This window comes from Schistocerca gregaria, chromosome 6 (genome assembly GCF_023897955.1).
Source record: "Schistocerca gregaria isolate iqSchGreg1 chromosome 6, iqSchGreg1.2, whole genome shotgun sequence".
NCBI lineage: Eukaryota > Metazoa > Arthropoda > Insecta > Orthoptera > Acrididae > Schistocerca > Schistocerca gregaria.
In genome coordinates, this window is record NC_064925.1 from 247,095,229 (window position 1) to 247,239,407 (window position 144,179).

At 44.0% G+C, this 144,179-nt stretch overlaps 2 protein-coding genes across 7 annotated transcripts; one reads left to right on the forward strand and one right to left on the reverse strand.

Annotated features, from left to right (window-relative positions):
* The first annotated feature begins 9,776 nt into the window (after positions 1–9,776).
* On the forward strand, positions 9,777–24,282 carry LOC126278565 (dynein light chain roadblock-type 2). The gene is made up of 4 exons (XM_049978766.1): positions 9,777–10,049; positions 10,130–10,208; positions 23,684–23,851; positions 23,967–24,282. Exons 1-4 carry the CDS (start codon positions 10,047–10,049, stop codon positions 24,008–24,010), a joined length of 294 nt encoding a protein of 97 aa, XP_049834723.1. The 5' UTR covers positions 9,777–10,046; the 3' UTR covers positions 24,011–24,282.
* A 1,878-nt stretch (positions 24,283–26,160) lies between these two features.
* Positions 26,161–74,713, reverse strand: LOC126278564 (transmembrane protein 234 homolog). 6 transcript variants are annotated; one of them, XM_049978761.1, is made up of 5 exons: positions 74,561–74,713; positions 60,262–60,413; positions 60,026–60,092; positions 28,457–28,549; positions 26,161–26,324 (listed from the first exon to the last, which is right to left on the reverse strand). In XM_049978761.1, the coding sequence occupies exons 2-5, from the start codon at positions 60,403–60,405 to the stop codon at positions 26,230–26,232; spliced, it is 399 nt and encodes a 132-aa protein (XP_049834718.1). In that variant the 5' UTR covers positions 60,406–60,413; positions 74,561–74,713; the 3' UTR covers positions 26,161–26,229. The 6 variants fall into 6 exon arrangements, with proteins under 6 accessions (XP_049834718.1, XP_049834717.1, XP_049834719.1 ...); XM_049978760.1 differs by lacking the exon at positions 74,561–74,713 and adding an exon at positions 74,356–74,551; XM_049978762.1 differs by lacking the exon at positions 74,561–74,713 and adding an exon at positions 74,326–74,551.
* Positions 74,714–144,179: the final 69,466 nt, after the last annotated feature.

Genomic DNA, 144,179 nt, shown 5'->3' on the forward strand with positions numbered 1-144,179 from the left:
ATTTAAATGTAGACAGATCATTAATTTAGACTTTGATATCTGATAGAAGAGAATTGAAAACTATTGCGGCAGAATGGTGAATGTGATATGAATAAGGCATTCGACTGTGTTGACCACCATGTTTTCCTCTCCAGATTAGAAGACTAGAGAATTTGTGGCGAAAGTAAATAACTGTTGAAATCATACCTTAGTTACAGAGAGCAGGTGGTGAGTTCAGGTCAGTTATCAAACACACTTGATGTTGAAAATGGAGTGCCACAAAATCAAAATTAGGACAACTTCTATTCCTGGTACAAATAAATGATTTACCAGGTAATACAGATGTAAAGATATAAACTCTGATCATCCAGAACATTACGACCACATATCTGATAGCCAGTACGCCCACCTTCGACCCGGATTACAAGGTCGACAAATCTTGACATGCAAGCAATTAAGCCTTGGCAGGTCGCTGGAAGGAGTCAGTACCACATCTATACACACAAGTTACCTAATTCTGTAAATTCTGGGGAGCTCTGATACCACATTCAATCACATCCCAGATGTGTTCAGTCAGATTCATATCTGGCAAGTTGGGGAGCCAGCACATCAATTGTAACTCACCACTGTGTTCCTCAAACCATTCCACCACAAACATGGCCTTGTGACATGGCTCATTATATTGTTGAAAAATACCATAGTTGCTAGGTATCATGATCGTCATGAAGGGGTGTATGTGATCTGCAACCAGTCAATGATACACCTTGGCCATCATAGTACCTTGCATGTGTTCCACTGGACCCATGAATACCCATGTGAATGTTACCCAGAGCGCAATGGAACTGCTACCAGCTTCTTTCTGTCCTGTAGTATAGGTGCCAAGTAGCTGTTCTGCAACCAGTTTATGATACACCTCGGCCATCATAGTGCCTTGCATGTGTTCCACTGGACCCATGAATACCCACGTGAATGTTACCCAGAGCGCAATGGAACTGCTGCCAGCTTCTTTCTGTCCTGTAGTATAGGTGCCAAGTACCTGTTCTCCCAGTAGACGACAGAGTCGCACCCTCTCATCAGCGTGATGAAGAAGGTACCAGGATTCATCAGACCACGAAATGCTCTGCGACTGCTCCAACATCCAATGCTGATGGTCACATGCCCATTTCAGTCATAGCTGCTGATGTCATGGTGTTAATATTAGCAAATGCATGGGTCATCGGCTGCAGAGACTACAAGTGTTCGGTGCACTGTGTGTACTCTGTCCAGCGTCAAAGTCTGACGTTAGTTTCGCCACAGTAGCTGTCTTACTAGTCTGCCCAGCCCATGACGTCTGACATCTGTAGTGGGGGAAGAGGGGTTGGCCACTCAACCCCACGATTTTGGATGTGGTTTCAACTTTGTTTCGCAAGTTGTTGAAGACACTCACCACAAAAGCACTTCTCAAACATCTGACAAGTCATACAATTTCCAAAATGCTTGTGCCCAGCCTCCAGGCCATCACAACCTGCCATCTGTCAAACTAAGAGACAATATATGCCTTCCCTATTCTATACATGGACGTCACGCTCATTGATACTACATGCACTTTACATGCGTCTGAGTAGCATTCATTCCTCAGCAGGAGGCGCTGCTATTACCTGCGTGGATTTATACCGGCAGTAGGTAAGTGGTCACAATTTTTCGGCTGTAAACAATTGTATTGTATTGTATGTTAACCGGGGGCCTAGAACCGATGGAGAGGCTCGGTCTCCACCACAGCTGCAGTCGTCCACAACCCCACGACGACTACCGCAGTCCACTTCACCCCTCTGCTGCCCCACACCAAACCACTCTTTCAGGGTTATTGTGTGGTTTAGCCCCCGGTGGACCCTCTCCCCCCCCCCCCCCCATGGAACGCCTCACATCAGGTGAGTGTAACCCCCATGTTTGTGTGGTAGAGTAATAGTGGTGTATGTGTAAGTGGAGAACTTGTTTGTGCAGCAATCGCCGAAGTAGTGTAGCTGAGGTTGAATAATAATAACCATCCACAGACTGGCCGACTCACCAGACATCAACATAAGTCCGCCGGCGGATTCGTGCTGGGGATCAGGCACTCCTTCCCAATGTGGGAAGCCATGCGTTAGACCGCACGGCTAACTGAGTGGGCTGTAAACAATATAGTTGGAGACCTTGTCAAAAGAATGAATTTGATGAGAGAAAGTGAAGTATCGTCGTTCAATGAAAGTGGTTTACTATTAAACGTAAATAAAACGCAGAATATATGGTTGATCCTATCAAAGACTGATAAAATAGAAAAACAAAATGTGAAATTTTTAGGCATTACACATGACAATAAAATAACATGGAACACCCATGTAGAACAAGTAATATCAGTTATGTTATCAAGATTAATACACTTGCTGAAGAGACTGAGTCATGTGTCATCTTTGAATGTGTAAGGACAGCGTACTTTATCTTCTTTCGATCTATTTTCATTCATCATATCATCTGTGTTCTGCCAAAAGGCTTGTTTGCACATGGCAGTTCTCCAGGCTGTCCAGTCTTCTGCCATCCTCTTCAGGTATGCATAATTTCCTCTTCCCTTTATGTCATCTGTCATCTCGTATCTTCCTCTTCCTCTCATTCGTCTCCCACAAACCAATCCTTCCAAAGCACCTGCTAGCAACCACTCCCTTCTCAATGAATGTTCCAACCAGTTCTTTTTCCTTTCTCTTACAACCTTCAGCACACATCTTCTCTCACCAAACCTTTCCAATACTCTTTCATTACCCACTCTTTCCATCCAGCTTATTCTCTCCATTCTCCTCCACATCCACATCTCAAATGCTTCTAACCTTTTTTCGTCTTCTCGTCTCAGTGACTGCCTCCTTCACTATGTCAATTCGAGATTTCACCTCCTGGTGACGTCTAAAGTTTTCAGTTATTGTACTTCCAAGATGTTTAAATGCACTTCCTTGGCTAATGGTAGACTGTCCTATTTTAATATTGGACAGTCTGCGTCTTGTACTGATGACCATACTCTTTGTTTTTGCTGTGTTCTTTTGCATCCCATATTACACACAAGCTTCATTCAGATCTGTCAGCATGTTATTCACTGTCCACTTGCTTTCTGCTACTAATACCATGTCATCAGCAAATCTTATAAATTCTTTCTCTTTCCGCCAATATATATTCCTCTTTTCCCATCTAAGCCTTTCGCAATAATCTCTTCAAGGTATGCGTTAAACAACAGTGAGGAAAGGCAACAACCTTGTCTAACACCTCGTCCATGTTGCTTCCTTCTGACATTTCACTTCCAATCCTTATCCTTACTTTTTGGTGTAAATATAGATTCTGTATTAGTTGGCTCTCTTTCCAATCTACTCCTTTCCTGTTCAAAATATCCATCAGCTTGTTCCACAGAACTCTGTCAAAAGCCTTTTCTAAATCTATAAAAACAACAAAGATTTCTCTACATTTTTCCATATCTTTCCCTTATAGTTCTTAAAAGGCCAGTAGCATCTCTTGTTCCTTTTCCTCTTCTAAATCCGAACTGCTCCTCTGCAATCCCTCTATCTAGCTTGCCATATAGCCTTCTATTGAACACTCTCAGCAAGACTTTGATGCATGAGAAATTAGACTGGTGGTCCTATGCTCTTCACATTTTTTTTAGTGTTTCTCTTTTCCTCTATTGGTATCATAATTGTTACAAGGAAGTCCACAGGCCATTCCACTTTGTCATCTATCTCGTTACAGAGGTGCACTATTTCTTTTCTTGCCTTGTTTCTCAGACTCTTCAACTGATCTGCTGGCATATCATCAATTCCACATGCCTTCCTATTCTTCAGCTCCTTCAGCAACTTTTCTACTTTTGTTTCCAAGATGGTGAATACCTTTCCATCTTCCAGCACGTAATGCTCCTCTTCAACCTTAATTTCGCTTTGTATTTCGTCTCCATTATACAGACATTCAATATATTCTTGCCATCTGTTCAAAACCTCCTGTGGTTCTTCTGTTAGAGTAGCATCCGCTCTTTCTATTTCCGTGTTATTCCTCTTTCTTTTACATTCAAAAACTATCTCACTAGCCAGTGTATACATCATTTCATGTATTCCCTCTTTCCAAACTTTCTCTGTTTCGTGGCATTTCTGTTTCTTCCATTTTGCCCTTGCTTCTTCAGTTTCTCTTCTTAATTCATTATTCAGTTTCCTGTACCTCTTTTTACATTCTTAAGTTTCTACATTTTTCCACTTTCTCCACTCTTCCATCTTCTTCAGCATGTTTTCTGTTATCCATTATTTCCTGCTACTTTGGGATACTCTAATTCCTAGTACTTGTTTGGCAGAATACATGAGTCCTTCCCTCCTTTTTATCCATTTGTCATTATCACGTTCATCAGCACTACCTCTTTCCATTTTTCCATGAATCTGTACTCCAAATCTGATACCTTTCCTACATCTTTTAGTCTTTCTATATTTAGCCTTCCCTTTGCTTTACCTCTCCAGAATTTTTTCAACCTCACTTGTATTTCTCCCTCTACTAAGTTGTGGTCTGAATTTATATCCACTCCTGGTTAACTTTCAGGATTCTTCAAACACCTCCTAAGCCTTTTTTGTGTCAGGATGTAGGCCAACTAATATCTTTCCCTATTCAAATTTGATGTTCATATCTAACATCTCCTTTTGTGGTGTTTAAATAATGTGTTTCCAACTGCTAATGAATTTTCTTTACAGAAACTAATTGCTCGTTCACCTCTCTCATTTATTATTCCTAATCGATACAAAACACTACACTGAAGCACCAAAGAAACTGGTACAGGTATGTGTGTTCAAGTACACAGATATGTAAAAAGTAGAAAACGGCACTGCAGTCGGCAACACCTACATAAGACAACAAGTGTCTGGCGCAGTTGTTAGGTCGGTTACTGCCACTACAGAGTGGCTCCAGGAACACTCTTCTGAGTTTAAACACTTCCGCTGACCACCAAACTCCGCAGACATGAACATTATTGAGCTCATCTTAGGTGCCTCACACCGTGATTTTCAGAAGAGATCTCCATCCCCTCATATTCTTACGGATTTATGGACAGCCGTGCAGGATTGCTGGTGTCAATTCTCTCCAGCACTACTTCAGACATTAGTTGAGTCCATGCCACGTCGTGCTGCACCAATTCTGTGTGCTCACGGGGGCCCTACACAATATTTGGAAGGTGTACCAGTTTCTTTGGCTCCCCAGTGTCATAAACAAATAAAAGATTGCAATCATGATTTTGTGTAGTTCTCGAGCTTTCGATCGTCCCATAATCTAATGATGTCTGATGGCAGTATCTCCAAGGTGGGTCATTTAGCTGTAATTTATTCTCATGATAAAAATTTACAGTCACTTTATTATCATACAGTTCGTTTATTTGGCATTTAATTCTTGATTAGTTTTCTTGACTGTTTCATCTAAATGGTGCTTTCTTGTTTTCAGACTGATTAATTGTGGTAATGTTTTTATCTCTTGTCCAACTATGTGAAAACCATTACTGCCTCTCATAATCAAATAAAATGTTGTATTGGTTTCATCAAGCAATATTTTTTGGAAGACAACATTTTCACCTTTGTTACCTTTACTTAAAAATCGACATAAATGTTTCTTATATCCATACATATATACATACATACTGTATTAGAACGCATATTGTAAATTTGTTCAAATGCAATAGGAGTTTGTCCAGTGGTAGGATTTAATGCTGTTTCTACCACTGTTTCAAGAAATTGTGTAACTGATGCAGAGCCGTAGCTTACCATTGTAGCTAGTTCATAGTTTCTTTCGTATACCTTGTACTCAGGCCACTCGGATCAAATGTAACATGATTGTTCAAATAAGTTCGATATTCTATCGAGCGCTGTGGTGAATTGGAAAATCTTGATCCTGTTCGAACGCTAGTATCATTTGCCCACGTCTATAATCCCCTATTATATGTAAAAAGAGAATAGTTATTCGAGACAAGACCAATAAGCAATAAAGATTTTTGAGTTAAAGGTCAATTACCCAAAAACATCATATCACACCCCATAACAAAGTGAAAGTACTGAAACTAAACAGTTTTGATAGCATTCATATCACCAACAGTGGTATAATTAACTTTTAGATAATTATTCAGATTATTTTGAAGTTAACAAATCACTTTTTGAAAAATTTGATTTCACCCTGGGCAGTTAGGTAACTCATTTTCCACTCTACATTTGGCCATAAACATTCGGACGAACACAAGTAGCAAAAACTAGTGTCACTCTCCTTGATCAGGTTCATGTAAACTTGGACAAGCAGGCATTAGAAAACTTTGATACTGGCTATAGTGACCACATCTTTGCAATTACTAACCATACCTGCAAATCATATTTCGACCATTGTACAAAACATTATCCATAAAAGAGTTTATAGTCAGAAAAATTTTGGAATTTCCAGTATCTAATCAGCAAAGAATCTTGGAGAGAAGTATATGATACCTCCATTATCAATGAAATGATGGAATTTTTTTTGAACATTTTCAAGCTTAATGTTGACAATGCTTTTCCACAAAGGAAAGTGTTTTCCAGAAGCACAGATAGATTCAAAAACTGGGTTACACTAGGCATTAGCGTATCTTGTTAAACGAAATGGGAAGTTTTTATTCAGTCAAAAACTGACAGCAGTACAGAATTTAATCAGTTATTTCAAAAATACAAGCTAGTTTTGAAACATGTCATAAAAGAGGCAAAAATTAAGGAAATGACGAATATATTAAGAAGTTATCCAATAATTACGTCCATGTGGAAAGCTGTGCAGGGTCTTACAGGGAAGAAGACAAGTCAAAAAAATATTGTGATATCGCATGTAGCAAGAATGTCACTGACCCTAGGGCAGTTGCAAACAGCTTCAATTCTTATTATGCAACTGTTGCTGGAAAATTAGTGAAGGAAAAATTTGGTAAACATTTTAATACAACATGGAAAGAACTTTCATTTATTGAAAAAATAATATATCCATGTTCCTCAGTCCAATAGGCCCAACAGAGCTATTAAATATCATTAATTCACTGAAGAGTAATTATTCAACTGGTGTTGACGATATGCTAGATTATTTTATAAAAATAACAGTAAGACAAATACTCTCTCCTTTATATATAAATACATGTACATAAACGACCTTGTGGATGACATTGGAAGTTCACTGAGGCTTTTTGGGGTCGATGCTGTGGTATATCAAGAGTTTGTAACAATGGAAAATTGTACTGAAATGCAGGAGGATCTGCAGCGAATTGACGCATGTTGCACGGAATGGCAATTGAATCTCAATGTAGACAAGTGTAACGTGCTGCGAATACATAGAAAGATAGATCCCGTATCATTTAGCTACAAAATAACAGGTCAGCAACTGGAAGCAGTTAATTCCATAAATTATCTGGGAGTACGCATTAGGAGTTATTTAAAATGGAATGATCATATAAAGTTGATCGTTGGTAAAGCAGATGCCAGACTGAGATTCATTGGAAGAAGCGTAAGAAAATGCAATCCGAAAACAAAGGAAGTAGATTATAGTACTCTTGTTCGCTCACTGCTTGAATACTGCTCAGCAGTGTGGGATCCGTGCCAGATAGGGTTGATAGAGGAGATAGAGAGGATCTAACGTAGAGCAGCACGCTGCGTTACAGGATCATTTAGTAATCGTGAAAGCGGTACAGAGATGATAGATAAACTCCAGTGGAAGACGATGCAGGAAATATGCTCAGTAGCTTGATATGGGCTTTTGTTGAAGTTTCGAGAACATACCCTGACCGAAGAGTCAAGCAGAATATTGCTCCCTCCCAGGTATATCTCGCGAAGAGACCATGAGGATAAAATCAGAGAGATTAGAGCCCACACAGAAGTATACCAACAATCCTTCTTTCCACGAACAATACGAGACTGGAATAGACGGGAGAACCGATAGAGGTACTCAAGGTACCCTCCGCCACACACCGTCAGGTGGCTTGCGGGGTATGGATGTAGATGTAGATGCAATTCATCCTTATCATGTGGTGTCTTCCCACAGCAACTGAAAATGGAAAAGTAATGCCCGTATATGAAAGAGATGATCAGCAATGTATGGATAACTATAGGCCTATGTCTCTACTGTCAGGGTTTTCGAAAATTATTGAGTAGGTGTTCCTTTCACAACTAACTACATTCTTTGACAAGAATAATGTTATTTCTGGATGTCAACATGGTTTCAGACCATAGCAATCAACTGAAACAGCCACTTTCAATCTAATAAAACATGTCTTAAATGCAGTGGACAACCATAGAGGTACCTCAGTTTTATTATTAGACCTAACAAAAGCTTTTGATGTAATTCATCATACTGTATTCCTGAGGAAGCTTGAACGATATGATGTAAGACTGGATTAAATCATATTTGGAATATCGCTCTCAGGTAACTGAAATTAAAGACATGGAAGGTAATGAACTTGAGGTATATCTTTCAGAACAATGTGGACTAAGTAATTGTGTTCCACAGGGGGTCTAATTTAGGTCCCTTTCTTTGTTTGGTATACGTTAATGATTTTCCATCACACATTAGGGATTGTGAACCAGTACTGTTTGCAGATGACACCAGTCTGTTGATTGAAGGGAATAACGAAGAAAATCTTACTTCATCTCCAAAAGATATTACAAAAGAAGTGTCGGAATGGTTTACCAGAAACAGGCTAATAGTTAATCCCCAAAAACGGTACTCATAAATTTCCACACAAATCAAAATAAAAATGCGTCACAACCTATATCAAGTATATAAAACCTAAACATTAGTGCTGTTAATAAAACCTAAATTTCTTGAGATTCATATCCAGGGAAATCTTAACTGGAACACACATATCACATCCCTACAATCAAAACTAGCAAAAATGAGCTATGTAATAAGAATTCTTTGCAACAATACTAATGCAGAAACAGTTAGGATTGTATACTTTGCTAGTGTACATTCAATACCGAAGCATGGTATTATTTTTAGTTCGTTGGTTGGTTTGTGGGATGAATGGGACCAGACTGCTACAGTCATCGGTCCCTTATTTTCTGGGGAAATGTGCACCAGGCCATAACAGTTTTCAGGAAACAAACGGCAATTATAAGATTAATGAAACAAGTGAACAGCACAAAAGCATGTAAACCTTACTTTAAAGATCTAAAGATCTTACCCTTCCCTGCATTTATATACTGTAAGTAGTCATGCCTGTCAAAAAAGGTAGACTGAGGATATCTCTTGTCTCAAATCAAAAGTGTCCATGACTCCAGCACCAGGTCAGACAGTGAAATGCATGTTAATCATTGTCACACCACATTATGCCAAAAAGATGTATATCATGCAGGAACAAATCTATACAACAGCATACCAAGACATATACAATGTCTTACAGAACTACAGAGTTTAAAAAAGTCTGTCACAGCCTACTATCTGAAAAACTGCTACTATTCAATCTCACAGTACGTTATGTAACAACAAATGTAATTTATATCTTTAACTGTAGAAATAAGTTATAATTATACAGTATTTAAAAAAAATGTAATTATTACCCGTATGGATCCAATCTGTTATAGAAATTTACGTAATGTATGTTTGATGTTTGAAAAATCAATACATAAAAAGGTTATGTGTCCAATATCCTTTGTACGATATATGTACTGTAAAAGAGATTTATGTGGACAAATAAATAACTTCTAAGGAGTCTTGTTTTCGCTCTGCCAAAGGTCTAACAAATAAGGGTCGAAGAGTATTCTGTTATATTCTTTACTGCAGTTCTCTTTGGTAGTATCATAATAAATATAGCATTCGACAGGAATATGAACTGCTACGGTCTCCTTCAACTCGTAGGAGGCTATGAGGCTAAAAATTATACATGAGCTGGTCTCAGTGAGGATTCTTCGATATATATCGCACAGGACGTTTATCGGAGTGAAGAGGATAGTCGATAACTTTAAAACTCCTTGCATTGTTGATTTGTTGTCAAGTACTGGAAGTGTGTGCTAATGGCAGTGTCAGTGCTGTAAAATAATCGTAGTGGTGTGAAGTCCTGTACATTTATTACAATGGTACCCTTATATTTCTTATATTCTTGGGTCATTTATTGGTGTCATTTATGTGTAACAATTATTGTGTATTATTCTTTCAGGCCAGTGAAGTGGAAGATACCCTTAAAAGAATACAGTCCCATAAAGGGGTAGTTGGGACGATTGTAGTGAACGCTGAAGGTAAGTGATTGTTAATATTGTAATACATTGTTTTGTTTCACGGTCAGAACTGTTCTTCATCAGCGTATGAATCATATACCGAAAAAGCACCGTTGGTTGCCGTTTGATACGAGGGTTAATAATCGTGTTATTTACTTTCATTTTCTCAGCGTCAGACTTTTCAATCTTAAAATGAAGCAGAGAATAAAAATGTTTTCATTATTTTGTGAATATATTTCCCAGTGATGTGTTGTCGTTTTCTTTCAGAGTGTTAGATTCTGCAAGTAATTTGTAAATAGGAATGTCTTTTCTTTTAAAGTATCATTCAACATACGTGCTAGGTATATGCATGCAACACGCAGAATGGGCGTTGTGGTTTACTGCTTTGAAGATTTTCATGAAGTAAAGTTACTTGATGTTGTTCAACATAAAACGGTTCGAAATGTTTATACTTGTTCGTGGTTCTCTTTTGTAAGGACTTTGATTGTGCTATCACTGTAATAGGAATGCGCATAAGCTGTGCGCCCCACATTTACCATTCAGGCAATTACAGACAATGTAATGTATGATTTGAGAAAGAAAAATTTAGATCTGATGTGCAGTCTGCTACAACTAGAGAGAGTCTTATGATGTAATAAGAATACTGTCACATCCACATAACTATTGTAGAGTCCATATTAGTTTTGATCAACCACACTGAGCATTTACAATACATCATCCTTGCCACGTGGGATACACCAGTTCTCACCCAGACACCAAAGTGAAGCAACATTGGGTTGTGTTATTACTTGGAGGTGTGACCAGTTAGGAACATCTGTTGTCATTGGCTCAGAAATATGCTTGTTGCTGAAGTGTAATCCAGAGAAAGACTGGCACCAGGCCGGTCAGCCATACGGCACTATTACTATTAGCATTTGCAGTGCTGTAAATGTCTTAATGGTTTCTGTCTGACATTTGTGCTGTCTGGATCAGAATAAGCCATTTGGTGGCACATAGTCAAGGGTGTTTCGTATTAGTTTTAACTTTCCTCCTTTACAACTGAATCAGAGATGCTGCTTTATAAGAATGACCACATGCAGTGTATGGACAGTATAACTTCCCACAGGTGGTGCTGAGAGTAATCCTTGCTCCCTTTGAAACCTACTCTTGTAGGACGGACAGCATTTAGAGCAAAAATGCATCACTGTTTTTATGAAAAAAGAGGTGACATGCAAAGGTGAAGATTAAGTAATTTTATATGATTAAAACTAATGTTTTGTGGTTACTAAATATAGACACATTTACTAAATAAGGTTGACACCCAACTGAAACCAAATTTGATGACAGATTTCTACTGATATCTAGCTCCCAGCATCCAGCATGAAGAGTGCAAAGCAGTGTTTTTAATGATTCCTCTGCTCTCAGTATCCCACATTAAAAGTGTGAACCTATGTTTCAGGTCTGCTATGCCCTGCACATGCCTTAATAGTTTTGATTTTATCATACTGACTTGGTGTGAACCATATTTAAAGGGCAGTTTGTGTTCTTACAATATTGCGAAAAGACGTACTCTGAGAATGTTGAACAGTCTTCCATATACTGCCCGATATCTTTGTTGGTGTGGCCCACTGATTTTTGCTGTAGACCTGTGGAAGCACAAGACATACACATAAATCATGCAGCCCCTTTTCCTTCCTACTGGTGTTTCTTCAGCCACAAAATCTGCTGAGCGGGGAAAAGTTAAATGAAAAAGGCCATAGAAAATGCATTGTCGGAAAGCTTAATGGCAGTGGCAGTTTTGTTCATGTGCCTGTCAGCTGCTCCGCACCTGAGTTGTATGGTAAGCGGTTACCTGTACTTCTTCACTGGAGAAGTAATTTTCAAGAATGGCTCATGTGAGGTTCCGATAAGTTACTTTCTCTGTATCTAAGCTACGCAATCCAGAACCCCCTACCACTGCATGACTGACTTGGTTGCCCCACTGTTCATGAATCCATACAGCTTTGCACTAGCATTGAAATATTGGCATTGGCTCTAGTGACTTACTGGTAATGATACAGGAGACTGTCACCACAACACACGCTCATTACATTCTTTAACATTAAGAGATGGCTGCTATCCACAAAACTAAGCAGAGAAGAAAACAGATCTGATAACTGGTTTTGCCATTCACAAATTATTTTTATATGTTGAGAATAGCAGTAATGCCGTTCATCCCTCCATTAGTTTCTAGTGATGACTCTTCATCGTACTAAGTATGACGCTACAAATAATTCAATACCTTCTCTTGCTGACAGTACTGGTAATGTAATGGATGACGATAAACAGAAGGCCGAAATTCTAAACATAGCTTTGAAAAACTCGTTTATGGTAGAGGATTGCAGCACCATTCCCCCTTTCAGTTACCGAACAAACGCAAGGATGGCTGACGTAGTGTTTAGTGTATCTGGGATTGTGAAACAGTTAAGATCCTGCCAGGAAGGCATCTGGCCCAGACAGTATCCCCATAAGATTTTATGTTGACTATCTACAAATATAGCACCATTCTTATCCATCATCTATCAGAGATCATTGGAGTAGTGGAAAGTCCCATGGGACTGGAAGAAGGCCCAGGTCATAGCAATCTATAAAAGGGTAGAACATCGGATGCACATAATTACTGGCCAATTTCACTGACATCAATTTGTTGTAGAATCATGGGACATATTTTCTGTTCAGACATAATGACCTTTCTAGACCCTGAGAAGCTCATCTGCAGAAACCAGCGTGGTTTTAGGAAACAGCGGTCATACGAGACACAACTGGCCCTCTGTGCATGATTTTACAACAGGTTCTAGATACTGGCTCCCAATTTGATGCCATATTCCTCGACTTTCAATAGGTGTTAGACTCAGTTCCACACTGTCTTTTGCTCCAAAAAGTGCATGCTTACGGTCTATCTGATGGCATATGAGGTTGAATAGAAACTTTTCTAACAGGCGGAGAGCAGTATGTCATCCTGAATGGAGAGGCTTCAACAGAAACAGCTGTACGATCAGGTGTGCCCCAGGGCAGCGTAATATGTCCACTGCTTTTTATGATTAACATAAATGATCTGGTTGATGGTATTGACAGCAGCATTAGACTGTTTGCCAATGATGCTGTAGTCTGCAGGAAAGTGGTATCATATGAAAGTTGTGAACGAATCAATGAGGATTTGCAGAAAATAAATGTGTGGTGTAATGAGTGGCAGCTATCTCTCAATATTAGTAGGTGTAACCTACTGCGTATAACAAAGTGAAAATCCCCTTTAATGTAAGAGTACAAAATAAATGCCCATTCTTTTAGAAGTGGTAACATCCGTCAAGTATCTGGTTGCGACTGTTTGAAATGATCTCAAATGGAATGATCTAATTACACAAATAATGGATAAGGCAACCTCTAGATTGCGGTTTATTGATAGGATCCTAAAGCGATGCAGTCCTTCAGCAAAGGAAATTGCTCACAATACTTTAGTTCGTCCAGTCTTAGAGTATTGCTTGTCTGTGTGGGACCCTTACCAGTTGGGTCTGATTCAAGAGATTGAGAAGGTTTAGAGAAGAGCAGCAAGCTTCTTGTCTATTACATTTAGCCATCACGAGAGTGTTAAAAGTCTCATAGAAAATAATAAAGGGAAACATTCCATGTGGGGAAAAATATATCTAAAAACAAAGTTGATGTGACTTGCCAAACAAAAGCGCTGGCAGGTTGATAGATACACAAACAAACATACACACGAAATACGAGCTTTTGCAACCAATGGTTGCTTCTTCAGGAAAGAGGGAAGGAGAGGGAAAGACGAAAGGATGTGGGTTTTAAGGGAGAGGGTAAGGAGTCATTCCAATCCCGGGAGCGGAAAGACTTACCTTAAGGGGAAAAAAGGACAGGTATACACCCGCGCGCACGCCCCCCCCCCCCCCCACACACACACACTGTGTGTGCGTGTGCGTGCGTGCGTATACCTGTCCTTTTTTCCCCCTAAGGTAAGTCTTTCTGCTCCCGGAATTGGAATGACTCCTTACCCTCTCCCTTAAAAACCACATCCTTTCGTCTTTCCCTCTCCTTCACTCTTTCCTGAAGAAGCAACCGTTGGTTGCGAAAGCTTGTATGTTTGTGTATCTATCGATCTGCCAGTGCTTTTGTTTGGTAAGTCACATCAACTTTGTTTCTAGATAAATCTCATAGAAAGTTTGACGTGGGACACACTTGCAAATAGATGACACACTAAATGAAAGGGGCTGCTCACTAAATTCCGAAATCTGATCTTCGTCAAGGATGTAGAGCATATTATTACCACCAACTTTCAAATTGCGCAATGGTCACCATTCAAATATAAGGGAAATAGAGCTCATACTGAGGTGTTCAGGCAGTTTTTTTCCTCTCGCGCGATCCACAAGCGGAGCACAGGGGGGGAATATGACTTGGGCGTGAATAGTGCCCTCCGCCACACACTGCTTGCTAGCAGAGTATATATGTAGATGTATGGTATGGATCCTCCTAGAGCACAGAGCATTCGACAGTAGTGTGAACAACTCTGAGAAACTGGTTGTTAGTGTAAAGGCAAATCGCTGGGCCGTCTCCAAGTGTCTGACACAGATGTTGAATGCATCCACCATAGTTTCACAAGGACTCCAGAGAAATCTGTTCACCGTGCAGTTGACATCCCAACATGCCCCTGATCCTCCTAGCTTGTGTTGCATCAATGTTAACACATGAAGCCATACAAAATTCAGCTACTGCAAGCGCTTCATGAAGGTGACAACATCTTGTGGAGCTCTGTAATTTTGTTCCTGCAAAAAGGATGATGACAGTTTTCTTCCACACTCAGTGTTGAGTGATTAGGCAACTTTCCATTTAAATGTAAAGGTGAATAATGCGAGAATATGGGGAACAGAACGACCCACATGAAGTTGTATAAAATGAGACAGATATCCAAAATTTAATGTGTTTTGTGCAGTTTGAAGCACATCTCTGAATATGCTTGAGAACTTTTTTCCCACAGTTGGAGACTGATTCAAATAACTCAGTCGCACTGGACCAAATGATTCAGCCTTACATTACTGACCTCTAAGGTCACCGTATCTGGCTATATGTGATTATTTCTTGTGGGGGGTTTATAAAAGACTCTGTTGCCAACAACAATGCATGAACTGAGACACTGCATAGCAGTGACTATGGAAGCTGTAACTCAAGACTTGCTCGGTCTAGTGTGAGTACAATTTGAGTACCGCATTGATGTGCTGTGCATCTTTGGGGCACCTACGAAGAAGAAGGGGGGAAAAAATCAATGCATATATTTATTAGTTTCAGAGATATTGACATGCCAGATTGGACGATTCTTTTGATATCCTCTGTATATTCCAGTAGGAAAAGTAGGGACACAGAATGAACAAACCACCTTTCTTATGAAAGTCACTATGCATTATTCTTGATACTGAATGTGCACAGGAGATGGTCACACTGCAGAGCTAAATGTACTGAGAAAGATTTTTATATGGGTGCACGATGGACTAGAATCAGCTGTCATCACACTTCTAGAACTGAAAATCTTCTCTGTAGGAATCAAGATGGGTTATGAAAAGAAAGATCATGTGGAAAATCTTCTCTGTAGGAATCAAGATGGGTTATGAAAAGAAAGATCATGTGAAACCCATGTAGCTGATGTTTCTGGACTTCCGGAAGACTTTCCATGCAGTTCCACACTGCCATCTAATGAACAGCTGAGAGACTGGATTTAAGAGTTTATAGCAAACGTAATACAGCATGTCACTTTCAGTGGAGAGAAGTCCTCAAACGTAACTTCAGACCTGTCCCAAGGGAGTGTTAAAGAACCAGTACTTTTCACAGTGTATATAAATGAACTAACGAATACTGTTGGATTTACCACAAAGGTTTTCGTGGATGATGCTGTTGTAGAGAGGTAAGTCACCAAGCCAGAAAATTGTATCTAGATGCAGGAAGATCAACAGAAGATACACTTGGTGCAGGGGATTTAAAAGAAAAATTCCCTTATGGTTTGCATCTGCAAACATCTTTATCAGTACCCTTTTAACTACAGGAAAGTTCTGCATACAGCCACACGGCCAGGTAGTGGAGGTAAAAGCAGATCTTTGTTGTCAGTGCTGTTTAATAGAGCATAATTTGGTGTGTTTAAATTTGTTTGTATTTAAAATACCAGCTGTGAATATAGGCTGTGATTCGTTCCCTCAGTGATAAAGGCGTGAAAGTTGCTGAAATTCACCAGATCAGTGAATTGTATTGAGAAAACATTGAGTGATGGGATGATATGGAAATGGATGGGAGCTTTGAAAGATGGCCATACAAATGTGCATGAGTAGGAACTAAGTGGGCGACCTTCATTGATTACTGTCAGTCTGGCACAGAAAGTTGGCGAAAAAGTGAAAGAGAACAAAAACTTTACGATTTTACAGAACTTTTAAATTATCGAAAGTTACGCTCATGCCAGATACCAAAAGTGCTGGCTGAGGTTCACAAAAGCAGACATCTAGCCAGTTCTTTGACTTGTCTGGAGTGGTACAGAGGGGAAGGTGATAAGTTTTTAAGCCAGATTTTTGCGGGTTACGAAACGTTGGTGGCTTACTTTGCACTTGAATCAGAGCAGTAATGCGCAGGATTGTGGCATTCAACATCGCCCAAAAAAGTGAAGTTCTAGCAAACAATTTAAGCCGGGAAATTGTATGCACTATTTTTTGAGACAGTAAGGGAATATCACGCGTGGATTTTTTGCCTCGTGGTAACGCCATAAAATCTAAGGCTTAATGTAGGAACTTAAAAAAACCACGCTGTTAAATCCAAAACGTAAGGTGTGACATGCTGAGTAAGGGGTTCACATTACTTCATGGCAATGTCTGAGGACATTTGGCCAATCAAACTCTAGAGCTGATTGAATCATTTTACTGGGAATAACCTATTCACCCTCTGTACAGCCCCTATCTAACGCCCAGTGACTACTGTTTGTTTCTACATTCAAACACCAACTCGGTGATAAGTGCCATGATGATGATGAAATTGTCAGAATGACCCTGTTGCTTTGGTTATCTAATTGGACATACCTCTACGAGGACGGTATTCAAAAACTGGTTGTATGATGCAATAAGTGCCTCAGTGTCAGTGGGAATTGTGTAGAATAACAAGTACAAGCTTTCATATAAAAATAAAATTGCTAAGTCTACTTGTTTTATTTTTATTGTAAAATGGTACTTAAAAATCATGCCTCGTATAATGCACCCTGGGGGCTCAGTTCAGTCTGTCGACGTGTCTAGAAGGATCATTTGAAATGTAGACACTGCAAACTTGTCATGTTGCAGCAAGAAGAGTAATCAGCATGGGAAGTTTGTCACTGAACTGGTACACAACACTGCAGTATCATTTGGACGCAAGGAGCATAGAATGAGTTCTCTTCAGCATTGTGTGCAAGATTTGTCAAACACCTGGCGATTTTTGTAGAAAGAATGTGGAAATGGCCTGGTGACAAAGTCTTAGTAATTCTGTCCCATAGGTAGTATATGGGGCCAGTAGCTTATATGGATGCTGGATGCCTCATTGTCAAGGGTAATATAGGAGCTTTTCAGTGTCAGGAATGGGTCCTCCAACCTATTGTCCGAACCTGCAGTCCACATTTTGGTGGTGGATTCTTCTTTAAAGGTGATAATGCAGATGGGTACTGTGCTCATCTCATGAACACCTTCCTCAAGGATACAGGGATCAACCGAATTGAATGGTCTGCAGTAATTGCTGAATGAGTCCTGTTGAACATAATTGGGACCACTTATAACCTGCAATGTATCATCACAAGAATCTTCTTCCCACATTTTATGACCTAAGGAGAGCCCTTGCAAAGCATTGTACAGGCTTGAACAGTGATATCTTGTCCCCTTTGTCAGTAGCATACTGGGAAGGATTCAAGCACATTATGATGCACAGGGTGGAACAGCACAGCACAGTGTTGAATGTTAAAGAGCTGCAGATTTTGATTTCACAGATGTGCAATTTTAAAAATATTGCTTTTATATTGGCTTGTTTAAGGTAGGGAAGGTTAAAACAGGAGGAAAGATAAGTCAGATCCAGGGTGAAAGAGAGGATCTATCGTTAAGATGAAGAGAGACATAGATGAAGGGGGAGGCTCTGACAGCTCCTCCTCCATCTTTGTCTCCCCCCATACTAACAAGTGCCTCCCTCTCTTCCTGAGGACCAGGAGAACTGCCTTTCCTTTTTAATCTTCCCAGATTTTGGAACTATCAGCCTTGTACGTCTGCATTTCTATAGGCATTACTGAAAATTTTTCGTGCAGAGGGGAAGTACTGGCCTGTAGTTCCCTCATAATTTTATAGTTTCCTCAAGTGACTCTTCATTTTGATGGCACTATTGTTTTGTTTTTATTCCACAGTACAGTTATTGATTTCAGATTCATAAGACTTATTTTTTTCCTTCTCCCCGTCAATCCAAGCCTACACATGTGTATGCAGGTGGTGCATTTTTTTGTAGTTCGTATGCTGCAGTAGTAAAAAATGTTACTGATAGTTGTGCTTTTACGCAGTTCAAATTTTAATATGTACATCCAAGAATGCGCCCTATTCATAGGCTTCTGTTCATGCTTTTCATTAATTGTCGCTGCTGACAATAACATGTGTTTTTGTGCTGTTAAGGGAGTTACTTCACAGGAATCACTTACTAATTCTACATCTACATGACTACTCTGCAATTCACATTTAAGTGCTTGGCAGAGGGTTCATCGAACCACTATCATACTATCTCTCTACTATTCCCCTCCCGAACAGCGAGCGGGAAAAACAAACACCTAAACCTTTCTGTTCGAGCTCTGATTTCTCTTATTTTATTTTGATGATCATTCCTACCTATGTAGGTTGGGCTCAACAAAATATTTTCAGATTCGGAAGAGAAAGTTGGTGACTGAGATTTCGTAAAAAGGTCTCGCAGCGACGAAAAACGTCTATGCTGTAATGACTTCCATCCCAACTCGTGTATCATATCTGCCACACTCTCTCCCCTATAACGTGATAATACAAAACGAGCTGCCCTTTTTTGCACCCTTTCGATGTCCTCCGTCAATCCCACCTGGTAAGGATCCCACACAGCGCAGCAATATTCTAACAGAGGACGAACGAGTGTAGTGTAAGCTCTCTCTTTAGTGGACTTGTTGCATCTTCTAAGTGTCCTGCCAATGAAACGCAACCTTTGGCTCGCCTTCCCGACAATATTATCTATGTGGTCCTTCCAACTGAAGTTGTTCGTAATTTTAACACCCAGGTACTTAGTTGAATTGACAGCCTTGAGAATTGTACTATTTATCGAGTAATCGAATTCCATCAGATTTCTTTTGGAACTCATGTGGATCATCTCACACTTTTCGTTATTTAGCGTCAACTGCCACCTGACACACTATACAGCAATCTTTTCTAAATCGCTTTGCAACTGATACTGGTCTTTGGATGACCTTACTAGATGGTAAATTACAGCATCATCTGCGAACAATCTAAGAGAACTGCTCAGATTGTCACCCAGGTCATTTATATAGATCAGGAACAGCAGAGGTCCCAGGACGCTTCCCTGGGGAACACCTGTTATCACTTCAGTTTTACTCGATGATTTGCCGTCTATTACTACGAACTGCGACCTTCCTGACAGGAAATCACGAATCCAGTTGCACAACTGAGACGATACCCCATAGGCCCGCAGCTTGATTAGAAGTTGCTTGTGAGGAACGGTGTCAAAAGCTTTCCGGAAATCTAGAAATACGGAATCAACTTGAGATTCCCTGTCGATAGCGGCCATTACTTCATGCGAATAAAGAGCTAATTCCTTGAAACATATTGACAATACTTCTATCATTGTCTGTTTAATTGTAACAATTGTCACCCAGAAAAGTTACCATGTCTTTTTGATGTACTGAAAGCAAAAAGTCATGCACATGTACAAAACAAATAGGAGTATACCCAAAATTGAGTGCTGTGGGCTCCCACTGGTGATTAGTCTCTCATGGCTAAAATCCCCCCCTCCAGTGTCATTTGGTTTATTCGGCACCACTTACTGCATTCTTTTTGTTAAATACTACTCAAACCAATTGATTCTAAACCCATTAATTTAAGCTTTTCAAAAATGTGCTTCTGGTTTCATCTGCAGGTCAATATGGTGCAAAGTTAACTATATTAGAAACTAAACCTGTGTAGTGTATTTGCATTGAAACCAATAGTCATGCATTGCTGTCTGTAGCTATGATCAGAATATAGTTTTAATACTTAACTAGTTGCAGCTTTTTTTTTTTTTTTTTTTTTTTTGTACATGTTGAGTTTGTTTGGCTTGAAATTAAAAAATGAAAAAGAATATAGTATTCCTTTGCACCCTGAAATAACCATTTACAGTGTGGATTTTTATTCCTGTTTGAAAGAAAAAGATGATAGCTATGATTTTTAAAGAACCTTTTAAATTCCAAATGACTGCTTTTAAATAAAAGTTCCACTAATCTGTTATCAAGTTGTATAGAATAAAATGTTCATTCTTTATTGTCTTATTCGCAGGCTGTACAGGTACCTTTAGTGTGAGTTGTACGTCTGCTTCTTCGACAGTAAAGATTTTACTAAATACATATTTTTCAAAAATAAATACAGAAAATTTTTGACTCTTCTGGAAAAACTTCTGGAGGGGGATACTTCTTGGCCAGTACAGTTTTCTGGATGTTTTGTTGCATACTCACACTTTCACACGGGAACACTGTGGGTTCTACTGGGTAGCACCTGAATGCAAACCATGCATTCTGTCAGTTTGTGTACCGAGACCACAACAGTTAGCTGAAAGGCGAGCAAAGACTGCATTAGACAAACATTAATGGTAGGTAATAACAAAGCCAAAATAGCAGCTCTACGGAGAACTGTGCAGTGCATGGTTATTGTCAGTAGGTGGCAGCCGCCAACTCTGCTACAAGCATTTTGCCACATGACAAACATGGATATACTCTGCCACACTGCGCCTAGCGACATCACTGGATGTATGCATAACTATAGCAATTGACCCATCAATATGTTTGTTGAATCTGTGAGCAGGGCCAGAACCATTATGGACAGTGTGGGGAGGATAGGGCGGGCATGACCTGTTGCGAAGGCTGGGGTGTGGCTTCGAATGCGAATGCAGAGTCGTGGGGGGGGGGGGGGGGGTGGAGACTGATGTGCCTGGGTCCAGATCCATTGGATGATGACTCGAGAACCAGGAATTCTAGGGACCTACTACCTGAATTTTGTCCTGGAACAGGACCTCGGATCGATGACTGAGTTTGCCTCAGATGGCGTAACTGTAGCTGGCATGATACCATTACCAGTGAAGGATGTCCCAACTCGTGGTCACCAGGACCAGGTGGCAGCTTCGGTGTTCAGTTTGATTTCTGCACCTGGACTGTGTGATACTTTTACAATTTTGCCATTAGACAGGTTAGGTCAGCTGAATTTCCTTTTAGATGACAATACTGATTTCTCACAGTCCGTGGAAATTGAAGCTTGAATTGCTTGGGAACTCTTCAAAGCCTTAGCAATACAGATAACAAACTTCAGATAGAGAGAGATCTAATTGCAGTCATGTTTGAGCAGAAACTTCACTGTCTGGTCCTAATCTAATCACTTTGTCATGGAGTAATAATTGTGAGTTTGACATTCCACAAAATTATGTAAACTTGCATTTTATTCGTTAGCTTGGTAGTTCTTTGATTCATGATGCGTAACTGTCTGTGTTGCCTTATGATATCAAAGGAACTCTCAAAAAGAAACCGACACATGCATTTTTGTAGCAAAATATTCATATAAAAATGACTGAATAGTGCTGAGGGGCAGCACTGGCCACTTTTTGCGTAAGATAATAGATCTTTGGGTTTGTAGATAATAGAAAGGCTCTCTGTTGCTCAGGGCACATTCCTGAAAACAAAGTGCTAAACACATTTGCTACCTTTCCCAGTCCTTGAGAATCATTGAATAACTGGAAAACCATGAGTGCAAGAAGCGATTGAATACTTGCCGGATCCATCAGCTCCTGCACAAGTTATTGTTTTCCAGAGCATGAATAACTGCTTGTCTATAGGGTTTGAAATACTCAGCAAAATAACCGGACAAGTCCTATTCCAGCATAGGACTGATTTCAATTCCAAAAAAATCTTCGCCACCATTTTTTGTAAGTTGTTTCTTCAACAACATGAATTTCATGAAGCAAAAATTATTTACAAATGAATCACAGAAGGTATACTTCAAAGGTGTGGAAATACACACAACAAAAACTTATATGGTATGATACCTCTTGCCCTCTGAAAGTTTCTTGAATAACTCGCATGTTAGTGTAGGGGAAGACTGTTGGTGGTTCATCTGGGAAGCACTTAAATATGAACCATGTTCGTTGCACACCCGTGTGCCGTTTGTTCATTCACTGAAAACACAACTGTGTATTGAATGGTGATCAAAGACTGTACCTATTGGCATAACATTGATAGTAGGCAACAACAAAGTCAAATTTGCGGTCTAGGAGACTGCCATCAGCAGTTAGATCATAGCACTTGCTGTAAACATTGGCTGATTGCAACAAGTGACGCGTGGGGGCCCAAGGCATGGTTAGCTAGGGGAAAAATAGATTCTACCTATAGGAAAATTACATGCACTTGCGGGGAAAAGAGAGAAGGTCTATATAAAGGAAGTGAACTAGTGTTTTGGAGAAAGATCCAAAAGGGAGGGTTTGTGAATGAGCCATTGAAATTGAGCCTGTTGTGATCAGCAGCGTGTGCTACTGGGTTGCCAACTCTACTTTTGGCTCAGTTTGGCAGTGGCCATTCATTCAGTTGAATTGCTGGTTACTTGTCATGTGTTAGTTGTATTGAGCAATTTTTATGGTTCCTTGAGCAAAGTTGTGACTGCTTTTCCTTTTGTCTTTGGACCCTAGGGTAAGAGTTAAATACCGTTTTGGTGAACATTTCTCCAATATTACTTCCACATGTGGCGACGCTGTGTAATACTGAGTTCAAAAAAGAAATGTTTCAGCTTTTCAAATAAATAATGTGTTTAATTAAAAAAAATTGCCTTTGTATTGGTACACCCTTTATTTCCAAAAATGAGTTTTTGGTGTGATGTAGCATTAGGAAGTGCCATTAGTGTATAGCCTAAATAAATGATATTAAAATAAAAGGAGCTGTCGGAATGCATCAGTGTTGGGCGTCATAAGTATGCAGAAATGGTGTGTATACCTATAGATACAAAAATAAAATATGCAGACCACATTTACCAGCAGCACCATGTGTATGATGGTTGTCATCCTTGCTCAACAAAATTTTTTTGGAATTCAGTGGCTGGGAAATGGTTTTTATGCCGCCCCCCACTTGGTTTCTTTCAATCTTTGTCATATTTCTGCTACCTGTGTATGTTGAAATGTCAGAATGTGTTACTAAACTGACAGAGGGATGAGCTGTCATTACAAAATTAGTTTGTTCTTATTTCCAGGAATTCCTATTAAGACGACAATGGACAACACAACTACTGTTCAGTATGCGGGACTGATAAGCCAGTTGACAGACAGAGCTCGCAGTGTTGTTAGAGATTTAGATCCTACCAATGATCTTACTTTTCTTCGGATACGGTCCAAAAAACACGAAATATTGGTAGCGCCAGGTGAGAAACCAAATTTAAACACGATTTGTTTTACACTGCAATGATATAAATTTTGAATAATTGTTGAGTAGTTACTGTTTTGAAATGTTACTCTTTAATTTTCTTTTTTTTCCAGACAAGGAATTCATTCTTATAGTAGTGCAGAATCCAACAGAATGAACTGCAGGCCAAAGTGGTGTAACCTGGCACAGCGTGTGTTCATCAGTGTTCTTGAACACAGTTTTAATCTGTTGCAGAACTTCACTCACAAATAATTTACTGGAATATATTCTTGTTGCATTTGCTGCAACATGATCCTTAATATTTTTGCAAGCTTTACTCATTATTTATTGCCATATGCTGATTTTGCAAAATAATTGAAAATGATTTATGTATATTTCTGTATTCTGTTAGCATTTTTACTGATAAAATAAATATCATGTTACCATATACATTCTTAGGAGTACCAGCTACTGAGCTGTGCATTTGTTGAATAGTCACTGTATTCTTAAGCTTTAAATATGTCACTCAAACTAATGCATGATCATAAACCATTGTTGATGAACGGATGTTGAAGCCCAGCATGCATATTGACTTCCAGATGATTCTCAACGAGTTAAGAGTGCAGTACCTTAGATTTTGTATTGTATAGTGGAAGTGTGGTAGCTGTAAAATTTTTAAAATGTGTAATGCAGACAAAGTTACATTCCTGCATATGACACTGCATCATAACCATGTAATTTATACAGTACAGTTAGTAAATGTTTACCTTCATCTGTGTACTACAGTTTGCAAAACATTTTATTACAATATTAATTTCTCTCACTTTGCCTACCAGTGCGTTTAAGAGAGAGATTAATTTCAAATCTGTTTGGAGAGATTGAAACCATAATATAACCGAAATAAGATCTTCCAGTTTTCTACACTAGTTTTCACAAGTGCACCATTTACATTTCTCAGTTAAAAGAGCTGCTTCTTTAGTATGACCGATGTTCTTGTTTTGTGCTCTTCCCTACTTCTCATATTAGGAATTAATCATTTTGATGAAAGTTAAATCACCTGATCTGCTTTATATTCTGAGCAATACAATCTGCAGTCATCCATAAGCAAAAGTGCTTGTAGAGTAATGTTACTGACAAGAAAAATATCTAACAAAAAAGCTAAATGTTTGCTAAAACAATAAACCTGAGTAGAGAAGTACTTTCAGAGGCATATTTCCTACAACAGAAGTTCCTGTGTTGTTGTATGCTCTATCATTATTTGTCAATGAAGCAGCAGAAATGTGATTTTTCATTATAATGATTTGAAAAACAGTGGAATGGAATGGTAAGCAAAGTCGATAACGGTAACTTGTAGACATGCTGCATCATTTCTGATGCATCTGCACTGCAGTTGTCCAATATCAAATGCAACAGGAGTATCATATTAGTAGCCTGGTTGTTGCCACATGTATGGCAACATAGCTCTTTACCTGGTGCAGAAAGTTGATTGTAAGTAGATGATGAAATATCAGTCGAGGGTTAACAAAAATTGTTTAAAGCAAATATTTAACTGTGTGCTATATAGTTTCTCATTTATTACTCTTCTGAATTTGCTTGTGTATTACATAGTATTGCTTCTTATGTGACGTGTCCTTCAGTAGATTTTAGATTCGTCAACCTTGAAACTACACTCTCTGGTAAGTGGTTGTTTTGAAATAGAACAGCAATATTCTCAATGAAAGAGCAGCCTTTACAAAGCATACACTTTTTTCTTGGTTGAGGTCAGTGGAGGCTGCAGGAAATGGGAGTAACAGGCTCAATGCCCTTCCCACACTGCAGCTCTGAACTTTTGCTTGTGTTGCATACAAAACATTTATACTCACTGCTGGAAATGATTTTCCTTTTCAGAGAAGTCATAAGTAATGCTGCCATAGTACCTGAAAATGATTTACCACCTTTCTAACACCAGCAGCTTAATCAAAGCATGGAAGAATGTAGCAGCATTCAGAAAAGCTACTACAGTGCTTCTTCACACAAAAGTGTTTGGTGTCTAGGATTGACAGTGAGGGGACATAGTCCATCGTCACCGAGGATAAGCCAGAATGTCCAGACAAAGCCAAGAAAAATGTGTAATTGTACAATATGTATTGTGCCCCCCACCCCCCGCCCTCTATGCACACGCACACACACACACACACACACACACACACACACACACACACACACACACACACACACACACATACGCACACACACACATACGCACACACACACACACACACACACACACACACACACAAAATCAGGAGTGAGTAAGGAGATGACAAACTTCAGAATATTAGGTTAATATGCAGTAAATAAATATTTTATTTTCTACCGTCCCATTTATGAAACAAATACAAAAATGATACCATAGCTTCATCCAGCACCACCTCCTTCATTTTGTATGAGGAATTTGTCCACACAGCAAAGCGATATTCCACACACTATCAGTGTAATGCCACACACGGTCTCTGTAGAAATAAGTTCAGTATTGACTAGCAGTAAATTAGGAAGCAATGTGAACAAGTATAATTTTAAAGCTATAAATATCACTTGTATCACTATCAAAATTCTTCTTCAAGTAACCCTGTGTGGAATCAGACATGCAGTTTCAACAGAATAATTATAGGATAATATACTAACAGTATAAAAACACACTTGAAAATGTGGATTTATTCCAATCTGTGAGAGCCCAGGTATCTCGTATTGACATAATTTATCTGTGTAGTTTTTTAATGTGACTGCAGAACTGCTGCTACTTCCACTCTAAAAACTAGATTGTGTACCATCTCTATTTGGATATTTTATTACTCTTTTCTGTGGAATTAACAGAACTTAACTTATTGACCTTAATAAGTTCATCTCTCTCACCCCCCCCCCCCCCTCCTGGTTGGTACCAATCAAAGTTGCCTTTGTGTAGGCATTTGATTAGGTGAGCTTTTGTTCAAAGCAACACAAGAAATATGTAAATATGGAAAGGAAAACTTCAGAAACAAACCACACGTGAAAGAGGTAGGTGTGTGTGTGTGTGTGTGTGTGTGTGTGTGTGTGTGTGTGTGTGTGTGTGTGTGTGTGTGTGTTTGTGTGTGTGTGTGTGAGAGAGAGAGAGAGAGAGAGAGAGAGAGAGAGAGAGAGATGAACTTCTAACTGATATTCTACACACTACAAGAGTGGGCGCGCGCACCCTCACAAACTGGTCCATCAGCGCTGTGGAGGTGCACATTGTACCAGTTGTCAAGGATTGACATTATGTTCAAGTATGGATTGCAGGAAGAATGGTATGCATTGTGGGAAGAATGATTGTGACATCTCATTGAATCGGGTGTACTGCCGGTGGCCTGCGTCTTTCTGCAACACAGTATTTTAACATCGTACCTCGGCGTCTTCATCAGGTGCTTCCTGTGACTGAACTTTCTGCACGTGATGAAGACGCCAAGGTATGATGTCGAAATATTGTATTAGAAAAACACAGACCACCAGCAGTACACCCAATTCAACGAGATTTCACAAAATCACCAGGAATGTCTAAGAAATTAAGAATGATTGTGTTTGGCTCTCTCTGTGTGTGCTGTAATTATTCAATCTTGTCCTCACAATCCCTGCTTGGGCAGTACATAGAGGATTATAGTCCATTTGTAGAGTCATCATTTACAGGCGGTTCTTGAAACTTCGGCAATACGCTATCTCGGGATGATTTACGTCTATCTTAGTGTGTCCGTCCCGCAGGTCAGGCAAACCTGTGACCATTCATGCTGCCCCTTTCTCTATATGTTCAATAACCCAAGTTAGTCCTATTTGGTACAGGATCTACACACTTCAGCAATATTCTAGAATGGGCCACATGAGCGATTTGTAAGCAATCTCCTTTGTAGATTGATTGCACTTCCGCAATATTCTCCCAATACCCCGAAGTTTGACTGAGTCTATGTGATCATTCCATTATATTTCCCTACAAAGCGTTGCACCAAGGTATTTGTATGAGTTGGCCAATGCCAACTGTGACTCATTGATATTATAGTCACAGATGCTACTATCTTTTCATTTTGTGAAGTGCACAATTTTACATTTCTGAACATCTACAGAAAGTTGCCGCCAATCTTTTCACCAGTTTGGAATCTTTTCCAGACCTGAGTGAATATTTATTCAGCTTCTGTATAGACAACTGCATCATCTGCAATATGTTTGAGGTTCCCATTATTATTGTTGCAAGGTCATTAATATACAAAATGAACAGCAATGGTCCTAACACATTTCCCTGGGGCATACCCAAAGTTACTTCTACATCTGATGATGGCTCTCCATGCAAGATAATGTACTGTGTCCTTCTTACCAAAAAGTCCTTATTTCAGTCACAAATTTTACTTGGTACCCATATGACTCTTTACAATAAGTGTAGATAACTTGCTCTGGTTTGACAGGAATTGTGGGAAGTTCAAATACATTGACCAGGCTTGAAATTTTTGTTATATTTGGATATAAAAATCTTCAGAAGTTATATATGTGTGCTTAATGTTGATATTCTACAGGTTTAGTGTGTCATTACTTTGAGGCATACTTTACTTTGTGGTATAATGAAGCTAAACACTTTTGAAGCTGTACTCACTGGCATTGGGTAAGCTTTCTCCCAAGATCCAACCTGTAACTGCAGTGAACACAAATGTGAGGGAATTTGCTACTGGAACTGCCAAAGACATTTCTGAAACAATGGATTAGACAAATGAAACATTCAATAAAAAGTACAACTGTTCATGCAAAATAAATATCCATCAATTTTACTGGAATGTATTATTGTAAATAATTTACCCCCCTCCCCTCTTCCTATGTTCACTGGAAAGAGCATTCCAGGAATAGAGGTCTTTCTCCTACAATGTAATACTGATCAAATATCTCATTAAATTCCTAGCGTAACATGTGTTGTCCAGGCATCGATGAAAGCTGTGGACTAACAGCAGTTAGGCAATGCATTCAAAATATCTGACATACATAGCTACTTCTGTAACTGAGTATTGCTACTTTAAGTTTGCTTTCAATAAGGTATTTTGCATCATAAAGACTTAACTACTTTTACCATATGACTTATTCTGCTGATAAAATATGGAATATTAAGTATTACGGAAGTTGTACTGGGAGCTGACCAAACAATATATAAAGTATCATATTGAAAAGAAAATACCCCCAAAAAATGTTTTGCAAAATTATATTTACTCGGTCACAAACCAGCTTTTGCCTTCTTAAGCAGTCTTCAGGTGTCGCCTGACATACTGAATAAATATAATTTTGCAGAACAGTGGGAAATGTTCCCTTTATAGTACTATAATCTTGTTCTGACAACTACCTATCAAAAAATTTAATTCATCTTTAATTAAAATATCATTTCTGTTCGAAGTGGGAGATGCAGGACAGCAAAGAGGTAGGGAAATAACTATGAAAGAGGTACAAGGAGATGGCTACACAAATGGAAATTGGGAAATCACCAGGGCCTGGCAATGTACCAGTAGAATTTCGTGTGGCCTAAGTATTCTGTATGAGTACCTAAGCATGTTATTTGATAAATATATGAGGTACGGGAAAGGATTTCCAGCAGAGTGGAACTTAACACATCTAACCCCCACACATAAAAAACAAATTGGCTTTAGAAGAGGCACGTCAGTGTAGATAACATTTTTACCCTAAGGCAAATCATGGCGAAGAGAGAGGAAAAGAATTGAAGCAGTCATTTGGTCTTCATGGATCTTGAGAAAGCATATGACACAGTGGCACTAAAGCTATGGTTTGAGATGCTGTGGTCAGAGGAATTGGCAAAAATTTTTGTAAGAAGTATCATAAACCTCTATAAGTCAGCAGAATGTGATATTAAAGTGGAGAAAAGAAATCTGTGGACAGGTCTTCAGAATAACTAAAGAATTGAAGCAAGGATGCTCTCACATTCTTTGAGATGCATGTGCAGAAGATAGTGGATCTATGGTGTAGAAAGTGCATGGGCATGTGAACTGAAGTAGGGAATCACTGTATGTATACGCTTTCCTGCACTGATGATCAGGTCATTGAAGCAAATGATGAAGGGGAGGAAGTTGTTGGAAGAGTGTAAAAAGTGAGATTTGAAAATTAATTTTGAGAAGATGGAGTATCTATGTTGTGGAGAAGAGGGAAGTAACTTGTACATAGTAAAGCGTTTAAGTAACTGGGTAGCATTCTATCGTATGTTGTATATTGCTGACAATATTAATAGTAATCTCAGACTTCTTGCAGATGACAGAGGTATCTACAATGAAGTACTGTCTGAAAGAAGCTGCATATAAGATCTTGATAAGTTTTCAAATTGGTGCAAAGATTAGCATTTCATTCAAAATGTTCAGAAATGTAAAATTGCACACTTCACAAAGCAAAATAAATGTAGTATCCTATAATACCAATCGGGCAACTCCTGCAATATACATTGGTGTAACACTTTGTAGGGATATGAAATTGAATGATCACAAAGGCTCAGCTGTGGGCAAAGCAGGTGATACACTTCAATTTTGGTAGAATACTGAGAAAATGCAATCAGTCTACACAGGAAATTGCTTACAAATCAGTCATGCGATCAATTCTAGAATACTGGTCAAGAGTTTGTACCTGTAGCAAATAGAACTAACAGGGGATATTGAACCTGTACATAGAAAGAAAGCATGGATGATCACTGTTTTGCTTGATCTGTAGGAGAGTGTTACAAAGATACTGAACAAACTGAACTGGCAGACTCTTGAAGATAGATGTAAACTATCCCGAGAAAGTCTACACACAAAGTTTCAGGAACTGGCTTTAAATGATGACTATGAATATAATATAATCCCCTATGTACTGTTCACATTGGAGTCATGAGGACATGTATAAATTAATTACAGCATGCAAAAAGGCATTTAAACAACCATTTTTCCCTTGCTCTATGTGAGAATGGAACGAGAAGAAACCATAATAAGGGGATGGTGAGACATACCCTCTGCCATATACTTCACAGTGGATTGCAGAGTGTAGATGTAGATGGAAGATGTGACAGAGACAGCCAACGACGGATCAGGCACAGAAAGGCAGCTATCCAAAATTTAAGTCCTATACCTTGGTCTCTCGGAAATGAGTGTAAAGGATTTATATAAATCCACCGTGGAACCAATAAGAAGATATGGGACTGAGTGCTTTGAACTCACAGAAAGTAAAGACTTAGAGCTTCAGAAATGAACCACTTGAGAAGAGCATGTAGAACTTCACTCCTTGACCAAGTAAGAAATGAGAAAATTAGAGAAAGGATGCAGACTGATTATAGTATTATGGATGGAATAGGAAAAAAAAGATGGTTTGGGAATGTCAAAAGAATGAATGAAAACAAGATGACCCAAGAGAGTACTTTCATGGCAACCTCTTGGAAGCAGAAGAGGATGAGAAAGAATAATGAGAGCACTGTGACCTCCGAATCTTGTGAAAGATTAGCTCAGCAATATTTGCTATCCAGATACCTCCAAAATCAGAGACATCAGTGCCTCAAAATCTTCCTATTTCAGTTACTTCCATTCACTGATGTGCTATGGACTCATCTTCTGGGGTAATTCACCACTATTGAAAGAAGTATTTGTCATTCAGAGAAAAATGTTGTCAGAGTTGTATCAAGAACTCATTTAATCTTTTTACCAAGTAGGGATGTTGATAACTATATCACAATATCTCTTTTCAATCATGACATTCATGCTTCACAAACTCTCAAAATGAATAACATCACCATCACAACACAAGAAGGAAATGTGCCATATAATGTGATCTGAAGAATATGTCTAGTGCAAAAAGCAGTAAAACATGCTAGCGCACAAATCTTCAACTCTGAAGTTCATTTTGAAAAATGAAGAAACCACAGGACAGTTGTTTAATCCACAATCTTTTGTTGTGTACACAAGGGTTTTGGAACACTTAAGTTCCATCATCAGCTGTAAAAAATAAAATCACTTTATCATGTGAGGTCATCCTCACCCCAGTGTTGTCATGGAACCAAAGGTTCTGGGTCAAAAGTGTGAAAGGAACAAAAATTCCGTAACCACTACTCCCCCCGTGCTGCGTGATGTGTTTTTGTTCCTGGTGACACAGCACAGGGGGAATAGTTGTTATGGGATTTTTGTCACTTTTACCCTTTTGACACGGAACCTCTGGTTCCACGACAACATTTTCATGAGAATGACTTCAGATGATTAAGATTTTAACACCTAATGGCACTTTAAGCGTTCCAAAACTTGATGGAACTTTGAGTGTTCCAAAACCAGTCATGAATACAATAAAAGATTGTGGATTAAGCAACTGTCCTGCAGTTTTTTATTTTTCAAAATGGACTTGTACACTTGCATCTGTCCCATAAGGAGAACACAATTCCAAGTAGCATTAAGCCCCTATGGGGTACTGACCGATTATTTAAATGTAAGTTAAAGGAATTTTTGCTTAAAACATTTCTATTCTCTATATGTATTCTGCAACAGGGTCAGATGAGACTATTTCTCATATGTTTATGTGTTTTCCCATTATAATGTCTCTTGTTGCTTTAATTACACCTTATAAAACACTTTGTGTTCTGTAAGTTATGAAAATGCACTTTCTTGGATCATATCTGAAATTTATATTTCAAACCTGAGGGTGTGATTGTTAATGTTTCTTGTTAACCTCTGTATGTGATTGTTAATGATGTGAACATAATAATGAATTACAAGTCTTCACTCATTCCGGTCCAGGTGCTATCATGTAATAATGGGTCTATGGAACATGCAACATAATACATAAACTGCTTTTTTTATAATTCAGTGGTATATCATGTAAGGGCATCATTCTTGCTTGGTGAGCTAAATCTCGGTCAGCCATCGGCCACTGTTGGTGAAGAGATAAGCAAGTCACTTATTTAGCTTTTCTGTTGGTTTTCATAGTTTAATTCTTAAGTTAGTAATAGTACAATGGATAGGGTGTATATGTGCTGTGTGCAGATGCAGGAGGAGCTGGCCACAGTTTGCAAACAGCTGAAGACACATATTGCCATGGTCAGCTGTCTGCAGGCTGTTGCCTCAGGGTGCGGCGGAAGTGGAGTAACTGATGTCAGTTGTTTCACCCATGGGCTCTGCTATCGAGGCACCTTCCAGCATACCTGATGTAGGGGATCCAAACTCACTGTAGAGTGAGTGGTGGGTTTTTACGTAACTGCATCACTTGAGGCAGAGTGTCAATGTGGAGGCTGGCTTTGCCCATTCACTCTGTAATTTGACAGGTAGCTGATACTTCAGCAGGGTCCGAGCAGGCACATGGGTGGGTGGGCGGGTGGGGGGGGGGGGGGGGGGGGGGTTAGTAGTTATTGGGAACTCCAATGTTAGGTGCATTATGAAGCCCCTTAGGGAAAGAGCAATGAGGGCTGGAAAGAAATCTAATGCGCACTTGGTGTGCCTGCCTTGGTGGCCTCATCGAAGACTTGGAAGAGGCCCTACCTGTGGCTACTGACAATGCAGGATGCAGTAGTCTGCAAGCTGTTACTACAATCAGCACCAATGGGACCTGTCGTTTGGGTCTGAGGTCATCCTCAGTTTTTACAGGTGGCTGGCGAAGTGATGAAGACTTCTGGTCTCACTCACGAGGTGCAATCAGAGTTCACAATTTGCATCATCATGCCCAGAGTTGGTTCGGAGCATAGTGAAATGTTTCAAGCAAAGGCTCTGTTGATTCCATGACATTCGTGGATGCAGATTTCTGGATCTGCATTATGGGCTGGAAAGGTGTACGACTCCCCTTGATCGGTCAGCAGTGCACCACACAAAAGAAGTAACTACTCAGATAGCAGAGTACTTGTGGAGTGCACACGAGAGATTTTTAGGCTAGGCAGTAGTTTGAGGTTCTCTGATGGATGCTTGCCAGTTGATAAGCAGGAAGAGAAATCAGATCGCATACAAAGTAAGGACACTTCGACTGTCAAAAGTTTAATGGAAAATTGTTGAAGTATATGTAACAAAGTTCCTGAACTTACTGCACTCCAGAGAACTTGTGGCATTGAGATTATTCTCTGAGCCAAGAGCTGCATGAACCGAAATAGTAGGCCCCACAATATTTTGTTAAGGCATGGGGCACACATGAAAAAGACAGATTACACACCATATGAGGGAGAGGGTTCATGGCTGTTAACAAAAATATTGTGACTATTGACTGCAAAATTAAGTCATCTAGATGCAAGTTGCAGATCTAGGTGAACTCAAGTTAATTATTGGATGTTTTTACCAGCCACCCTGTTCTATGCCAGCAGAGCACGAATACCCAGATCATGCAGTATTACTTGGAGGCAACTTTAATCTACCAAGTATAGACTGGGACATTTATGAATTTACTACAGGTGACATTGACAGACAGTCTTGTGAAACACCTTTGAAGTCTTTTTTCGAAAACTGTCTTGAACAAGTAGTTAGACAACTCACACACAATGGAAAGATTTTACACCTTGTAACTATGAACAGGCCTGACCTTAGTGCGAGTATAGAGACAGAGGTTAATGATGATGATGCCATTATAATGATAATGGTTAGTAAAGTTGATAACTCCATCATGAAGGTAAAGAGAGTATTTATGCAAGAAAATGATGATAAGCAGTTGATAGCATGCTACTTAGACAATGAATGGACATAATTTCATTCCAATATGATAGACATGAACCATGGACCTTGCCGTTGGTGGGGAGGATTGCGTGCCTCAGCGATACAGATGGCCGTACCGTAGATGCAACCACAACGGAGGGGTATCTGTTGAGAGGCCAGACAAATGTGTGGTTCCTGAAGAGGGGCAGTAGCCTTTTCAGTAGTTGCAGGGGCAACAGTCTGGATGATTGACTGATCTGGCCCTGTAACAATAACCAAAACGGCCTTGCTGTGCTGGTACTGTGAATGGCTGAAAGCAAGGGGAAACTACAGCTGAAATTTTTCCCTAGAGCATGCAGCTTTACTGTGTGGTTAAATGATGATGGCGTCCTCTTGGGTAAAATATTCCGGAGGTAAAATAGTCCCCCATTCGGACCTCCAGGTGGGAACTACTCAAGAGGACATCGTTATCAGGAGAAAGAAAACTGGCATTCTACGGATCAGTGCGTAGAATGTCAGATCCCTTAATTGGGCAGGTAGGTTAGAAAATTTAAAAAGGAAAATGGATAGGTTCAAGTTATATATAGTGGGAACTAGTGAAGTTCGGTGGCAGGAGGAACAAGACTTTTGGTCTTGTGAATACAGGGCTGTAAATACAAAATCAAATAGGGGTAATGGAGGAGTAGGTTTAATAACAAATAAAAAAATAGAAGTGCGGGAAAGCTACTACAAACAGCATAGTGAACGTATTATTGTGGCCAAGATAGACACGAAACCCACACCTACTACAGTAGTACAAGTTTATATGCCAACTAGCTCTGCAGATGATGAAGAAATTGATGAAACATAAGATGAGATAAAAGAAGTCATTCAGGCATGAAGAGGGACAAAAATTTAATAGTCATGGGTGACTGGAATTCGAGAGTAGGAAAAGGGAGAGAAGGAAACATAGTAGGTGAACATGGATTGGAGGTAAGAAATGAAAGAATTCTGGTAGAATTATGCATAGAGCATAACTTAATCATAGCTAACACTTGGTTCAAGAATAAAAAAAGAAGGTTGTATACATGGAAGAATCCTGGAGATACTAGAAGGTATCAGATAGATTATATAATGGTAAGACAGAGATTTAGGAAACAGGTTTTAAATTGTCAGACATTTCCAGGGGCAGATGTGGACTCTGACCACAATCTATTGGTTATGAACTGTAGATTAAAACTGAAGAAACTGCAAAAACGTGGGAATTTAAGGAGATGGGACCTGGATAAACTGAAAGAACCAGAGGTTGTACAGAGTTTCAGTGAGAGCATAAAGGAACAATTGACAGCAATGGGGGAACGAAATACAGTAGAAGAAGAATGGGTAGCTCTGAGGGATGAATTAGTGAAGGCAGCAGAGGATCAAGTAGGTAAAAAGACGAGGGCTAGTAGAAATCCTTGGGTAACAGAAGAAATATTGAATTTAATTGATGAAATGAGAAAATATAAAAATGCAGTAAATGAAGCAGGCAAAAAGGAATACAAACGTCTCAAAAATGAGATCGACAGGAAGTGCAAAATGGCTAAGCAGGCATGGCTAGAGGACAAATGTAAGGATGTAGAGGCTTATCTCACTAGGGGTAAGATAGATACAGCCTACAAGAAAATTAAATAGACCTTTGGAGAAAAGAGAGCCACTTGTATGAATATCAAGAGCTCAGATGGAAACCCAGTTCTAAGCACAGAGAGGAAAGCAGAAAGTTGGAAAGAGTATATAGAGGGTCTATACAAGGGCGATTTACTTGCAGACAATATTATGGAAATGGAAGAGGATGTAGACGAAGATGAAATGGGAGATATGATACTGCGTGAAGAGTTTGACAGAGCACTGAAAGACCTAAGTCGAAACAAAGCCCCGGGAGTAGACAACATTCCATTAGAACTACTCATGGCCTTGGGAGAGCCAGTCCTGACAAAACACTACCATCTGGTGAGCAACATGTATGAGACAGGCGAAATACCATCAGACTTCAAGAAGATTATAATTCCAATCTCAAAGAAAGCAGGTGTTGACATATGTGGAAATTACCGAACTATCAGTTTAATAAGTCACAGCTGCAAAATACTAACGCGAATTCTTTACAGGCCGAATGGAAAAACTTGTAGAAGCCGACATCAGGGAAGATCAGTTTGGATTCCATAGAAATGTTGGAACACATGAGGCAATACTGACCTTACGACTTATCTTACAAGAAAGATTAAGGAAAGGCAAACCTACGTTTCTAGCATTTGTAGACTTAGAGAAAGCTTTTGACAATGTTGACTGGAATACTCTCTTTCAAATTCTAAAGGTGGCAAGGGTAAAATACAGGGAGCTAAAAGATATTTACAATTTGTACAGAAACCAGATGGCAGTTATAAGAGTCGAGGGGCATGATAGGGAAGCAGTGGTTGGGAAGGGAGTGAGACATGGTTGTAGTCTCTCCCCGATGTTATTCAATCTGTATATTGAGCAAGCAGTAAAGGAAACAAAAGAAAAATTCGGAGTAGGTATTAAAATCCATGGAGAAGAAATAAAAACTTTGAGGTTTGCTGATGACATTGTAATTCTGTCAGAGACAGCAAAGGACTTGGAAGAGCAGTTGAACGGAATGGACAGTGTCTTGAAAGTAGGATGTAAGATGAACATCAACAAAAGCAAAACGAGGATAATGAAATGCAGTCGTATTAAGTCGGGTGATGCTGATGGAATTAGATTAGGAAATGAGACAAAGTAGTAATGGAGTTTTGCTATTTGGGGAGCAGAATAACTTATGATGGTCGAAGTAGAGAGGATATAAAAGGTAGACTGGCAATGGCAAGGAAAGTGTTTCTGAAGAAGAGAAATTTGTTAACATCGAGTATATATTTAAGTGTCAGGAAGTCATTTCTGTAAGTATTTGTTTGGAGTGTAGCCATGTATGGATGTGAAACATGGACAATAATTAGTTTGGCAGGAAGAGGATAGAAGCTTTCTACAGATGAATGCTGAAGATTAGATGGGTAGATCACATAACTAATGAGGTGGTACTGAATAGAATTGGGGATAAGAGGAGTTTGCGGCACAACTTGACGAGAAGAAGGGACCGGTTGGTAGGACATGTTCTGGGGCATCAAGGGATCACAAAATTAGCATTGGAGGGCAGCGTGGATGGTAAAAATTGTAGAGGGAGACCAAGAGATGAATACACTAAGCAGATTCAGAAGGATGTAGGTTGCAGTAGGTACTGGGAGATGAAGAAACTTGCACAGGATAGGGTAGCATGGAGAGCTGCTGCATCAAACCAGTTTCAAGACTGAAGACCACAACAACAACAACATGATAGACACAGAGGAATTACAGGCAAAGGTGAAACTGACTTAAATTGCTCTCTGGAGACATGTGGATGAAGGATGGAAAAGACCCTCCATGATTCAATAATAAAGTTTGGAACATGCTGAGGTGGTGTAGATTGTTGCATTATTGGTGATGAAGACTGCTGGTCCGTGTGTTTGTAAGAAGATCAATGCATGAAGCAAACAGCAACTTACACCGTCATACCTTAGCAAAAGTGCTTGCCAAGAACCTGAGAAAATTTTGGTCACATGTAAAATCATTTCTACTGCTGGCAACATATATTTTGCGTAAGGACCATGAATATCAGATGAGAGAAATTAGGGCTTGTATGGAGGCTTATAGACAGTAGTTCTCCCTTGCTCTATTTGTGATTGGAACAGGAAAGGAAATGACTAGTAGTGACACAAGGTACCCTCTGTCATGCACTGTACAGTGGCTTGGGGAGTATGTATGTAGACTTTCAGGGTGACACGGAAAAACAGGAATATTTCCACAATCCAATAACACTAGAAGCGATGAAGGAGAGAAAATGCTCTCATAATAAGTGAAACTTTACAACTTTAACATTTAAGAAACATTGATGGCATTTATCATTTTTTTTAAACTATGTCCTTTAGATGGCGTTCTCCTGTACAAATACACTCGTGAAATCGGCTGTTGAGAGTCCTCACTGACTGTCCTAAATCTCTGTTTTAACTCATCCAAGGTTCGTGATTGAGTCGTGTAGACTTTGCTCTTGAGGTAACCCCACAAGAAAAAATCACAAACAGATAAATCTGGCGATCTAGGGGGCCCCAGGGAATGTTACCAAATCCTGAGATCACATGGTTACCAAACAATTCTCGCACATATGCCACTGATTGCCGTGCAATGTGTGATGTTTCTCTGTCCTGCTGAAACTAGGCTTCTTGAATGCTTGGAAAGTTGTTCAATGCAGGTGTAACAAAAGTTCATAACATCTCCACGTAACGATTGGCATTGACAGTTATTGTGTTTCCCTGTTCATTTGCAAAAAAATACGGTCCGATAATTCCATGTGATGAAACATGACACAATACTGTTACTTTACTAGTGTGTAAAGGGCACTCATGAATATCATTGGGATTTGTGTTTGCCCAGTAACAGTAGTTTGGTTTATTCAAATAATCTGTGTAATGAAAAAGTGCCTCACCCGATATCCACTACTTGTTTAGAAATTAAGTGTCATTGTTTATTTTTGTTATCATTTATTGACACAGTCCTAATCGTAACCAGTAATCATTGTCCTTCAATTGTTGCACCATCTGTAGTTTGTATGGATGAAATTTTAAATCAACATGAAGAATGCTGCAAGTACTCTCCCGGGACATTCCGATCACTGCTGCTTGCTTATGAATTGAATGCCGTTGGCTCTGTAAGACAGACTTTCGTACAACACCAATGTTCACTGGAGAAAGCACACTTATTTGTCATCCTGTTGGTTCCTTCTTGAGGATAGATCCAGTCCCTTCAAAGTTATTAATCCAACATTTTATCATGTGTTTTGACGGAACAGCATCATGACGTCCTAAATTATAAAAACATCAAAACTCCCTCTGCACTGTTACCAAACTATCATTGTTTTTATAAAACATTGTTATGGCTAAAGCATGCTGTTGTCCATTCCACTGATCCATGATTACTGAAATGGCGGACTGTTTACTTGCTAACTGTCACAATTCGCAGGCTGCCACCTGCCCATGGCTGCCACTACTCATTTGAAACATTACCGTTATTTTGTCACCCTGTATAACCTTCGCAGTAAAGTAATGGCTTCTACAAGTTTCATTGATCACGTAAATTGTAGTTTCTGTTGTTTCCATTTATTGCTTCTAAATTTCTCTCAGCTTGTTCATTAGTTTGGAGTTAAATTTTGTGTCTGCAAACATAGTCACATTCCTTTTCAGAATAATAAAAAAATCATGTGTAAAAGCAGCAAAGTGCCAGTCAAGTTGGAAGTCATTTTCTTCCACCACACTGTAAATATCTTAGTAGACTAATGCTCCACAAAATGTGGGTTTGTGGTCTTTATTAGTCACCACCAGCCTGTGTTGCTGCCATAAGTGAATCTTTCATAGAACTTGCTATCAGCTGCTTCTACACCATCGTCTTTCAAAAACTGCTATAGCATTTATTTTAATGATCATGTACTCCCTGTTATCTTCATAAAGTGTCATCTCTTTCAGCAACAAATTCAAACTATTCTTGTTGAACAACTTTAACAGACATTTTCACGGTCTAATACAACAACAGCCATTGCAGTTTTATTATTGATTAATACCCATGATATACCACAATTTGCAACTGTTTGGTCAATTTCCTCTTGTGTAGCCTTCTTGACAGAAAGAGAGTTGCAAAACCAAATACTTACAAATACCTTAATTTTATATATTCTTGATAAGTGACCTATCTTGTCACAAGAAAAAGGCAATCCTCATCTACACCGAAGAGCCAAAGAAACTGGTACACCTGCCAATTACCATGTAGGGCCCCCACGAGCACACAGAAGTGCCACAACAAGATGAAGCATGGACTCGAGTAATGTCTGAAGCAATGCTGGACAGAACTGACACCATGAATCCTTCAGGGCTGTCCATCAAACTGTAAGAGTATGAGGGGATGGAGATCTCTTCTGAACAGCATGTTGCAAGGCATCCCAGATGTGCCAATAATGTATATGTTGGGGATGTTTGAGGCCAGCGGAAGTGTTTAAACTCAGAAGAGTGTTCCTGCAGCCACCCTGTAGAAATTCAGGATGTGTGGGGTGTCACATTGTCCTGCTGGTATTGCCCACGTCCATCAGAATGCACAAAACATGAATGGATATAGGTGATCAGACAGGATGCCTACGTACGTGTCACATATCAGAGTTGTATTTAGGTGAATCAGGTGTCTCATATCCCTCCAACTGCACACGCCCCACACTATTACAGAGCCTCCACTAGCTTGAACAGTCCCCTGCTGACAAGCAGGGTCCATGGATTCATGAGGTTGTCTCCATACCCTTACACGTCCATCCGCTCGATGCAATTTGAAACGAGACTCGTTTGACCAGTCAACATGTTTCCAGTCATCAACAGTCCAATGCTGGTGTTGATGGGCTCAAGTGGGGCATAAAGCTTTGTGTCATTCAGGGTACATGAGTGGGCCTCTGGCTCAAAAGCCCATATTGATGAAGTTTCGTCGAATGGTTCACACAATGACACTTGCTAATGGCCCAGCATTGAAATATGCAGTAATTTGCGGAAGGGCTGCACTTCTGTCACATTGAATGATTCTCTTCAATTGTTGTTGGTCCCATTCTTGCAGTATCTTTTTCTGTCTGCAGCGATGTTGTAGATTTGATGTTTTACCATATTCCTGATATTCACGGTACACTCATGAAATGGTCGTATAGGAAAAACCCCTCTTCATCGCTACCTCGGAGATACTCTGTCTCATTTTGGCTTGTGCGCTGACTATAATGCCACATTCAACCTTACTTAAATCTTGATAACCTACCATTGTAGCAGCAGCAACTGATCTAACAACTGCACCAGACACTTGTTGTCTTACACGGGCGTTGCCATCCACGGCGCCGTATTCGGACTGTTTACATAGCTGTGTATTTGAATACGCATGCCTATACCAGTTTCTTTGGTGGTTCAGTGTATAAGCAGACTGGTGTGTAGCACATAGACACACATAACAGAGGAAGCAGTTGCCTGGGCTGAGAGAAGTGGTGAGGGTCTAGGTAAGGATGCACAAGTCAGAGCAAGGAGGGGAATGTTAGGAGGATGGTGCAAGACAGGTCTTTGAACATATGTCTCAGCAACTGCACAAGAAGAAGAAAGGAGTTCAAAGGGTAGAGTAGGTATGAGGGGATACCCATAAAAATCCAAAATAACATTGTCATGGGTGGAGCTCGTGTAGTATGCATTTCTGCCTGTAGACGAGTATAGCACAACTCATTGCCACTTCAGTGCTGCCTGTTGTTGACTTGGCTTCTTCTGTTCATCTGCAGTGATTGTTTTCGCTATTGCTGTTTTGTTCGTGTTTTGTTTTTTATGATGGCAAATTTAAGTGAACAATGTGCAACTGTGAAATTTTGTTTTCTACTGCACAAAAATCCTGGTGAAACTGTTGTAATGTTGAAACAGCTTACCAAGACAACACTATGGGAAAAACTCATGTGTACGAGTGGTTTGCTCAATTTAAAAATGGCAACGTCTGAATTAATGATTAACCTTGTTCTGGATGTAAGTCCATCATCTGCCCAAATCAACAAAAATATTGGAAAAAATCGAGAGCTCAGGCTTACAGACTGTCAACAGACAACTGATCATTTGTCAGAGATCAGTGGTTTATCTTGGAGCTTGGTTCAGTCAAAAAAAGACTTGATTTATGGCAGATAGGAGACCGATTCTTTCACTACGACAATGCACCTGCATCAAAAGTCATCTCTGTTAGACAGTTTTTGGCTAAAAATGGCATGGTTCCACTACCCCTCACACTTTAATCGTCTGACCTGGCACTGTGTGACTCTTTTTTTTTTATTTCTACATGTGAAAAGAGGCATGAAAGGACACCAGTTTGTGGAAGCAGTCAAGTAAAAAGCAAGGAAGGAGCTGTCAGCTAAGATGACAATAAAAAAATGTTTTGAACAGTGGAAGCACATTGGGACAAATGTATTAGTTGTAGTGGAGAGTATTTAGAAGGGGATAAGGTTGTTTACTAAACAGTTTGAAAATATATATCTTTTAAAAATTAATTCCAGTTTTTTGGGGTACGTCCTCATAAAATACATACAAAGAGAGGCAGTACACAATCTGGACAGAGAAGGGGTGGTGTGAACAGAAAAGAGAAAGGAAAAGCTAAGGAAAGGCAGTGGGAAATAGGTTAGGAGAGGTTCAGGTCAGGGGAATTGTGAGGGCAGCATATGCTGGAGAGACAATTCCCACATGTATAGTACACAGAAACTTGTGCTGGAAGCAAATATGCAATGGCCCCTATGGTGCTGAAATCAATTGTGTTGTGCGCAACATGTTTAACAACTGGATGGTCAAGCTGAAAGTTTGGCAGTGGTCATTCATGTAAATAAACAGCTATCAAGCCCACATAGAATACTGTACAGTAACTGCAGCAAAACTGACACACACCACGGCTATTTCCACATGTGACTCTGCCTTTTGTGGGTAGGAAATGCTTGTGGCAGGACTGTAGTAGGAGATGGTGTGTGGGTTTGTGGGGCAGGTCTTCCATCTGGGCGAACAACAAGGGAATGAACCACAAGGTGCAGTATTGGGAGTGAGATTGGAATTGGGATGAACACAAATATTCTGTAGGTTGGCTGGGCTGTGTAACACTAGTTGGGGTGGTGTGGGTAGGATATCTCATCTCCCACAAGAACCTTCAACTTTTCCAATTCCACCTGTCCTTCACCATCATCAATCTGGTCCATCATAAACATACAATCCAAGCTCAAAGCATACTTGACAGCCTCTACGCCGTTCACACAATCCTTTTACTGTTTGACCACAACTTCTTGAGTGCCATTGCTGCAATAGAAACTCCTGCCCTTCAACAGTTGGAACAGCGTGCTACTCCTCTCCTAGGCCTGCATGGTATTACCTGCAACCAAGAAAGATCCTATCAATCTGATCTAGCCCCCACTCATAGCTCCCTCACTGTGACTTGCGGACTTACTTCCACATTCCCAAAAACTTCCTTACACCTTCCATGAAACACAATGCTCCTGAACACCTATCCCTTAACACTGTTATCAACTTTTCTGCCAAAATTATGATCCCTGCATAAGTTTGAGTACTTTCTATATACCACATTTTTAGCCCAAAACATAAGTTCAACCATACTGGACTTGTAAATGATCTTCTTTCCTTTTTCATTCTCTGCAGTGGATACATTTCTTCACCATGCACCCCACTAATAACAGTCAACTAAATCTCCATACAAAACTTTATTCAATCCCTTGCTGTACTTTGATGAGACTGACTCATGAAAACAAATGCAGGCCAACCATAAACATAACAAGTTACACATGTGAGAACAGAAGTTGGGCCAATTGTAAACACCTAGCCACACTCGCAAGAAAAAATGTTCTGTACAAGTGTAAACATCATGAGTGCATACCATGAGACAAAACCTTGTTAGTTATAATTGGTTATAATTGTAGTTTAGTTCTTACCATTATGAGAATTGGTCACAATTTATTAAATCTACATTAAGCGTGCTAGTGGTTTTGTACCCTCATTTTTGAAGAAAAATTTGATAGACATTTACGCAATGTCAAGAGTGGGCTGTTTACGCAGAAATAATGACGAAAAATCCAGAGATAGAGACATCTTTGTACAAAAGGGGAAGTGTGCAAAGCTTTCAATTGCAGATAATGATAGTAAGAGAAAATGCAATGCCTCAATCATGTGTATGATGGATCAGGCAGGAAGTGAAAAACACACCAATCATTTGGAAATATTGTGAAACCTGTGCCATAAAAGCCTCTGTTTCAAATCATTTAACTGAACACCCAGGATTACTAGAATTTCTATTATGCTTGATAACAAATTGTGGGAAATACTTGCCACAGAAACAAATCTCTTCACATGTCAGATAACAGACCATGAAGGGCACAAAGCAGAAAGGGGAGGACACTTGATACCCTGTTGTTTTGACAAAATGAAGGCCAACTATGCACTGTGCATCTTGATGGCTCAAGTCAGAAAACTAAACATCCAAACATATTAAGACCAGTAGCACATATGTGAATATTTTTTTTAAAAAAACTAATGTCTCTTAAGATATTTAAACAAATTTGGAGTTTCTTATATTTTTGAAAAATGAAGCTACTGAAAGTACTAACCAGTTTTGAAACATAAGATCTATTATTTGGTCTGAAAAAGAAATTCACATACCAGATGAAAATGACAGATAGACAGCTTTTTAATGAAAGATTACGTACATTTAGCATACAAACAATCTACTCTTTCAAAAAGAAAGAGATTTACATTAGAAATTCACAAACTACCAGAGGCAAGTACTGGTTATTGCTATGGTTACAAAATATTTCCTGGCCAGGACAAAACTGATAGCAACAGCAGTACATCAGAGAATGCTGTCATAAACTCGTCAATTTTCATAGTGAGTAAGGGATATACTATGTTTCTTGACAAATGGCACTCTTCTCCCAACCTCTTTTTAAAATTACACCACGAAAACATAAATGTTATCAGGATGGTATACAAATTATGCCAAAGAATATTCAAAAACTAACAAAGGAGAATGTTTATGAGAATATTGCAACAATTTGTTGGCTCCGAGATCAGAAGACAAGCTTGATGTGTAAATGATATTAATGAAATAAGACACATTTAGAGAGGGTTGAACACACAGACAAACAGTTTAGAAAAAGAATGAAGCACCAATGCATCCCTGAATACAATAAGGGAATGGGCATAATAAATCATCAAGATCAAATGTTGGCCTGTCTCCCAATCATGAGAAAATTCCTCAAAGGATACAAGAAACATTTTTGTATATATAACAGACATGGCTCTGTTCAATACGTAGATTATCCATAAAACAATACACAGTCAAAGAATGGAAAAATTTGTTGATTGTCAAATAAATATAGTAGAGGTAATTTTTAAAAATGTCCAATTACTGGACTATGTAAAATGAGGAAAACATCCACTAGGTGAAACACCTCTTCAATTCAGAGTACAATATTGTGCCCTCTTCCAAAGGGGAACATAAAAAAAATAAAAAAATAAAAAAAATAAAAAACAATAAGGAAGTGCAAAGTTTGCATTAAACACAAAGCATGAAGTGAAATGACTTGGGAATGATGGAGTGTAAAGCACCTTTACATCTACCATGATGTTTACAAAACTACCATACCATGCAAGACTACAAATTTTTGGAGTTGTAGGTATTTTATTATTAGAAATTCAATAAAAGGGAGAATTTTTTCTTGTAGTTAGATTTTTTGTTGACAATATATGTTTTTCGGAATTGTGTTATAACATACCTTCTTCAGAAATCACACCTGAAGGTGCCATAGAGGATTATAATTTCTATTAAATTATTGTTTATGTATAACAATATACATTCATATTTATATTCTGAAGTAATGTTTGAAAGATTTTATTAAAAATATACATATTAAAAAAGGTACATTAACTGAATTAGTTCTGATGTCCACAAGAACAGTACTGCATGGAGGGAAAAAAAAAAAAAAAAAAAAAAAAAAAAAAAAAAAAAAAAATATATATATATATATATATATATATATATATATATATATATATATATATATATAAAACAGAAAGAAACTTCCACATGGGAAAAATATATTAAAAACAAAGATTCCAAGACTTACCAAGCGGGAAAGCGCCGGCAGACAGGCACATGAACAAAACACACAAACACACACACAGAATTACGAGCTTTCGCAACTGGCAGTTGCTTCGTCAGGAAAGAGGGAAGGAGAGGGAAAAATGAAAGGATGTGGGTTTTAAGGGAGAGGGTAAGGAGTCATTCCAATCCCGGGAGCGGAAAGACTTCCCTTAGGGGAAAGAAAGGGCAGGTGTACACTCGCACACACACACACACACATATCCGGTATGTGCGGATGGATATATATATATGTGTGTGTGTGTGTGTGTGTGTGTGTGTGTGTGTGTGTGTGTGTGTGTGTGTGTGTGTGTGTGTGTGTGTGTGCGAGTGTACACCTGTCCTTTTTTTCCCCTAAGGGAAGTCTTTCCGCTCCCGGGATTGGAATGACTCCTTACCCTCTCCCTTAAAACCCACATCCTTTCATTTTTCCCTCTCCTTCCCTCTTTCCTGACGAAGCAACTGCCAGTTGCGAAAGCTCGTAATTCTGTGTGTGTGTTTGTGTGTTTTGTTCATGTGCCTGTCTGCCGGCGCTTTCCCGCTTGGTAAGTCTTGGAATCTTTATATGAAAAAAACAGCATTTATCTACATAGAAGGTATCCAGACGTCAGCTTGTATTGCAACTGTGTAGCACAGCATGTTGGCCTGTTTAGCACTTGTCATCTCCAACAGTTTGGGCATGGATTTCTTTGAACTAAATGGCACAAGGGGATGAAACAGTTCTGACTTCCCTCCAACCATGATCTTCCTTCTCTTTCATCCTGCGGTCATCCCTTTCTAACCTGACTTCACCTTCCTTTCCTACATCTCTTCCTTGCGAGTCCAACACCACTCAAATAGAACACACAGCTATCTGTTATCTGGAAACCAATCAAGATCTAATCATCCTTCCCACAGACCAAGACATTACCACAATGGTCATGAATCACAGTGACTATGTGACTGAGGACCTCCATCAACTTTCCAACACCTCTGCATACAAACCTTACAGATATGATTCCATTCCAGAAGTCCAACATGACCTCCAGCAGTTCCTGAAGCCCTTAGGTCTCTATCCCAAAACGTGACACCTGAATGCATTTCCTTCCTCACACCAGCAATCCCCACCCCCCTCTTTTACCCTCAGCACCCCTGCCTTTTACATACTCCCCAAACCCAAATCCTCAGTTCTCCCTACTGGTCATCCCATTGTGGCTGGGTACAATCCACCCACAGAGCAAACCTCTACCTATGTTGACCAATACCTCCAGACTATTGTCTGTAATCTCACACCATACATTCAAGAAACTGCTCGCTTCCTTCATGCCTTTTCACAGTTTCTGTCCCATTACTCCAAACTCCTTGTAGGTTACTGTGGATGCAACATCCTAATACACCAACAACCCTCATGCCCATGGCTTTGCAGCCATGGAACACTACCTTTTCCAGTGACCACCTGCCTGAGACCAAACCCATCCCTTCTTTCCTAATCCTCGTAGCCAACCACATCCTGACCCACAATTATTTCACTTTTGAATTCCAAACCTATAACCAAATCAGTGATACTGTCATGGGTACTCACATGGCACCATCTTGTGTCAACTTATTTATAGAATGAGATTTTCACTCTGAGTGGAGTGTGCGCTGATATGAAACTTCTTGGCAGATTAAAACTGTGTGCCGGACCGCGACTCGAACTCGGGACCTTTGCCTTTCGCGGGCAAGTGCTCTACCAACTGAGCTACCCAAGCACGACTCATGCCCCGTCCTCACAGCTTTACTTCTGCCAGTACCTCGTCTCCTACCTTCCAAACTTTACAGAAGCTCTCCTGCAAACCTTGCAGAACTAGCACTCCTGAAAGAAAGGATATTGCGGAGACATGGCTTAGCCACAGCCTGGGGTCCGCCACGCAGTTTTAATCTGCCAGGAAGTTTCATATCAGCGCACACTCCACTGCAGAGTGAAAATCTCATTCTGGAAACATCGCCCAGGCTGTGGCTAAGCCATGTCTCTGCAATATCCTTTCTTTCAGGAGTGCTAGTTCTGCAAGGTTTGCAGGAGAGCTTCTGTAAAATTTGGAAGGTAGGAGACAAGGTACTGGCAGAAGTAAAGCTGTGAGGATGGGGCATGAGTCGTGCTTGGGTAGCTCAGTTGGTAGAGCACTTGCCCGCGGAAGGCAAAGGTCCCGAGTTAGAGTCTCGGTCCGGCACACAGTTTTAATCTGCCAGGAAGTTTCAACTAATTTATAGACCATCTGGAGAAATCCTTCCTATCAAGTCAACACCTAAAACCCTTGACTGGTTCAGATGCATTGATGACATTTTCGTGATTTGGACTCATGATGAGGACAACATTTATCCAGATCCTCAGCACCAACTCCAAAACCTGCTCCACTGATCTCCTTCTCAGATGCATAAGCCATCTTTCTAAATGCCAATCTGCACTCTTAGACAACAGCTCCACGAGAACATCTTTTCACATCAAGTGCACCAACCACATAGAGTACCTCCACTTTGACTGCTATCACCCATTCCATGTTGAAAAGCCTCTTCTTTACAGCTTTGACAACTATCTGCCTTGGAAAGCCTGATCTGACAAAATATACTGACAACCTTACCAGAACCTTTATTGACAGACAATATCCTATCCAGCTCAGCTATATACAGATCTCTCTGTCATATCATCCTCTGAGACCAGTAAATCTGTTGTGATAGTGCCACGACATTTAACAGTGCCGCCACGACAGTACTCACAAATGGCGATAGAGGCGCTCCGCAAATCGGCTGAGTGCGGGAGCGCCACCTAGCTACGAACGGCGCCGGCCGCATGTCACGGCAAGGCAGTCGAATATGAGAGACTGAGTTCTAATCATGTGATCAGCTATTGTTTCTAAGAGAGAGTGTGAATATCCACGCAATTATTGTGATTAAAGGTTATAACACTTTTTGGCGACGAGGATGGGATGTTTTCACTGCGTTGTGGATTTGCGTGTTCGTGACGGGGCAGACATGGAACAGCTTATGCAAGCGCTCATTGAACAACAAACACAGCTGACGGCTACTATTCAGGCTCAACAAACACAGCTGACGGCAGCGATTCAGGCGTTGTCAACGTCACTTACTCATCGTCTGTGTTCCTCTTCTCTGCCTCCATTCCCTCCTTATGACGAGGCCGCTGAAGACTGGGAGGATTATGAGAAGCGTTTGCGGCAACACTTCTTGGCTTTCGGTGTTGTCGACGCTCCTATGTGTAAGTCGTTAATTCTATCTTGGATTTCCCCTCGAGTCTATCAGCTGCTATCTCAGTTAGACCCTCTGCGGGAACCTGCCTCCCTGTCCTTCCAAGAAATGTGTGACTTATTGTCTGACTATTATCGAAAAAATGCCCACGTCGTTGCCGCCCGTGTGGCGTTCTACCGGTGTCGTAAACAGCCCCATCAATCTCACCGGGCTTGGGCGGCGGAACTACACGGTCTGAGTAGGAAATGTCAGTTTGTCACGGACACACATCACGAGTCTTATGCTGACTCAATGGTTAGGGATGCTATTCTATGGCTTGCTCCTGATAAAGAAGTTCGGCAACGTGCCCTCCAACTGCCAAACCCGTCGTTGTCGGAAGTTCTAAGCATCGCTCAATCCTTTGAAGTGTCTCATGCTGCTGCTGCGCAATTCGACGCGTGGCGTGATGTAGGCGCTGTACAGTCAATTCTCGACATGGGCAATTTGCCTGTTTCACAGGAGAACGACGATGTGGCGGCGGTTCACTCACGTCAACAACGTCGCGTTGGGCCGCAACGCTCGCAGCGAAACCAGCAACCACAGAAGCTGGTTCGTTCCGCACTTCCTTCTTGCCCCCGTTGTTTCGTACAGCACGACAGGGCAGCGTGTCCAAAACGTTGGGCCACGTGTAATTCATGTAGGAAAAAAGGCCACATTGCTTCTGTGTGTCAGTCCCATAAAGTTCCTGTCGACGAGGACGAGGCGTCGGACATGGATGTTCACTGTGTGCTTTCTCAAACAAATAAGTTGTTTGTTACTGTTCGTGTTCTGAATAAAGACATCCGCATGCAAGTGGACACTGGCTCTGCAGTAACTCTCATTAATTCTCGCACGTATTTGGCGTTGGGCTCCCCTCCTTTGTCTCCAGTTACGCGAAATCTGCGGACTTATAATAAACAGAAAATTCCTATCATGGGCCAGTTTGATGCTTCCACTGCCTACAAGTCTGTTGTTCGGCCCCTCACGTTTTATGTGGTGGATCATGCAGGCACTGAAAACCTGTTCGGTTATGATGCTTTCCAGTTTTTCGGGTTCACCATTGCTGATGATGTGCACCTCATATCTGAGGATATTCCGTATCAACAGTTGGATGGATTGTGTTCTGAATTTTCGTCCGTGTTCTCTGCTGGTCTGGGTTGTGCCAAGGATTTTGAAGCCCACGGTGCTCTTAAACCTACGGCTCGCCCTAAGTTTTTCCGGGCATGCCCTATTCTGGTGGCGTTGTGTGCACCTGTCAAGGCTGAGCTAGACAGGTTAACAGCTTCAGGGATTCTCCTTCCGGTTACCTCCAGCGAATGGGCATCGCCGATCGTGGTGGTTTCTAAACCAAACGGGAGTCTGCGATTGTGTGGTGACTTTAAAGCCACCGTCAACTCTCAGAGCCTCATTGACACTTATCCTCTTCCCCGTCCTGAGGAGTTGTTTACCAAGCTCGCTGGGGGTCAGTTCTTTTCCAAACTTGACTTATCGGAGGCGTACCATCAGTTGCCGTTGGACGCTATTTCCAAGGAATTTCTCGTTATCAACACTCCTTGTGGGTTGTATCAATACCAGCGATTACCATTTGTCGTCGCCAGTGCACCAGCCATTTTTCAGCGGTTTTTGGAACAGCTCACGGCTTCCGTTCCCGGCTGCATAAACTATCTGGATGACATTGTTGTCGCGGGAGCCTCCACTGAGGAGCACCTTCGTAATTTACATTCACTGTTTCGGGTTTTGCATTCGGCTGGGTTGAGGTGCAATCTGGACAAGTCACAGTTCTTCCAACCCTCCATTGAGTATCTTGGTTTCCACTTGTCCCGTGAGGGTATACGTCCTCTCCGTCAGCACGTTGCGGTCATTAACGCTCTACCCCGGCCGTCTACGGTCAAAGAACTTCAGGCGTTTCTAGGCAAGATTGCTTATTATCACAAATTCATTCCATCCGCAGCGGCGGTAGCTTCTCCTCTGCATCAGCTGATACGCAAAAATGTCCCCTTCTGTTGGTCCGACGGGTGTGAGCAGGCTTTTGTCCGCCTGAAGCCTCATTTGCAGTTGGCGCCTTGTCTTGCCACATTCCGTCCGGGTCAGCACTTGGTTCTGGCGACTGACGCGTCACAGTATGGCCTAGGGGCTGTTCTCGCCCATCGGTATGAGGATGGGTCGGAACGACCCATCGCCTATGATTCCAAGACCATCAACGAGGCGCAACGGCGTTACTATCAAATCGAAAAGGAGGCGCTCGCTATCATTTATGCTCTAAAAAAGTTCAGCGTTTTTTGTATGGTTCTAAGTTTCACCTCATCACCGACCACAAACCGCTGGTCTCTCTGTTCAGCCCATCGGGGTCACTTCCGGATAAGGCAGCTCACCGCCTGCAACATTGGGCCTTATACTTGTCTCATTTTCATTATGAGATTCACTATCGCCCCATGGCCCAGCACGCCAATGCTGATGCATTGTCGCGATTGCCGATGGGCCCCGACCCTGTTTTCGATCGTGATGAACTCCTCTGTTTCCACATTGATGAGGAAGAACGTCGTGTGGTCGAAGGCTTTCCACTTACAGGTTCGCAGGTCGCGTCGGCTACTGCGCAGGACCCGGTCCTGCGTCGGGTGATCGGTTTTGTTCAACGAGGTTGGCCGGACAGGACCAAGGGCCGGGCATCGGATCCCCTTCGCAACTACCATACCTTGCACCTTCGTCTGTCTGTTCGTGATGGTGTTGTTCTTCTGGCCACAGATGGCGCATCTCCACGGGTCATGGTGCCAGCCTCTCTTCGCAAAGATGTTCTCAAACTGTTGCACGAAGGCCATTGGGGTATTTCTCGGACTAAGTCCCTGGCACGTTTATTGGCCTGGTATTGATTTGGACATCGCCCATATGGTTGCTGCATGTGGCCAGTGTGCTCAACAACTGGTGGCACCTCGTACAATGCCCTCTCCGTGGCCTGATCCAGCTCAGCCATGGGAACGGGTGCACGCTGACTTTGCTGGCCCCTTCCTTGGTTCTTATTGGCTACTGTTGATTGACGCCTTCTCGAAGTTTCCGTTTGTTGTTAGATGTTCGTCACCCACCACTGCGGCGACGACGCTGGCTTTGTCCAAAATCTTTGCGCTAGAAGGTCTTCCATCCACGATCGTCACGGACAATGGCCCTCAGTTCTCTTCGCCGGCCTTCCGTGATTTTTGTATTGGACAAGGGATTCATCATGTTACAGCACCTCCCTTCCATCCGCAATAGAATGGGGAGGTCGAGCGCCTTGTCTGCACTTTCAAATGCCAGATGAAAAAATTCCTTATTGATTTTTCCACAGATGACGTCCTGCTGCAATTTCTGAGTTCTTATCGCTTCACGCCTCTGGGTGATAGCAGCCCTGCTGAACTCTTGCATGGCCGCCAACCGCGCACTCTACTGAACCTGCTTCACCCTATCAGGCCTTGTACTGAGTCCCCTAGTGCGGGAAAATACTCGGTGGGCGCCGATGTGTGGGCACGAGGGTATGGATCTTGCCCTAAATGGATTCCAGGGGTGGTCAAGGCTCTTCGCGGCCGCCGGCTTTGTGAAATCCGTACGGGCGATGGCACGGTTGTTCGCCATTACGACCAGATGCACCCACGAGTGGTGGCCACGCTGGTGCCACCACCCCATCCTCCGCCTCCACCAGCCCGAGACGCCAGTCCTGTCGCTGCTGCCGATCTACCATCCGTGTTGATGCAGCCGACGTCGCTGCCGCTTCCGAGTATGCCGGAACCGGCCCCAGTCGCGACGCCGCCTTCTCCGGGACCAATCTTGCTGGAGCACACTTCCAGGTCCATGACACCTATGGATGCTGCTCCGGAGTTTTCACCCATCATCTCATCCAGGAGGCACGTTCCACGCACGAGCTTCCATCCTGGACATTTTCGACCATACTCTCGTGTCTCTGCGCGGGATCTCCTCGGGGCCTCACAAGAGGCCATGGATGTCTCCGCGCTGTCCATGTCTCCAACGAAGTGAGTGTTTTTTTTTTTCAAGGGGGGAAAAGTGTTGTGATAGTGCCACGACATTTAACAGTGCCGCCACGACAGTACGCACAAACGGCAATAGAGGTGCTGCGCATATCGGCTGAGCGCGGGAGCGCCACCTAGCTAGGAACGGCGCCGGCCGCATGTCACGGCACGGCAGTCGAATACGAGAGACTGAGTTGTAATCATGTGATCAGCTATTGTTTCTAAGAGAGAGTGTGAATATCCACACAATTATTGTGATTAAAGGTTATAACAAAATCTATTAACCACCCGTCGATGAGCACTCCTACAATCACCCAGTATCAACTTGACCTTGAAAAGCTTAACAACCTCCTCACAAGTGCTTCGATTATGGTACTTACCCAGAAATCTACTCACATCAACCAAAGAAGTGTCCCTTCACCGATCCACCTATAGACTATCTTTGTCCATCCATATTCCAACCCAACACTCCTTGTTGTCAACCCAGATGCAGGACCTATCCCACGCAGCCACCCGCCGCCTCCTGCAGCCCAGCCACAAGCATTTCCTACCCAGTAAAAGACAGGGCCACATGTGAAAACAGCCGTTATATGTCAGCTATGTCACAATTACTGCAAAGCATTTTCTGTAGATATGATAGGTAACCAACAGTCTACTCATATGTATGGCCACTGCCAATCTGTGGTGAGCCGCAAACTTGAACATCCAGTTGCCCAACATACCGCACACCCCTATATGAGTGACTTTCAAGATCTCCTTCATTACACAGGCTGTTGCATTCTTCCTTCTAGCACACATTTCTCTGAACTACACACTTGGGAATTATCTCTCCAGAATACCCTATGGTCTCACAATCCTCCTGGATGACACCTCTGTTAACCCGTTTCCAGCTACTCTCTTTTGTTCACGTCACTTCTTCTTTAAGATTGTGTACTGCCTTCTCCCAACATTCATCCCCCCCCCCTTTCCATGAAGGCAGCACTATCATCATCTTCCTATCTTATTTTCAATTCATGATTTAAACCGTTTTTATAATCATCTTGTGGTTGAACCTCTTTTCTTGTCTGCATTTGCTTCCTAATACAGTATAAGGAATTGTGGTCCTGCCTCGAGGAAACACAATTTTTCTTGTTTTAGTACCCAAACATGTTTAGGAGACGTTTCTCCACTCAGTGGGATCATTTACTCTCTTAAATAACACATAAAGAATTGATGCATTGTAAAACAAAACAGTATATGAGAACACAAGGAAAAAATTAGGAAAAAAAATCTTTTATGTTAATGCTTGGTGTCTGTTCTTTTGGAAGTGTCTGAAAGCACAGGCACAACATCTCAAATCTGCAGTTGTGATACATTATATGTAAACTGAAACTGGAGGGGGGAGAAAGGAATGGCAAGAAAAGGGAAGGGATTATTGATGTCAGCTGCATTGACAAGTGAAAATGTCTGCCGGATCGGCAGTTGTGTTAACCACTGTAACACCCAGACACAGTGTTAATAGCAACTGTGTGGACTATCTTAGCATGCCTCTCGGCTGACATAAACTCCCACCAAGAGCCACCTATCCACAGTTTCTGCCAATGCCATGTCCTCCATGCTCACTACTTTGAGATTCCTGCAGGAGGTCAGACATAATCATGCATCCACACTGAAGAAGGTCGCTTCATTGCCACCAAGGCATATCAATTATATGAATGCTTGGTGTCTCTTCTTTCGGACATGGTTAATGCAACTGCCTAATAATCAGGAGATCATGGGTTCAAATCCTGGCCTGGCACACATTTATATTCGTTGCCTGCTGAGTCTATGTAAAGTTCCAATGCAGCTGATATCAATAATCGCTTCAATTTCCTTTCCTTTCTCGCCCCCCCCCCCCCCCCCCCCCTCCAATTTAGTTGTGGATTCTGCACTGTGTCTGTTCTTTTGAACAAGTCTTCAGGACATGGACAGGGACTGTGGGTAGATGATGCTAAGTGGGTCGGCCAAGAAGCATGCAAAGATAGTCCACGAAGTTGTGATCAACACTGTGTCTGTGTGGTGCAGTGCTTAATGCAATTGCCTAGTACATGGGAGATCCCGGGTTCGAATACCAGTTTAACACATTTTCCTAGGTATTCATTTAAAGGTGCCGCCAATAAGGCATAGTTACAAATGAAATGCCTATATAAGTTTGTGACACCTAGAAACTGACGAACTCATGTATTGTTATTGGTTGTGGATGATTCAATACTGTCTTGACTTTCTCTTGTGGAGGCTGTGTTTCATGGGTGTTGATGGTGTGCACCACTGGTGCTCCGAAAACACACTTCAATGGATTTATAAGCAAACTGTGAGCACAAAGATGGTTGAAAAGCGTGCATAAATGCTCTAAATGCACTGCCTCTGACCTGGACATCACTAAAACATTTTCAATATAGATAAAACAGAAATCAAGATCATGTATCACTTTGTCCATAAACCCTTGAAAAGTTTGGGCATTGTTGCATAGACCAAATGGCATCCTAGTAAATTCAAAAAGTCTGAATGGGGTACACTCAGCCGCTTTGGGGATGTCCTCTGGCATGACTGGTTTTTGACAGTAAGCTCGCAATACATCTATAGCAGAGAAGATGCATTTACCATGTATGTTGTGTGTGAAGTCCTCAATGTGGGCATGCGGTATCAATCAGGAATAGTCTGTTTGTTGAGCTGATGATAATTGCAACAGGGGCACCATCCATTAGTTTTCTGTGGCAGGATTTGGAGAGGCAGATACCAGTTGCTACTAGATGGTTGACAGATTCCCTGCGCCAGCATGAAGGCAAAGTCCTCATTTGCTCCTTTAAACCTATACAGTTTCAAACGCAGTGGCCGTGCATAGATGGTGTTGTGTAGGAGTTGTTAACATGTAGTGCACCATACTGTGTTGACTGATGCAAGTGTGGGTGCCTACTGCGTAATCTCCAGATACTGCGGAAGAGTGCGACATATGGTGAATCACCCATTACTGTTCATATTCCGGCACTGTTCATATTCTGGCTCCATAGGTTGGTTGTCGTGCCCAGAAGACTGTTGTGTTTGAGGTCTGAAGAAGTCCAAAGTATGAAAAAAGTCTGCTCCTAATATCCGATACTCTATGTAAGCGACTATGAATTGCCATTTGAATCAACATTGAAGACCAAGATTGAGAGGTAATGTCACCCGTTCATATGTCTGACTGCTGGAACCAATGGCGGTAAACAGGTGACAATCGTCACGACTACCATGAGGTAGGCATTTGGCCGGGTTAACTGACACATCTGCTCCAGTGTCTGTCAAGAACTGCTATTTTGTGTATCGCTCAGTGATCTGTAGAGTCAACTGCCATCAGCAATGGGCCCTTGTCATTAAATGGCAGGTCACATTTCATGGTCTCTGTACCAAATCATCTGTAGTACCAACATATCCTCAAGGTTGATGGCGAGCAGCTATGACTCCAAGTTGAGCTATGGTGCCGACATTGGTTGGTCCTAGAATGCACATTCACAACCAGTGCTGTGAGCTCTGCCAGATGTGCCTGTAGCAATGTAAATGTTGCTGTGGTGGGACTCTCTGGTTGTGGTGTGGCAGTTGCCTCTCTTGCACACAGATACCTTTCCACTATATGGTTGGCTGTCAGCATGAGCGCGTCTAAAACTCTGACACACACCATAAGTATCTTTTGTGCACCCTTGGGCAGGCGTGATATCCAGATACACCACAGTATGTTACCACTGACTGCATTATTTGCCAAAGTGTACAGATGACATAATAACTGCGATGGTGTTGGATCATCGAGCTCTTCTGTGTGCAGCAATTTCTCCAGTCTCCTGGTGTCTGACTGTTACAGTCATTGATTAGTGTGATTTTAATTGCTGAGTACCATTCCACGGCATGGGGATCACCTGTTACTGTTCATATTCTGGCTCTATTCATATTCTGGCTCCTTAGGACATCCTTTGCTTTGCTGTCCATCTTTTCATTTAGTGCCGCAATGACGTAGTTGTACTTCTCATCGGCAGGGACATGTGCCAACACAAACTGGCTCTCCAATTGAGCAAGCCTAAGTATTGGGCTTTGTTGCCAAAAGGGAGATGGTTTCATGGATACATGGCTGACTGCTGAGATCAATGGCATCTCACTTGTGGCTGCTAGTTCTGACACAAGTATAGTCTAGGCTCCTCGGTAAGTTGCATGAGAACTTCACAGCATGGCTAGCACGGTTGTCTCATGTGTACATTGTGGGGAAGGTTTACATGTATGCTGTTGCTGACACAGTCATGTAACTCACTAAGCGGCGTGATAATGTGGTTGTCAACATTAAATGTTTGGTATCTGACAAGATTTGTGTCAACATTTACAAAGCACAACTACAGAGACAATGCATAAAATACATCTCTGGTTACAAATGATGACCAAAAGTAAATAAAAAGAGTAAACAACACTATGACTACATAACGTCTCATAAACTTCTTTGACAAGCAGCACTTTGCAGCAAGATAATTTGCCACTACCACTACGGATAGACTGCTACTCCTCATATAGAGGAGAAGTTGAGTAGCAGAAAGGCACGACCAAAGGACTGCTATATGTTTAAGCTTTTGGCCAAAAGGCCTTCTCCTAATGTAGAAAACACACATGATTGCTGTTTCTGACCACTGAGACCAGACCCATTGGTCAGAGGTAGTGGTCGTATATATGTGTTAGAGACAAAGAGAGAGAGAGAGAGAGAGAGAGAGAGAGAGAGAGAGAGAGAGAGAGAGAGAGAGAGGGAGAGTTGTGCACTTGTGTGAATGTGTGTGTGTGTGTTGTTTTTTACTTTAGAAGAATGCTGAATGTGCGCGTTTTCTACTTTAGAAGAACACCTTTTGGCAGCTCAACTGTATGCTTTCTGTTGTGGCTGTCTGTGGCTCAACATCTCCTCCATATGGTGAGTAGCAATCGACCCTTTTCATAATATTAATGTTTAGTCTCTCCAATTTTTTGGTAGCTTGTTGGATCACTCCAGTTAATATGTACAAATGTTCCAAAACTAGAAATCATCTTTTTTAAGTGCTCTGAAGTAATATGGTATAAAAGACTGCATGATTCCTAATGACATCTCTTTCATGCAATGTGCTTAATGTCTCGGAGTTTTGAGACAGCTGAGAAAGATAAGTTGCACCATTCAATTTTAATTCTTATTGACTCAATACATGGTTTCTATTTCCAAAAACTTTATTAAAAAGTGACTTGCTGAAAATGTTTCATCCTATATTGGCAATAGTACAGAATAAACATGTCACACATGTACTTATCAACTTTTCCCATACAATTTTTTTACTGTGATAATTCTATAAAGCATACTTCCCTGAAATGACCACTGTATCTTTTTGGGCATATATTTTAAAATGCTGTATTAGCAGTTACAATGTACACTGCCCATCAGTTGCTGAACGCAGATGAAATACACACAATTTGACCTCTTTGGTTTTCTGGCAGTGACTGATTAATAAGGTACTTTAGAATATTCAGCCAAGTTGTTGACTCAATTTTTCTGCAAGACATTTGACAGCTGAACAAGTTGTCTTCTTCACTTGCTGCAAGCTGTGTTATAGAGCTTACTAACTGCCTGGACTTTAGTCAGACTTTTTAAATCTTTCCTCACTACTCATAAGAGCTGTTATCCCAGTATGCTGGGAGTGCGGTAGATGGGTTCTCAGTCGAGAATATTTGGGAGGGGATTTCCAGTTCACGTATTCACCTCATAACCGACGAAAACCTCCCAAAAAACTGTGTGTGCATATCAAAGCTGCTATTTATAGTCCATTTTGACTCTTAGTATCCGCTTCCTCCCCTTGATGCTCATGTTTTTTAAGAGCTTACAGTGATATTCAGTGGAGCACACATTCTCTTAGTATTTTCTAGGTCTGATGGATGAGATACACAGTGAGATTTTGATAAACTAAATGCAGGATACAGAGTCCTGGTTGAATTTAAAATTCCATCCTGGTTTATTATGTTTTTCAACTTTTTTTCAATAGAATCTTTAGTTAAAATGTCTCAGAAGCTTGGAATTTGCGCCCTGACTCTACTCTCATTATATTTCACTTCATGATTATTGTTCACATAAAATATGATGCAACTGTAACAAGGTGCAAACACCAAGTTTCTCTGACAGCCTCCGTCTACCAAAATAAAGATGTTCAAAAACCTAATAAACCAAGATGGAGATTTCAGTTTGAGCAAGACCTTAGATCCAGCACTGAAGATATTGAGAATTCAGCAGTCATCTCATCCATCAAAGCAATAAAGGACATACCAGGGGCTGGGAGTTGAACTCATCTACAAACACCATTGCAACACCGACTATACTTCATGGATGGCTGGAGTTCAGGTGTGAGCAACACAGTGTCAGTGATCAGTATATCATGCTGGAAAATTAATGCAATCAGTGCCTTGGCTGAACAACAAAAAGCACGCCATCAGAATGTTATTTTCCTTTACAAAAATCATGGATTATAATACGTGTTTTAAGCAATATGAAGTTCACAGATTATTCACAGAATACGGTAAATAAGGTAAAAATATAGTCACCTGTATTTTGAAGAGCCAAAAAGTAAAAAAGTGAACCACTCTGGTTTAAAAGGAAAGGTGTCATGTACTGTAAAAGATGTAAATAGTATTTATAGACAACTATACATGATGATTACAGTTTAAAAAATCAGAAGCAAGAATAACGTGACTTACTTGTATTTAAAAAAAATACTTGTTACTGAATATGTAAAAGACTATGAATGTCAAAGAAAAACAATCCATAGTAGTATACAAACCTTCCAATTACTCAATAGGAATTTAATTTCTTTAAAAAACTTTTTGGTAGAAGATTTTTCACTAATGTCCTCTACCCCTGAACTTCCTTTTTTGATGAATGGATTAGTGCAGCCCCATAGAACAGCCGCAACCACAAGGCTCATTACAGATGCTGCAAACAGAAATAGTAATTTGATACAATGCGAAGGCTTTTTATTGCATAAGCGGTCATATCGAAACAAGTCTGTTTGAGGTACAGCATAATATTGTGTGCTATTACAATTGTTTGTTTATATCCAATGGTTCAGCAGTGAGCAATTGACTAAGGAAATAAATCAATGAATCAAAGTAGCATTGATACAGTTACTGTACACATAGTGTTAGTTATCAGTAATTAAGATTAGATTTTGTCACACATTTAACACAATCCCACTCTTCTATCACAGTGTTTCTTAATGACTAGGGACAAAAGTCAGATAGCTTCAGTGTCAACAACTCCAATAGTTTCAACACTTATACAGACCGTGGGAAAAATCATACAATTTCAGACTGACAAAGGACATAATTTGCAAGCTATGGCTAGGGAGGGAAAGCCTGGAGAATGGACAAAAATTTATACATGCTAAAAAGTAGTTATGGAAGGGGAATACAAAGCCTGGTGCAGTTACTAAGTAGCTTGTGTTTCTAAGCCAAAAAAGTGCTACCTATGATGTAGGGGAATATTTTGGAGAAGAAAATTATTTTCAACTCTCGGGGTGCAGGAAGCAGCTTGCACTGTAACTTCTATTAGGCTGTAGAGTTGGTTACCAGGCAGACTCCTTGCACTGGTGTGCAGATTATTATTCAAGTAGTACAGTAAATTGTACATGAACCTTTAAAGGGAAAATGTTTAAGTAGAGCTATGAGAATCACTAAAGAGAGGGAGACATTCACACATGGGTATGATTCATGGATCATCTCTCCCTCATGATTATCATATTTAGTGTGGTAATTTAGAAAATGCTCCTGGTATGCACAACTTATTGACTGAAGCAGTTGTCTCACTAAATCAACATTCAAAGAATCCCAATGATTTCCAGTGGTTTTGGTAGGAATCTTTCATGTAAATAACTTCAAAAGAGGGAGCTGTTGCTATTTTAGGGTCCAGTCACATTAATGTGACCACTGTCTGCATCTGACATCAACATGCAGTAACCACTGCAGCCAGGTGGCAGCACTAGCAGTGGAGGATGTATAAAGTGTGTATGTGTTTGTGTGTGTGTGTGTGTGGGGGGCGGGGGGGGGGGGGGGGGGTCATGAAAAACAGTGCAGTTGCTTTTGTAATGTGGAAACAGAGTGATTTATTTGATGTTTAAAAGGTTAAGATCATTGGCTTCCACAACAAGGTTGGAAGCATTTCTAACATGGCTACATTTGTAGCCTTTCACATTCCACTGTAGTTGATGTATACTGTGCATGTAAAAATAGCACTATCCAAAACACTTGCCAAGACAACTGTGGTGCGCCATGGGCCATAGATGACAGGGGTGAACTATGGAGATGTGATGTGTACTAGTGAATAGATGTGCAAATGTTGAGCAACTGACTGGCCAGATGAACCAAGGGGCCACCAACAGTGTCTCCTCAACATATGTTCAGTGAATGTTGCTGTGATTGGGCCTCCACAGCAGGCACCTGGTTCATGCACCCATGCTGACTCCTGTTCCTCAGCAATGAAGGATGGAATTTGCACACCAATACTGCAGCATTGAATGGTGTCAAGTGGCTTTCTCACATGAATCAAATTTTATGCTCCATTGGACAAATGGCCGTTTGCCTGTATGACCCTGCAACAGTAATCAGAAGGGTCCAGGCCAGAGGAGGAAACATTATGGACTGGGGTACGTTTGCATGGCATTCTCAGGGTGAGCTCATCATTCTGAAAAGGAAAATGGATGAGCACAAGGACTTGTCTATCCTTAGGGATCATGTCCAAACCTAAATGCAGCTCTCTCTCTCTCTCTCTCTCTCTCTCTCTCTCTTTTTTTTTTTTTTTTTTTTTCTCGGCATCGTGGTATGTACCAGCTGGCAACATGTCATATAGCTTGAAGTGTACATACATGATCTGAAGAGCACTAGGACAAGTTTACTGAACTCGCCTGGACACCACATGCCCATATCATGTATAATCATCGGAGAAACCTAGCGCAGCTGGCCATAGCACTGGAGTTGGCACAGCTCAACATTATTTTCAGTACCTTTCAGAATGTCGCTGACTCTCTTCCTGCATGTCTGTGCTGCAAAAGTTGGTTATTCAGACTTCTGACAAGTGGTTACATTAATGTGACTGAACCATGTATAAACTGAATGTGTAAACAGCAGACGCTCACATTTTTTGGCATGTATGTAGGCTCAAAATGTTTCACTCAAAAACTGGGTTTCCAATGACTATAAAAAGGATTGTACAGAGTTTCAGGAAAAGCATAAGGGAGCAATTGACAGGAATGGGGGAAAGAAATACAGTAGAAGAAGAAAGGGTAGCTTTGAGGGACGAAGTAGTGAAGGCAGCAGAGGATCAAGTAGGTAAAGAGACCAGGGCTAGTAGAACTCCTTGGGTGACAGAAGAAATATTGAACTTAATTGAGGAAAGGAGAAAATATAAAAATGCAGTAAATGAAGCAGGCAAAAAGGAATACAGACGTCTCAAAAATGAGATCAACAGGAAGCGCAAAATGGCAAAGCAGGGATGGCTAGAGGACAAATGTAAGGATGTAGAGGTTTATCTCACTAGGGGTAAGATAGATACTGCCTACAGGAAAATTAAAGAGACCTTTGGAGATAAGAGAACCACTTGTATGAACATCAAGAGCTCAGATGGAAACCCAGTTCTAAGCAAAGAAGAGAAAGCAGGAAGGTGGAAGGAGTATATAGAGGGTCTATACAAGGGCGATGAACTTGAGGACAATATTATGGAATTGGATGAGGGAGTAGATGAAGATGAAATGGGAGATAGGATACTGCGTGTAGAGTTTGACAGAGCACTGAAAGACCTGAGTCGAAACAAGGCCCACGGAGTAGACAACATTCCATTGGAACTACTGACAGCTTTGGCAGAGCCAGTCCTGACAAAACTCTACCATCTGGTAAGCAAGATGTATGAGACAGGCGAAATACCCTCAGACTTCAAGAAGAATATAATAATTCCAATCCCAAAGAAAGAAGGTGTTGACAGATGTGAAAATTACCGAACTATCAGTTTAATAAGTCACAGCTGCAAAATACTAACGCGAATTCTTTACAGACGAATGGAAAAACTAGTAGAAGCCGACCTCGGAGAAGATCAGTTTGGATTCCGTAGAAATGTTGGAACACTTGAGGCAATACTGACCCTACGACTTATCTTAGAAGCTAGATTAAGGAAGGGCAAACCTACGTTTCTAGCATTTGTAGACTTAGAGAAAGCTTTTGAAAATGTTGACTGGAATACTCTCTTTCAAATTCAGAAGGTGGCGGGGGTAAAATACAGGGAGCTAAAGGCTATTTACAATTTGTACAGAAACCAGATGGCAGTTATAAGAGTCGAGGGACATGAAAGGGAAGCAGTGATTGGGAAGGGAGTGAGACAGGGTTGTAGTCTCCCCCCCGATGTTATTCAATCTGTATATTGAGCAAGCAGTAAAGGAAACAAAAGAAAAATTTGGAGTAGGTATTAAAATCCATGGAGAAGAAATAAAAACTTTGAGGTTCGCCTATGACATCGTAATTCTGTCAGAGACAGCAAAGGAGTTGGAAGAGCAGCTGAACGGAATGGACAGTGCCTTGAAAGGAAGATATAAGATGATCATCAACAAAAGCAAAACGAGGATAATGGAATGTAGTCGAATTAAGTCGGGTGATGCTGAAGGAATTAGATTAGGAAATGAGACACTTAAAGTAGTAAAGGAGTTTTGTTATTTGGGGAGCAAAATAAGTGATGAGGGTCGAAGTAGAGGGGATATAAAATGTAGACTGGCAATGGCAAGGAAAGCGTTTCTGAAGAAGAGAAATTTGTTAACATCGAGTATAGATTTAAGTGTCAGGAAGTCATTTCTGAAAGTATTTGTATGGAGTGTAGCCATGTATGGAAGTGAAACATGGATGATAAATAGTTTGGACAAGAAGAGAATAGAAGCTTTCGAAATGTGGTGCTACAGAAGAATGCTGAAGATTAGATGGGTAGATCACATAACTAATGAGGAAGTATTGAATAGCATTGGGGAGAAGAGAATTTTGTAGCACAACTTGACCAGAAGAAGTTGGTAGGACATGTTCTGAGGCATCAAGGGATCACCAATTTAGTGTTGGAGGGCAGCGTAGAGGGTAAAAATCGTGGAGGGAGACCAAGAGATGACTACACTAAGCATATTCAGAAGGATGTGGGTTGTAGTGGGTACTGGGAGATGAAGAAGCTTGCACAGGATAGAGTAGAATGGAGAGCTGCATCAAACCAGTCTCAGGACTGAAGACCACAACAACAACAACAACAACAACAACATGAAAAGGAAAGTTTGCAATAATTCTTTATTAGATGTTTTAACTTTTGATAGTAAAATATGGACTTTTAATGTGAAAATCATTGAAAGTGTGAGTATTGTTCAGAGAGGAATAGGAAGATTCCTGTTGGGAATAATTAGTACAGACAAAAGAAAAAAATGGATGATGGAATAGACCAGGTTGGAAAATGTACTTACACTGCCATGACATTAAATGTAGTCACAGGAATGGCTGGTGGACAAATGAAAGAAATGCTTTGCTTAATTTTAAGTGATGGTTTATTTTGAAAATATTGCCCTTCAAAAAGTTTTATATTACTGTGAACCCTTTCCAAGAAAAGATAACAAATGGAGCAATGTAAAATTTTATGAACTTCATAATATAAGCATGAATGATGAGGACAAAGAGGCTGGCGACATAACAGAGTAACATGATTCAAAAGATGTACATGTACAAACAAATGTATGTTCAACATGCCAAAAGTCAATCAATCATGTACTCAGGGAATGTAATACCATAGGATATCATGCTCATTGTTGCTGTTGAGTTATGTCATATCTACACAAAAAATATATTTGAAGTTATAATTATTTCATTATTTTTGTGGACAGTTACATCACTTGGTGTCAAACATTTACTAATATTTCTCAGTCCTTTATTATGAAATATAAGCTTGTTATGTGTCATAACTAAAATGCTTTGCATGTGTGAAGAGTGTTGAATGAGTATATTTAATATGGCATTGTATCACCTACAACTCATCATACAGCTGCAATTTTTTATTGAACTTATGTGTACAACTCTTGAGTTGATTGTACCAGTTTTCATGAAGTGCAACACTTATGAGGCAAAACATTATGACTGCATGCTTAATGGCATATTGGTCCATCTGTGGAATACAGTACAGCATCAATTTTGTATGGCGCTGATTCAATAAGTCCTTCACAGATTTCCAGTAGTATGTCACACCAGATTAGGTTGCACAATTCCTGTAAATTATGAGCCAGTGTTTTGTGGGCATCGAACTGGCATCCAGTAGCACCCCTGATGTGTTCTATCATTTCAGATCTGGCAAATATGGTGTACAAGGCATCAATGTCAGTTCTCTATTAAGCTCCTCAAGCCACTGTAGCACAATTCTAGCCTTGTGATGTGGACGGTTACACCAGGAAATGCCATCACCATCACAAAAAACATCAAGCCCGAAGGGGAGCAGGTGGTCTACAATAACATTCACATAATCCACAGCTGTCAGTGGCATTCACTTACAACGACAGGTCCTATGGCCCATTGCATTGTAATTGACAACGTCACTGCATTAGCATAGACACATTTAGGGGTCATCTACTGCAGAGCCCTATGTTCAACAATGTGTGCTGCATGATGTGCTCTGAAACACTAGTGCCTGCACCAGCACTGTACGCTTGTCATCAGATCTGCCACAGATCACCACGTCTCTTGCTCTGCAGAGTGGGCGAGCTTCTGACTGCCACATTCTCTGATGAAGTAAGGACATCTGACTCCTTGTTCTTTGCTTGTGGATTCAGTGGCTTTCAACCTCTTGCTATAAATGCTCAGGACAGTAGCATGCGAACAGCTTCACCATTTCTGACAAGCTCGTTCCCTGGTGCTGGGCTCTAATAATCTGCTTTTGTTAAAAATCACTAATGTCAGTGTGTTTCCCATTTGAAGCCCTTATCATCAATAGAATTGTTCCCTGTTTGTCTCTGGTCCATTTATATACTTCCCTTACAGTGTCGAATGCCCTCAACAACACCAGGTGGCATTCAGTTTTGTGCTAGTCAGTGGTTATAATGATTTAATTGGTCACTGTAAGTCAATAATGATGGTGAAGAGCAACTGCACCGGATTATTTGCTCTAATAATAAGCAGGGACTTCCATAATTGCTAAAATTAGTTTTTGTAGTTTTCTGTATTTTTTCTCCTCCGAAGAAGGGGGCACATCAGTTGTTCTAAAGTGCCCTTAATGCCTAAACATAATACTTGTGTGAACTGGGTTGGTGTCATCCATGAACGTGGATTCCTGGTTAGTGAACAGCATCTCTGCAATAGAAGGAACTTATTCACCTGGAATATCCAGAAAATCCTTGACTATTGTTGGTCCTTAAAGAGTATTTGGAGAGTTGTTATAGCTATTAAGACACATGAACAGCAGGATTCAAGTCTTCATCCAGCAATAAAGATTTTTTATCTGCTATCTCTAAAACATTTCTAATGCAAGCTTGGATGTTTCCCTCACTAAGATTGTGACCAATATTCTCATAAATTCTTTTCCAACCTGAACACATATTCTGCTTCTAGTAACTGTGGACTCAACAAAATGTTAATTCTTCTAGTTCCCCCTCCTTCATTACATTAAGTTGCTACAGGACCACGATAATACTATAAAACTGTAATCTGTACCATAACAGAGCAATATCCACAATGAACAGTGAAAATGATATTTCATGTGGCTAGGGCCTCCTATTGTGCAGACTGGTCATCTGGTGCAAGTCTTTTGGACTAACACCACTTCAGCGACTTGCGTGTCGATGGGGATGATATGATGAGTAAGACAACACAACACTCAGTCCATGAGTGGACAAAATCTCCGAGCCAGCCAGGCATCGAACCCTGGCCTCTTTGCGTAGCATTCGGCTGTGCTGACCACTCAGCTATCAAGGCAGACACAATGAATAGTGCAAAGTACCACAGATGGAAGTGTTTGGGTGTCCCCTGTTCACGCATCCAACTTATTGCTGAAAACAATGCAAAGGATGAGTCATTAGACCATATTACTCTTTTCCAACCAGTAGAGTTCCATGTTGCAACTTCTTTCTGGCATCTGTGTTTTTACAGGATGGCCTTTATTGTGATCTTAGCCTTGGAGTCCGTATCCACCAGCAGTAATCCACTCTGTGTACTTCTCATTTACTATAATAAAAAAAAATATGTTTTGAGATGCTGACTCAGATCAAACACCATTATCTTAAAGTTCATTAGTATAAGTACTTTCAATTTTGGTGTTCTCGTCATACACCTCCTATGTTAAAATTACCTCAGATTTCATTGCTCTTGATACAAGTAAAATACTGGTAATCATTGATACAACTGCAGCAACTTAATGCACTCGAACAAAACATCTTTATGAAAATTCATGTCTCTGCCAGTTTACCTCATCTACACCTCACCAACTGCACAAATAAACAGAACTACTATATCATCATATGGCATGAAGGCCTGCACTCTAGAATATAGGAAACTGTCCTTTCTCATAACCATATGTTTAAACTTCCTTGTTTTGTTTGTTGTTGTCTTCAGTCCTGAGACTGGTTTGATGCAGCTCTCCATGCTACTCTATCCTGTGCAAGCTTCTTCATCTCCCAGTACTTACTGCAACCTACATCCTTCTGAATCTGCTTATTGTATTCATCTCTTGGTCTCCCTCTACAATTTTTACCCTCCACACTGCCCTCCATTGCTAAATTTGTGATCCCTTGATGCCTCAGTACATGTCCTACCAACTGATCCCTTCTTCTAGTCAAGATTTGTCACAAATTATTCTCCTCCCCAATTCTATTCAGTACCTCCTCATTAGTTACCTTAACTACCCAACTAATCTTCAGCATTCTTCTGTAGCACCACATTTCAAAAGCTTCTATTCCCTTCTTTCTAAACTATTTAATGTCCACGTTTCACATTCATACATGCCTAAACTCCATACAAATACTTTAAGAAAAGGCTTCCTGACACTTAAATCTATACTCGATGTTAACAAATTTCTCTTCGTCAGAAACACTTTTCTTGTCATTGCCACTCTATATTTTGTATCCTTCCTACTTCGACAATCCTCAGTTACTGTTCTCTCCAAATAGAAAAACATCATTTACTACTTTATGTGTCTTATTTACGAATCTATAATCTATTTCCCTATGCATCACCAGATTTAATTCGACTACATTCCATTCTACTCGTTTTGCTTCTGTTGATGTTCATCTTATATCCTCCTCTCAAGACACTGTCCATTCCGTTCAGCTGCTCTTCCAGGTCCTTTGCTGTATCTGGCAGAAATACAATGTCATCGGCAAACCTCAAAGTTTTTATTTCTTCTCCATGGATTTTAATTCCTAGTCCAAATTTTTCTTTTTTTTCCCCTCTACTGCATGCTCAAAGTACAGATTGAATAACATAAAGGATAGCCTACAACCCTGTCTACTCCCTTCCCAACCACTACTTCCCTTCAGTGCCCCTCGACTTGTATAACTGCCATCTGGTTTCTATACAACATGTAAATAGCCTTTTGCTCCCTGTATTTTACCCCTGCCACCTTTAGAATTTGAAAGAGAGTATTCCAGTCAATATTGTCAAAAGCTATCTCTAAGTCTACAAATGCTAGAAATGTAGGTTTGCCTTTCCTTAATCTATTTTCTAAGATAAGTCATAAGGTCAGTATTGCCTCACGTGTTCCAACATTTCTGCGGAATCTGAACTCATCTTCGCTGAGGTCAGCTTCTACCAGTTTTTCCATTCGTCTGTAAAGAATATGTGTTAATATTTTGCAGCTATGACTTATTAAACTGATAGTTCGGTAATTTCCACATCTGTCAACACCTGCTTTCTTTGGGATTGGAATTATTATATTCTTCTTGAAGTCTGAGGGTATTTCGCCTGTCTCATACATCTTACTCACCAGATGGTAGAGTTTTGTCAGGACTGGCTCTCCCAAGGCCGTCAGTAGTTTCAATGGAATGTTGTCTACTCCCGGGGCCTTGTTTCGACTCAGGTCTTTCAGTGCTCTGTCAAACTCTTCACACAGTATTGTATCTCCCATTTCATCTTCTTCTACATCCTCTTCCATTTCCATAATATTGTCCTCTAGTACATCGCCTTTGTATAGACCCTCTGTATACTTCTTCCACCTTTCTTTCCCTTCTTTGCTTAGAACTGGGTATCCATCTGATCTCTTGATATTCATACAAGTGATATTCATACAAGTGGTTCTCTTATCTCCAGAGGTCTCTTTAATTTTCCTGTAGGCAGTATCTATCTTACCCCTGGCGAGATAAGCCTCTACATCCTTAAATTTGTCCTCTAGCCATCCATGCTTAGCCATTTTGCACTTCCTGTCGATCTCACTTTTGAGACGTCTGTATTCCTTTTTGCCTGCTTCATTTACTGCATTGTTATATTTTCTCCTTTCCTCAATTAAGTTCAATATTTCTTCTGTTACCCAAGGATTTCTACTAGGGGAAGGGGGGGGGGGATATATACTGTTTCAGATCATAAAATATTGAAACATCACTTTGTAGTAATAATTCGGCAATTAAATCTATCAATACAGATTGTTTACTAACAAAGAGATAGAGGGGCTGGCCAGTCCTTACCTCAGCTCAGTACAGCCGATAGGAACACAAAAAACAACCGAAAATTTAAGCTCCTAGCTTTCGGAATAAATGTTCCTTCATCAGGGAGGAGAGAGGGGAAAGAAAGGGAAGAAGGGAAAGTGGATTTAGTTACTCACAACCCAGGTTATGAAGCAACAGGGAAAGGAAAACAGGGAAGGTAGCAAGGATTGAGGCATGGTTGTCAGAGGGATAGTACCTGCAGTAGAATATCTTTGGCTTCCCTCTGACAACCATGCCTCCATCCTTGCTACCTTCCCTGTTTTCCTTTCCCTGTTGCTTCATAACCTGGGTTGTGAGTAACTAAATCCACTTTCCCTTCTTCCCTTTCTTTCCCCTCTCTCCTCCCTGATGAAGGAACATTTATTCCGAAAGCTAGGAGCTTAAATTTTCGGTTGTTTTTTGTGTTTCTATCGGCTGTACTGAGCTGAGGTAAGTACTGGCCAGCCCCTCTATCTCTTTGTTAGTAATTGTTTCACATCTTTATATGAGATTTTCCATTAATTAATACAGATTGTTTGACAGTTCACAGCAGACTACCTCATTTGCTCTTGCCTTCACAACATAGCAGATTGTCACCAGGTGCACTATTCCATGCAGTGCAGTGTATCTCCGAGGCCAGAGGGCAACTTCATGGAGTTATCACCAAACCAGCAGGTGCCGCAAATAGTGACTGAATTGCCAGTGTTGCCTGATCTTGTAGAAATGCTGCAGCAATCCTCACTCAATTACATGCACAGACAATATGAAATCCCCATAGAATATTTATGTCCAAACTCACTAAATCCACTAAATGTATGTTTGTTGAGCATCATTAGTCAGCATTATCAACACTGTCAATACATCACATTGCCACTACGCTACATAAACTGTCATATTTACTAGATGTTACTCAACGAAAATGTGTGCGATAACAGTGGCTGGAAGCTATTACATACTCAAATTCAACGTGCATAATGAAAATACTTGGCGACTTAAATAATTTTGTGTGCATAACCGAAGAATAATGCTCACTTGTCTCATGATATCTCATTTTCTCTAGATCCTAGTATAAATAACTTTCAAGCATGTGCAACAAGTTAAGAAATACATTGATGTAGTGAAGCAGTTTTAATAGAATGTGTCTGTATTTCACACTAGCTATTAACTGGTAGTAATGATGGTAAGTGTTATGAAGAATCAGAAGTTAAGGTTGGTCCCATACTCAGTGTTAAGTTTAAATGACAGAACCAAATTGCTCTCCTGCTTTCTGCCAAGGACATAAAGAGATATATTGCCAGTCTCTTGCTCCAACCGGTTAATAAAATTCCAAATGCGAGTTTATACTGTGTGAAGTCCTTGGATGTTAAATACGGACAATGGTCCAATGCCTGATAATATGGATATGTAATTCATAACCTCTCCTCCAGATTCTGATGATGAATATTTCTTCTTCCTTCAAAACTTAGACCAGTTACCTTCAAGTTAAGAGTTGTCAACTACTGTGTCTCAGCATCCTCATCTGCAGAGCCACAGGGTGTGACATTGAACATAGGAATTACCTTTTCTCTCTTTATGCTAAATGATCAATTGTATATACATTTTAATCATCAATTACATCCCAAAGTTGCTATTTGAAAAATAATAGAATCCTAATATATTTTTCCATGTCAGCATGAATACGAAACAATAATTTATAAAAGTGGGTGATACTACATACTATTAATGTTTTCTAAGTGACTCCTTGGCAGCTTTATTTCCTACCTTATGTCTGTTAGCAACTTGTTCCAAGAGTTCTGCATCAGTATACAAATCCCACTGTGGATTCTAGACAAGGTTGTGTATACATGACTGGCAACCTCGTATGTACAGTATTCATACACTGAGTACTGAGAATTACATGGCAACTCATCTGTTATGGTTTTGATTATTAGATACAAATTATATGAAAGAGCAACACTAATGCCATTGAAGTGGAATTTCATATTTCTCTGAGAGGCATTGGCATGCTCTCTTGTATTCGCTGGTGCACACAGTAATCATTGATGATGGTGAATAAAGTACTTTTTCAATTCTGATATATTAATGTACAGACTATTAGTATAGAAAACAAGGAGTGATATCCCACATAACATGCTAACATTTTCCTCTTCTGTGCAGAACTGCCATGAAGTGCTCTGTGAGAAATGAAACTAGGCCTGAGTTTAATTGGTTTTCATTGTTCTGTCATTTAGATATACTAAGGAATTTAAAACATCAAGTGTGTTGGTACTTGCCTCTCTTGTATGGTTCTGGAACTGTCAAAAGTATTAAAAAACTTGCAAGCTATGGCATTTGTAATTCACAGACATGCTTTAAAAGGATAGAATCATATTTCGGCAGTAACGGAAGGTAGGACATGACAACAGAATCTTGACGCAGATCTGAAATCAGGCATATTAAGTATGGTGTACATCAAGGATCTATACTTGGCCCACTCTCTTTACCTATTAGTAAACAATATTCAAGGTAAGAAGGATATAAAAAGTATTGAATGCTTCTAACATGAAACTAGTGAATATTGAAGAAAATCTGGAAACATGGGAAAGAACTGCTTTCATGATAGCAAATAATACAGCACAGCGGCCCATACAGAAATATTTAACTATAAATCTAAAAACGACAATGTTCATGGTGCTCACACACTGAGAAAAGGAAGATCACATCGGTATACTAATATATGAAACAAGACTGGAAGAAGTTAACTCTATAAAAGATTTTTGGGAATTACATCCACCAGTAAGCTTCAACGGAGATAACTTATGGACAATGTCTGTTGCAAATTAAACACCATTAATACTTATCATGAAACAACTAGCAGATTATGCTAACAAAAAACTTCTATGTACAGAGTACCATGCATTATTTGAACCACACTTACAGTATGGAATTACTGTTCGGGGAAACTCCTTCAGCAATAACACAAAAAGAATTTCTGTATTGCAGGCAAAAGGACATTAGGAACATTTTCAATAAAACAACAAATATATGATTCATGTAGGACTGCATTCTGTAATCTAAGAATGAGTTTTCCATCTATGTACATACACGAAACCATGATTTTATTCACGAATGGCAGTACATTACTAGAAAGAAATGCAGATGGTCATTCACAAGATATAAACGCCACCTGAGATGAATACCTAAGACTGGTAAAGCATCATCTCAAGAGTCTACAGTAGAGCATAAGCAAAAGAATATTAAAAAACTTCTACACAATTCGGCATCATCATGTAAACGAATTATTTGGTGGAGAAAGAATTTAACAGTGTAGAGTGAGGAATGCTATTGTTACTGGTATGTATGTACTGTAATCAATTGAAAATATTGTAATAAGATGTACGTAAATAGACCTTACGTGTAGTAGGCCATGTTGTTTCATATTGTAATATGTAGGCTAATGTTTTTAAGATTTTAGGTTAAGCTGACCTGTATCACAGAAATACAAATTGTACATAATGAAACTGCATAAAAATCAATAAATCTTTCTCTCTCGCGCACGTGGGCATTTGATGTTGGTTTGTCAGTATGTAATAAGCATTTTTATACCTGTAAATAATTGAAGGGTTTGACGTGAGAATTTTGTGTACAGTTATCTGATGCTACAATATTATGGATTTATTATTTACAAATGCTAGAAGCATTCTACTCTATAATAATCACAATCCAACAACGCAATATTTTCATTGTGAGATGTTATGAGTTTCAGTATTAAAAGTATTCAGTTGTAAACAAAAGGAGATTTCAACAGCATAATTCTTTCTGTTTTATTACAATGTAACTTTATTACTAAGACCACTACTACATAATGTACACATTATTAATTAAACATGAGTGGTACCGTAGTTATTATTACAAATAATCGGAGCATTCGTAAGTATGAAGTACGCGGTGTATACAAGTCGTGCACCAAAACATCAGAATATTTCTCAGTTGTCTGTCACTATTCAGAAAAATTTCTAAAACACGGGTTTGACAAAAGTGGCATTCAAAGTGTCTTGATGGCAAGTTATGAAGGGGACGCTACCACATAAATTGCATAGCTAAACTGTCTACAAACACTAAAGACAAGATATTTCTACATTTCGCCAAGGCAGCACAGCACAACAAAACCCTCTGCATTACGAGTGACGAGTGTGTGAAATACACAACCTTCTGAAAACAAAAAGAGATGTCACTCACATGTTGTCCCACCCATTTTGGGATGTTAGAAATGGTAACTGCTATCCAAACAAAACAACTATTGTAGCCTGTTCTTGCATTGTGTGAACTGTGAAATTAATTTGTAAGTGCTAATAGTAATCTGCACACTGCGATATCAAAGAAAAAATCAAGTCAATGTGTAGCCTCAAATTATCCTCTCAGAAACTTATTTCAAAATACGCACATAATAAAAAACGACTTCCCCTTCGATAGGCTCTAATTGTGGACTGGACTGCGAAGAACAGAAAATCCTACAAGTTCCCTCATCGTTTAAGCAAACTGCTGCGCATCCCCTATTTGCCTGGCAGTTGGTGCTGCGTTTATTATGATGAAAAGGTGACAGAAGAAGAAAACACAAAGGCGACTGTGGGAAAAAAAAAAAACAAAAACAGAAATACCGGGTGATCAAGAAGTCAGTATAAATTTAAATACTGAATAAATCAGGGAAGAATGTAGACAGAGAGGTACAAACTGACACACATGACATGGGTTTTTATTAGAATAAAAAAAAAAAATACAAAAGTCCAAAAAATGTCCGACAGATGGCCCTTCATCTGATCAGAATAGCAATAATTAGCATAACAAAGTAAGACAAAGCAAAGATGATGTTCTTTACAGGAAATGCTCAATATGTCCACCATCATTCCTCAACAATAGCTGTAGTCGAGGAATAATGTTAACAGTACTGTAAAGCATGTCCGGAGTTATGGTGAGGCACTGGCGTCGGATGTTGTCTTTCAGCATCCCTAGAGATGTCGGTCGATCACGATACACTTGCGACTTCAGGTGACCTGGGAGGCCAAGCATGACGGAAGTGGCGGCTGAGCACACGACCATCACCAAACGACGCGCGCAAGAGATCTGTCGGACACTTTGTGAACCTTTTTTTCTAATAAAACCCCATGTCATTCGAAGCATGTGTGTCAATTTTTACCTCTCTATCTACATTATTCCGTGGTTTATTAAGTTTTCAAATTTATACTGACTTTTTGATCAACCGGTACGTTGTGCTGGTGACGTTTTGTTTGCAAATTTCAGGTCACAGCAAGATTTTCGATTTTCTGCACGGGAAACTGCTGCTACAAGGTTGGTAATACATTTCGTTAGGTGGTAGCAGGTGACTTATATTCCAGTTTGAACTATTTAATTTCTCATGCCAGTTATAAATGATTATTTAAAAAACAGAGAGATATTAAACGGAAGCTCTTAGTCGTTGTATCATGTAGCATTTTATAAAAAAGTTATATACACAACTTTAATAATACAAGGTTACATATAGATTGGCCCATAGGGCACAGTGTTTTCCGCTGCAAGATGGGGGCCATGCATCAAACTGATCACATCGCTTGCTCATAAATTATTTATTAAATTTCGTTAACACAGCACTTTATAAATGGAAAATATCCTTAAAGGAAGTCAAAGATGACAAAAGAGCACAACAACAATAGAAATGTTAATCACTCGATTTACTTATCGTTAATTTCAGGCTGTGGTAATAAGTGATCAAGTCACTTTTTCATTAGCTTCTTAATAAATCTCACTAATTAAACTCAGTATAAGTGACATATGTCTTTACAGAAAGGCAAAAGTTGGCATTAAAACACAACAACAATGATAATATTACTCATTCATTTGTTTATCACTTTTGGACTGTGGAAACATAAGAGGAATTTTAACGAAGTCAGAACAGAAAGTTTCAATGTGCGTCAAGCAGATTGGCTTGTGATACATTTTACAATAATATTTTGTCAGTCTTTTCCTTACTGTGCAGGTATTTTACCTTTTCCTCTTGATCCCAGTTCCTTTTCTCTATTACTGTTTCTGTCTTCTGCTTTTTCTTCGCACTCTGACCTATAATATTGTAGCCTCAGATGAAGGTCCATGTGAATTCCTGAGTTGTCCAAGCTTTTTCGAGCTAAGTGAGGTAGACGTAATGCATGATGCAATTGTTTCAGGAATCCTTTTATTTGCTACAATTCTCATCGTTGCCACAAGAAATTACTTGCGCGTTAAGTGCACTCATGCTGATCCTTGCAAAAAGTATAACCATGGGCGAATAGCGCACATTTCTTGCAACATTGTACAAAGTAGTAAACTTATCTGTTAGCGTCGACTCCACCTTTGGCGCTATTGTAAAGGCGCACTCTGACCTATAATATTGTAGCCTCAGATGAAGGTCCATGTGAATTCCTGAGTTGTCCAAGCTTTTTCGAGCTAAGTGAGGTAGACGTAATGCATGATGCAATTGTTTCAGGAATCCTTTTATTTCCTACAATTCTCATTGTTGCCACAAGAAATTACTTGCGCGTTAAGTGCACTCATGCTGATCCTTGCAAAAAGTATAACCATGGGCGAATAGCGCACATTTCTTGCAACATTGTACAAAGTAGTAAACTTATCTGTTAGCGTCGACTCCACCTTTGGCGCTATTGTAAAATGTTGCAATGGGCAGATTCCGTTTATCTCCAGTGTCAGAATTTATTGAATTATCTTCATGATAACTTGATGCCAAAATCACATCCTTCCCATTTTAGGAACGTTAGAGAAAAAGACATCGTCAGGAGCGCCCCAGGGAAGTGTAATAGGACCACTGTTGTTCTCCATGTACACAAATATTGAGCGAACAGGGTGGGCAGTAGTCTGCGGTTATTTGATGACGTGATGCCGTGGTGTACGGTAACGTGTCGAAGCTGAGTGACTGTAGGAAGAGACAAGACCACTTAGACAAAATTTCCTGTTGATGTAGTAATGGCAGTTAGCCCTAAATGTGGAAAGATGTAAGTTAATGCGAATGAGTAGGAAAAACAAACCTGGAAGGTCCGGATACAATATTACTAGTGTCCAGCTTGACACAGAAAGTCATTTAAATATCTGGCCGTAACATTGCAAAGTGCTACGAGGTGGAACGAGCATGTGAAAACTGTGGGGGGATGGCAAATGGTCGACTTCGGTTTATTGGGAGAATTTTAAGAAAGAGTGGTTCGCCTGTAAAGGAGACCGCCTATAGGACGCTAGTGCATACTGGTCTAGTATGATTTAAGGAAGGCATGGAAGTAATTCAGAAGAGGGGTGCTAGATTTGTTACCAGTAAGTTCAAACAAAACGTAAGTGTTACGGAGATGCTTTGAGAACTCAAATGGGGATCTCTGGAGGGAAGGCGGCATTCTTTTCGAGAAACACTATTGAGAAAACTTACAGAACCAGCATTTGAAGCTGACTGTCCAACGATTCTGCTCCCGCCAAATACACCCTGCATAAGGACCAAGAAGATAAATACTAGAAGTTAGGGTTCATACAGAATCGTAGGGACTGTCGTTTTTCCATTGCGAGTGTAACAAGAGAGGAAATGACAAGCAGTGGTACACGGTACCCTCCCCCACGCACCTTACGTTGGCTAGAGGAATATCTATGTAGGTGTAGACATAAAAAACTGGAATGCAGTCTTTCTTGAAGCCAAAAACTGAACTGTGGACAGCCCCTCCTGTAATGGTAGCACACTCCAGAGGAAATTCACACTTAATTTTCATCGTTCCAACAAAGGAAAAAAATTCCTTTCTAACTCTTCTATCAGTTGTCTGCTGTTACATTTTGACCGAATTGATAAGTAAGTTCAAACAGTCACAGAGAAATATCTGAAGATTTATTGTTTATATGGTATAATCCTTCTGGCTGCAACCCAGCGTATACAGGGTGTTACAAAAAGGTACGACCAAACTTTCAGGAAACATTCCTCAAACACAAAGAAAGGAAATATGTTATGTGGACATGTGTCCAGAAACGGTTGCTTTCCATGCTGGAGCTCATTTGATTACTTCTCTTCAAATCACATTAATCATGGATTGGAAACACACAGCAACAGAACATACCAGCGTGACTTCAAACACTTTGTTACAATAAATGTTCAAAATGTTCTCCGTTAGCGAGGATACATGCATCCACCCTCCGCCGCATGGAATCCAATTCCTGATGCGCTGATGCAGCCCTGGAGAATGGCGTATTGTATTACAGCCGTCCACAATACGAGCACGAAGACTCTCTACATTTGGTATTGGGGTTGAGTAGGCAAGAGCTTTCAAATGCCCCCATAAATGAAAGTCAAGATGGTTGAGGTCAGGAGAGCGCGGAGGCCATGGAATTGGTCCGCCTCTACCAATCCATCGGTCACCGAATCTATTGTTGAGAAGCGTACGAACACTTCGACTGAAATGTGCAAGAGCTCCATCGTGCATGAACCACATGTTGTGTCGTACTTGTAAAGGCACATGTTCTAGCAGCACAGGTAGAGTATCCCGTATGAAATCATGATAACGTGCTCCATTCAGCGTAGGTGGAAGAACATGGGGCCCAATCAAGACATCACCAACAATGCCTGCCCAAACGTTCACACAAAATCTGTGTTGATGATGTGACTGCACAATTGCGTGCGGATTCTCGTCAGCCCACACATGTTGATTGTGAAAATTTACAATTTGATCACGTTGGAATGACGCCTCATCCGTAAAGAGAACATTTGCACTGAAATGAGGATTGACATATTGTTGGATGAACCATTCGCAGAAGTGTACCCGTGGAGGCCAATCAGCTGCTGATAGTACCTGCATACGCTGAACATAGTTCAGAAACAACTGGTTCTCCCGTAGCACTCTCCATACAGTGACGTGGTCAACGTTACCTTGTACAGCAGCAACTTCTCTGACGCTGACATTAGGGTTATCGTCAACTGCACGAAGAATTGCCTCGTCCATTGCAGGTGTCCTCGTCGTTCTAGGTCCTACCCAGTCGCGAGTCGTAGGCTGGAATGTTCCGTGCTCCCTAAGACGCCGATCAATTGCTTCGAACGTCTTTCTGTCGAGACACCTTCGTTCTGGAAATCTGTCTCGATACAAACATACCGCGGCACGGCTATTGCCCCGTGCTAATCCAAACATCAAATGGTCATCTGCCAACTCCGCATTTGTAAACAGTGAACTGACTGCAAAACCACGTTCGTGATGAACACTAACCTGTTGATGCTACGTACTGATGTGCTTGATGCTAGTACTGTAGAGCAATGAGTCGCATGTCATCACAAGCACCCAAGTCAACATTACCTTCCTGCAATTGGGCCAACGCGGTGAATCGAGGAAGTACAGTACATACTGACGAAACTAAAATGAGCTCTAACATGGAAATTAAGCGTTTCCGGACACATGTCCACATAACATCTTTTCTTTATTTGTGTGTGAGGAATGTTTCCTGATAGTTTGGCCGTACCTCTTTGTAACACCTGTATTTCCAAACTATGCAGGTAAAATTCTTGCAAATCTGCAAGCTCATATATCTTCCTGGTTTACTGGGTATGTGTTGAAGAAAAATGCACCTTCCATGGAATCCTTCCAGTTCCTCATCTACTATAACATTTTTCCGATGGTGTAGGAATTCTAGCAGTTCTGCATGAACATAAAAAATATTTCCAAAATTGCTGTTGTTTGTCTCCCTTCATCGCGAATCACATGACTGTAAAATCTAAGGCAGTACATAATGGCTTTGCAACGTCTTATGTTAATTATAAGGAGAAATTTTGTCAATGCCACACCATCAGTTCCCCGCAGATCCTCTGAGCATTGTGTGTTACTTCTGTTGACACTAGCTAAGAAACCTATGAAGGCTTTCAATTCAATAACATCTACTGGTTTTATGTCGCTCACATGCTAAAATGAAGTTTTGATGCTCTGAATATACTGATTTGTATACAAAACTATGCCGTCACATCATTGACAGGTGTTGAAGTTACTGTAAAATTCTTCGCGCTATCAACTGTGATGTTTATTATTAGAATTCACCGAGGGTGTCTTTTCCATTCCATCTGTGCACTGGTTACCACATAATGATTGACTGATATGGCTTGTATGAGTTGGGGAAATAGTTTTGGTAGATGGACAGCAACTTCTGGGGGTTGCTAGCAGCGAAACAGTGATCGTGTATATGAGTGCAATATGAGGAAAAAGTCGAAAGGGAACAAAGAGTCGTCAGCTATTCAGTCATTGTGAGAGACGAGTCTAAATGTAGAGCTTGTGAATGACCTTCGGACTGTAGTTTGAAGACCTAAGCCAACGCCATAAAACTCTTCCAGTTTGCTTATGTTGTAACTGTCTTTTATTTAAAATCATCCAGTGTGATGCTATCTGCTGTAAGAATATGATTTACAATGTGCAACGTCTAATTTCCTTCGAAAGGCCATGGATCAGAACTTCTTAATGTCAGTTTAGCACCTGGCACAGATCTCGAAGTCATGGCAGAAAAAAACAACAAGTTTGGCATTGTAGAAAAGTGTGTTAGAAGACAGTGTTTGAAACAACTAAACAGGACCAGAGGGATTTAATAGTCTGCAGGATACAATCATTCGCCTAGAGTATAGCTGGTCAAACTCTAAAGTGGCCTCTGTAGGGCCTGTATATTTAATAGGCGGCAGTAGCAGTTGCAGTTTGAGGTGTAAATTCGGTGAGGGACTAGGTAAACCGTTAGGAATGCTTGGATGGCTGAATGCTGCGGTATTCTGGGGGTACTGCGAAATCTCTTTCCCTGTGCTGGATCCCCACTGCAGCTTTGCGTAATTGCGTTAGCATCAGTGCCTAGTTGACTTATAAATCGGTTGAGCTTTTATAGTTTTTAATTTTTCTCTGTTTGGGGGTAGTGAATAACGATGATAACATGTTGGGCTGATTGATTTGAATGGACGCGGATCTGTAGTACTCTTATATAGTTTGGAGATGTATCATATTGCGCGCATTTCCATCAACTGGTCAAAACATGTCAATACGTACTAGGCCTCATGGTGAACACAATGTATGCCGCCAGCTTGAATAACGGTAGTCGCGTCATCAGATGACGTCACAGACAACAGCGCCCTCTGGTGATGGTACTGTGTACTAAGTCAGTTGGAGTTGGGAGCTCTTGATGAACTCACTGTTTTCCGCCATAATGGATTACGTCACAGATGAGAGCACCCTCTGTTGGTGGCGATGCGTACTAGGCCTTGTGGCCAACACACTGGAAGGCCGTACTGCATTAAAATGGTTAAATAAAGACTTATGTCCAAGTCCTTTCTCCACAAATCCTTAGGAAGAGGAGTGGTCGTCGGGTCACTGAGGTTAGTACAAGTGTCCTTTCTGTCGTTCCAATTTCTTACCTTAGTAGAGATATGTGAACTGAGCTTTGTTACCTCCATAATTCAAACTTGGTGCCAGTTCATAGGATGCAGTTGCAGTCGGGTGACAGGTTAGTGGAGGTAGCCCAAGTGTCCTATCTTCCTGCGATTTTCTTTGCTTGGTAGAGATAACTGTGGTGTGGTGCATTATCATGTTGGAATTTGAAATTCCACCGTTTTTCTGGGGGAGGGTGGTGTGGCACTTTCCCAATTAAAGCCACCATCTTGAATGATGGTACTTATGTCATCAGCTGACGTCATGGCCGCCATCTTGGATGACGTAATACGGTGTTGCCAAGTCTACATGATACCATCTTGGATACGTCATCGCTGCCATCTGGGTACATCTGGCAACATGCAGAGTGCGCTGGTAGAGGCTTTGCTCCAATACTCCTGTGAATGACTCTACCCTGCTTTTTCCCTCTACACAACGTGCAATCATTCTTGATGATTTAATCATTAATGAACGTTCTTAGTAAATAAAGAAGTGATTTCCATAATTATGTGTTATTAATAGCTAGTAAGTAACATCCAAAGACGTTATTAATTATTGTGTCTCCAGTAAGGCAACAAATGAAGCGTGATCGACTGAGCGAAAAGTTAACATTAATTATCAAGAAAAGCCGAAATTTAGTCGCCATTACAGTGAAGAATTTTGTGGCTGCTCATCTGGTATATAAATTTAACTAAAAGCCGAGTATATAGAGTAGACAATACGTTACATCTTCCGTCAGAGAAATCGACGACAGCAGATCGATGGAGGGCGGTTACAACTGGCGCCCAGCGGGTGGCACAAAGAAAGGAATGAAAAAAATTATTATGTAATAAACAGTGGAGAAATTTAACTGCTGTGACTGCGTAATGAACAGTGACTGAAAACTTCTGATTATGAGCAGGTTCACATGACAAGCGCTTAACGCACGCTTACAACTATATACATTTTATTCAGGCCGTACACATACTAACGGGCGTTTTAATACAGCAAGCGTTGAACGCTGCGGCAGCGCTCGACTGTTGTCACCGCTCGCTTTGAGATCATTGGCTTTCTGTGATACCATTCAGTTGAGTGCACGCTTTTGACACAGATAGACGTGTTTTTGGGTTGGCTCAGCTCATCCAGAAATAGTCCGAAATGGAAACGGATGCTTTGAATACCGAAATATTTATAGATGAAATAGACAAAAGTCCTGCGATGTGGAACATGACAAGTAGCATTTATTCACATAAGAACTTAAGGAGAAGGGCTTGGGAAGAACTCGTTGTCGTATTCTGTGAAGGATTTTGACAATGAAGAAAAGAAAAAAAAAATACTATGTGAATACAAATATTTATACACACATCAAAAAAATGTTTTGGATCACCTCGGTTCCGAGAGTTCCGGATCCTGTACAGAAAATTGGAATAGAGATCAACATAAATATCATTTCTGCTCTTCTTATTGTTCATGAAAACCACACATTGCATATTGTACCACCATACAGCGAGACCTTCAGAAGTTGTGTTCCAGATTGCTGTACACACTGGGACCTCTAATACCCAGTAGAACGTTCTCTTTCATTGTTACATGCCAGCATTCGTTGTGGCATAGTATCCACAAGTTCATCGAGTCACTGTTGGTCCAGATTATCCCACTACTCAACGGCGATTCGGCGTAAATCCCTCAGAGTGGTTGTGGGACACGTCTTCCATAAACAGCTCTTTTCAATCTATCCCAGGCATGTTCGATAGGGTTCATGTCTGGAGAAAATGCAGGCCACTTTAGTTGAGCGAAGTCGTTATCCTGAAGGAAGTCATTCACAAGATGTGCACGATGTGGCGTGAATTGTCGTCCATGAAGACGAATTCCTTACCAATATGCAGCCGATATGATTGCACTATCAGTCGGAGGATGGCATTCACGTATCGTACAGCCGTTACGTCGCCTTCCATGACCACTAGCGTTGTACGTCGGCCCCATATAATGCCACCTCAAAACAACATGGAATCTCCACCTTGCTGCACTCGCTTGACAGTGTGTCTAAGGCGTTCAGGTTGACCGGGTTACCTCCAAACACGTCTTCGGCGATTGTCTGGTTGAAGGCATATGCGACGCTCATTTGTGAAGAGAACGTGATGCCAATCCTGAGCGGTCCATCCGGCGTGTTGTTGGGCCCATCTGTACCGTGCTGCATGGTGTCGTGGTTGCGAAGATGGACCACGCCATAGATGTCGGGAGTGAAGTTGCGCATCATGCAGACTATTGCTACAGTTTGAGTCGTAACACGACGTCCTGTGGCTGCACGCAAAGCTTTGTTCAACGTGGTGGCAATGCTGTCAGGATTCCTCCGAGCCGTAATCTATAGGTAGCGGTCATCCTATGCAGTAGTAGACATTGGGGGGCCTGAGCAAGGCATGCCATCGACAATTCCTGTCTCTCTGTATCTCCTCCATGTTCGAACAACATCGCTTTGGTTCATTCCGTGTCGCCTGGATACTTTCCTTGTTGAGAGCCCTTTCTGGCACAAAGTAACAATGCGCACGTGATCGAACCGCGCTATTGACCGTCTACAGACAACGCGAGCCGTGTACCTCCTTCCTGGTGGAATGACTGGAACTGTTCGGCTGTTAACCGCGTAAAGTCTAATACGCGCTGCTCATGCATGGTTGTTTACATCTCTGGGCGGGTTTAGTGACGTCCCTGAACAGTCAAAGAGACTGTGTCTGTGATATAATGTCCACAGTCAACGTCTATCTTCAGGAGTTCCGGGAACTAGGGTGATGCAAAACTTTTTTGATGTGTGTATTTTCAATCAAGTCTGTGTTACAAATAAAATATTGCGATCTAGCCAATCAACTTTTCCTTCGTTGATGAAATAATCTGTTAAATGCACTCGAACGTTGTCTGCCTGTCGCACAGCACTCCCGGTATAATGTGAGATTAGATTTTCCAATGGTGGAGTATGAAGACTATCTTCATAATTGTAGCCATCCCTCATTCTGACATAGCTGTGTAGTGTACATATCGATTTTACGATCTTTTCTGCAAAACCGGTGTTAACATATAATGGACTATGTAAACTACGCCATTTATTGCACACTATGCCAAAAGTACATTCGACATATCGGCGTGCTAATGTCAAACGGTTATTAAATATTTTTTTAGCCTAAATTAGTGACATTCCCCCACAAATCCTCAACGTAACTGCGAGTTTTTCTTCTGGTGGAACACAATATCGCACAGCGTTTTTATCTGTTACGAGTTCATCGATCATGAGAGCCAGTAAATCATCAAATGATTTGGTGCACATTCTGAAACAGTTAAATTTTTGGGTCAGTATTGCCTTAGTTTAGAATACAAGTAATGTGCTGGCTTTCAGTCAGCATGTATGAAAAATTGGGTTGACCCAATATCTCCGTCTTCTGTCGCGTCGTTTTTGTCGTCGGTATAAAATCGCCGTTAAAACTGTTTCTACGTCCGTCTTCGACAAATATGGAACTCAAACCGAACCAAGGCGGCAACGCACGTTTAACGCCTGGCAAATGAGCAACAAGTGAATACTATACAACAATTTTGTGCGCGTTCAACGCTTGTCATGTGAACCTTCTCTGTATGTTTCATGTTCTCCACTACGACAACCCACGACGCACGCACAACGACACGAGATGATTGCGGACGTAAGAGCGCATATGCGAGTGCGGCCGACACCGACAACAAATAATTGACGTGTGTTCCTGCGGCTCGGACTTGTATATGTAAAGACATTTTATTACTGCCTAAACAGTACCTCATTGTGCTTCCTTCTACTTTTAATTGCGTGAATAAATTAGGCAAGACTGTGATTAAGGAACTGTATAAGTGGTTAGAGTTATATTTTGTTTATTGTGTATTATTCTTTTGGTGTTATTCTGAGATTATATATTGGTAACAATGAAGCAGGTACACCACTTCAGTTCCAATATAGATACAAGTCTAGGGACTTTGGGGAGAGAAGATACCAGCGAGGACGAAAACCGTGTGGAAAATTTAGATGTTAATAGGATAGAGGATCTCTTGGAACTTGAAATGTCAAAGATGAGTAGAACTGGTTTGGTAAGTAGTAATAACCGTACGTAAGTGACTAGTTTGAAACTGTAGTAGTCCTACCAGTGTGGTCAATATTCCATGTGGAGATATCAGTATTAATAAGCTGTTTGCATTTCTAGTGAAATCAAATCGGAACAAAGAGAGCCAAATAGACAACGTGATCTTAGACAGAAAACCTTTAGAGAGGAAATTTTAGAGCAAAACAAACAACACGAACTTGCGGAATAAGCTTTTCAGGAGGAGATGGAATTACAGAAACAACGAGATTATCAAGACCAAGAATTAAAGAAAGAGGTATTAAATATTGTTAATGACATAGAATCACGTACTAAGAAAAGGGATAAGTACCTAACTGCCGAGATAGATAAATTAACATTAAGTGTAAAATCTTATAATCAAATGAACGAAAAGTTGCAAAATTTGGTCTCCAAATTAGAGGGAATGTGGAGGAAATAAGGAAAGAACAGACTAAAATAGCCGAACAGATCCATAAAATAACTAAACAAGTAGAAGACTTAAACATCAGAAGGTTGGAGTTTATTGACGACTATCTTCGTAAACAGATGACTAAGATACAGAAGGATTTATCAGAATGGTTAGAAGCAAAGGCGAGAGAAATTTACAGGCAAGTTCAGAATGCTATCGAGAACGCGACGCGAAAGAATAAACCAGATGCTCCACGACGTGAGGACGTAGACAGCGTGGAGCAATTGAAAGCAGAATTCAATCTTATAAAGGAGAAAGTTTTATCCGATATGCCTATGTGGCAGGAATATGCAACCAATCGTTTGTCAAAAGGTGAAGGTAGTCCTAAAAGACAAAACCATTTGAAAGATATCCAGAACCGTATTCTAGAAATTAATCGCCTGTTAGGAAGCGGAAGTGGCGAGAGAGCGATCAGAGTAGCAGTAGAAGTAGCGATGAGTCGGATCTTAAGATCCATATTATTATCGCAAGGGAGCTATTTCATCCTCTAAGGATGAACATAGTATTTTTAAAGCTAGGCAGTTTCAAATATTTTCGAAAAAAAAATTCAGACACCTAATGGTGCTTATAAAAAGTTTCAGAAATGTATTTCCCCTATCTTGGAAGGAACATGATAAAATACTGTTTATAGCGTCAAAGACCAATGGAGAAATTTCATTGTGGGCATCGGAAGCAACTGAAAGCTGCAGAATCTGTAGATATTTTTAAAAATTATCCATCGCGAAATATTGGTCACAAAGCAAGCAAAATCGATTGAAGAATGAAATTTATAGTCCGGAATTTTACAATTCTAAAAAAGGGACTTTACGAAAATACTTTGCAAAGTACTTCAATAAAACTCGATACTGGGGTAATCCTATTAGTCACAGAGAGGTTATTAGAATTCTCAAGGGATAATTACCTATTTCTTTACGTGAGAAATTAATAAACGTACCAGATGACGATGTTGACCAATTTTCGTCAGATATTGATTCCTTGAACGTAACTCAGGAAGACGCTAAGAACATTGGGAATCAATTTCATTTTACTAATTGTAATCACTCTCTACAGAATAATTGTTGTAGTGTCAATAACATTAATAGTAAAACGAAAGACAACGGGAAGGGTCACTATGTTAATCGAAATCAGAATAGTAACGATAACAATCAGGATAATGATTAACAGTCTGGAGATAAAAATTATCAACAAAATAATCCTGATAACAATAACGAGAGTAATGGACAAAATCGTAGCATAGCAATAGAAATAAGCAGAATCAGAATAGACACAATTCAAATGGAAGACAGGCGTGTTCAGTGGGGTAACGGACTGAATGTTCAGTTGGGGGCTCCTACAAATGTTATTAGAGCTAACGGATAATTTGTACCATCGCCCGTAATGTCTAGGCCTGAAAATATCTCTACTAACAGTAACAATGGACGGAATGGTCAGAATTCTGGGATTCGAGTGGTGGTACTCTATGAAATGGTGTAAGGTTATGGTTAGGTGGTGTCTTATTCTATGACTGAACACAACTGTGTAAGCTGTAATGACATTATTTAATACTGCAATTTTGTCATGGAAATACACGCTTTTACACAGTTTACAATGTGACAGTGTTAAGACAGTTGTCAGAATGACGCATCTCGGCCTCTGAAAGTGAAATAATCCTAAACACAGCAGTGTTAAATTTTAACTCTCAGAAAGTTAAGTAATCCTAAACACAACAATATTGAATTTTAACTAGAAGTTTCTTTACAAAATTATTCTTACGATTACTTCATGGTGTTGGCCAGTACTATGATAAATCATCCGATTCCGGTTCAAAGTTCGGTACTCTTTCTAGGATGACAATCAAGTCTACGGAGGATGGTGAATTTTGTGACAAGTCGAGCAAAGGATTACCCAAGGGCGCTCGAATTTACAGTCACCGATAAGTTTACGCCTCAGCACACGGTGTTTACCTTAGCTGCGATGAGTTGTCGTCTGCCTGGCTGCTCTCGCCTTCTGAAATTCCTATAAAATCCAATTAAACCTTTGCTGAATTTTCCAGCAGAAACTCTCCCTATGTTTCGATATGCGAGAAAAGATGAACTCATCTCCAGTCTCAGACTATGGGGATATACACGCGCATGGCTGGAGCAGCATGCATATTATAATGCCCTCTCAGTTCTCGCAAGAGCAAGTAACTAATTGGCTGGTTCGTCTCTCCACAGTTGGAGCTCAACGATGCTACAGCTGGAGGTCAGCCACTGTGAACACAGTGTTCTCACAAATTTCTCCTCTGCGTCGTACAGAACCTTATGCGCTCCATTCTGCACTTGCCGTCAGTTTAGAGAAGAGTCCCCAAAAATTTCGCTCTCGTCTATCTCGTAGCCGAACTCTCTCCCCACTTGGGACCTTTCGTTCTCCACGTCACGGCTTTTTTCGACCAATAGGGGCTTTCCTCTTATTTAATGGAAACACTTTGTACCAATCACAAGGGTCCTACCATTGAACTGCTTCGAAATCTCGGCACTTTACTCCTTCCTGGTGCGTTTCCGCCAATCGGACGTTTTGTGCCTGCTCCAGATGCCTAATAAGTTACATGTTTTTATCACGTGTATACCACATGCGGTTCACGTGTTTGAATGCATCAATGGTTTTGTTCGTATCCCTTTGGCGTTCTGAAACTAAAGCTTCTTTCTGTCCTACTTCTGGTGGCCCCGTTACTCTCCCTGCGGTATGCGTCAACTATCCGGTCGCTGGCTCTCGCTGCGGGGCGCGCCCCCTTAAGGGGGGTAGGACGTCAAACGGGCCGACTTGGATCAGGAGAGGCACCATAGGACATTTTATTTTGCACTGTCTATACTTTTACAAATAAATTCATAAAACGTTGTCAGCATCACCAGGGAGGATTCAGGATTCACACTCATAGCAGTGGAAGTGCAAAAACATAACAAAATAATTTTTTTTAGATATGAAATTTCATCATTTTTTCACTTACTGTTGGCTGCATTTGTTGCTATTGGTACATTTTTCTTCACAAGTAAGAGAGATTCTTTGATGAATTTTGCACAGCATACAAACCATACTTACAGGTGTATGAAACTCTAGAATTTTCCAAATCTATTAAAAACTGTGATAAAAATGGAGATAATTAACAGCAAAATTTGATTTTTTTCTAAACATAAAGTTTAAAACGTAACAGCTCATTCATTTTTTTAAAATTAAATAGATTCTAGAGTTTCAGACACCTGTAAGTATGGTTTGTATCCTGTGCAAAATTCATCGAACAGTCTCCCTTACTTATGAAGAAAAGTGTACCTATAGCAACAAATGCAGCCAATACTAAGTGAAAAAACGATGAAATTACACATGTAAAAAAATTATTTTGTTATGTTTTTGAACTTCCGCTGCTACGCGTCTGAATCCTGAATCTCCTGGTCATGCTGACAAAGTTTTATGAATTTACTTGTAAAAGTATCGACAGTAGAAATTAAAATGTCCTGTGGTGCCTCTCCTGCTCCAAGCCGGCCCGTTTGACGTCCTACCCCCCTTAAGAGCGTTCTGTAGTGCCTCCCGGGGTGCGGCCTTTGCGTCTGCCTGCGCTGGCTTCCACACAAAACGTTTCCTCTCTGTGCTTCTTTCACCTTCTGCTAATTGGTATGCATTATATAGGAGTGATGTGTTAATACTGTTATTTGAGTGTCATCCCTTTTGCATAGGCAAATCTGACCATTACCGCCAAAGTAAGTTGGGTGTCATATTCACTTTCCCATTATGATGTATAAAACAATGTATATGTAAGGTGCGAAACTGGCCTTCATTTATTCTGCCAGCTTACAATGGGAACCACTAACCAGATGCAACAAACTAAAACCAGCTGCCCTGAGCCTTTGCAGTCTAGCTGGCAAAGAGACGGGAGGCAATAAAATCTTAAAGGCGTTTGTATTGAGGTATGATTATGGTACGGATATTAGAGAAGAACTCTTAGATAATCCAGCAAAATTAGATAATAAACATACCGAAGTGATGCAAGCCATGATTAAAGTTAAAATCTTAGATGAAGATATTAGCATCTTGTTGAACACTGGCGCAACTTTTAGAGTGATGAATATGGGACGTTACAAATATTTGAGTGGCCAACAGAAGTTGCTAGTATTTCCGGTAGCCAACTCTACATTGTCTGGAGCATTAGCAACACATTCTATGCCCATAAGGGCCCAAGTACAGGTAGAAATACTAGTGCAAGGGTAACGACTTATTAGCACCTTCTTGTTGGCTCCTAATTTAACTTATCCACGTACTTGGGGATAGGATTTTATGGGGAACGAGACGTAATGCTCGACACTGCGAAGGCTGTGCGTTCCTTAACCAATCTGGTATGGGTTGAAGAGCTACGCTTAGTACGGAAACTGGCATTTCAAAACAAATTATGTAATCAAATTAGAATAAGAAGAAATAAAGCTAAAACAGTGTACTTAAACAATAAGGATCTCATATATTCGTTAACTGATCAAGGAGCGTCAAACGTCAATGGTTCAAATGGCTCTGAGCACTATGGGACTTAACATCTGAGGTCATCAGTCCCCTAGAACTCAGAACTACTTAAACCTAACTAACCTAAGGACATCACACACATCTATGCCCGAGGCAGGATTCGAACCTGCGACCGTACCAGTCGCGCGGTTCCGGACTGAAGCGCCTAGAACCGATCGGCCACCGCGGCCGGCCAAACGAAAAGGAACTTATAAAAATTAAAATGCTAGGATCCGAATATCTAACTAATGAGCAAAGGTACGAACTAGTTGAAGTGTATCGGAATCAAACTAATTTTTTTGACCAAAAAACCTTGTCTTACAAAGGATTATGACCACGAGATGGATGTATACTCTTATCAGACGTTCTGTGAAGCATCATACTCAATACATAGGGCAAAAAAAAAAAAAAAAAAAGGTGGAGAAGTATATTCGAAAGATGTTGGAATGGAGCATTACTGAGTCATCCACTTTTCCGTACAGTAGTCCCTTGGTTGTTGTTGTTGTGGTCTTCAGTCCTGAGACTGGTTTGATGCAGCTCTCCATGCTACTCTATCCTGTGCAAGCTTCTTCATCTCCCAGTACTTGCTGCAACCTACATCCTTCTGAATCTGCTTAGTGTATTCATCTCTTGGTCTCCCTCTACGATTTTTACCCTTCACGCTGCCCTCCAATGCTAAATTTGTGATCCCTTGATGCCTCAAAACATGTCCTACCAACCGGTCCCTTCTTTTTGTCAAGTTGTGCCACAAACTCCTCTTCTCCCCAATTCTATTCAATACCTCCTCATTAGTTACGTGATCTACCCATCTAATCTTCAGCATTCTTCTGTAGCACCACATTTCGAAAGCTTCTATTCTCTTCTTGTCCAAACTAGTTATTGTCCATGTTTCACTTCCATACATGGCTACACTCCATACAAATACTTTCAGAAACGACTTCCTGACCATTAAATCTATACTCGATGTTAACAAATTTCTCTTCTTCAGAAACGCTTTCCTTCCCATTGCCAGTCTACATTTTATATCCTCTCTACTTCGACCATCATCAGTTATTTTACTTCCTAAATAGCAAAACTCCTTTACTACTTTAAGTGTCTCATTTCCTAATCTAATTCCCTCAGCATCACCCGATTTAATTTGACTACATTCCATTATCCTCGTTTTGCTGTTGTTGATGTTCATCTTACATCCCCCTTTTAAGACACTGTCCATTCCGTTCAACTGCTCTTCCAAGTCCTTTGAGGTCTCTGACAGAATTACAATGTCATCAGCAAACCTCAAAGTTTTTATTTCTTCTCCGTGAATTTTAATACCTACTCCAAATTTTTCTTTTGTTTCCTTTACTGCTTGCTCAATATACAGATTGAATAACATCGGGGAGAGGCTACAACCCTGTCTCACTCCCTTCCCAACCACTGCTTCCCTTTCATGTCCCTCGACTCTTATAACTGCCATCTGGTTTCTGTACAAATTGTAAATAGCTTTTCGCTCCCTGTATTTTACCCCTGCCACCCTTAGAATTTGAAGGAGAGTATTCCAGTCAACATTGTCAAAAGCTTTCTCTAAGTCTACAAATGCTAGAAACGTAGGTTTGCCTTTTCTTAATCTTTCTTCTAAGATAAGTCGTAAGGTTAGTATTGCCTCACGTGTTCCAACATTTCTGCGGAATCCAAACTGATCTTCCGCAAGGTCCGCTTCTACCAGTTTTTTCATTCGTCTGTAAAGAATTCGTGTTAGTATTTTGCAGCTGTGACTTATTAAACTGATAGTTCGGTAATTTTCACATCTGTCAACACCTGCTTTCTTTGGGATTGGAATTATTATATTCTTCTTGAAGTCCGAGGGTATTTCGCCTGTCTCATAAATCTTGCTCACCAGATGGTAGAGTTTTGTCATGACTGGCTCTCCCAAGGCCGTCAGTAGTTCTAATGGAATGTTGTCTACTCCCGGGGCCTTGTTTCGACTCAGGTCTTTGAGTGCTCTGTCAAACTCTTCCCGCAGTATTGTATCTCCCATTTCATCTTCATCTGCATCCTCTTCCATTTCCAGTACATCGCCCTTGTACACTCCTGGAAATGGAAAAAAGAACACACTGGCACCGGTGTGTCAGACCCACCATACTTGCTCCGGACACTGCGAGAGGGTTGTACAAGCAATGATCACACGCACTGCACAGCGGACACACCAGGAACCGCGGTGTTGGCCGTCGAATGGCGCTAGCTGCGCAGCATTTGTGCACCGCCGCCGTCAGTGTCAGCCAGTTTGCCGTGGCATACGCAGCTCCATCGCAGTCTTTAACACTGGTAGCATGCCGCGACAGCGTGGACGTGAACCGTATGTGCAGTTGACGGACTTTGAGCGAGGGCGTATAGTGGGCATGCGGGAGGCCGGGTGGACGTACCGCCGAATTGCTCAACACGTGGGGCGTGAGGTTCCACAGTACATCGATGTTGTCGCCAGTGGTCGGCGGAAGGTGCACGTGCCCGTCGACCTGGGACCGGACCGCAACGACGCACGGATGCACGCCAAGACCGTAGGATCCTACGCAGTGCCGTATGGGACCGCACCGCCACTTCCCAGCAAATTAGGGACACTGTTGCTCCTGGGGTATCTAGCGAGGACCATTCGCAACCGTCTCCATGAAGCTGGGCTACGGTCCCGCACACCGTTAGGCCGTCTTCCGCTCACGCCCCAACATCGTGCAGCCCGCCTCCAGTGGTGTCGCGACAGGCGTGAATGGAGGGATGAATGGAGACGTGTCGTCTTCAGCGACGAGAGTCGCTTCTGCCTTGGTGCCAATGATTTTCGTATGCGTGTTTGGCGCCGTGCAGGTGAGCGCCACAATCAGGACTGCATACGACCGAGGCACACAGGGCCAACACCCGGCATCATGGTGTGGGGAGCGATCTCCTACACTGGACGTACACCTCTGGTGGTCGTCGAGGGGACACTGAATAGCGCACGGTACATCCAAACCGTCATCGAACCCATCGTTCTACCATTCCTAGACCGGCAAGGGAACTTGCTGTTCCAACAGGACAATGCACGTCCGCATGTATCCCGTGCCACCCAACGTGCTCTAGAAGGTGTAAGTCAACTACCCTGGCCAGCAAGATCTCCGGATCTGTCCCCCGTTGAGCATGTTTGGGACTGGATGAAGCGTCGTCTCACGCGGTCTACACGTCCAGCACGAACGCTGGTCCAACTGAGGCGCCAGGTGGAAATGGCATGGCAAACCGTTCCACAGGACTACATCCAGCATCTCTACGATCGTCTCCATGGGAGAATAGCAGCCTGCATTGCTGCGAAAGGTGCATGCTCTGTTGCCTGTGTCTATGTGCCTGTGGTTCTGTCAGTGTGATCATGTGATGTATCTGACCCCAGGAATGTGTCAATAAAGTTTCCCCTTCCTGGGACAATGAATTCACGGTGTTCTTATTTCAATTTCCAGGAGTGTATCTTACACCTAGTGATATATGCCTCTACATCGTTACATTTGTCCTTAGCCATCCCTGCTTAGCCATTTTGCTCTTCCTGTCGATCTCATTTTTGAGACGTTTGTATTCCATTTGTCTGCTTCGTTTGCTGCATTTTTGTATTTTCTCATTTCATCAGTTAAATTCAGTATCTCTTCTGTTACCCAAGGACTTCTATTGGCCCTCGTCTTTTTACCTACTTGATCCTCTGCTGCCTTCACTATTTCATCTCTCAAAGCTACCCATTCTTCTTCTACTGTATTTCTTTACCTCATTCTTGTCCGTCGTTCCCTAATGCTCTCCCTGAAACTCTCTACATCCTCTGGTTCGGTCAGTTTATCCAGGTCCCATTTCATCCAGGTCCCATCTCCTTAAATTCCCACCGTTTTGCAGTTTCTTCAGTTTTAATCTACAGTTCATAACCAATAGATTGTGGTCAGACTCCACTTCTGCCCGTGTAAATGCCTTACAGTTTAAAACCTGGTTGCTAAATCTCTGTCTTACCATTATATAATCTATCTGAGAACTTTCAGTATCTCCAGGCATCTTCCATGTATACAGCCTTCTTTTGTGATTCTTGAACAAAGTGTTAGCTATGATTATAATATTAATATAAATATATTAAAGGTAAAGACAATATTGTAGCTGACGCTTTATCTCGATTACATCAAGGCAATGGTGATGAGAGTCAGCTAACCGAACCGAATCAGAATTTTAAAATAATGGTTACACAAAACGTACCTTTTAAGAACGAAGTAGAATATTTATGTAAAAATATGTCCAAGTTACAGAAACGGGACCGACACTGGAATAAGATTATGTATTCCAACGGAAATGTTTCCACAGCTCTCCATTATTCGTCGGGCACTTTAGTGCTAATGAGTGTTCGGAGAAACTGAAGCAATATTATTTTGTTCTCAACATGAAGAAGAAAGTATTTGAAATCTTACGTAAGTGTAAACTATGTCCAAAGGTTAAACCCACGAACTATTGTAATGAACTATGGTTACAGCCCATAGTACCGTCAAAACTTGTGTCACGTGACATCATAGGACCATTACAAACTGCGAAAGGAAGATTGAAATATGTAATACCATTTTATGTTTTTCGAAGTCCCTGCTAATGTATCTGTTACGATCTGTTATCGCCAAACCTATGTTAAGTAAACTGGTAAATGACTACATTCCAAATGTAGGCAAACCCACGGCTGCATTGACTGATAATGCTTGGTATTATGCTAGTAGAGCCTGGCATGGCTGTACGGATAATTAAGTATAAGACACATCTTTGTATCTCGTTACCATGCCGAGGCATCGCCTGTAGAGCGGGCATTCCGGGACTTCAATAGGTTTGTTAGAACATACAGGTATATAGAGAGAAACCATTATAGATAGGTAAAATACGTTGGTATGTTTCAAATCAAATGTATGTGAAATCTTATGGGACTTAACTGCTAAGGTCATCAATCCCTAAGCTTACACACTACTTAACCTAAACTATCCTAAGGACAAACACACACACCCATGCCCGAGGAAGGACTCGAACCTCCTCCGGAACCAACCGCACAGTCCATGACTGCAGCTCCTTAAACCGCTCGGCTAATCCTGCGCGGCGCGTAGGTATGTTTGAAAAGGTCGTAACGAAATGTCTGAACACCCAGTGTAGTCCTGTAGAAACCATCTGCCACAAGGCTACGATGTCAAGGAAACGTAAGTATGATAGGAAACTAATTAAAGTTAATACATATAATTTGAATGATAAAGTACTATTACGAAAACACGCCAAGTCGTCTGCGGTGAAGAAGATGAATAAAAAATGGCAACATCGATGTATCGGACCGTATAAGAGAATCAAGATTCGACATCTGGGCTAGTTATGTATTGGGAGATATCCATAACGGGGGCCTCGCATCGCCAAAGGATTGTTCCCTCATAAGGATCTGAAGAAATATTGTGAATGAGAAGAGAACGAAGAAGACGAGTGTAGTTATTGTCTTTAGGATAACTTATGTTCTTTGTGTGATTTCATGTAAATGTAAGGGAACTACTGTATCTTAGTGTATGTTTTATGTATAGTTACTTGCATTGTTTATGAATTTACTTTCTATTATTATGTTGAATAATTGCATCAGACGTAAAGTCAGTTTCATGAGGCCAATGTATGTAAAAGCGCGATGAGTACTGAGGCAGTAAAACAGTACGTAGCACGAGGACAATTGTTCTAAAGGTTAACAGTCAATTATTTCCTTTTTAATGGGGTTTGATCCTAATTCAGTGGAACACACTGTGTGAGTTTTTGCAATATATGACCATCGGCTGTGACTGACCTGGTATCAAGCACTGGCTTGAGGACTGAATCTTGGCACTATACTTAATGATTTGATGATGTGTGACTGCGTGTTTGAAAATAAACGTACCGTAACTGAATAATAACGTGTGAGGCAGAATCTTGGTCAGTCGTGTCATGCGTGTTACGTGTTCGGAACTGAATAAAAGACAGAATCTGGGTTCGTGACGCGCGGGAAGTGGTTAATTAAACGTTATGTCATTATGTGTTTGGAACTGAAAGGACAGAATCTGAGCTCGTGATGGGGAAAGTTGAAGGATAATGTGTTGTGAGTGTACGTGGGTAGAACTGAAAGGACGGAATCTGTTCACGTAACTAGTTGCACAATTATTAAATGTTGTTAATGTGTTACTATAAAAGGAACCCGGTGTTATTATGTATTTAATACATGACGATCTAGAGTCTGTGTTAAAGGCAGTGTCGTGAGTGATTTGGTGAAAAATGACTATGATTAAGTCCATTTCGTGAGGCTCACGAACACTTAAGGAGATAAGTACTTTAAGTATGACTAATTATCATTATTTTGTCTTGAAGCAATGCAATTGTTGCCACCATATATATGCACAAATTTTATGTTCCATATCCACATTATCCACGAGAATGAGTTGTGCGGAACCACTACCTTCGAGAGTCAGCTCTGTGGAATGTGAAGACGCTGCACAACCTATTGATGGGGCGAGAATACACACCGTCGCTGCCTGCATCTTACGGGGCGAGATAATATGCTGAGGCTGGCATAACTATCTGGTGATCGAGATGACGTGATGTCGCTGCCTGAATTCTCTGACTGGACGAGAGCAAGTTACGTCGCAGAAGAGAACTTCTACACGAAACGAGATTCAAGAGGCTGTACCAGTATCTTGTTGAGCGAAATTACAAGCAGCTGGAAACCAAGACTTTAAGAAGATTGCAACAACGACCATCTAATAATCAGGTGGTCGTCTAACGCTGCTTACGTCAAGATTGACGATGATGTCAAGAAAGAAACTTGCGGGGAGAAAACTCTGCAAAATAAAACCCGACGCCAGAAAGCCATGATGCATTAAAACGCAATGGAAGGTAAGAAGATGTCAAGAAGTACTTCATTAATCAGCAATATGAAATCATATGCACCAATGATAAAGATATAACGTCTGCCCGCTCGCTTAGCACGGCTAATGCAGTGTCGTGTTGCGCGTCGAGCGAGCAGATCGTAGTTGACTTCCGCCTATGCCGCAGCGCCACTTGCGTCGAAGCTACTCAGTCTTGGTGTATCGGCCGGAGTCACACCGTAGTTGCGTAGCAGAGTTTGTTGTTTTTCTCTCGGCGGCGGTGTTTTCTGGCCTGACCATGGTGTGAATGGAGTCTCCTAAGTCTGTTCGTTTCAGTTTTGACAAGAGTATGCATCGTGTTCAGCCCGGCTTTTTAGAAATTCACGACTTGTTGGCTGATGTTATCAGTGTTACACCGGATCAGGCAGATACTGCTTACTTTGATTCTGATTTGTATGCATTCTTTGTGAAGTTCTATGAACCCGTTCAAGCAGAACGGCTTCTCTCTCAAGTTGGTTCTAAGGTGTTGTTTACACATCGAGATGGTTCCGTTAGTCAAGTCCTCCTTGAAAATGCGGCACTCGAGTATACTTCGGTTATAGTTTATAACCTTCCTCCTGAAGTGGACGATTCATTTCTTAAAATAGCGTTGCTTCTGTTTGGAGTAATACAGCATATCTGATGGGAACGCTGATCAGCACGACATCGCTTCCAGTGTTATGTTATCCGAACTGTGGACATGTGCGTTAATAAGAATATTCCTTCCCTCTTAACTATTTGTGGTTACCGGATCCGTGTTACGTATGCAGGGCAAGAAGGAACCTGAAGGTGACTTGGGCAGGATTTGTGATTGCTGTAAAGAATGGTACCTAACTCTAAATATAGATAAATGTAAATTAATGCAGATGAATAGGAAAAGAATCCCGTAATGTTTGAATACTCCATTAGTGTAGCGCTTGACAGTAATTTCGATTAAATATTTGGGCTTAACATTGCAGAGCGATATGAAGTGGGACAAGCATGTAATGGCAGTTGTGGGGAAGGCGGATAGTCGTCTTCGGTTCATTGGTAGAATTTTGGGAAGATGTGGTTAATCTGTAAAGGGGATCGCTTATAAAACACTAATACGACCTATTCTTGAGTACTGCTCGAGCGTTTGGGATCCCTATCAGGTCGGATTGAGGGAGGACATAGAAGCAATTCAGAGGTGAGCTGCTAGATTAGTTACTGGTAGGTTTGATCATAACGCGAGTGTTACGGTAATGCTTCAGGAACTCGGGTGGGAGTCTCTGGAGGAAAGGAGGCGTTCTTTTCGTGAATCGCTACGAGGAAATTTAGAGAACCAGCATTTGAGGCTGAGTGCAGTAAAATTTTACTGCCGCCAACTTAAATTTCGGAGAAAGACCACAAAGATGAGAGAGATTAGGGCTCGTACAGAGGCATATAGGCAGTCATTTTTCCCTCGTTCTGTTTGGGAGTGGAACAGGGAGAGATGGTAGTTGTGGTACGAGGTACCATCTGCCACGCACCGTATGGTGGATTGCTGAGTGTTTGTAGATGTAAAGCGGTCATCTCAGATTAGATTGCCCGCACCGTAACATTAGCAGACAGTGTCTTTTCAGTCTGACAATCACCAGCTTTAAGCGATGTTGGGGCAACATTACTCCCTACTCGCGAATTTCCACAGTTACCGGTGCGTCCCAGTGCGGCCCTTGTACACGAGGGACCGACGGCTCCTGCAGCGCAAATCAAGCGCCAGCGGACTGAGGACGGTACAGATTTCGAGAGCGTCCCTCTCCAGTCTCGTTCTTCTGATACGGCGTTGACAGAGGTTGCACCTTCTGGCGATAATGAGTTGTCAACTGACGTTAATTGTAATTCCAGTATTGCCAGAGATGAGGTAGCTGCTTTTGTTGATGATATGTATGTTGTATCTGTGTCCCCCACTTCACCTGTAGACGCGACTGTTCACGTGAGTTCAGATGTTCCCGCAGAGACGCTGCCTGTTGGCCAGTCTTTAGTGTTCCAGTGAAATACCACCACTCCACGCTGAGAGGGTGGGGCATCGGGATGCTACGGGTTCTCATCCTGATGATCAGGTGATGCAATCCGACACCGGCACTGCATTACCTGTCTCTTCTGTACCTGATGTTGCTGTAAGAGCTCCTGAGTCGTGCTCCCAGATTTCCGACGAGTGCAGTGGAGACGGCTCCTCTATCAAATCGGGGCCTGACGTGCCTCCAACCCTTCCACATCGTGAGTGTATGTTTTCACGGAATGGTGTGAAACAGCGTTTTAAACCTGCACGTGTAGCGGCACATCGTAAAAAGAAAAACGAGGATTTCTTGGCTTCCGGTGGGGAGGATTATAATTATCTTCTTTCCACCGCCTCCGGACGTTGAGAAGGGCGTGATGACTTCATTTTCCTTAGTGTTGTTTCTTTGACCTCACATGTGCTAACGGATGCAGACATATAAATTTCTAACTCTCAATGTTAATAGCATATGTTCCCAATTACGGCTTGCTGCGTTACGCCAGTTTATTTACGATTCCCAAGCTGATATCGTGTGTTTACAAGAGGTGTTGTTTGATGTATTTTGTCTTCCTGGCAATTGTTTTTCAGCGTTGGGCTTCATAATTCTACCAGTATGGCTTTGCTTTGAGATGGAATCCCCCTGACGGACTTCGATAACCTAGGTCGCGGTATAGGCTGTAGTTTTTATGACCTCACCTTAATGTTTCTTTACGCTTCGTCTGGATCCGGTCGTTCATCCGATCGCGCGCGGTTTTATAAGGAAGAAGTTGTTTATTTACTCCGACGGAACCCGCGCAAGGCTGGGGGGCGATTTTAACTCCGTTTTACGTTCTGTAGATCAGAACCCCAATTATACGTATTGTCGAACTTAATGATATGGTGACCTCTTTGCATCTCAAAGATGCTTGGGTTTGCAGATATCCTACATTTTTGGTGCGGTTTACGTTTTTTACAGCTTCAACACATTCTGTTGGCCTGTCTCCTTTTAACTGCGCTCGGGCAGACGTTTGCGCTGCCTGATACGCTCCCTGCCCTTTTAACAGACGTCACTGCCGTGGCAGGCTTAGTTTTGCGTTTTATTCGGGCAGGAGGCTTTTATCACTTGATCTAAGTGTTGGTCGTTTTATTGTGTTGAGTCTGGCCTGTAGCCTACGATTTTAGACTAGGTTTTTTAGTGTTTCTTGGTGGTTGGCTTTTCCTTTTTTGCCTCTCTGGTCGGCCAACAACTGTCACACTGTGTGATTTTAATTCCTTTTGTCTGGTCTCTGTCTGAGTCTGTCTTGTCCTGTCTTCTCTTGTAATCTCCATTGTTCGTTTTTATTCTTTGTGGGTGTTTGAAGATTTTGGAAAAAGGGACCGAAGGGCCTAGCAGTCTGGCCCCTTCAATCCCACAAAGCAACCAACCAGCTACTTCAAGTAGGAAATTGGACCGCTTTTATCTGCCTCCATCTGTAGTTAGCTACTATCGATTGATGTAATTCCTGCCAGTTTCACTGATCACTGTGCTATTTCAGTGACTTTTAACAACATCCCACAGCAGGTCCATCTTTCGCGCCCTTCATGGAAGCTGAACACTCTACATCTCACGGACCCCTCTCTGGAAAGCATCATCGCCGACGTGTGGCGGCGGACAATCCAGTCCCAGGCGCATTTTCCCTCAATTCTGGAATGGCGGGTTACCTTTCTAAACCTCTGATTCGGAAAACACTCAAGCATTTTAGCGCTCAAAAAGCGGCCGAAATAAGGCGAAATAGGGAATTTTATTATGCCTTCCTTCGCGATCTTCACGATAATGCTCGTAATGCCCCCTTGAGAGTCGTAGACGTCCACCGTGTGAAGGCAAAACTTCAACTCAAACGTAGGCAAATGGATGGTGTCCAATTGCGTTCCCAGCCTCGTTCAATCGTACAGGATGAGTTTGCCTCTCTCCATCATCTTTTTCGACTTCACAAACGATCTCAAATGACGTGTCTTACTGCAATTCGTTGTCTAGATAGGCGTGAGTGGTCATCCCAATCTAATATCATGCGTGTACTTTACCAGTACTTTTCCGAACTTTATTCTGAAGTGGATTCAGACGGTTTACCGTCTGTTGATTTTACCTCCCTCCTTGATCGTGTTGTTACACCAGCTCTCCAGGAAGAATTTTTCTCTGTATTCCATAGCGATGATATACTTGATATTGTGGCCCGCTCTCCCTCCCACAAATCGTCCCGCTTCGATAGCCTTTCCGAAGAATTTCATATTCTATTTTGCCCCCTGATAGGAGATACGATAACTTCTGTGGTGAATGAAGAATTCCACGGAGGTTATCACGCCCAGATTCAAGGTCGCTAAATTTTTCCTGATCCCCAAGAAGCTGAGACGTTTGCCCTTGAATCAGGTCCGCCCGATAACCCTCTTCAACTATGATTATAAAATAGTGGTGCGAGCTATGAATAGCAGACTATCCGTGTTGTTGGCTACCATCATCGCGATCCATCGAAGTTGTCTTCTGGGTCGTATTCTCCTGACTCTCGTTGCTGAATGTCGTGATTTAATTTAGATTGCTTCCACCATTCCCGTGCCATGTGCTTTGCTTTTCATTGATTTTCACCAAGCGTTCGACCGCGTTAATCATGGATTTCTCATGCGAGTATTGGCGACTGTTGGTTTTAACGATGCTGCACGACGGCTGTTTAGCTCTCTAACTACTGGTATTTCGGCGTCCATTGATGTAAATGGCTATCTTACTTTCCCCATCGAGGTGTGTCAGGGCGTCCTTCAAGGGAATCCATTATCTATGTCACTCTACGTTCTGTTTCTGGAACCCTTATTGCGATCTGTAGCTGTTCCTTTGGGTGGCTGGTCGCTGTTGGGAGAGAGGTTTACCGTTCGTGCGTATGCTGATGACGTTATGGCTCTTCTCCGTACCCCTGATGCTATACCACTGCTGAAAAAAGTTTTGGATGGTTTTGGTAGTCCTATAGGTGCGCTGGTTAATGGCCAGAAATGTCGCTTACTCACAAGCGAAACTCCCCATCGCACCCCCCTCAGATTTAGTTTTAAGTTGGCACAGTGGATAGGCCTTGAAAAACTGAACACAGATCAATCGAGAAAATAGGAAGACGTTGCATGGAACTACGAAAATAATAAGCGAAATATACAAACTGAGTAGTCCATGCGCAAGATAGGCAACATCAAGGACTATGTGAGCTCAGGAGCGTTGTGGTCCCGTGGTTAGCGTGAGCAGCTGCGGAAAGAGAGGTCCTTGGTTCAAGTCTTCCCTCGAGTGAAAAGTTTACTTTTTATTTTCAGAAAATTATTATCTGTCGGTCCGTCCGTCCGATGCTAAGTAACTGCGCCTTAGTATGGGGACGCTACACCTAAACGGAAAAATTTGAAAGCGTTAAAAACTTATACTTTGACAGAGCACAGGGAAAACTGTGCGGCTGTGAATAACTGTTGCATTCATTTGTTGCAATTTATGTGACATCACTTTTTTGGTAGTGATTATTACATCCACAAGAAAACCTAAATCGGGCAAGGTAGAAGAATCTTTTTACCCATTCGCCAAGTGTACAAGTTAGGTGGGTAGACAACATATTCCTGTCATGTGACGCACATGCCGTCACCAACGTCGTATAGAATATATCAGACGTGTTTTCCTGTGGAAGAATAGGTTGACCTACGACCTTGCCATCAAATGTTTTCGGTTCCCATTGGGGAGGCACATCCTTCCGTCTACTAATCGCACGATTTTGCGGCGCGGTTGCAAAATACAGACACTAAACTTATTACAGTGAACAGAGACGTCAGTGAACGAACGGACAGATCATAACTTTGCGAAAATAAAAAAGTAAAGCTTTCCTCTAGGGAAGACTTGAACCAAGGACCTCTCGTTCCGCAGCTGCTCCCGCTAACCACGGGCCCACGGCGCTCCTGAGCTCACACTATCCTTGATGTTGCCTGTCTTGGGCATGGACTACTCAGTTTGTATATTTTGCTTATTATTTTCATAGTTACACAACTTCTTCCTGTTTTCTCGATTGATCTGTGTTCAGTTTTTCAAGGCATATCCACTGTGCCAACGTATAACTAAATCTGAGGGGGTGCGATGGGGAGGTTCCCTTGTCAGTCTGGTACCTCGCGCGGCAGAGTTCGAATGTCCACCAGACGTCATGGACGTTGAAGACCCCCTAGAGGTCCCTGCACAATCGCGCCATAAGCTGTGGACGCGCGCGCCTCCTAGCCCGCTTTTAGTCTGAGGGCACCACAGTGGAACACGTGGTTCCAGCGGCCAATAGCGGCACCCCTGATGGAGTACTTAAGGGCCTGCCTCTCGCTCACCCAGAACCGCCCCACCCCCAGTACCCTCTCCTCCTTAATGACCGTCCCTTTCCTGACAACCTCAGTAAGTCCAACCACTTTGCCTCTCACCTCTCCGATGTTTTTTCCATCCCAGATGATCCCCACTTTGATTATTCCCTCTTCCCTTACGTCATGGACTGTACGAATACCTCTGTTCCTCCCCTTGCTCCTAGCTTCCAGTACTTGGGCCACACACCACCATCTCAACTTAACACTCCCATCACTACACTGGACATCAGCCTCGCACTCCACACTAAACGTAACACTGCTCCCGGCCACGACTGCATTACCTACCACCACCTCAAACACTGCCCTCCCTCCTTCCTTTCAATCCTTGCCACCCTCTACAATGTCATCCTTGCCACTGGCTTCTATCCTGACCTGTGGAAAACCTCCCGTATCCTGATGTTCTCCAACCTCAACAAGCCTCCATCTGATGCTTCTCCCTATCGTCCTATCTGTCTCACATCAGTGTTCAGCAAGCTCTTGGAATCCATCCTTTCCCGGCGCATCCATCACCACTTCTGCCAAAACCACCTCCTGCCCAATACCCGATGTGGCTTTCGACCTTACTTCTCTGCTGATGACCAACTCCTCCAGCTTAACTCCCGTCGTTCCGCCATTTTTGTCTCCCTTTCTGGCATCCCGGTCTCCTGTTTAAACTCCAAACCTACACCCTTCCTATCTACTACATCTGTCTGATGGCCTCCTTCCTCTCTCACCGCCCCTCCTATGTTACCATCCATAATGCCAATTCCCCCCTCCCCCCCTGCAGGTCCAGGGGTTAGAATAGGCCCGAGGTATTCCTGCCTGTCGTACGAGGCGACTAAAAGGAGTTCCTCCCCCTCAAGGGGGTAGTTAGCGCCTGTGTCCGGAGACGGACGGTTTCACGACCTATATTTGCATTCATTTTGGTTTTTCACTTCCTCTGGTTTCTTCCTTCCTTTGGTTGGTTCCTTTCTTTGTTCTTCTGCATCTCACTGTCTTACTTATTCTTCTCCTTGCCTTCTTCTCCTTCTCTGGTCTCCGCTTCGGCGTTTGAGACAGTCTGCCCTTTCTTTTTCCTCTTCGTCCTTCCTCCCTGTGCGTGCCTGAAGGCCGACCCACGCGTTCGCACGCGTAGCCGGTGACGGGGTAACGCGTAATTCCCCACCCTGGGTAGACAAGTAAGGCACGCACGTACCCCCTGGTAAAGGCCAGGCCCAGGGAGGGGTGATTGCCTGAGCTGACACCTTCCGGCCATGCCGATTGGTCCCTCTGTCCATTTCTCGGGAGGTGTGACCTGAGGTGTGAACAATCACCTAAGGCGGGAGTGCCCTCTGAGAGGGTCCCCACAGGGAAGGAGCGCACCATCGGAGTCGCTGGCAATCATGGGGGATTCCTCCACAATGGATTTCTCTTCTTCTCTCTCGACTTCTGCCTACAAACGGAAAATTGACCAGCCACCAGTGATAAAAGTACTACCGCCTGCCCCACAGTTCCTCGTAGTTTCTCGATCTCAGGACGGAAAGGATTTTTCCTGTCAATCCTTTCGTTATCCAGAAGGGTGTAGATGCCATAGCCAGATCTGTCAAGTCTTGTACCAGGTTGCGTAATGGTACCTTGTTACTAGAAACTGAGAGCGCCTTTCAGGCACAAAAACTGCTTCGGGCCACACTCCTGTACACGTTCCCTGTCCGGGTGGAGGCTCACCGCACTTTGAATTTGTCTCGTGGTGTGGTATATATTAGATCACTCGACGGATTGACTGACGAGGAGATTCAGTCTTTCCTCGCTGAGCAAGACGTGACAGCTGTCCATAGGGTCATGAAAAAGGTCAACAATGACCTTGTACCGACCTGGACACTTTTCTTGACCTTTGATAGTGTTCAGCTGCCGTCGCGCATCAAGGCGGGCTACGATGTAATTTCTGTTCGCCCCTATGTGCCGACACCTACGCGCTGCTACCAGTTTCAGCGTTTTAATCACACTCGCCATTCTTGTTCCAATGCGGCTACAAGTGACTTGCGGCAGGGATGCCCATGAGGGTGACTGTCCACCTCCATCTCCTCGTTGTGTGAACTGTCGTGGTGACCATGCAGCGTCCTCCCACGACTGTCCCGTCTACAAGGAAGAACGCTGTATCCAAGAAATTCGGGTCAAAGAGAGAGTCTCCACCTCGGCTGCTCGCAAGCTATTCGCTAGTAGGAAGCCCACGCTGCTCCCAGCGGGGAAACAAAGTACTGTCCTCGCCTCTCCTCGGACTACCAGGGAGGTGGCGACGCAGACATGCGATCTGACCTTCAGCACTACGGTCGTCCGTTCGGCTAGTGCTAAGATCGCCCGGTCGACGTCTCCTCTTCCTCCCGTCGCCCCTCCGACACAAGCACCTTTATCAGCTTCTGCCAGAACGAAGACCCAGAAGTCAGAAGCACGGGCCTTCAAGAAAGAACCGTCTCATGCAGACCTTCTACATATCTCGAACCCTGAGCCATCAGCCAATTCTTCCACAAAACGACCTTCCAAGAAGGCTAATAGGAAGCACAGTTCTCCTTTCCCGCCACGGCGCATTTCTCCTCCTGCGCCCCCCAGCGGTTGCCGTCATCCGTTTCGCCTGGCCGCACCGCTGGTAGCCGAACATCTGGCCGTTCACCAGCGGAGGAAGCTCCCCCTCCCGGCCATCTTCACAAGATGGCCGATGAAGCTATAGAACAAATGGACGATGACTGTCCGCCTACTGCTAGCGGCGGCAGTGCTCGCTCGAAGCCGGGCCCTCAGCGGCCTTAGACTAGATGACCCCTTCTTGCATCTTCTTCTTCTCACGATGGCACTTATTCACTGGAATATTCGCAGCATTCGTTCCAACCGAGAGGACTTGAAATTGCTGCTCCGCTCGCACCGCCCGCTCGTCATAGCCCTCCAGGAAACGAAGCTATGCCCATGCGATCACTTTGCCTTGGCACACTACACCTCTGAGCGTTTTGACTTCCCTCCTGTGGCAGGTATTCCGGCTCATGGAGGGGTTATGTTGCTGGTCCGGGATGATATCTACTATGATCCCATCACATAGACACCGGCCTGCAGGCAGTTACCGTCCGCATTACTCTCCCCAATTTTACATTTTCCATCTGTACCGTTTACATTCCATCGTCGTCTGCCGTTACCAGGGCAGACATGCTGCAAATTATTGCTCAGCTCCCTGCACCATTTTTGTTAACTGGAGACTTCAATGCTCACCATCCTCTTTGGGGCTCTCCATCATCCTGTCCAAGGGGCTCCCTGTTAGCAGACGTTTTCAACCAGCTCAATCTTGTCTGCCTCAATACTGGCGCCCCTACTTTCCTTTCAGACACCTCTCACATCTATTCCCATTTAGACCTCTCTATATGTACTACCCAACTTGCACGCCGGTTTGAGTGGTATGCGCTTTCTGATACATATTCGAGCGACCACTTCCCATGTGCTATCCATTTCCTGCATCATACCCCCTCTCCAAGCTCAACTAGTTGGAACATCTCCAAAGCAGACTGGGGGCTCTTCTCTTCCAGGACGACCTTTCAGGATCAAACTTTGACAAGCTGCGATAATCAGGCCGCACACCTCACGGAAGTTGATCTCACTGCTGCTGAATATTCCATCCCTCACACTACTTCTTCTCCACGTCGCGTACCGGTCCCCTGGTGGACCGCAGCATGTAGAGACATTTTACATGCTCGTCGACGTGCTTTACGCACCTTTAAACGCTACTATACAATGGCGAATTGTATCAATTATAAACGATTACGTGCTCAGTGTCGTCCTATTTTTAAAGAAAGCAAGAAAGCCAGCTGGGCTGCTTTCACAAGCACCTTAAACAGTTTTACTCCTTCTGTCGTCTGGGGTAGCCTGCGCCGCCTATTTGGCACTAAGGTCCTCTCATCAGTTTCTGGCTTGACGGTCGCGAATGACGTCCTTGTCGCCCCTGAGGGTGTCTCCAATGCCTTCGGCCGCTTTTTCGCGGAGGTTTCGAGCTCTCTCGTTACCCCCCTGCCTTCAAACCCCGAAAACAGGCAGAGGAGGCTCGGCCACCTAATTTCCACTCCTCGAATTGTGAAAACTACAATGCCCCATTCACCATGCGGGAACTCGAAAATGCACTTGCCCGGTCACGGTCCTCTGCTCCAGGGCCTGATTCTATTCATATTCAAGTGCCGAAGAACCTCTCTCCTGTGGTTAAAGGTTTCCTTCTTCGTACTTACAATCGCATCTGGATTGAGGGACATGTTCCCGCATGCTGGCGCGAGTCTATTGTTGTACCGATTCCTAATCCAGGGAAGAACAAGCACTTGCCTTCCAGTTATCGACCCATCTCGCTTACCAGCTGTGTCTGTAAGGTGATGGAGCGAATGGTTAACTCTCGTTTGGTTTGGCTGCTCGAATTTCGACGCCTACTTAACAATGTACAATGTGGATTTCGTAGGCGCCGCTCTGCTGTTGACCATCTGGTTACCTTGTCGACCTTCATTATGAATAACTTCTTGCGGAAACGCCCGCCCGCGGCTGTGTTCTTTGATTTGGAGAAGGCTTACCACACCTGTTGGAGGGCGGGCATTCTCTGCACCATGCATACATGGGGCCTTCGCGGTCGCCTCCCTCTTTTTATACGTTCCTTTTTAATGGATCGACAGTTCAGGGTACGTGTGGGTTCTGTCCTGTCAGACACCTTTCGCCAGGAGAATGGGGTGCCACAGGGCTCAGTTTCGAGCGTCGCTCTCTTCGCCATAGCGATCAATCCAATAATGGATTGCCTCCCAGCTGATGTATCAGGCTCCCTTTTCGTGGACGATTTTACCATCTATTGCAGCGCGCAGCGTACATGTTTCCTGGAGCGCTGTCTTCAGCGTTCTCTTGACTGTCTTTACTCCTGGAGTGTCGCCAATGGCTTCCGTTTTTCTGCCGAGAAAACGGTCTGTATTAACTTCTGGCACTGCAAAGAGTTTCTCCCACCGTCCTTACGACTCGGTCCCGTTGCTCTCCCATTCGTGGAGACAACAAAATTTTTAGGTCTTACATTTGACAGGAAACTTAGTTGGTCTCCACATGTGCCCTATTTGGCTGGTCGTTGTACCCGTTCTCTAAATGTCCTCCGTGTTCTCAGTGGCACGTCGTGGGGAGCGCATCGAACCGTCCTACTTCGCCTATATCGGTCGATCGTCCGCTCAAAGCTAGATTATGGGTGCTTTGTATACTCCTCTGCACGGCCGTCCATCTTACGCCGCCTCAACTCCATACAACATTGGGGTTTACGGATTGCGATTGGAGCTTTTTATACTAGTCCCATCGAGAGTCTTCATGCTGAAGTCGGTGAATTGCCACTCACCTACCGGCGCGATATACTGCTTTGTCGTTACGCCTGTCTGCTACTGTCAATGCCCGACCACCCATCGTATCATTCCTTTTTTGACGACTCTCTCGATCGTCAATACGGATTGTATGTCTCTGCCCTGCTACCCCCTGGAGTTCGCTTTCGTCACCTCCTTCAGCTCCTTGATTTTTCACTCCCTGCAACCTTTAGAGTGGGCGAGAGCCACACGCCACCTTGGCTCCAGGCTCAGGTTTGCGTTCACCTTGACCTCCGCTCGCTCCCAAAGGAGGTTACCCCCGGTTCAGTATACCACTCCCGTTTTGTCGAACTTCGTTCGAAGTTCATTAATATAACCTTCATTTATAAAGATGGCTCTAAGACCAATGGCGGGGTCGGGTGTTCTTTTATTGTTGGGGCACAAAGTTTCAAATACCGGCTACATGGCCATTGTTCGGTCTTCACAGCTGAGCTCTTTGCCCTCTACCAGGCTGTTCTTTACGTCTGCCACCACCAACATTCTACTTATGTCATCTGCTTCGATACTCTGAGCATCATCCAGAGCCTCAGTGATCTGTATCTGGTTCACCCTTTTGTGCACCGGATCCAACGCTCTCTTCAGCAGCTGCTGGACGATGGGTCTCCACTTAGCTTTATGTGGGTTCCTGGCCATGTCTGTATCCCTGGGAACGAAGCTGCAGATGCCGTGGCCGAGGCTGCGGTCCTCCAGCCTCGGACGGCTTCTTGTTGTGTCCCTTCATCAGATTGTAGCATGGTCATTTGTCGGCGCATTTTATCGCTGTGGCATGCCGATTGGGCTGCACTTAAGGACAACAAGCTTCGGGCCTTGAAACCTCTTCCCATATCTTGGACGTCCTCCTCACATCCTTCTCGGCGGGAGGAGGTCGTTTTGGCCTGGCTACGAATTGGACACTGCCAGTTCAGCCATTGCCATCTGCTGACGGCAGCGCCAGCGCCCTTCTGTCCATGTGGGGAATTGCTGACGGTCCGTCACGTTTTAACGTCCTGTCCGGATTTTACTACACTGCGTCTTGATCTTGGCCTGCCATGTACTCTGGATGCCATTTCAGCGGATGACCCAGGAGCTGCTGCTCGCGTTCTTCGTTTTATCAACTTGACACAGCTGTCTAAGGACGTTTGATTATGCTGTAGATTCTTAATCCTATGCCTGTTAATACGTCTTTTATAGTGTTGTCCCTTTTAGTTGCTGTTTTAACCTTGTGGCTCGCGGTACATTCCTAAATTAGTCAGGGCGCTAATGACCATTGTAGTTGTGCGCCCTAAAACCACAAAAAATGTCAATTCCCACACCCTCTACCCCTCTGTAGGTGTGCCCCAGGGCTCTGTCCTCTCCTCTCCCCTGTCCTCTACCTCCTGTACACGGCAGATATCCCCCCCCCCCCCTCTCCTCCAGTACACCTCTTGCAATATGCTGATGACATCGCATTCCTCGCTCTTGCTCCTACCCTTTAACGGTCCCAACGCCTTCTCTAGAATCACCTTGACCTTTTTGCTGCATGGTGTAACCAGTGGCTCCTGAAAATCAATCGTTCCAAGACCCAGGCAATCATTGTAGGTCGTACCACTCGCTCCTTCCAGCTCCTGGATTTCTCCCTTACTGTCTGCGCCCATCCTGTCTGCCTCACCCCCACCCCCACCCTCCTTGGCCTCACCATTAACCGTCAGCTCACCTGGATCCCTCATCTCCGTTTCATTCAATCCAAATCCCACAACCGCCTCCGACTCCTCAAACTCCTCTCTGGCCAGACATGGGGTTGCACCCCCTACCATCCTCCACACCTACAAATCCTTAATCTGTCCTATCCTCTGTTATGTCAGTCCTGCCTGGATATCTGCCCCCTCCCCCCCCCCCCCAAATTCTATAAGTCCCTCCAGATCCTTGAGCGTCATGCACTCTGCCTCACCTTCCATATATGCCTCCTGTCCCCCACGCAGATCCTCTATGACCTCATTCCTTTCCCCATCTGCTGCTATTCCTCGAACATATCCGCAACCTCTACACCTCCCGCTGCCTTGAACCCCCTCACCCCCTGGTTGCTCCCCTCCTCTCCCATACCCACCCCCTGCCACATCTTCACTGTTGTACCCCCCTACACTACATCTCCTTTCTCAAGGTGGCTTACATCAACTCCCCCTCCCGGATGATGCCCTCTCTCCCTCCATTTATCCCTCCTATCAACTCTGCCCCTCACTCCCCCTCCTTTCCTCTGTCCTTTTCCCAGGCTCCCTCTCCCCCCTTCCATCCTCTTTCTTCCCCACCTCCCCTCTCTTTGCCCCCTTCTCTCCCCTGAGTCCTTTTGCATTTCCCTCCTCTGCCTCCTCTCGTTCCCTCTCGCGTCTGCCCTTCTCCCCCTTTATTAGTCCTCTCCCTCCTTGGTTCCCCCCTTTTTCGTTTTTCCCTTCCTCCCTCCTTGTTCTTCCCCCTCCTCCAGGTCCCCCCCCCCCCCATCTGCCTCTGCTTCGGGTGTGTCGTCTTTGTGCCGCCACTTTCGTGCAGTGTTCTACAGTGAGTGTTCCGTGTTGTGTTTTTTTGGAAGTGTTGTGAACGGCCATCATACAGTCGCTGGGTGTGCTTTTTATCTCTTGCGAACAGAAACCAGACTGTCGCCGTGTTTTTTAATTGTGTGTGTGAACTATGTCACTTGTCTTTCCTGTGTCTTTCATTAATGTTGCCAACCCCTTTTTCTTTCTGTTTTAACTTTCCGCATATTTCCTCCATTTTACACTAGACGTCACCGTTTTATCGCCTGTTTTTCTTGTTTCTTTTCTTCTTCCGTTTTTTAAAATAAGGCTGTAGGCTGTAGAGCAGCGTACTAAGCTGCTGCCAGCCCGCCCCCTTCGGGGGAATTGAAAATCAATAAAGGAAAAAAACAGCTCACCCAGCCAGTCTAATCTCGCGTAAGTCTTTGGACACATTGCCTCGCGTTAGATAGCTTTCTTTCTTGTTCTGTGGAAGAGTGTTAGTGTTTGTTACGTTTCCTTGTGACTACGTTGTTCGATCTTGTTGTTGTCCGTTATCTCCTTCATAGTCCTGTCTCATCTCCTTCATAGTCTTGTCCGTCCTCTCCCGTTGTTGTTTGCGGGCCTCTCCGTGGGTCTTGCCGCGCTTTCCGTCATTTCAACCCCGCGACCATCTTGGTCGCAGATACAACACTCAGTTTTCGAGGATTTGACGCTGTTGAAATTCCATGGGCATTGAAGGTCACCTGATAAACGATCATTAGATGTTGTAATTGACAGTTGTCCGCTGAAGATGGATACGATAAACTGGAAGTCTGTTGCAGATAACTCAGGGAGCAATCATTGAACACGTCTCTCTCTCTCTCTCCTTCTCTCTCTCTCTCTCTCTCTCACACACTATTTCTCTCTCTCTCTCTCTCTCTCTCTCTCTCTCTCTCACTATCTCTCTCTCTCTCTCTCTCTCTCTCTCACACACACACACTATCTCTCTCTCTCTCTCTCTCTCTCTCTCTCTCTCACACACTATTTCTCTCTCTCTCTCTCCTCTCTCTCTCTCTCTCACTATCTCTCTCTCTCTCTCATCTCATCTCTCTCTCTCTCCTCTCCTCTCTCTCTCTCTCTCACTCTCATCTCTCACATCTCTCTCTCTCCTCTCTCTCTCTCACTCTCTCACTCTCTCACTCTCTCACTCTCTCACTCTCTCACTCTCTCACTCTCTCACTCTCTCTCACTCACTCACTCTCTCACTCTCTCACTCTCTCTTCTTCATAAGGTCCGGGCCATGGATACGTGTGTGTTCAGTAAGGCATGCATGTTACAAGCGACGGCTCCTCGACCTTTACAACCGTATTTGGGTCGAAGGTGAGCTTCCGTCGCAATGGCGGGAAAGTATTGTTATCCCCATTCTGAAACCAGGGAAGAACCCTTTGCAGGTGGACAATTACCGTCCCATTAGCCTCAACCAACGTTTTTTGCAAGTTGCTTGATCGGATGGTGAGCGGCGCTTGAATTGGGTACTGGAGTCTTGGGGCCGTCTGGCTCCGTCTCAGGGTGGGTTCCGTAAAGCCGCTCCGCCGCCGACAATCTGGTGAGCCTGGAGTCGGGCATCCGTACTGCCTTTGCCCGCCGTCAGCACCTGGTCGCTGTCTTTTTCGACATGCGGAAGGCGTACAATACGACATGGCGTTATCACATCCTTTCTACGCTTCATGGATGCGACCTTCGGGTCACGTCTGCCGATCTATATCCGCATTTTCTGTCGTATCGTACCTTCCGCGTGCACGTCGCGGCCTCATATAGTTCCTCCCAAGTCCAGGAGAACGGTATGCCACAGGGTTCGGTTCTAAGTGTCTGTCTGTTTTAATAGCCATTAATGGGCTCGCTGCGGCCATGGGACATTCTGTCTCTGCTTCGCTGTATGCTGACTACTTCTGCCTTTGCTACAGCTCTATTGGCATTGCAGCTGCTGAACGTCAGCTACAGGGCGCAATCCACAAGGCGCAGTCTTGGGCTGTAGCGCATGGTTTTCAGTTTTCGGCAGCCAAGACCTGCGTTATGCATTTCTGTCGGCGACGCACTGTTCACCCGGAGCAGCGGCTTTATCTTGACGGCGAGCTTCTTTCAGTGGTGGAGACACATAGGTTTTTGGGGGTGGTTTTCGATGCTCGGTTGACTTAGCTGCCTCATATCTGGCAGGTTAAACAGGCGTGTTGGCGGCATCTAAATCCTCTGCGCTGCTTGAGCCACACCCGCTGGGGCGCCGACCGATCTACCCTGTTACAACTCTACCATGCGTTAATCCAGTCTCGTCTGGATTATTGGAGCCTGTCTTATGGCTCAGCATCCCCATCTGCATTGTGGGTGCTGGATCCAATGCTCCACAGCGGGATACGCCTTGCCACTGGTGCTTTCCAGACCAGCCCAGTGGACAGCATACTTGTGGAGGCGGGTGTCCCTCCACTGCGGTTACAGCGCCAACGTTTGCTTGCCGATAATGTTGCCCATGTTTTCAGCTTGTCCGGGCATCCTGACTGTCGTCTGCTGTTTCCACAGTCGCACATCCATCTTCCTGAACGTCGGCCCAGGGCTGGATGTATGATCACGGTCTGCGTCAGAGAGCTTCTCTCCGGGCTTGGGGCTTTACCTGTTCTGCCTCGTTTCCAGGCACCCTCGTGGTGTGTGCCTCGCCCTCGCCTTCAGCTGGAATTGGCACAGGGCCCGAAGGACTCAATCCCTCTGGAGGCCTTCCGCCGCCGATTTCTTTCCATCATCGCAACGTATCAGGGCTCTGGCATTGTTTACACTGATGGCTCGATGGTTGCTGGTCGTGTCAGTTATGTGCTCACTCCAGGGGACCATTCTGAACAACGTTCATTGCCAGCTGGCTGCAGCGTTTACACTGCTGAGCGGGTCGCCATATTTCATGCCCTAGAGTATATTCTCTCCTGCTCAGGTGAGTCCTGAGCAATCTGTAGCGATTCTCTGAGCGGTTTACGAGCTCTCGACCAGTGTTTCCCTCGTTCTAGTCTGGTGATGGCTATCCAGGAGTCCTTGCATACTCTTGTCCGTTACGGCCGCTCTGTGGTCTTTGTTTGGACGCTGGGCCATGTTCTGATATCCGGCAATGAAAATGTTGACCGCCTGGCGAAAGAGGCCACCAGTAAACCGTCTCTGGAGATTGGCCTCCCGGCGACTGATTTGCAGGCACTACTACGCCGCAACATTTTCGATTTATGGGACGCTAAATGGCGCAACCTGCCCATGCCAAACAAACTCCGTCGTATCAAGGAGACGACGACTGTGTGGCGGTCATCCATGCGAGCCGACCACAGGGACTCGGTCGTCCTTTGTCGGCTCCGCAATGGCCACACCCGACTAACACAGTTATTTACTGTGTCGTGAGGAACCACCTCTTTGTCGTTGTGGGGCGGGCTTGTCGGTGGTCCATATTCTGTTGGAGTGCGCCCTTTTAACTGTGCTCAGGCAGACGTTTGCGCTGCCTGATACGCTCCCTGCGCTTTTACCTGACGACTCTGCCATAGCGGACTTAGTTTTACGTTTTATTCGGGCAGTTTTTTAATCATTTAATCTAAGTGTTTGTTTTATTTTGTTTTGTGTTGATTCTGGCCTTTGGCCTACGATTTTACACTGAGTTTTTAATGTGATCTCGGTGGTTGGCTTTTCCTTTATTATCTCTACGGTCGGCCAACCAACTGTCACACTCTGTGTGATTGTAATTTGTTTTGTCTGTTCTGTCGGAGTGTTTCTTGTCCTGTGCCGTCTGCCGTCTTTCCTGTTGTTCGTTTTTTATTCTCTTTGGGTGGTTTTAGTTTTTTGGAAAAAGGGACCGATGACCTTGGAAGTCTGGTCTCTTTAATCCCACAAACCAACCAACAAACCAACTCCACTGTCTCAAACGAACAGGACGCAGCTTGCAAACATGTTCTCTGGCCGCTGTAAGAGTTCAAAATTTAGCTCAAGGTGCCCTCATCTACACCATGATTCCACAATACCTGAAGTATCGACTTCCACAAAACCTGATCAAAGGCTTTAGTGGGGTCTAAGGCTACTACATGTAAGGGATTGCCCAGTCTTCTATGTTCTCTTACAATGGTATCCAGGCTGAGAGCATTCGCCATGATGCCATCAACAGTGCGGAAACCTCTTTGAGCCTGGTGAATGACTATTGAATTCGAAATTCTGAACGCCAAAATTTTATTCAATAACCGCACCAACGTGGGATGATATTGTGATTGGTCTCAGGTTGGAGGGAGAATTTAGGTCGCCCTTTGTAGGCAATAAACACTTGCCGCTTTGTTGCAAGGCTGTAAGCGTTTTAATCAGGCCAAACACAATGTTCAAAAGGGCATTAAAGTCCGCATCTGGCATATTACGCACATTTTGAAGCATAACCCCATCTGGGCCCACTGCACTGTTTCTCAGGCTCTTCACCCAGCGTTTGTATTCCAACAAGGAGATTGAATCCAACAGAGAGGTAATGAAATCCTCACCTCTTGGCTTTAATTCCATAGGTATATCCACAGCCTCTTTGGCGTAATATCCTTCATATTATTTCCACAGCTGGTCAGCGTCTGGATATACCAAATTCTCCAACTTGTAACCATTCAGTATCTCCTTGACCAAGCTGTTCCTGTCGTTTAACCACCGTAATTGTGTGGAACAGAAGCGCTAAGCTCTCTACTCAGCGTGCTCTGCGATTAGAGTTTATACCAGAGCCATTCCTGGGTGCCTTCACAACTTTCTTCTTTGCCTAGTTGTTCGTGGATTTGCTAAAGTAGACATGAAGTTTTGGAATGCGTCATTAATCCCGTCCCAGACCACATTCCCATCCAAACTCATGTTAAATAGATGTAAATTACCTGAGCACTAAGATAAGATCACCCCCTGTGGGTTCGGGGGTAAGAATAGGCCCACGGTATTCCTGCCTGTCGTAAGAGGCGACTAAAAGGAGTCTCAAACGTTTTGGCCTTGTGAGATGGTCCCCTAACGAGTTTGACCTCCATCCTTCTAAATTTTCCGAAGAGCGAGCCGATTGGGGAAGGGCGCCTTACATGGAGCGATGTGTCCATCATGCATTACCATCTCTAGCCAGGTTTGTCGTCATCGCTTAGCAGTCCCGCTCACCTACCATCTCTTGGGCGTGGATTTGTTCTTGGGTGCAGTTTATTGCAGTCTATGCTGTGTCGCTTTATGCGCCAATGACGATATTGGACTACATCACCTGAAATCCAGCACGGTAGCCAGTCCGTTGTGGTGGGGCCGCCATGGTTGTAGCCCCCTGACTACACAGGGATCGCTCTGCTAATGCCAGCGCTGTTAACTCCCCACGTATGCCAAGGAGTAGATGCCTATCTCCTTGGGGCATTGGGACTCCCGGCAATGGCCATCCTGCCAGGTGGTCGTTGCTGAGGCTGGGTGGCGCCCGTGGGGAGGGCCCTTGGTCGGAGTAGGTGGCATCAGGGCGGATGACACGCAATGAAGCGTGGTAAATCATCTCTTGCTGGCGGCCAGCCGCCAGCAGTCTCTAAGCGTTCCAGGGCTCAATACAACGCAACTACATATGACCCCAAATCGATCCCCTCCCTGGCTACACCATGGGAAGAACGAAAGACTAAGTATGCCAGCGAACCATACTGCCCCGCTACCTGTTGTGTACGAGAGCTGATGGTGAATCCTTTACATCCATGAAGCCTCAGTTCTTCGTCGAGCACTTAGAGGACAAGTTCGGGGAGGTGGAGGGCTTGTCCAAAATGCGCTCGGGCTCGGTTTTGATCAAATCGGCGTCCTCCGCCCAGTCCCGCCGGTTACTCGATTGTAACAAGCTGGGGGATGTTCCGGTTACAATCACGCCCCATAAGAGTCTTAATATGGTCCAGGGCATAATATTCCATCGGGACCTTCTATTGCAGTCCGATGACGAGCTTCGCGCCAATTTAGAGCGGCGAGGTGTTCACTTCGTCCGGCGCGTACATTGTGGTCCAAGGGATAAGCAGGTTGCCACCGGTGCCTTCATCTTGGCCTTCGAGGGTGATACCTTACCTGAGAAGGTCAAGTTGATGGTCTATCGTTGTGACGTCAAGCCATATATCCCTCCCCCGATGCGGTGCTTTAAGTGCTGGAAGTTTGGGCATATGTCTTCCCGCTGTACTTCCAGCCTCACATGTCGAGATTGTGGACGCCCATCACATACCAATACTCCATGTGCTCCGCCTCCCATCTGTGTAAACTGCGGAGAGCACCACTCGCGTTGCTCGCCGGACTGCAGGAGCGCAAAATCATGGAGTATAAGACCCTGGACCGCCTGACATACACTGAGGCCAGGCAGAAGTTCGAACGCCTACATCCTGTTCGAATGACTGCCTCTTACGCCGCGGCTACTACTGTTATGGCCCCATTAGCTCTCCCTCAGACTGCCACCTCTGAGCCGGAATGCTACACCTGCCCCCTTGATGGTGGGGGCACTTCACTCCCTGCTGCTCCTGCATTACCTGCCTCAGGAGCAGCAACCCCCCAACCATCGGGGACATCAGTCCCCACTTCTAAGCTGGGGAAGCCTCAAACTTCCCCGGCTCGAATAGCACGGAAAGGGTCCCTTGGGTCCCTTCCTTCCCAGGTTTCCGCCTCTGGGAAGGGTGACGTCAGCCAATGGAAGAAAAGCAGACCAGCGGCTGGTCGCAGGGCTTCCTGCTCCTCCTCCGTCCCGGAGACTGACTCGCTGGAGCCCTCCCAGCCAATGAAACCCAAGGACCAGAGAGACAAGACGAAGAAGAAGACCTCTAAGGCGAAGGGCCACGCGGTGGCATCCACCCCACTGCTCCCTACAGGCTCTGCGTCCGAGGATAAGGTGGAGATCCGGGCGTCCGCTGAGGACCTGGATCTCGCCGGACCCTCAGACACCATGGAAGCAGATTGTACTGGTCCTCCATCGGTGGCAGCAGGTGACCCAGTGGCGTGATCTGCCTCCTCGGCCCCTTCACGCCTTTTTCGGACATGGACAAAGCGATATTCCAGTGGAACTGCAGCGCTTTTTTCCACCACCTTGCTGAGCTTCGCCAACTCATCAGCAGTCACCCTTTCCTCTGCATTGCCCTACAGGAAACTTGGTTTCTGGCAATGCGGACCCCTGCCCTACATGGGTATCGGGGTTATTACAAGAACCGGGCAGCTTATGAGAGGGTATCTGGTGGAGTCTGCATCTACATCGTTAGCTCTGTCTACAGCGAATGTGTACCTCTTCACACACCTTTAGAGGCTGTCGCTGTAAGGATGTGGACGCCTCAGCCTATTACTGTCTGCAGTTTGTATCTTCCGCCAGATGGTGATGTCTCGCGTCATGTGTTGGCTGCATTGATAGCACAACTGCCTCCTCCTTTTGTGTTACTGGGCGACTTTAACGCCCATAACCCCCTGTGGGGTAGCGCCGCGATTACTGGCCGGGGTAGAGATGTCGAGACTCTTCTCTCGCAGCTTGACCTCTGCCTCTTAAACACGGGAGAGCCGACACATTTCAGCGTAGTCCATGGCACATTTTCGGCCATCGACCTTTCTATCTGCAGCCCCGGACTTTCACCATCCATCCACTGGAGTGTCCATGACGACTTATGTGGTAGTGACCATTTCCCCATCTTTCTGTCACTACCACAGCGTCACTCCTCTGAACGCCAGATGGGCTCTGAATAAGGCTGATTGGGGCTTGTTCTCCTCTCTCGCCACTATCGCACCTCCTTCCCCTGACACCATTGATGCGGTGGTTCAATCGGTCACCACCGGCATCGTTTCTGCGGCGGCATCTGCGATTCCCTGTTCATCCGGGTCCCCTCGGCGGAGGACTGTGCCTTGGTGGGCGCCCGAGATCGCAGAGGCGATTAGAGATCGCCGGCGGGCTCTTCAACGCCATAAGCGGCACCCGTCCTTGGAGAACCTCATCGTTTTTAAACAGCTCCGTGCCCGTGCCCGACGCCTTATTCGCCAATGGAAGCAGGAGTGCTGGGAACGGTATGTTTACACCATTGGCGTCCGTACCTCTGCATCGCAGGTTTGGGCTAAGATTAGGTGAATCCATGGCTATCGGCCGCCTGTCTCTGTCCCTGGGCTTTCGCTGAATGGAGTGGTGTGTACTGACTCTGACACGATTGCGGACCGGTTAGCAGCGCATTTTGCTCAGTGTTCCGCATCTACGAATTACCCACTGGCCTTCCACTCCCGGATAGAGCGGTTGGAAAGTTGGAGGCTTTCCTTTCACACGCGCCACGTGGAGTCGTACAATGCTCCTTTCAGCGACTGGGAATTCCAGAGTGCACTATCTGCTTGCCCTGATACGGCTCCTGGGCCAGACCGCATCCACAGCCAGATGCTGAAACACCTCTCTGTGACTTGCCAGCGACGCCTCCTAGATGTTTTCAACCGCATTTGGGTTGAGGGTGTGTTCCCGTCTCAATGGCGAGAAAGCATCGTCCTCCCCGTGTTGAAACCTGGCAAGAACCCGCTGGAGGTGGACAGCTACCGCCCCATAAGCCTCACCAACGTTCTTTGCAAGTTGCTAGAACGTATGGTGAGCCGGAGGTTGAGTTGGCTCCTCGAGTCTCGAGGCCTTCTGGCTCCATCTCAGGGTGGGTTCCGCAAAGGCCGCTCTGCTGTCGATAATCTGGTCTCCCTAGAGTCTGCCGCCCGTACAGCCTTTGCACGCCGCCAACATCTGGTTGCCGTCTTCTTCGACATGCGGAAGGCGTACGATACGACTTGGCGATATCACATCCTGGCCACACTTCATGGGTGGGGTCTTAGGGGCCCGCTCCCGATTTTTATTCAGAATTTTCTGTCGTCTCGTTCCTTCCGTGTGCAAGTTGCTGCGTCCCATAGTTCATCCCGGGTCCAGGAGAACGGGGTCCCACAGGGGTCTGTCCTCAGTGTCTCCCTGTTTTTAATTGCGATCAATGGGCTCGCTGAGGCGGTGGGATCGTCCGTCGCAGCTTCGTTGTATGCAGACGACTTCTGCCTCTACTACAGCTGTGCTGGCATTGCAGTTGCTGAGCGCCAGCTGCAGGGCGCTATCCGCAAGGCGCAATCGTGGGCTGTAGCGCACGGCTTCCAGTTTTCGGCCGCTAAGACCTGCGTTATGCATTTCTGCCGGCGTCGCACGGTTCACCCTGAGCCACGCCTTTACCTTGACGGTGAACCTCTTGCTGTGGTAGAGACGCATCGGTTCTTGGGTCTGGTATTTGATGCCCGGTTGACTTGGCTGCCTCATATTAGGCAGCTTAAACAAACATGCTGGCGGCATTTAAACGCTCTCCGTTGCCTTAGCCACACCGGATGGAGTGCCGATCGGTCCACCCTTCTCCGGCTGTATCAAGCGCTGATCCAGTCCCGCCTTGATTATGGGTGTGTGGCTTATGGTTCGGCATCGCCATCAGCGTTGCAATTGCTGGATCCCATCCATCACTGCGGGATCCGACTCGCCACAGGAGCATTTCGAACAAGCCCTGTTGACAGCTTACTTGTGGAGGCTGGTGTTCCTCCATTGTGGATCCGGCGCGACCGACTTCTGGCCGCTTATGCTGCCCACGTTTGTAGCTTGCCAGGGCATCCCAACTACCGTCTCCTGTTCCCGCACTCGATCGTCCATCTCCCAGACAGGCGGCCCCGGTCAGGGTGTACGATCGCGGTTCGCATCCGGGCTCTACTGTGTGGGATTGAGTTTTTTCCTCTCCCGCCTGTTTTCCGGGCCAATCTCCGTCTGCCCACTTGGTGTGTGCGCCGACCATGCATTCGGCTGGATTTGGCACAGGGTCCGAAAGACTCGGTCCCTCCTCCGGCCCTCCGCCGCCGCTTTGTTTCTCTCCTTGCCGAGTTTCCCGGATCTGCTGTGGCCTATACCGACGGTTCGATGGTCTCTGGTCGCACTGGTTACGCTCTTACTCTAGAGGATCATTGTGAGCAACGGTCGCTGGCACCCGGGAACAGTGTATACACTGCCGAGTAGGTTGCCATCTATCGCGCCCTAGAGTATATCCGCTCCCGCTCAGGTGAGTCCTTTGTCATCTGTAGTGACTCCCTGAGTGGTTTACGAGCTCTTGACCAGTGCTTTCCTCGTTCCCGTCTGGTGATGGCCATCCACGAGTCGCTCCATGCTCTTGCCCGTTGCGGCCGCTCCGTGGTCTTTGTTTGGACCCCAGGTCATGTCGGCATCCCAGGCAATGAGCGGGTTGACACGCTGGCTAAACAGGCAGTGAGTTCACCGGCTCTGGAACTCGGCCTTATGGAGTGTGATTTCCTGTCGGTTTTGCGCCGGAAAGTGCTTGGTGCCTGGGGTGACGAGTGGCGCACCCTGCCCACGCCCAACAAACTTCGGGCGGTGAAGGAGACGACCGGTGTGTGGCGCCTCTTGGAAGGACTCTGTCGTCCTCTACTGGCTGCGCGTTGGCCACACGTGGCTGACGCACGGCCATTTGTTGCGCCGGGAGGACCCACTGCTATGTTGCTGCAGGGCAGCTCTGACGGTGGTCCACATTTTGGTGGACTGCCCGCTTTTAGCAGGACTCAGGCAGACGTTTGTGCTGCCTGATACCCTCCCTGCCCTTTTATGTGATGACGTTGCTATGGCGGACCTCATGTTGAGTTTTATTCGGGCAGGGGGTTTTTATTGTATGATTTGAGTGTTTGTCCTTTTATTTCCTGTATTGACTTGGGCCTTTGGCCTGTGGTTTTAAACTGTGGGTTTTAATGTCATTTGGTGGTTGGCTTTTCCTTATTTTCATGGTCGGCCAACCACCTTCACACTCGGTTTGATTTTAGTTCCGTTTATCTGGTCTTTGTCTTTCTTGTATTGTGTCGTCCCTTGTCTCAGTTCTCCGTTTTTAACGACTGACAGTTTTTTTTCCGTGTGATTTTATCGTGGAACAAGGGACCGATGACCTTAGCAGTCTGGTCCCTTCAATCCCACACCCAACCATCTCAAAATTTTCCGAAGAGCGAGCCGATTGGGGGAGGGCGCCTTACTTGGTGCATTGTGTCCATCTTGCGATCAGACCTTTCGCCAGCTTATACACCGTTAAACTGCAGTCCTGTCTGCTCTCCATCTCTTGGGCATGACTGTTTCTGCGTGCAGATTACACCTTGTACTGTGCAGTGCCTCTTTCTGCGCCGACAGCGACCATGGACCACATGTGTGCTCCCTGCCGCCGTTGGATAAGCAGCTGCAGCAGCAAGCCGTATAACCCTAGCTTACTTATTTGTTACATAGTTTAATTTCTTTGCGTATTTTTGGGTACTTGCATTGTTTAATTCGTATATTTCGGGCGTATTATAGTATTTGAGGGTTGTAGCATCGCGCCTTAGTACCTGAATAGTGCAAACACGCGTAGTCGTCTGTCTTCTGTTTTTGTTGTGAACGGCCAGAGTCGGTTGGCCAGTCAGTGTGCTCCCTGCCGCCGTTGGATAACCAGCTGCAGCAGCAAGTCGTATAACCCTAGCTTCTTATTTGTTACATAGTTTAATTTCTTTGCGTGTTTTTGGGTACTTGCATTGTTTAATTCGTATATTTCGGGCGTATTATAGTATTTGAGGGTTGTAGCATCGCGCCTTAGTACCTGAATAGTGCAAATTCGCGTAGTCGTCTGTCTTCTGTTTTTGTTGTGAACGGCCAGAGTCGGTTGGCCAGTCAGTGTGCTCCCTGCCGCCGTTGGATAACCAGCTGCAGCAGCAAGTCGTATAACCCTAGCTTCTTATTTGTTACATAGTTTAATTTCTTTGCGTGTTTTTGGGTACTTGCATTGTTTAATTCGTATATTTCGGGCGTATTATAGTATTTGAGGGTTGTAGCATCGCGCCTTAGTACCTGAATAGTGCAAATTCGCGTAGTCGTCTGTCTTCTGTTTTTGTTGTGAACGGCCAGAGTCGGTTGGCCAGTCAGTGTGCTCCCTGCCGCCGTTGGATAAGCAGCTGCAGCAGCAAGCCGTATAACCCTAGCTTACTTATTTGTTACATAGTTTAATTTCTTTGCGTATTTTTGGGTACTTGCATTGTTTAATTCATATATTTCGGGCGTATTATAGTATTTGACAGTTGTAGCATCGCGCTTTAGTGTTTACTTCGTAGATTCTTATTTAAATTGCGTGTGAGTTTCGTATAGGAGGTGCAGTTTCGAGTTTTAGTTACTGTAATCGTAAATTCAGCAGATTGTAGCGCAGTCGTTAGGCATTTGTACAGGTTAGTTGATACATTCTTTGCGTGTTCCGCTTGCGTTATCTAGGCACCGACTCGTGTTTCAGTAACTGTTGTTAAACATCGATTAGAATGGACAGGGACTGCGATTGCTGTGTTCGGATGAGGGCTGACTTGGCATCCCTTCGCTCACAGCTGCAATCGGCGCTGACTTCGGTCGCGCAGCTTGAGGCTGTTGCCAATGGGCACCACTGTGGGGAGCCGGACTCGGGTATCACGGGGATGTCAACCTCATCCCGTCTGTCCCCAGATCGGTCTGCCGCTGTGGTTGCCCCGGTTGCTGCCCGCAGTGGAGCTGAGCCCTCGCCTGTGGTTGATTGGGAGGTCGTTCCAAGGCGTGGCAGGCAGCGAAAGGCGTCCCCGGAAGCTGACCAGAAAGCCTCCCCGGTGCGTCTGACAAACCGGTTTCAGGCACTGTCTCTGGCTGAGCCAGATGCAGCTGCCTGCCCTGTTTCAGAGGATCATTCTCAGCCTTCAAGGTCCGGGCAATCGCAGAGGTTGGGCTTACTGGTAGTTGGGAGCTCCAATGTTAGGCGCGTAATGGGGCCCCTTAGGGATATGGCGGCTAAGGAGGGGAAGAAATCCAGTGTGCACTCCGTGTGCATTCCGGGAGGAGTCATTCCTGATGTGGAAAGGGTCCTTCCGGATGCCATGAAGAGCACAGGGTGCAGCCAGCTGCAGGTGGTGGCACATGTCGGCACTAATGACGTGTGTCGCTTTGGATCTGAGGAAATTCTCTCTGGATTCCAGCGGCTATCTGATTTGGTGAAGGCTGCCGGTCTTGCTTATGAGATGAAGGCAGAGCTCACCATCTGCAGCATCGTTGACAGAACCGACTGCGGACCTTTGGTGCAGAGCCGGGTGGAGGGTCTGAATCAGAGGCTCAGACGGTTTTGCGACCGTATTGGCTGCAGATTCCTTGACTTGCGCCATAGGGTGGTGGGGTTTCGGGTTCCGCTGAATAGGTCAGGAGTTCACTACACTCAGCTGGCGGCTACACGGGTAGCGGAGGCTGTGTGGCGTGGACTGGGCGGTTTTTTAGGTTAGAAGGCCTCGGGAAAGTGCGGGATGGGCTGCAATGTCAAAGGGTGCTTGGCAATTACAGGACGTGCTTGGATCAAGGAACAGTCGGAATTATAGTTGTAAACTGTTGTAGTTGCGCTGGAAAAGTCCCTGAGCTTCAAGCGCTAATAGAAAGCACAGAAGCGGATATCGTTATAGGTACAGAAAGCTGGCTAAAGCCTGAAATAAGTTCTGCAGAAATTTTTACGAAGTCTCAGACGGTGTTCAGGAAAGATAGATTAGGCAGAATTGGTGGTGGAGTGTTGGTGTCTGTCAGTAGTGGTTTATCTTGTAGTGAAGTCGAAGTAGATACTCTGTGCGAATTGGTGTGGGTGGAGGTTATACTTAACAGCCAAATTAAGTTAATAATTGGCTCCTTCTACCGACCCCCAGACTCCGATGATACAGTTGCGGAACAGTTCAGAGAAAGTTTGAGTCTCGTAACAAATAAATACCCCACTCATACGGTTATAGTTGGTGGGGACTTCAACCTACCCTCGGTATGTTGGCAAAAATACTTGTTCAAAACCGGTGGTAGTCACAAAACGTCTTCCGAGATTGTCCTAAATGCATTCTCCGAAAATTATTTAGAGCAGTTAGTCCACGAACCCACGCGAATTGTAAATGGTTGCGAAAACACACTTGACCTCTTGGCCACAAACAATCCAGAGCTGATAGAGAGCATCATGACTGATACAGGGATTAGTGATCACAAGGTCATTGTAGCTAGGCTCAATACCATTTCTTCCAAATCCATCAGAAACAAACGCAAAATAATTTTATTTAAAAAAGCGGATAAAGTACCACTAGAAGCCTTCCTAAAAGACAATTTCCATTCCTTCCGAACTGACTATGCGAATGTAGACGAGATGTGGCTCAAATTCAAAGATATAGTAGCAACAGCAATTGAGATATTCATACCCCATAAATTGGTAAGAGATGGAACGGATCCCCCGTGTTACACAAAAAAGGTCCGAACGCTGTTGCAGAGGCAACGGAAAAAGCATGCGAAGTTCAGAAGAACGCGAAATCCTGAAGATGGGCTAAAATTTACAGACGCGCGAAATTTGGCACGTACTTCGATGCGAGATGCCTTTAATAGGTTCCACAACGAAACATTGTCTCGAAATTTGGTAGAAAATCAGAAGAAATTCTGGTCGTATGTAAAGTACACAAGCGGCAAGACGCAGTCAATACCTTCGCTGCGCAGTGCCGATGGTACTGTTATCGACGACTGCGCCGCTAAAGCGGAGTTATTGAACGCAGTTTTCCGAAATTCCTTCACCAGGGAAGACGAATGGAATATTCCAGAATTTGAAACACGAACATCTGCTAGCATGAGTTTCTTAGAAGTAGATACCTTAGGGGTTGCGAAGCAACTCAAATCGCTTGATACGGGCAAGTCTTCAGGTCCAGATTGTATACCGATTAGGTTCCTTTCAGATTACGCTGATACTATAGCTCCCTACTTAGCACTCATATACAACCGCTCGCTCACCGATAGATCTGTACCTACAGATTGGAAAATTGCGCAGGTCGCACCAGTGTTCAAGAAGGGTAGTAGGAGTAATCCATTTAACTACAGACCTATATCATTGACGTCGGTTTGCAGTAGGGTTTTGGAGCATATACTGTATTCAAACATTATGAATCACCTCGAAGGGAACGATCTATTGACACGTAATCAGCATGGCTTCAGAAAACATCGCTCTTGTGCAACGCAGCTAGCTCTTTATTCGCACGAAGTAATGGCCGCTATCGACAGGGGATCTCAAGTTGATTCCGTATTTCTAGATTTCCGGAAAGCTTTTGACACCGTTCCTCACAAGCGACTTCTAATCAAGCTGCGGAGCTATGGGGTATCGTCTCAGTTGTGCGACTGGATTCGTGATTTCCTGTCAGGAAGGTCGCAGTTCGTAGTAATAGACGGCAAATCATCGAGTAAAACTGAAGTGATATCAGGTGTTCCCCAGGGAAGCGTCCTGGGACCTCTACTGTTCCTGATCTATATAAATGACCTGGGTGACAATCTGAGCAGTTCTCTTAGGTTGTTCGCAGATGATGCTGTAATTTACCGTCTAGTAAGGTCATCCGAAGACCAGTATCAGCTGCAAAGCGATTTAGAAAAGATTGCTGTATGGTGTGTCAGGTGGCAGTTGACGCTAAATAACGAAAAGTGTGAGATGATCCACATGAGTTCCAAAAGAAATCCGTTGGAATTCGATTACTCGATAAATAGTACAATTCTCAAGGCTGTCAATTCAACTAAGTACCTGGGTGTTAAAATTACAAACAACTTCAGTTGGAAGGACCACATAGATAATATTGTCGGGAAGGCGAGCCAAAGGTTGCGTTTCATTGGCAGGACACTTAGAAGATGCAACAAGTCCACTAAAGAGACAGCTTACACTACACTCGTTCGTCCTCTGTTAGAATATTGCTGCGCGGTGTGGGATCCTTACCAGGTGGGATTGACGGAGGACATGGAGAGGGTGCAAAGAAGGGCAGCTCGTTTTGTATTATCGCGTTATAGGGGAGAGAGTGTGGCAGATATGATACACGAGTTGGGATGGAAGTCATTACAGCATAGACGTTTTTCGTCGCGGCGAGACCTTTTTACGAAATTTCAGTCACCAACTTTCTCTTCCGAATGCGAAAATATTTTGTTGAGCCCAACCTACATAGGTAGGAATGATCATCAAAATAAAATAAGAGAAATCAGAGCTCGAACAGAAAGGTTTAGGTGTTCGTTTTTCCCGCTCGCTGTTCGGGAGTGGAATAGTAGAGAGATAGTATGATTGTGGTTCGATGAACCCTCTGCCAAGCACTTAAATGTGAATTGCAGAGTAGTCATGTAGATGTAGATGTAGATGTAGAACATCCAGCACGGTAGCCAGTCCGTTGTGGTGGGGCCGCCATGTACCCTGTTGGTTGTAGCCCCCTGACAACACAGGGATCGCTCTACTGATGCCTGCGCTGTTAACTCCCCACGTATGCCAAGGAGTAGATGCCTATCCTCCTGGGGTATCGGGACTCCCGGCAACGGCCATCCTGCCAGGTGGCTCTTGCCATGGCTGGGTGGCGCCCGTGGGGAAGGCCCTTGGTCGGAGTAGGTGGCATCAGGGTGGATGACCCGCAATGAAGCGTGGTACATCGTCTCTCGCTGGTGGCCAGCCGCCAGCAGTCTCTAAGCGTTCTCGGGCTCAGTTTAACGCTCAGAAGTACGATCCGAAAACGTTCCCCTCCCTGGTCACACCGTGGCAGGAACGTAAGTCTCAGAATGGCAGTAGCAGTTATACGCCCCGCTTCTTAGTTTGTACGAGGGCTGATCGGGAGTTTTTTCTCTCCACAAAGCCTCAGTTCTTCGTCGAGCATTTAGAGGATAAGTTTGGGGAGGTGGAGGGCTTGTCAAAAATGCGCTCTGGGTCAGTCCTGATACAAACGGCATCCTCTGCCCAGTCACAACAGTTACTCGCTTGTGACAAGTTGGGGGATGTTGCCATAACGATCACACCCATAAGAGTTTAAATATGGTCCAGGGAGTTATTTACCATAGGGATCTTCTTTTGCAGTCTGATGAAGAGCTGCGCGCCTATTTAGAGCGCTGGGGTGTACATTTCGTCCGGCGCGTTCATCGGGGTCCGAAGGAAAATCAGATTGCTACCGGTGCCTTCATCTTGGCCTTCGAAGGGATACCTTACGTTAAGCCCTATATCCCTCCCCCGATGCGGTGCTTTAAGTGCTGGAAGTTCGGCCTTATGTCTTCTCGCTGCACTTCCAGCCTCACATGTCGAGATTGCGGACGCCCATCACATCCCAATACTCCATGTGCCCCACCTCCCATCTGTGTCAACTGCGGGGAGCACCATTCACTTTGCTCGCCAGACTGCCGAATTTTCCAGAAAGAGCGTAAAATCATGGAATACAAGACCCTGGACCGACTAACATATACTGAGGCCAAAAGGAAATACGACCGACTCCATCCTGTGAGAATGACATCTTCCTACGCTGCTGCTACAACACCTGTGCTAGCCCCGTCTGTTTCTCAAATTGTGGCCGGATCGACGAGTAGTACAACTCCTCCTGCCCCCTCGCCAGTGGGGGGCTCTACCCACCGGGTTGCTCCTGCGCCACCTACCTCAGGAGCAACACCATCCCACCCATTGGGGACGTCCGTCCCCACTTCTAAGCCGGAGAAGTGTCCAACTTCTTCGGCTTCTCACGCTCGCAAGGGGTCCCTTGGGTCACTCCCTTCCCAGGTTTCCGCCAGCGAGAAGGCTGACGACCGACAGTGGCGTAAGTGCCCGCAATCAGCTGGTCGTAGGGCTTCACGATCCTCCTCCGTCCCGGAGACTGAATCGGTGCAGCCCTCCCAGTCGGTGCGAGCCAAGGAACGGCGTGAGAAACGCAAGAAGAGCTCTCAGCCCAAGGGACTCGCGGTGGCAGCCATCCCACCGCAACCTTCCAGCTCTCCATCTAAGGATGCGGTGGAGATTCTGTCGTCCGCTGAGGACCTCGCTCTCGCCGGTCCATCAGACGCCATGGATAGCACTATCACAGGTGCTAAATCGGAGGCAGCAGATGACCCAGTGGCATAATCTGCCTTCCCAGTCCCGTCACGCCTTTCTCAGCCATGGACAACACCATCCTCCAGTGGAACTGCAGCGGTATTTTCCACCATCTAGCTGAGCTCCGCCAACTTATCAGCCTTCACCCTTTCCTCTGCATTGCTCTGCAGGAAACTTGGTTTCCGGCAATGCGAACCCCCGCCCTCTGTGGCTACTGGGGTTATTATAAGAACCGGGCAGCTTATGAAAGGGTGTCTGGTGGCGTCTGCATATATGTCCTGAACTCTCTTCACAGCGAGTCTGTCCCTCTCCAAACACCTTTAGAGGCTGTCGCTGTTCGGGTGTGGACGCCACAGGCTGTTACCATCTGCAGTCTTTACCTTCCACCGGATGGTGATGTCGCGCAGCATGTCCTGGCTGCTCTGATAGTCCAATTTCCGCCACCTTTCTTGTTACTGAGCGACTTTTATTACGCCCATAACCATCTGTGGGGTGGGTCGGTGGCAACAGGTCGAGGCGCCATCGTTGAGCATTTATTGGCGCAGCTCGATCTCTCGATCTTAAATGATGGTGCCCGCATACACTTCAGTGTGGTGCATGGCACATACTCCGCCATTGACCTTTCGATCTGTAGCCCTAGCCTCTTACCATCTGTCCAATGGAGAGTGCATGACGACCTTTGTGGTAGTGACCACTTTCCGATCTTTCTGTCACAACCACAGCGTCAGTCTTCCGGGCGCCCTAGCAGATGGGCTCTGAATAAGGCTGACTTGGACTTGTTCTCCTCCACTGCCGCTATTGATGCAGTGGCTCAATCTGTCACCACTGGCATAGTTACTGCCGCCGAATCTGCCATTTCCCGTTCTTCTGGGTCACCTCGGCGGCGGACTGTGCCTTGGTGGTCGCCTGAGATCGCTGAAGCGATTAAAGCTCGCCGGCGGGCGCTCCAGCGTTACAACCGACATCCCTCAATCAAACACCTTATCGCCCTCAAACGGCTGCATGCGCGAGCCCGCCGCATTATCCGCCAACGCAAGCAGGAGTACTGGGAGCGGTATGTGTCCACCATTGACCTCCATGTCACTCCATCGCAGGTCTGGGCCAAGATTCGCCTCCTATATGGCTATCGGACCCCTGTAAGCGTCCTTGTGCTGTCACTGAATGGAGCAGTTTGTACTGACTCCGACGTCATTGCAAACCGCTTGGCAGAGCACATTGCTCTGAATTCCGCTTCTGCCAACTACCCCTTGGACTTCCGCTCCTTTAAAGAGCGGATAGAACGTCGGAGTCTTTATTTTCGCACCTACCATGTTCCATTCAGTGACTGGGAATTCCGCAGTGCCCTCGCCGCTTGTCCTGATACCGCTCCTGGCCCAGATAGCATCCACTCTCAGATGCTGAAACACCTTTCAGTGGACTGCCAGCGACGCCTCCTCGACCTTTACAACCGCATTTGGGTCGAGGATGAGTTTCCGTCGCAATGGCGGGAAAGTCTTGTTATCCCCATTCTGAAACCAGGGAAAAACCCTTTGGAGGTGGACAGCTACCGTCCCATTAGCCTCACCAACGTTTTTTGCAAGTTGCTTGATCGGATGGTGAGCCGGCGCTTGAATTGGGTACTGGAGTCTTGGGGCCGTCTGGCTCCGTCTCAGGGTGGGTTCCGTATAGACCGCTCCGCCGCCGACAATCTGGTGAGAATGGAGTTGGCCATCCGTACTGCCTTTGCCCGCCGTAAGCATCTGGTCGCTGTCTTTTTCGACATGCGGAAGGCGTATGATACGACATGGCGTCATCAATCGTTTCTACGCTTCATGGATGGGGCCTTCGGGTCCCTCTGCCGATCTATATCCGCAATTTTCTGTCGTATCGTACCTTCCGCATGCACGTCGCGGCCTCATATAGTTCCTCCCAAGTCCAGGAGAACGGTGTGGCACAGGGTTCGGTTCTAAGTGTCTGTTTTTAATATCCATTAATGGGCTCGCTGCGGCCATGGGACATTCTGTCTCTGCTTCGCTGTATGCTGACTACTTCTGCCTTTGCTACAGCTCTATTGGCATTGCAGCTGCTGAACGTCAGCTACAGGGCGCAATCCGCAAGGCGCAGTCTTGGGCTGTAGCGCATGGTTTACAGTTTTCGGCAGCCAAGACCTGCGTTATGCATTTCTGCCAGCGACGCTCTGTCCACCAGGAGCTGCGGCTTTATCTTGACGGCGAACTCATTGCAGTGGTGGAGTCGCATAGGTTTTTGGGGGTGGTTTTTGATGCCCGGTTCATTTGGCTGCCTCATATTCGGCAGCTTAAAGAGGCGTGTTGGCGGCATCTTAATGCTATGCGATGCCTGAGCCACACCACGTGGGGCGCCGACCGATCTACTCTCCTACGGCTTTACCAGGCGTTGATCCAGTCCTGTCTGGACTATGGGAGTCTGGCTTATGGCTCAGCACCCTCATCTGTGTTGCGGCTGCTGGACCCAATCCTCCACAGCGGGATACGCCTTGCCACTGGTGGCTTCCGGACCAGCCCTGTGGACAGCATACTTGTGGAGTCAGGTGTCCCTCCACTGTGGTTACGGGTTGTCCGATCGCCGTACACGTCAAATAGCTTCTCTACAGGCTTGCGTGTTTCCCTGTACCACCTCCTTTCCGGGCCCCTCTGCGTACACCCCCATGGTGTGTGCCTCGCTCTAGCCTTTGGTTCGACTTCGCACAGGGCCCGAAGGACTCAGTCCCTCCAGTGGCTTTCCGACGCCGCTTTTACTCCATCCTGGCCACGTATCAGCGCTCTGGCGTTGTCTATACCGACGGTTCGATGGTTGATGGTCGTGTCCGTTATGCACCAACTCTAGGGGACCATTCTGAACATCGTTCATTGCCGGCTGGCTGCAGTGTTTACACTGCTGAGCTGGTCGCCATCTTTCGTGCCCTAGAGTATATCCGCTCCTGCTCAGGTGAGTCTTTCGTTATCTGTAGCGATTCCCTGAGCGGTTTACGAGCTCTCGACCAGTGTTTCCCTCGTTCTCGTCTGGTGATGGCTATCCAGGAGTCCCTGAATACTCTTGCCCGTTGCGGCAGATCTGTGGTCTTCGTTTGGACCCCGGGCCATGTTGGGATACCCGGAAATGAAACTGTTGACCGCCTGGCGAAAGAGGCCACTAGTGCACCATCTCTGGAGATTGGCCTCCCGGCGACTGATTTGCGGGCACTATTACGCCGCAAAGTTTTCGATTTATGGGACACTGATTGGCGCAACCTGCCCGTGCCAAACAAACTCCGCCGTATCAAGGAGACGACTAGTGTGTGGCGGTCATCCATGCGAGCCAACCGCAGGGAATCAGTCGTCCTTTGTCGGCTCCGCATTGGTCACACCCGACTAACACAGTTATTTACTGTGTCATGAGGATCCCCTCTTTGTCGTTGTGGGGCGTCTTTGACGGTGGTCCATATTCTGTTGGAGTGCGCCCTTTTAACTGTGCTCAGGCAGACTTTTGCGCTACCTGATACGCTCTCTGTGCTTTTATCTGACGACTCTTCCATAGCGGACATAGTTCTGAATTTTATTAGGGCAGGGGGATTTTATCGCTTAATGTAAGTGTGTGTTTTTGTGTTGATTCTGGCCTATGGCCTACGATTTGTCTGATTTTTTTTCTGGTGGTTGGCTTTTCCCTTTTTGTTTGTATGGTCGGCCAACCACCGCCACACTGTGTGGTTTTAGTTCGTCTTGTCTTGTCTTTGTCTACGTTTCTCTTGTTCTTTGTCGTCTGTCTTATCGTCTGTTGATCGTTTTTATTCTCTGTGGGTTTTTTTAGTATTTGGGAAACAGGACTGATGACTGTAGCAGTCTGGTCCCTTTAACCCCCACAAACCAAACGAAACTTAGATAAGATCAGCTGCAGATGTTGTGCTATGGCTCGGTTTGAGATCCATCCCACTGTATTATTGTTGCCAATTGGAGAGCACTCTGACTCAGATGGTTGAGGCAGTAGATCAGAGCCACTAACACATGGATGACATTGCTCTGCTTCTGGTGGTGTCTCTTCCTTTAGTGCCGCTAATGCATGTTTATATTCCGGCATTGCACGGCGTTTCTTGATGGCTCCTGCTGATCTGCCAAGTCTATTTCCTAACTCCGTTTAGCTGTGCCTGCGTACCAAATCTGCCTCTCCACTCCAGTTCCCACTTACCCATTTCCTCAACTTCGGCGTCAGACAATAGTCCCTTCCAATATTCCACACTACGCTGAAGTTCAGTGATGTTACATTCAAAAGGATGTCCCTTTCTTTCAAGTAGCCGCCGCCCATTATTGGTTGTAAAACTGCGAGGACAGTGAGGACATCTGAAACCACCTTGATCGTCAGGGGCATGAGGGAGCTGAGTGCATCTCCAGACATGTTGCTGTTGTTGATGCACCACTGTACCCGAGAGATCAATCCCGCATTTTGAGCATGAGAATCTGATATCATTACCTGGTGAATTTAGATTTCTGCCAGGGGTCGAGTCATCCCTTGTATCGGTACTTAAGTGAGGCCCCTGTCCATTCGGGACCTCCATCCGAGGCAAATTTGTTTTTTCAATTGCTTCCTATCGTCTCCTGACGGAGATGAGCAGTTTGGGGTGCAAACCCTAGTCCCCATGGCCTCACGAACTAATGTGTGTTCCTCACAGCACCCCTCTTGATGATGCGCCACTGCCCCCCTGCCCCCCTAAGCGAAAGCACTGCCACTAAGAGTCCAACACCACTCAGGAAGTGTACTGACAGAATGCCAGCATGGCTCCCCCGCCCCCGTCCCCTCCTACAGTTCTTGTATTAGTGAGATTCCTCTCACATTGTTTGACAATTCCCCCATCAAGGTCACTTGAGCGTAAACCTCTACCACACATTATGATGCCACGGTCCACCCGTTACCCATGTGACATGGGACCAGGTAGGCCCATTACAGGTTTAGGGGCAACTGCCGTGCGGTCTGCCAGGGGCTCAATCACGGCCCTGAAAAGGACGCTGTCCTCAGGACGACACACAGTGGTCCTGAAACAGACACTGCCCTGAAAAGGGCACTTGGATACTAGTGAATCCCAACTGTGGCCCAACACCTCAGAAGACTACTCCAGCAGTCCCTTAAGAGAGTCTAAGCTACTCCAGCCAGTTGCTCCCGTTTATTTAGCTACATATATCCGACTTTATTCACATGTGTGAACATACAACAGGATAAATACGATCATGGTGGGTTTACAAATGGCAAAGACATAACAAACACGAGACAGGACAGTGAAAATACATCAACAAAGAAGGGATTGTGCCTAAAATAGGCGCCAGGCAGCAGCATAAAGTAACATAAATGGAGCCATCCTCCGACAGCAGTCCGATGCATTGTGCACATGTAGCAGTAATGGTTTCAAACCACCTTGCACCATCACAGTCCCGACAAGAATCTGTGTAGCCATGACCACAAAATGATGAGGCCCAGCTGATGCAGATCTTCTGCAGAGGCAGGTGACCATACTCCCCTCCATGAGATGGTTGCCGAGGTGGTGGTGATGTGCTGAACTGCTGGGTGTCTGCTCCTGATAGCCTGGTAGATGCCTTCCCTGCTGTAGAGCGCGACTTCCTCCTGGCGACGTCCAGGTTAACACCAACGACGTGGGCATCGACGATGTGGGCTACATCGCCCTGAACTGCCATGTTGTCTCACTTCTTGAGTCCCTTGGACGTTCGGAGGTGAGACTCGAGATGGACGTCGAAGCCCGCTGATGAAGGCCTTGTGCAATAAAAGAGGCTTCATGTGGGTGTCGTGGCTCCTGAAGCAGTGCTGGACAACGTGATTTGCAGTTTTTCTGGCGATGCAGCCTGCCCAGCTGTTGGTGTCACCAAAACGACCATAATGCAGCCTCGTCCGAGTTGGAAGGGCATCAATATTGATGTGGAGGCATGAGATAAAGTCGTGGCCACTGATGAAACGCCAGGGCTTATCCACCCAGCTATGTAGCCCTCGTGTTTGGGCAGACTTCCCCAGGGCAGCACAAGCCACTGATGAATGCAGCCGTTCAGCACACACCCAGCCAAGCTGATTGCTTGTACATATGGTGCCGTCATTCCACTGAAGCTGGTGCTCTAGCCTCCCAATTTCGCGCCCCAGAACTTTTGATGGACTGTCTGATAGGACTCCCAGCGCCTGCATTCTGGTGAGCCGATTCCACTTCAATGGAGGCCCAAGCCAGCGAGCTGATGGCACTCCAACCCTGAGCTCGACCCAGGCTGGTGGCGTTGGATGGTGACCCAACAACTGGCACAGCACCTCCAGTGAGACAACCGCTACCTGTTTTTTTCTATGTGTTGGGGCCAGTTGAAAGTAACCAACAGGTATGTCTGCTGACAGGCACAGCCAAGATCTCAATGCTGTGCAGATGGCACTGTCCATTGCTGACATAGCCCCAAAATAGGTCATTGAGACAGCCAGGCCATGATGGATCCCTGGCAGGATCACAGTTCTGAGGGTGTGAAGACGTTGTCAAGGCTTCAGTGGTGCATTGAACTGGACGCTTTCTGTCGCTTGACCTCCCACCTTGGGTGGTAAAGGCTGTGTCCACTGGTAGAGAACTCAAGGCCAAGATACCAGAAAGTCCTGTCGATTGCCAGGGCTGGAAGGATGGTATACCCAGCCCTGAAAGTTGTGGCGTCGTCCACCTTGATCTCCTCGTGGCCGCACTGCAACAATGTCCCCCATCATGATGGGCGTCCATAGCTGTTCGAAGGTCACCTTGGTGTGGGAAGGTAACTGCGACCATCCAGACAGTCCACTTTACCAGATGGTCACTGGGTGAAGAGGTCCTTCCAAAAATTCACCAAACTAGGAGCAGCAGGTAGTTGGTGAAGGGTGTTCAGCCCAGAAGGACATTGATACACAGTGCCACATTCTTGTAGAATGCATGCTGGCAGACAGCATACTCCTACCTACTCTTCGCTTGGTAGTGACAGGGTTGTGGGGCATCTCCATGCTGTCTATAGCACCAAGGACAGGTGGCAACATGTCCATGATGACAGACCTTGATGTAGATGTCCTCTACTGAGCGATACTTCGGCCCTGACGATGGGAGGCCTGCTAAAGTCGATCAGATGGCCTGCTCAACAAGATATTCTGTGGAAGTTGAGAACGTGAAAGCTGCAGACTTCTCCACAGTGAACGTGGCAGCATCTGACAGACGTGGTCCCTCGCCAGCAGCAGAGAGGGCAGCAGCAAACTGGGTGACTTGGCTCCTATAGGCTGCCACTCTACGCTGACCTTTAATGGATTCCAGCGAGCAGTGTGGGAAAGCCTTTATCAGCTCTTGATTAAGGAACCATGTGCCCTCAAGTGTTAGTGCTGCTTCAGTGTGGGCCAGGCGTCAAGGTTCTTCACTAGACCAACTGGCCTTCACCCTTTGGATGTTGACATCCATGTTGGCCGCATCGGGATGGCCTCTGCAATGGTGCACACCAAGACCCATCTTGGTGCTGAAGCTCCAAAGACACTTTGGACACTGGACATCAGACACTGAGGGTCGAACCAGGCTGGTGGTGTCGGATGGTGACCCAACAACAGGCACAGCACCTCCAGTGGGACAACTGCTACCTGTTTCTTTGTGTGTTGGGGCCAGCTGAAACAAGTGGCAGTGGGGCAGGCAACCCCCAAGCCCCATACCCACCCTGCAGGTTCAGGGGTTAGAATAGGCCTGCAGTATTCCTGCCTGTCGTAAGAGGCGACTAAAAGGAGTCTCAACTGATTCGGCCTTTAATGTGATGGTCCCCTATGGGGGTTTGACCACTACCTTTCCAAATTTTCCGTTAGTACATACCATTTGGGGAAGGACGCCTTACGTGGTGCATCTCAAATCCATCTTGCCCTAAGATCTGGCACATCCAATATTGTCATGGAGTTGGACTTAAATCGAGCTTCCGGCCACATCCAATGCAGTGAGTTCCGGGTAGCATACAATCCCTCCAGTGTGCACTTCCATCTTTGCTCTCGTGATGTACGTGGATATTTCGACACCAGACATCCAGCATGGTAGCCAGTCCGATTTTAGTCTGAGTTTTTAATATGTTTCTCGGTGGTTGGCTTTTCTTTTTTTCTCTATCTCTCTGGTCGGCCAACCACCATCACACTCTGTGTGATTTTAATTCGTTTCGTCTGGTCTCTGTCTGAGTCTTTCTTGTCTTGTGTCGTCTGTCGTCCATCCCATTGTAGTTTTTATTCTGTGTGGGTGTTTTAGTTTTGGAAAAATGGACCAATGACCATAGCAGTCTGGTCCCTTTAATCCCCCAAACCAACCAACCAACCAATTTGCTGTGGTGGAGATCCATTGGTTTTTGGGTGTGGTTTTTGATGCCCAGTTGACTTGGCTCCCACATATTCAGCAGCTTAAACAGATGTGTTGGTGGCATCTTAATGTTCTGCGATACTTGAGCCACACCAGCTGGGGCGCCGATCGATCTACCCTCTTACAGCTCTACCAGGCGTTAATCCAGTCCCGTCTGAGTTATGGGAGCTTGGCTTGTGGTTCAGCATCCCCATCTCCGGTGCGGCCACTGGACCCAATCCTTCACAGCGGGATCAGACTTGCCACTGGTGCTTTCTGGCCCAGCCCTGTGGACAGCATAGTTGTGGAGGCAGGTGTCCCTCTACTGCGGTTAAGGCGCCAACGTTTATTGGCCGCTTATGCTACGCATGTTTGTAGCTTGCTCAGCTATCCTAATTATCGTCTCCTGTTCCCACAGTCGGTCGTCCGTCTCCCAGAATGTCGGTCCGGTCGGGTTGTATGATTGCGGTCCATGTCAGAGAGCTTCTCTCAGGGCTTGGGGTTTTCCCTCTTCCACCTCCTTTCCGGACAACTCTGCATTCACCCCCGTGATGTGTGCCCCGCCGTTACCTTCAGCTCGAATTGGCACAGGGCCTGAAGAACTCAGTCCCTCCAGAGGCCTTCCGCCACCACTTTTATTCCATCCTATCCACGTATCAGGGGTCTTTGTTATTGTTTACACTGATGGTTCGATGGTTGCTGGTCATGTCGGTTATGCTCCGAATTTAGGGGACTACTATGAACAACATTCATTGCCAGGTGGCTGTAGCGTTTTCATTACTGAGCTGGTCGCCATCTTTCATGCCCTAGAGTATATCCGCTCCTGCTCAGGTGAGTCCTTTGATATCTGTAGCGACTCCCTGAGCAGTTTATGAGCTATTGACCAGTGTTTCCTTCGCTCTAGTCTGATGATGGCTGTGGAGGAGTCCCTCCATGCTCTTGCCAGTTGCGGCCACTCTGTGGTCTTTGTGTGGACCCCAGGCTATGTTGGGATACCCGGCAATGAACTTGTAGACTGCCTGGCCAAACAGGCCACCAGTGAACCAAGTCTGGAGGTGGGCCTCCCAGAGACTGATTTGTGGACAGTCTTAAGTCGTGCAGTTCTCTCGCTTTGGGACGCTGAATGGCGCGATCTGACCACACCTAATAAACTCCGTGCTGTCAAGGAGATGACTGCTGTGTGGTGGTCATCTATGCTAGTAATTTGCAGGGACTCAGTCGTCCGTTGTTGGCTCTGCATTCGACACACCCGGCTGACGCATAGTTATTTACTGTCGCTGCGAGGTGGTTTTGACGGTGGTCCATTGGTCTCTCCGCTTTTCGCTGTGCTCAGGCATACATTTGCGCTGCCTGATACGCTACCTGCCCTTTCAACTGATGACCCTGCTATGCAGATTTAGTTTTGCGTTTCATTCGGGCAGCCAACTTTTATCACATGATCTAAGTATTTGTCTTTATTTTGTGGTGAGAGTGGCATCTGGCCTACGGTTTTACTCTGTATTTTTAATGTGTTCTCGGAGGTTGGCGTTTCTGTTTTTTGTCCCTGTGATTGTGTGTGTGTGTGTGTGTGTGTGTGTGTGTGTGTGTGTGTGTGTGTGTGTGTGGTGTGTAAGCTTAGGAACTGATGATCTTAGCAGTTAAGTTCCATAAGATTTCACACGTTTTTTGAAGTCTTGGAAAAAGGGACCCATGACCATATCAGTCTGGTTCCTTCAATCCCACCAACGAACGTAACCTAACCTAACCTTACCTTGTAGCCCCTTTCCTCGAATTCCTTCCTGATGGTACTTCCTACTCGATCATGCCTGTCTATTTTTGCAAAGTGAGTAAGTGGGCAACATTGGAAGACGTGCTGTGGAGTCACCCTACGGTTCCTGCAAGAACCACCTGCTCTGCAGTTGGCAGCAGGACCTCTATATATAGCATGCTGACATTACTCCAAGCCACAGCTTAGTGCAATATTGTGTAGCCGTGTCTGCCAATAGCTTTTAATACCATCAGATATTGGAATGACCACTGTTTCTTTAACCCTTAGGATTCTATTCAGCCTGGCTAGAAGCTTGGCCACAGTTCCTGTTTTTGTTACGTCTTGTAGATGTTTATCATTAATGGAAGACAGCTGCTGAATTCTTCTGTAAAACACTGAACCAATCAACAGCCTTAATGCAGGTATTCCCAAGCCACCGTCGCACTGTTTAGCATGGAGGAATGGCGTTGGAGTTGTCTTAGGCAGATGGATAATTTAAAATTTTTGGAATCATTTTGGGAACATTATCAGCGATCTTATAGAAATATGATGATTAAAAAACGGTCTTGATAGCAAATTTCTTTTAATCAGAGTGATCGTTTTCAATCCTTAAGGATCGTCTTCAGACTCCACAACGGCAGGTGGACTTCCAAGGAACCCACTCCCCCACACAAATCAACCAACCAACTTCCATACAGCAAGCTCCGTCGACTCACGACGTTGAACTGACTGCTCGGTTCAGCGTCGTGATCGGCGCAGTTTTCTCAATGGAAGGCCACCTACCGTTCTGGGGTTTGAAAATGATCCTTAAGGACTGAAACCGTTCACTCCGATTAAAAGAAATTTGCGATCAAGACTGCTTTTTAATTATCAGATGGAGAATTGCCTTCAAAAACTGAACGATCAGGCGATCCAAGTAGTCCTGCTTCTTGGCTGTAATATTGATCTTCTGAAGAACATGGACAAGCCTAGGTATTAAATACGTATGGAGGACAGTTATCTTTTGCCATGCCCCCTGCAGATTCGGGGGTTAGAACAGGCCCGCGTTATTCCTGCCTGTCGTAAGAGGCGACAAAAAGGAGTCTCAAACTTTCCGCCCTCATGTGATGGTCCCCTGTTCGGTGTGGCCTTCATCTCTCAAAATTTTCCGAAGAGCAAGCCGATTGGGGAGGGCGCCTTACTTGATGCATTGTGTCCATGTTGCGATCAGACCTTCCGCCAGCTTATACGCCGTTGAATTGCTGTCCTGGCCGCTCTCCATCTCTTGGGCATGACCCCGTTTCTGCGTGCAGATTACACCTTGGACTCTGCAGTGCCTCTTTCTGCACCGACGGCGACCATGGACCACATGTTACCTAACATCAAGCACGGTAGCCAGCCTGTTGTGGTGGGGCCGCCATGTACCCTGTTAGTTGTAGCCCCCTGACAACACAGGGATCGCTCTACTGATGCCAGCGCCGTTAACTCCTCTCGTGTGCCAAGGAGTAGATGCCTATCCTCCTGGGGTATCGGGACTCCCGACAACGGCCATCCTGCCAGGTGGTTCTTGCTGTGGCTGGGTGGTGCCCTTAGGGAGGGCCCTTGGTCGGAGTAGGTGGCATCAGGGCGGATGACCCATAATGAAGTGTGGTAAATCGTCTCTCGCTGGTGGCCAGCCGCCAGCAGTCTGTAAGCATTCTCGGGCTCAATTTAATGCTCAGAAGTACGATCCGAAAACGTTCCCCTCCCTGGCCACACCGTTGGAGGAACGTAAGTCTCAGGATGGCAGTAGCAGTTATTCGCCCCGTTTCTTAGTTTGTACGAGAGCTGATAGGAGTCTTTTCTCTCCACAAAGCCTCAGTTCTTCGTCGAGCATTTAGAGGACAAGTTTGGGGAGGCGGAGGGCTTGTCAAAAATGCGCTTTGGGTCAGTCCTGATACAAACGGATTCCTCTGCCCAGTCACGACAGTTACTCGCTTGTGACAAGTTGGGGGATGTTGCCGTTACGATCACACCCTATAAGAGTTTAAATATGATCCAGGGAGTTATTTACCATAGGGACCTTCTTTTGCAGTCTGATGACGAGCTCACTTGGACTTGTTCTCCTCCACTGCCGCTATTGAGCCTCTCTCTAATGATGACATTGATGCGGTGGTTCACTCGGTCACCACTGGCATCGTTACTGCCGCAGAAACTCCAATTCCCCATTTTTATGGGTCCCCTCGGCGGCGGACTGTGCCTTGGTGGTAGCCTGAGATCGCTGAAGCGATAAAAGATCGCCCGCGGGCGCTCCAGCGTCTCAAGCGCCATCCCTCCGTTGACCACCTTATCGCCTTCAAACGGCTGCGTGCGCGAGCCCGGCTCCTTATCCGCCAAAGCAAATGGGAGTGCTGGGAGCGGTATGTGTCCACCATTGGCCTCCATGTCACTCCACCTCAGGTCTGGGCCTAGATTCGTCGCATCTACGGCTATAGGACCCCTGTCAGCGTCCCTGCGCTCACACTGAATGGAGCAGTTTGTAATGACTCCGACGTCCTTGCAAACCGCTTGGCAGAGCATTTTGCAATGAGTTCCGCTTCTGCGAATTCCCCCCTGGCCTTCCGCTCCATTAAAGAGCGGACGGAACGTCGGAGCCTTTCGTTTAACACCCATCATCCAGAATCGTACAATGTTCCATTCAGTGAGTGGGAATTTCTCAGTGCCCTAGCCGCTTGCCCTGATACCGCTCCTGGGCCAGACAGCATCTACTGTCAGATGCTGAAACACCCTAGAGTAGAATGCCAGCGACGGCTCCTCGACCTTTACAACCGTATTTGGGTCGAGGGTGAGTTTCCGTCGCAATGGCGGGAAAGTATTGTTATCCCCATTCTGAAACCAGACAAGAACCCTTTGGATGTGGACAGCTATCGTCCCATTAGCCTGACCAACGTTCTTCGCAAGTTGCTTGAATGGATGGTGAGCTGGCGCTTGAATTGGGTACTGGAATCTCAGGGACTTCTGGCGCCATCTCAGGGTGGGTTCCGTAAAGGCCGCTCCGCCGCCGACAATCTGGTGAGAATGGAGTCGGCCATCTGTACTGCCTTTGCCCGCCGTCAGCATCTGGTCGCTGTCTTTTTCGACATGCGGAAGGCATATGATACGACATGGCGTCATCACATCCTTTCTACACTTCATGGATGGGGTCTTCGGGCCCCTCTGCCGATCTTTATCCGCAATTTCTGTCGTATCGTACCTTCCGCGTGCACGTCGCGGCCTCATATAGTTCCTCCCAAGTCCAGGAGAACGGTGTGCCATAGGGTCCTGTTTGAAGTGTGTGCCTGTTTTTAACAGCCATTAACGGGATCACTTCCCTGTATGCTGACGACTTCTGCCTTTACTACAGCTCTGTTGGCATTGCAGCTGCTGAACGTCAGCTACAGGGCGCAATCCGCTAGGCGCAGTCTTGGGCTGTAGCGCATGGTTTTCAGTTTTCGGCAGCCAAGACCTGCGTTATGCATTTCTGCCGGCGATGCACTGTTCACCCGGAGCCGCGTCTTTATCTTAAGGCCCCCTGCGGGTTCGGAGGTTGTTATAGGCCCGCGGTATTTCTGCCTGTCGTAAGAGGCAACTAAAAGGAGTCTCAAACGTTTCAGCCTTATTTGATGGTCCCCTCTTGGGTTTGACCTCCATTTTTCCAAATTTCCGTTGTTAGTGCGTGCCGTTTGGGGAAGGGCGCCTTACATGGTGTTTTTCTATTGGTCCATCATGCACCTCCATCTTGCATGCTACTTATTGTCGTGTGGAGGGATTTACACCCAATGTCTTCTGGGTTGCCTCCTTCTCGACTTGTGCGCAATCCCCTTCTTAGCGCCCACGACAACTGTGGTCCCTTTTAACACCTAAAATCAAGCACAACAGCCAGTCTGTTGTGGCGGGGTCGTCATGTACCCTCTTGGTGGTAGCCCCCTGACCACGCAGGGATCGCACTACAGATGCTAGAGCTGTTTCCTCCCCATGCATGCCAAGGAGTATGTGCCTATCTTGTCTGGGGCATGGGGACTCTGGGCAACGGAATATCGGCCAGGTACCCGTTGCTTTGGCTGGGTGGTGCTGTTGGGGAGAACCCTCGTTCAGAGTAGGTGGCATCTGGGCGGATGTGGCGCAATGAAGCCCAATAAATCACACCAAGCTGGTGGTCGCACGGCCACCAGCGTCTCTAAGCGAGGCAGAGTTGACTTTGATGCTGCACAATATGACCCTCAGTCGTTCCCCTCGTTGGCTGCGCCGTGGGAGGGACGCAGATCTAGTGCCAAGCAGGTGCCTTACGTACCACAATACCTTGTTTGCAGCAGGACTGATGGTGACTCATTTCTTACGACAAAGCCTCTGTTTTTTGTAGAACACCTGGAGGATAAGTTTGGGGAAGTGGCGGGGTTGTCTAAAATGAGGAATGGATCCTTCCTCCTCAAGACATCCTCCCCAGCCCAGTCACGGGCGTTTCTCTTGTGTGATAAGCTGGGTGAAGTCCCTGTTACCATCACTCCCCACAGTAGCTTAAATGTGGTCCAGGGGATTATTTACCATCGTGACCTATTCTTAC

Excerpts from the sequence above, each read along its gene's own strand:
- LOC126278565 (XM_049978766.1), top strand. Across the intron at positions 10,209-23,683 it reads GATTGTAGTGAACGCTGAAG|GAATTCCTATTAAGACGACA; the intron begins GTAAGTGATTGT and ends TCTTATTTCCAG. Across the intron at positions 23,852-23,966 it reads CGAAATATTGGTAGCGCCAG|ACAAGGAATTCATTCTTATA; the intron begins GTGAGAAACCAA and ends TTTTTTTTCCAG.
- LOC126278564 (XM_049978759.1), bottom strand. The coding sequence starts at position 73,630 with ATGTACAATTTGTATTTCTGTGATACAG. Across the intron at positions 60,414-73,602 it reads TTTGTATTTCTGTGATACAG|CATCTGTAATGAGCCTTGTG; the intron begins GTCAGCTTAACC and ends TTCTGTTTGCAG. Across the intron at positions 28,550-60,025 it reads TTTGGCTCTTCAAAATACAG|AAATGTCTTTGGCAGTTCCA; the intron begins GTGACTATATTT and ends CCATTGTTTCAG.